This window comes from Brachycentrus maculatus, unplaced genomic scaffold, assembly GCF_059751285.1.
Source record: "Brachycentrus maculatus isolate JH-2025_06_01 unplaced genomic scaffold, ASM5975128v1 h1tg000313l, whole genome shotgun sequence".
NCBI classification, from domain to species: Eukaryota; Metazoa; Arthropoda; class Insecta; order Trichoptera; family Brachycentridae; genus Brachycentrus; species Brachycentrus maculatus.
Genome location: NW_028281063.1, coordinates 3830 through 121301, shown reverse-complemented (window position 1 = coordinate 121301; position 117472 = coordinate 3830). Strand labels below are relative to the sequence as shown.

The following is a 117472-nucleotide window of genomic DNA, read 5'->3' as shown; positions in this document are numbered from 1 at the left end:
TTTAGTTATTTTAATTCTTGCATTATTTTTAATTAATAAAAAATCCTAAAAATATATTTGATAAAATTAAAATATATTTTATTGGTAAGCAAATACCATATAGATAAGCATTCATTAAGTACGTATGAGTATTATGAAAGTGTCGTGCTGTGATTTTGTAGATATAAGTGGGCAAATGAAATGAAAACCTAAAAGTATTGAAATAAAATTAGTTTTTTAAAATATTTATTTGTTAGTAACTTAGTAATATTACTATTTAATTAAATTGACTTGAGTTTTGACAGTTGTGTTTGTCAGTTCATATATTACATAGCTCCAATAATTTTGTCATATTTTGAGTTTTTTTCGATATTACATAAGTTGTTTATAGTTTAAATGGTTGCTGATTAAGGATTACTTCTCAGATAAGCCAAATCTATCGTTATTTTATTATTTTAATTCTTAAATTTCGTACTTTATTATTTTCCTAGTTGTAATAGTAAATTGCAACAATAATATTTTTTAGTTGCATATAATATTTTTCGTTTATATATATATATTTTTCTTTCTATACACTCATTGGATTATTTCTGAATAAGTATGGAAAGAATTAAAACACGTCGTAAGGAGCCTCCCGACATCCCATCTACATCTTCTTCCAACTCTTCATTACCCACGTCTCCAATCCTCCCCAACAAAATCAGAAAAATTTCTAAAACTGATTCTGCCAAAGATATTCATAATGCAACTCCGAAAACCTTATCCCCTTCAACATCTAATGATCCTTCTTCCTTACAGTCAGAATATATCAAAAACAAATACACAGAAAGAGACAGTGGACCTTTCTGCGTTTTTGTCCTAAAAAACGTTGTCCCCAATTCTTCTTTCTCTTTGAATATCATCGATTTTGGCAAACTTTTGCAATCCCTAAATATTCCTGGTATTGTTCCTCGTGCAGGAATAAAATCTATCGGCCGAAACCGGATTTCTGTACAATTTTTGACATACTCAGCGGCAAATAGTTTTATTGATGATAATGCTTTGGAAACATATGACTATAAAGTATTTATCCCGTACCATATGGTCTCTCGCATGGGCCTGGTCAGGGGTATCCCTTTAGAGTGGACCCATGAAGAGATTGTAAAAAATATCGAGGTTCCAAATGAATGTGGTATGATTACAAAATCTCGAAGACTGTCGAGAAAAGTCACTTCGCCTGTAGACCAAAAATTCTCGTGGGTACCCACCCAAACTGTTATTCTTACTTTTCAAGGGCAGATTCTCCCTAAAAAGATATTTTCATTCTATTCGGTAATAGACGTTGAGCTATACATCTATCCTACAATTCTTTGTTTCGCATGCTGTCGTTATGGACACGCCAAGACAATTTGCAGGTCCAAACCTAGATGTTTCAAGTGTGGATTGGAGCATATGGGTGAGACTTGCGAAGTTGAAATTCAGAATGCTACATGCGTAAATTGTTCAGGTAATCATTTAGCTACCAATAGAATATGTCCTGAATATTTGAGGCAAAATTTAATAAAGAGGAGCATGACTGAACAAAATATTTCATATAACGAGGCTGCCAAGTCCACATTTAGCAAGGGAAAATCATACGCAGATATTACAAAGTCTACCACTTCCTCACAATCCCGTAATATCCAACAATCTTCTCATTCACAACCTTTGTCGTATAACAAGACGGTTTATAAAGAATCCGCTCCGAGGTCATTGTTTCTTCCTAACATTAGCAAATCAACTCTTGATAAATTAAAGTCCATTTCCTTTTTACCGTATACAAATTCTCCCGATGGTTGTGCTCTTCAGTCTGGCAATAAAGAGGCCAGTGTTACAACACCTGATAATTTATCACACGTACTTTCTCAATTAATCATACTTATTACCTCAATTTTCGAAAACTCCCCCCAAAAACCGTACAACGCTGCCAAAACCACTTCCAATTCAACTCTCCAAAATCACAATGCCTCACAAAATTCCAATCTCCTCTAATAACATAATCACCCCTATTACACAAGACTCTCATCTTAACGAGATGGAGTCAAAATTATCTATCTTACAGTGGAATTGCCGTAGTGCTATTTCGAATAAAATAGATTTATGTTCCCTTCTAAAGGAATACAAAATTGACATAGCTGCTTTATCAGAAACCTGGTTCAAGCCAGGATACAACTTTGTTATCCCAGGTTATATTTGCCTGCGTGATGACCGACCCGATGGTAGAGGAGGAGCAGCCCTTCTTATTAAAAACCATCTTCACTATTCCCACATCCTAGTCCCAAACTCCTCATCTTTCCAAATTGTTGCAGCCTCTATAAACAATGTATCCTATATTTCAGTATATATTCCCCCTAACATCCCTTTTGATCTGTCTGGCTGGAATAATATAGTAAAATTGTTGCCCAAATCATTTTTCATACTAGGTGATTTCAACGCACATTCTCTCAGCTGGGGGAGTGCTTATACAGACCGCTCAGGTAGGAACATCTTAAGTTTCATTGATGATAACGATATATGTATACTTAACGACGGCTCTCCTACCAGATTAAGTTCTCCATCTCATAGACATAGCGCTGTTGATATCTCATTATGCTCTAACGATTTAGCATCTAGGGTAACCTGGAGTATCTTAGACGACCCTCATTCGAGTGACCATTTCCCAATCACTATTCACATACCTCTTAAGTCTCGCATCACCCCTAGAACTCAAAACACCATTTATAATTTTAAAAAAACTGACTGGACTAACTTTGTTAGTATTTTGGGAAAAAATAATTCCAAATCTCATCCTGCGAGCGACTTCGATATCCCACTGGAGTATTCTAAATTTATAGACACAATTATGTCCGCAGTTAATTCTACCACCCCTAAAATAAATCCAAAGACTCGGAGGAATCCGTCGCCATGCCCTTGGTGGGATTCCGAGTGCAGTCTAGCTGTTAAAAATAGAAAAAATTGTATGTCCAAATATAAAAATGATATGAGTGAATTAAATTTTTTGGAGTTTAAAAGAGTTCAAGCTGAGACAAAAAAAATATTAAAACAGAAAAAACGAATAGGATGGAAATCTTTCTGTTGCGCTCTCTCACCTCAAACCCCATTGACTGATGTTTGGACAGCCATAAGAAAATTTAGGTCCCCATCTTCTTCGTCACTCAAAAAAATTTCCGATGATTCAGCTTGGATCTACGATTTCGTTGACAAATTGGCACCTTCTCATGTTCCAACAATCCAAGAACTCCCATCCCACTCTTCAGTCATTCTCAATCAAGAATCTTGGTTTGACTCACCTTTCCAGATTGAGGAGTTATTACTTCCCCTAGAATATGTTAAAATCTCATCCCCCGGCTTAGACATGATCCCATACTCATTGATTCAAAAATTTCCACAACAAATTTTACTTAAATATATTAATATACTAAATAAAATATTTGAAACTGGAATAATTCCAGCTGATTGGAAAATTCAGCGGATAATCCCTATTCTAAAACCTGATAAAGACCCAATGAAGGGAGATTCATACCGCCCCATAGCGTTATCTTCGTGTATGCTAAAGCTTTTTGAACATATGATAAAAAATAGAGTAGACTGGTTTGTGGAGAGCAATTCCTTACTGTCTGCTTCACAATTTGGTTTCCGTAAAAACAAATCAACCACCGATAATCTCTCTATTTTCTCAACAGATATTCGTGTAGCGTTTTCTCAAAATGAATGCACCGCTGCAGCTTTTATCGATATTTGTGGAGCTTATGATAATGTGGACCTTAATGTCCTCAAAGTTAAACTATGCTCGTTAAACTTTCCTTTTAAGATTGTTCAGGTGATTCTAAATATATTAAAAGAAAGAACTATTATTGTAAATGGGACGTATAAAAAAATAGAAAGAAAAATCTGGAAGGGCCTCCCTCAAGGATCTGTACTTAGTCCTTTACTATATAATATCTATACTTTCGATCTGGAATCAACAGTCTCGGGAAAATGCAAAATCTTGCAGTATGCGGATGACATTGTAATATATATTTCACATAAAGATATGAAAACTGCTATTAATAAACTTGAATCAGCCTTGACTTCTCTCAATACTTGGTTCACTTCTAATTGCCTTCAACTATCTCCTTCAAAAAGCCAAATAGTATTGTTCTCGAAAAAACATAAAATCCCATTTAACTCTATAAAATTTGACAATATCTCCATTCCTATAAGTAATCAGGCTAAATTTTTAGGAATTATTTTTGACAGGAAATTGTCATGGGCCCCTCACATAAATTCTGTAATCACAAAATGTGAAAGAAAAATTAACCCTCTCCGAGCTCTAGCAGGAGTTTGGTGGGGCTCTCATCCTCTTACTCTAAAACTATTTTACAACGCTTTTGTTAGAAGCCAATTAGACTATGGCAGTATCATAATTGACCCCCTCCCAATATACTTATTGAATAAACTGTCTGTTATTCAATACAAATGCTTAAGAATCATCCTGGGTGCGATGAAGTCTTCCCCCACAAATGCCCTCCAATTAGAAGCTATGGATCCTCCTCTAGACATTAGAAGACAATATCTATCTGACAGATACATGATAAAATGTTTAGCTTTTGAAAATCACCCATCTTTTTTGGCATCTAAGAAATTACTAAACTCTGTAACATCTAACCGTGTGTTACATAATAGGCCTTATCCAGCACTCGCAAAAAGTTTTGAAAAACTGTCAAAATTTATCCCAGAAATATTCCGATCTCCCACCCCCTCCCTTTATAACTTCCCTTACTCTCATCATATTTTTTCCCCAAACATTATAACCCACATTGGAGTAGGGACTAAATCCCCTAGTCCGATTTCCCTTTTCAACTCCATAATTGAATCAAAATGGAAAGACTGGTCTTTATTCTTCACAGACGGATCCAAATTGGAAATATCTGGCTATTCAGGAGCTTCTTTTTACAGTCTCGATGATGGTTACTGTGCCCAATTCCAACTTCCTCAACCTTCGTCAGTTTTTACTGCGGAATGCTTGGCTTTAAGAGAAACTCTTTCCTACATTATGACCAAAAAGTTTGAAAGGTGCCTCATTTTATCCGACTCTCTAAGCTCTCTTCAAAAAATTAGCAGCAATCCCTTCAAACAAGCCCAATCCCATTTAATATTCCAAATCCGTGAGAAATTATATTTACTCAAAGAAAAAAACGTTCAGGTTTCTCTCGCCTGGATTCCAAGCCACCATGGCATTCCGGGAAATGAAAAAGCCGACTCTCTAGCTAAGGAAGCCGTTTTAAATGGAAGTACGAATTTCTCTAACTACCCATCTGATGACCTTTTGACAATTCCAAATATTGATATGTCTTCCAGCTGGTCCCTCAAATGGAACTCCTCCAAAATTTCAAAGGGTAAACATTACTCTCTCATTCAGCCTACTGTCCCGTCCCGTCTTTGGTTTAGGAAAATTTCGATGAACAAGAAAGATACATCCACCATTTGTCGAATGAGGATGGGTCATTGCTGTACGAGAGAGCACCTTGCGAGGATTGGTGTCTTTGACTCCCCCATTTGCGAGTGTCGTTGCGAAGAGGAAAACCTTAACCATATATTCTTTGTTTGCCCAATAAATGACCAAATGCCAAATTTCTTTAAATCTCTGGCCCCGCTTATTCCCCTCCCTACAGATATCCATCTCATCCTGGCGAGCAGGAACCCAAATTTGTACAGACTGTTGATTGTTTTTCTAAAATTAAATAAAATAAATTTATAGTTTATCTTTATAATTTTTATCATATCATATTTTATAATTAAGAATTCAAGTAACTTGACATTGGCAAATGCATTGTTTTACATGTGCAACGCCATTCCATATTTAAAAAAAAAAAAATTTATTAAATTTTAACAATTCCTCGAGAATTAAGAAAGAATAAAAACCAGCAAGTTTAGTTTTTTAAACCTTTTATAAAAAGTCAAATATTGTTTTTGAAATAATTTATTAAATGAATTAAAAAAAGTGTCACATTTATATTTGAAAATAAGATTATGCAATTTTTTTAAAAGATATTCAGAGAAAAGGTATTTTTGCTTTTTGTTTTTAAGGAAAATATTCGTGTTCTTATTTACACAAATATTTAAATTTCATTTTGAATTTAAGTCCCGCTATTTCTTAAAATCTACTGTGACACGTGTTTCGATGCTTTCTGCATCATTTTCAAACATTGTATGGTGTTTAAAAATGATGCGGAATGCTTTGAAACACGTGTCACAGTAAATTTTAAGAAATAGTGGTATTTACTAAGTAAAACTTAAATTAATGATGGATAGATTTTACCACAAAGTGACTGCCGAATCAATTAATGAAATTTCAATTTCATGCTATTTTCTTAGGCCTGAATGGTTCATTATTGAAAATGGGGCTCAAATTGTGATAGAGCAGATTTGAACCCAGGTTTAGTGTCACAGACTCTTGATTCGGAGACCACGGGACCATTACTCGAGTATTAAAATTATGACTATTTAATTATAGGCGATCATATTTAACTGATTAAAAAATTTAAGTAAACACCTTTAAAATTAAGACATTTTTCAAAATTGGACAACAGTGTGGAGTATGCTTGATATAATATCGTATTTAACTATTATTTGAGGAAGAATATTTAGTTTGAAATAAGCAAAAGTTGTTTATGCATCCTACTACGGTATTTCAAGAGAAGATTTTATTTTATTTGTAAGAAATAAAGACAGATCAGTCTCATTATTGATCATTAATTATTAGTTTTAATGTAATATAGAATTGCATATTATTGTAAAACTATTTATTAATTATTCTTATTTTAAGCATGTGTATTTACAAAAATAAATGAAAATTTCTAAAGCACTTGTTCATTTCTTAATTATAACCAAAATGTCATCTACCAAAAACCACAAAGTGACCTTGTCGCCAAATTTTATAATGATTAAAGAAAACACTTGTTTTTTACCACTTGAGTTTTATTATACAGACCTGAATGATGGAAGTTTAACTTCTGAAACATGTAGTCTATAATAAAACTCAAGTGGTAAAAAGCAAGTGTTTTCTTTAATCATTGTAACATGTCTTACTACAAAGTTAATGCCAAAACAATAAATAAAATTTTATAATAATGAAAATATCATAAAAAGGATCAAAAGCTGGCACGAAGGAAAAAGATCAGATACATACCTCGCTTAAACTACGCGGACTAAATTATCTCCGACATGCGCTGTAGTGGATACTCTGAGTTGAAGAGATGAGAGCAGGATAGAGATGGATGAAGGCTGTCCATGAAAGAAGCAAACCAATCATCACACAGATTGTAACCCATGAAGAAGAATACTATTTTTTGTCATCTCATCTGCTGAAGAATATGCTTCCCAGACTTCTCTGGGCATTTACGGGGCTGACCGTCATAGGCTGGTTTAAATGATCACTTTACACACGTGTAATATTCACCAATTCTACCCATTATTGACTACTCAAATTCTTGGAAGTTCCATAAATATGAACCAATTTTGAAATATTGTTCTTGACTGTTTCTTACTGACCCGACCGCTTTTGTAACAAGTATTTGACATACCTGATTATGCCAAGTTTTTCTTGGTCTTCCTCTGCTCCTTTTTCCAAGTACATTCGCTCCATAAATTAATTTAATTATACTATACTAAGGGGGCTTGTGCACTACCCGGAATTTCACTGTCCGTCAGTCTGGTTTTGAAAAATAAAATCGACTACGACAGTTTAGCGTGATCGAATTTACACACAATGTGTTCACGCACCGATCAAGAGCACCGATCCAAAGAAAGATGGACAAAAGCACAAGCCAATCCAAGCCAATCATCGTTTTATCACGCTAACTGATGTGCCGGATGGTAAAATTCCGTGTAGTGCACAACGCCCCTGGGAATGTGGAAGTCTGAGTAGTATCTTGATATATCATACTTAGGGTGAAAAGCAGTGATAAATATAATCTGATAAATATCAAATATATTGGTGTTTACTAAAGAATTGAATGTTTGTTCAATATTCTGCATCAGCATAACAACACTAACATAATATTTTTCACGTCTCCATGGAAACCAAATGCATATAAATGTCTAAATTCTGAGATAGCCCTAGTTTATTCGTAACTAAGTCAACAAATATTTTTTCCTAAGACTTTATTTTCAAATCATTTGTCAGAACTCATAGTAAAAGATTTTTAAAATCAAATAATAAATTCTAAACTGTTTTAAAAAAAACACATGCTGTTTACCATTTTGTTAAATTAAAATAAGGTATTTTGTTATTGTGATCAATAACTTGTAGCTTTAATATATTATTAGATTAAAACCAATATTTTTAGCTTTTCCACTTTATTTTTATTTGACCAGCGACCGGGTTTCGTCGTTACCGACATCATCAGACTGGTCGGTAACGACGAAACCTGGTCGCTGGTCAAATAAAAATAAAGTGGAAAAGCTAAAAATATTCGTTTTAATCTAATAATATATTAAAAATGCAATTCCATCACGAAGTGTCAGTGGATAATATAAAACTTGTAGCTTTTGTAGTTATTGTATATATGTACATCTCTATATGAGATGACACTCGATACTCGAGTCTGCTGTCTTCTTCTTCCTGGCTACATCCCAGCTTATTGTCCTTGTAGACTGCTGGGGTCAGCTCTCCTCGTCCTCAGGTTATATGTCCTTCTGTCCTGGATAACGTCACCTAGGCCATGCCTTCAAATTATGTAATATTTTTGCTTCACCCATGAATTCCTTGGTCTTCTTCTAGATAACTTTCGAGGAAGATCCATTTCTATTGCCTGGTTAACTACTTGTTCAGTTTCTTTGCGTCCTTTATGCTCATACAATCTCAATTATCTTTCCTCTAATAATAATAATAACCATATCCGCTCCCTAGGTTGGAGCATATGGAGTGCACAAACTGTCTCCAGGCTTTTCTGTCGGCTGCCAGCTCCCTTGCATCCTCCCAAGTCAGATCCGCGTCCCGAAGTTCTGACGAGAACTGCCGACGAATTGTCAGCAGTGGTTCATCTTTCCTCTTCCTTCCTATTAATGTCTGTAACGTCCAGGCTTCTACAAACTCTGTGAACTCGCGTGAACTCTTTATTTTGTCTCTAAGGGACACTCCCGCTGACCATTTGAGTCAGCTGTATTTTTTCAGAATATTACAACTATGCAATGATTGTAGTTATGACTAATATTTCACTGGTTTCTTGTATGAAAGGAAACTGTTGATTCTCAACGATGGACAAGAAATACGAAAGCATATTGGCAGAAAGGGATATTATTGGCACCCAACTGGTGAAGAAGAATGATGAACTCGCCCTTCAAGATGAGAAAATTAAAATGTTAATGGTGACACTTGCAACAGGTAAGAAAATATTTCACATTTAACCTGTCCAAGAGTGAGTTTCTGCGGAAATTGCGAGTGTTTTTGAGTGCCTAGAATTTTCACTCATGAATTACATGAAATTATAGTAACTTTAAACTTAAAGAGTAATTCACTCACGAGTAGGCATACGCTATGAAACTTAAAATGTTGAAGCCTGAATAGGGTCACGATAAACGGTGTTGCATAAGCCGTAGCTAGATTTCAGAGTCACTTGGACGTTAGGTAATTCAAAAAAAAAGTTTCTGCGGAAAAAACTGTATCTGGGGAGTGAGTTTTTTTTTTTATATTTTCTTACTTTTTATAATTTTATATCACAATCAATACGAGCAACATGGTTTATTGAAAAAAAATAAAAGCATACACATTAGTAAACATTCTTTCTTTCAAAATAATCTTTGTTTTATTTCATGGGTTCTCTGTAACGGTGTCATTACGATGACTTCACACAAACTTTTAACCGCCCCAAAAGCTTCCACTATATTATAGCCCGAACGCAACAAGCCGTATCCCGTATGTTCAGGTACAAAAAAGTACCGCAACATGTTTCTACTCGCCCTACACATACAAATACTTTCATGAGGCGCGTTTAGCATTTCGAGGTCAATATCACTGGCTGCCTTTTTTTGCAATGTTTGCAGGATATCTCGAGATTATTATTATATGTATTAAAATCAAACACTGATTTTTAGAGTCTACTTAAAATTGTATTGTATCATTAAAAATTTATAAATATTAAATTTGTGACAATTGTTTCGCCTTATTATGGCTGTCCCTTCCAAATTTGTGTATTTTTTAAAGAATTTGTGTATTAAAATTGTATCCATAAATGTATGCGAGAAGAACAAAGAGACGCAGTTCATCGACTTTAATTTGTTTACATTATATCGTCCCTACCACATGTAACTCCTTTAAAAATCATATATAAAGGGTGGAGGACAAATTTTTGTGTGCTCAGATAAGATTAAAATTCAAACCTATTTATGTTGCGCTCGCTGTTTATCTTTTGGCGTCGCTTTGTTCTTCTGGCCCTTATAACTTTTATAATTTTTGATGAATAAATAATGATCTTCATTTGCGCATTTTTGTCTTCCTCATCATAAGTGTTCCAGTACCGTTAGTAGTAACAATGACATTTTCAAACTACTTTCAGTTATATATAACTGACTATAGTTAACAATGCTTTTTTTTAACCTTTCCTTCCTGGTGATATGTATTTACTGCAATTTGACTCTAATAATGAGAATATCGATATAAAATATAATAGATATTGGCTCAGAATTTTTGTATTCTTCCGTAATACAATTAAAGTATTATAATATAGCGACGGAATTAAATAATAAATAAAAAAAATAGATAGATAGAATCACCAATACACAAATCAGGAATAACAAGGAACTGATGTTTTGTAGATATTACCTAAATTTTTAAAATCTGTAGACCATAATAAAATTTCATCGATTTGGTAGTCACTACGTGGTAATATCTATGCATTTTTGATTCAAAATTTATTTCACGGTTACTATTTGTTAAAATCTATTTTCATACTGGTTTCAATAGATGTGAAACATAGTCTAAATTTTAGAGAGTGCTCTTAGGTCATGGAAGAACGAAGAGTTAGAATCTGTTTCTTATTTTTTATCAGATGGAACTTGAACAAAAGGGGGGGAGGCTTAAGTCATTATCATATTGTTAATTACAGTGAAACCTCTATCTATCGTTCCTCGAATAATCGTTTTCCCGGATGTGTCGTTTATTTCTTCTACCCCGAATTCATTTCATACAAAAATAAATCGCATCGATCGTTTCTATCCACCATTTTACCGCATTCATCGTTTGAATTATGCTACATGTTTGATATAATTTGTCTGTTTTTTTACTTTTTTTTTTAATTGTCTGAATTTTGTTACTTTCGACGACAATGTTTCAACGTGTGGGATACGGACTATCGAAAGCTTGTGTGATGGATACAGCAGAAGAGGTCTGAAGATCTTTGGGTTCTGTTCAACTTTGTATTTTTTTTTTAATAAATACATTTATTAACATCTAAAACTTGCATTCTTGAAATTTCCACCTACTAATGGTTATGCAGATTGGGAGGACGGTATCTTTACTCGATCGTATCTCCTTGTGTATTGACTTCTTTATCTCGCATTCATTGTTTTCCCGCATTCATTTCAATAGGTCCTTTAAAAACGATAGATAAAGGTTTCACTGTTTTACATTATTATTAAATTATTTTTATTTTTAAGAACTTTTAACTAATTATAGTAATATAATTATTTTGTTTTGACAAGGTGAGAAACAATACGCTCAACGCTTGGACGATATCAAGCTTCTGAGATTGGAGATTAAAAGGCTTCGGAGGGAGAAAAATATTCTGGCAAAGGGCATACAGAATATGACTGACATGCGACTTGAGGTAAATAAAAGCTTTCTTTGTGGGCTACCATCTTTGTGATGGTAGCCCACAAAGAAAGCTTTTATTGGTTTGCTTCTTTCATTGTCAGTCTCCACCCGTCTCTATCCTCCGCTCGTCTCTTCAACTAGGCATATCTGCTGCAACGCATGTTGGAGATATATTGGTCCATGTAGGTTAAGCGGTGTTTCGTCTCCTTCAGTTTGTGCCTTCGCATATCGCTCACTCCTTTCAAGAACGCCATAAATCAAAAATTGTCAATTTTCAGTTGTGCATGTTTTCGGAATGCCCAGAAAATGTACTATATCCCAGCAAAAGATGCATTTTTTAAACTTAATATTTACCCGCTACAGGGCAGAAAGCGTTGTTGTTGCATTTTGAAGAAAAGGTATTGTTATTTTTTAAAAATACTCAATATTTTTCAAATAGAAAAAAAACCTTCAGGTTTTACCTTAAAAGATCTGTAGTACAGTAAAAAGTTCAGTAAGTGGCTTGATATTTATTTTTAATACATTGTATCATATTTTTAAACTTTAAAAACGTTCTCCTGAAAAATCAAGTTTTTTGATTTATGACGTTCTTGAAAGGAGTGAGCGATGTGTCTTCATTTGGAATCGTAAGAAGCAGGACTGGGTGTCTTATATTATGGCCTATCCATTTGGCTCGCTGTTGTGTTACTTTATTTAGTCAGCCCTGCTTGATACCTCGTTGTTCCCTACATGTTCCGACCGATGAATCCCCAACATGCGACTGTAGTACCACACCCCAAACGCCTCCAGCTGACCCCGTTCTGCCTGCCCGAAAGTCCATATTTTGCTTCCATACAATAGTATGGAAGTATAATAATATGGACTAGAGTTTAACTAAGGTAAAAAATAGGAATTATTATCCATATTTAAATTTCCTCTGTTGAAATTATTCAATAATACAGGAATTGTTGGGTAATATATCCAAAATTAAACAAGGTTTATTGGATTGAATTCTACATTTATTTACGTATATGTTAATACGTGACGCGTTTCGTCTTATTAAGACATTATCAAACACTCTAATTCTAACTCTAACGTGTTTGATAATGTCTTAATAAGATGAAACGCGTCACGTATTAACATATATATAAAACCCTTATCCGCACCCAAATGGTGCATATGGCACTGTGTCATATAAACGCAGTGTTATCTTGATCATTTATACATGAAGGAAAGGTGATCCGCTTCAGGTACCAACCAGTCCATGGTAAGTTTGAATAAATATTACAGTGAAAAAATCACTAATATTTATTTTACCCCCCTTGGGAATCGAACCCGGGACCTCCAGAACGGTAGCCGAGCGTGCTGACTATTACACTACGGAGGCGGACATAAATAAATAAATACATAAATACATAAATAAATGTATTCAACCCAATCAACCTTGTTTAATTTTGGATATAATACCCAACAATTCAATATGGAATTCTACCAACTGTCTGCAGTTACAATAAATTAAATAACACAGGATTATAGCATCGATCGCCAACCTTGATAATGGACACGGTAATGCATCATGAAGTGTATAATAAATGCAAATACTATCACCATCTTTTTTCCTGTTCAGGTATTTAATTTGGAGAGAAATCTTAATCGTGAGAGACAGCGTGTAAGAGCGCTTGAGGAATCTTTAGCAACTCCATTGAATATCCATCGATGGAGGAAACTGCAAGGGACGGATCCAACTACTTTAGAGCTTCTGGATAAAGTCAAAATCATGCAAAAGTATGTATTTTACGACATATTGTATAATATTTACCAAAAGAAACATGCATTAAAAATAATATAGCGAAAGCTCAGCACTTCGAACGATGATATTTGCAACATTTTTAAATGTCCAAATCCTTATTATTTATGACATCTCATCAAAGATGAAGAAAAATATGGAGGTCTGGGCATTTACGGGGCTGACGACCATCATAAGTGATCACTTTACACACATGTAACATTCACCAATTCTACCCAAATCCTTGTTCACGAATCTGGGTTTCTCCACTTAGGAATTATTCTTACATTTTGATATCTCAATATTTATTATGGAGAAGAATATGGATGTCTGGGTATTTACAGGGCTTATGATCTGTCATAGGCTAATCAAGTGATCACGTTCCTAAGTGGAGAAACCCGGATTTGTGAACAAGGATATAGACACTTCCAAAAATGGTATTTTAACATTTTGACATCCTAAGTAAGTGACCATTTTTAAACAGTTAAGTGATCACTTAACTATTATTTTTTGACATCTCATCAAAGATGGAGAAGAATATGGAGGTCTGGGCATTTACGGGGCTGACGACCATCATAGGCTGGTTTAAGTTATCACTTTACACACGTGTAACATTCACCAATTCTACCCATTATTGACAACCACACTACTCAAATTCTTGGAAGTTCTATATACATATATATGAACCAATTTTGAAACATTATTCTTGAATCACTAGAACTTCACTAGAGACATCTATTGGTGTCCCGTAAATGCCCAGATTCTTCTCCATCTTTGATGAGATGTCAAAAAAATAATATGAAAATAACTCCTGTAATTGGAGATAATCCAGATTTTGTGAACAAGTATTTGGACACACTCAAAACGTTGTAGATCACTTAACTGTTTAAAAGTGATCATTTAGCCATCCTACGACATGAGCCCTGTAAATACCCAGACTTCCATATTCTTCTTCGTCTATCTTGAGATGTCAAAATGTAATGATATTTGTAATTCGGAAAAAAGCGACTCCAGAACTCCTAGGTCCTTTGATGGCAGGTGTTTAGCATTTGACCATCGCTTTATTCTCGGAAGAATTTGAAAAATTGGTATTGCATTATAAACGTCTCTCAGGACTGTATTCCGCTTCTGAATTATTTGCAGAAAATTGCTCGATAAATCTCAGAAAGTGGCAGAATATGAGAAACTCTGCAAAACCTTAAGAGACAATATGCCCAAAGGACCGAGCCCAGATTTAAAGGTAATGAATTTTCTATAAAAAACCTTTTGGTACTTATTCGATTATATTTATTTATATATAAATATACACAAATAGTCACAATATTTTTAAAAAATACCTGCGACTAACCTACAACTAATATTTTTGTCAACTCACTTTTGTGTCATCTCAACTCACCTTTGTGTAATCTTACCTTTGCGTCAACTCACCTTTGCGTCATCTCACCTTTGCATCAACTCACCTATGTGTTAACGCATATTTTTGTCAACTCGCCTTTGTGTCAACTCACATTTGTGCTAACTTACCTTTCTGTCAACTTTAACATCAACTCACCTTTGTGTCAACCCACCTAGGTCTCCCCTACATTTAAATCCTTGCATGGTTTTTTGACACAACCTCCTGTCTAGTTCATTTATTTTAAATATTTATTAAATTGTATATATTATTGGTACCTGAAGCGGGGGGCTGATCACCTTTCCTTCGTGTGTTAACGATCAAGATAACACTGCGTTTATATGATGCAGTGCCCTATACACCTTTGAGTGTGGTTAAGGGTTTGAAGATGAAGATATAAAAATAAAAAAATAAAAATTGATATTTAAGTCTTTCTTAGTATCTTACTTTTGATCAGTGGTATTTACCAAGTCAGTAAGTGGTATTGTCCAAAATCTTAAATGATCTTAAGTTATTCGCTTTGAAATTTTGACATCAAATGTGAATGTGTTTTTATATACCTACGACAAACTGAAAAGGTTTTTTCAGCAGCAAAGGCAGCACCACCTGTTGACCACAACAGCCACACGCAATATTATACACATTGCTCGTGGCAGACGTTGTTTCTCGACAGCTGCTAAAATATTGTAAACCCACAAACATTTAATACTTAACATTTAAGCGTGGTTTCTCTTTTCTTTCTTTTCCATCTAACCATACTGAGCCACAGCAACGCGTGGCTGGGTATGACTAGTTGCTCATGAAAATATCCTAATTTATATCTGATTTTCTGCAATATGTTTCAGGCTGAAATAATATCATTGAAGAAAAGCTCATTTGTACAAAAAGAGGAAATTAAAGGTTTGGTCGGAGGTACGTATCACATATTCATTATTGGTCAAAAGAAATCAATAATTTCAAAGAATTTGCTGATTTGCACAAAGCAAATTGCGTCTACCATTGTTACGTTGTAACGCCACGACATAAAAACGTCCTAGAAAATATGAGTCAACGTGCACAACATCCGTAGTATTCGCAATCGGGCTGCTTCTAAAAAACTGCTGGCTTGAAGCAGAAATTCATGGGTTTCTTAACACATTGTTGTCAGGCGGTTAATTCATCAACCCTGACTCTAATTTGGGTTGTATACTAATCACATGTAACCTAATCACAAAAAACCGCAAACTCAGTTTGCGGTTTTTTGTGATTAGGTTACATGTTCGCATCTTTTTGTGATTAGGAGTTTGCATCTCTTGCGCTCTACCAAAAGCAAACAAATAGAACGCTTATAAGTGTCTGCCGCTCTCTACCAACAGTATATAGTTGACACCACAACAATGTGTCAAAATTTAAAAAATATCAATTAATTTTGACCCCCCTGGGAATCGAACCCGGGATGGTAGCAAAACACAGAACTACTATTTATTGTAACTGCATACAGTTGGTAGAATTCCATTTTAAATTTTTGGGTTATTTGTATATCCAAAATTAAACAAGGTTATTTGATTGAATTCTACTTTTCTTTACATATATGATAATGTGACGCGTTTTGCCTTATAAAGACATTATCAAACACTCTTTTATGTTTGATAATGTCTTAATAAGATGAAACGCGTCACATATTATCATATATATGTAAATAAAAGTATAATTCAGTCCAATAACCTTGTTTAATTTTGGATATAATATCCAAAAACAGAACTACTACACTATGTAGGCGAACCATTGTTCGCCTTTCTTTGTTATAGACTGTTGTCTATAGACCTTGTCAAAGTATACAGAAGTATAGCTAATCCAATTTATTGCCTCAACAGAACTAGGTATGCGAGACGCTCAATTGAATGAATACAAGTTGGATATCGAAGCAGCTAAAACAGAGATCAAGGAACTGAAGGAGAAGCTGTACGCTTCGGAGAAAGAAAAATTGGAAAACATCACAGATATTCCAAAAATAGAAGTTTCGCAAGAAGAGACCATGCCACCAGAGCGACCTTCTCAACGACCAATAAGTAAATTTTTCGGTGGCGGATACAGGATTTCTAAAGAGTAAATTGATCTATGGATCATGATCTTTTTCAGAGTTTTTAAATGATTTTCTTAGATGTTTTATTTATTGAATAATATTCTGCAATATGTATTTTAAAAGGCTTTAATTTATATTGATACAATTTAATCAATGGGATAAACTAACTGGAATTCTTTAGGGTATTTGTGATCATACGAAAAAAAAAAGTTAAATATTGAAATAAATAATCTATATATATATTTGCGCTTCATTTTACTTATCCTGTCAGGGAGTGAGTTTTTTTTAAACTTTTCATAATCATAGTCAATGCCTACCAAATTTTCTTGAATAATAAAAATATTCGCACCAGTAAACATAATTTATATAAAAATTATCCATGTTTTATTCCATGGCCTTTCATTGATTGTCATTAGGATGAGGTCACACAAACTTTGTTTTAAGTAAAATTTGTAGATAAAACAGAAAAATAATCTGAAGTGTGGTTTTAATGTTTAATTACAACCACAGATGGCAGTGCAAGTGCCATTTTAGAAATGACTGTCACCTGGCTTTAGTTAAAAGCACGTTCTTTGAGGAAAATTTTGTTTGGACGACCATACTCCCGGATAGGGTGATTCCTTACCTTACTATTCTGACTCTTAACAGCATCCGATATTGCATAGGGCACTGAATTAGAATGATGCTGTGTCCACTAGATCAGGCATGTCAAACTGCCTGATACTGATTTTGGAGTTTTTTATGTGGCCCGCCGGCGCACCCAAAATACCTTATACGGCCCTTAGTCCCTTTTGAGTTAACACCTCTGCACTAGATCATCAATTAAGCACACAAATGGAAATGTAACCTGTATTTCATGTGTACCATTAAACCAATTTTGCAGTGAAATAATTTTGAAGGCTAAAGGATAAATAGTGGGATACATGGCAAAAAAATGTTAACTCTAAAATCCCTGTTATTTAAAGCTTTTAGCCTGAATAAAATACCCGCTATTAAACTTAAAGTTGAATTTACTTTTAAAACCACATAAATATGACATTAAAAACTACTTAGTGTATTTTGCCAGTTTATAGAAGGTTGGAAACTTTATAAAACTGCTTCGTTAAGGCAAAATTGCATATTTTGCGAGTTTACAGTTTTTGCCAGTACACCCACGAAATAATCTATTCAAATACCAAATAGTGTACATCATGTACTTGATGTATTAATTTTAAATCAAACACAGATTTTTTGAGTCTACTAAGTTGTATTTTATTAACAAAAAACACATAAAAAATTAAATTATATTAAACGCCAAGTCAATAAAAAAAAAAATAAAAAAAAAAAAAATAAATGAATAAATAAAAATAATAATAATAAAAAAATAAAAAAATACATCATGTACAGTGGAACCCCAGAAATCCGAACTTATTGGGGCTGTGGCCTGTTCGGATTAGCCTAGTTCTTATCTTCCGCCTCCGTGGTTAGCGTGTTTAGCTACCATGCCGGAGGTCGCGGGTTCGATTTCCATGGGGGGATGAAAATAAATACGAGCGATTTTACAGTCAAATATATTATTTGATATTACCCTGGACTAGTCCCTGAAGCGCAGGAGTGATCACCTTACCTTCATGTAAGTAACGATCAAGATAAAACTGGGTCAATACGATGCAATGCCCTATGCACCATTGTATTCTTGCTATAATATCTATTGTATTCTTGCCAGTGCCTTTTACTATGACCTGAATTATATTGTATACCCACACACAGGCCATGCCTTTGTGGGATCTTTTATATTTATATTTTTTGTATTTGTATTTATATTATGTTGTATAATGCAAAAGAATTTAAAGTAAGAATAAAAAAAACAAGAAATTTGTAATACAGTACCTGTGTGGGTTCTTTTTGTGTTTTTTATTGTTAATTCAGCTCTAATGTTAATGAAGTATATTATTACGGGCCTCGGGTATAGGTAATAATAACTCGTAATTAGGATGCAATCGGTTTATTCAACAGGTCGCCATGACAGTACAATGACAAGTGTCACAGACTCCCCTGCATTCATCTCCTAAGGGTAATGTAAACATTCCCCGCGTACCCCTGTCCCTGCCTCCAGCGGGCGCTTGGGGTCATAGGTTCAAGTTCAAGTGGTTAGAACTATTGCGCCGTAACATTATGACATTATTTCTTTTAAGGTATATGAATATTATTTGTAACCTTTTACATTGCAATCTAATATTACAGTACTTAAGTAGTAATACAGGTACCGTAGAAGGGGACTACTTAAACTTTGATGTGTTACTTGAGCCCAGTACAAAAAAAAAATTTAGATCTGATTTGGTCTACAATAATGAACTTATCGACATGATTCATCGTTTCCCTGATAGGTATATATTATTATAAATATATTATTGCAGACCAAATACAGATTTAAATCTCTTTTTTGTACTGGGCTCAAGTAACACATCAAAGTTCAAGTAGTTCTACAGTAGTAGTAGTAAGTACTATAGACTTTTCAATAATTTTAAAAGAAAATTAGGTTATGTTTAATAATTTTATGTACATAATAATACATGTCGCTCACTCCTTTCAAGAACGTCATAAATCAAAAATCGTCAATTTTTAGTTGTGCATGTTTTCGGAATGCCCAGAAAATGTACTATATCCCAGCAAAAGCGGCATATTCTTAACTTAATATTTACCCTCTACAGGGCAGTAAGTGTTGTTTTTGCATTTTGAAGAAAAGGTATTGTTTAATAATTTTTTTAAATATACTAAATGTTTTTCAAATGGAGAAAAAACCTTCAGGTTTTACCTAAAAAGATCTGTTGCACAGTAAAAAGTTCAATAAGTGGCTTGATATTTATTTTTATTATATTTTTAAACTTTAAAAACGTTCTTCTGAAAAATCAAGTTTTTTGATTTATGACGTTCTTGAAAGGAGTGAGCGATGTGTTCTTCAGTCTTTACATGTTTTCTAAATATTTGCTTCAAAATCTTATTGCCCGGGATTTTGGATTTCCGTAGTTCCACTGTAGTTTCATAGCTGTGATATGTTGTCAGTAAAATAAGTATCTAAAACTCTTATTGCAAAATACTTTTAGCTTCTCAAATTTCAACATTTGAGCTGAACACAATAGTTGGATCAGAATGATTAATGTCATCAAGCCCAAATAAATGCTCAGATTTTCTTGTTCACTATTTGGAGAAAGACCTGTACAGTAAAACCTCGATATAATGAATTAATTGATGGTAGGGGGTGTCCATTAAAACCGAAAGTCCATTATATAAAAAAAAAAAAAAATAAAACATTTAAAATAAATCATAAATATTTTTTTTTCCTTGAAAATATGAATACTGTATTTAAATATAAATAAATAAAACCAAATTCTATTTATTGTCTTCAGACACTTGTCATGAAGTGACGTTGCTGTTTGATATCAACATGCTTACTTTCGGTAATCCTGCCTGGAAAAAGGAATCAAGTTTTGTTTGCACTTTTGAAGTTTGCTATTTTTGAAATATTTTAATATAGTCGAACTTCGTTATCTGACAAACAGCCAATAGTTTGACCGGATTTTGTTGTCCGTTATATCCGAAATTTGTTAATTGAAGTCCGTCATATCTAGGTTTTACAGTACTTAGTTGAGGATGTGTGGGGAAAGTATAAAGAAGTAAATAAAAAAACAATATTTGCTCAATCTTTTATTTCAAATGTATGTGGAAGATCAAATACTAGACTACAATCTTCTCGTATTTATTTTTTGCTATCTGTTAGCTTAACACCTAAATATAATCAATATTAATTTCTAATGCCAAAACTCGAAAACACCTTTGCATGTTTTGTGTTCATGGAAAGTTGAAACACTAGTCGGCTCCACGACAACACTATCCACTCGACCGTACAAAATTACATGTAGAACTATCTTTAGAAATGCATTCGCTTAAACTTACTTATCACACAATCCACAATGTGCAACACTCTCCTCTCTTCCTCTCGGTGATGGACTTACGGGAATGAAGCGCAACCATATTTACAGATAGACTTAAGTACCGCCGATTCAACCACAATCCCGACTGAACCGACACAAATCAAACCTGCGCAAGAAAAACCAAATGTGATAACAGAGCCCGTAGCGGCGAATCTGTCCCTCGCTTAAATTGCCTATTCCTAACCCTAAAATACTAAACATTATTCCTAGCGCTTACCGATGACATTTATACATTTATCAGAAGAAACAAAGATATGTTCGGAACGAAAGCGGCGCGTGGCGGCGCATTTATCCATTCGGCGCGAGCCAAATGTGGAAATAAATAAAAACAACGCTTTTCAGATTGCACGTGTGAAGCGTTACATAACTATGCACTAATAGTTAAATGGATCCGTCGCGGAAAGAACCGGAGAGCGTTCGGTAAAGAAAGCGAATACGAAGCCAAATTAAAACACTTTGTACCATCGGATTACTTACAAAAATATACTATTCCAAATTACTAACATGGCACCGCGTACAATACTCGGGAAATGAGAGTTTACCAGAAGAGTCCGGAAACATATTGCAACAGTAGCGAGGTCGGGAATGCTTCTCCGGTTCTTTCCGCGCGGATCTTTCCATCGGTCACAAGTGTAATACAAAATCATACGTAATGCACTCTCCGGGGAATATTAAAATTAAACTAAAACCTACGTAGCGGTGAGCACTAAGCATAGCTTATAACAAAAGTGATGGATGCGTTCCTTTTCTTTCGGGCGCACGATGAGTGCCGAGCGAAGGGCTCGGACTCGATTTGAACAATGCTAGATGGATGGGGTATTAAACGTAAAAATACTGGAATCGCGGGGGAAACGAGTGCGCCGAGCGTTCACTCCGCTCGTGACAATCTCGTACTGTTAAATGTAAAACTAAAATTACACTTACATAACAAATTCAATCGACTCTAGAAAGATTCTCCTCACTTACGATAACATACGTAGAGGAAAAAACTAACACCGAGTTCGTCAAATATTCACAAATTACGAAAATACAACATGTTGTTTCTTTGCACCAAGAGTCCAGTTCACTTTTCACTCGTAGAACACGTTTGAGTCACGTTTGGCGGTCGACGTCCTTGCGTCCACTGGTCCGTGCGGACCCGACCGCGCGGCACATTCCACTTCAAGTCTCGACAACACGACACACTTTTACAAATATCAACACCGAAAAACATCAATCGTTTAAATACTCAAATATAGTGCTGTAAAATGACAATTTACAATGTATAAATCTTGACTTAATAATTTGGAAAAAAAATATATAAAAATAAAAATTAAATAAAACACCTACGCTGAGTTTTTACACGAATAAGTAATTAGATAATTATATATTTATTTAAATTCCCAATTTGATTTCCTTACGCGCTAAAGTTTCTTTTGTTAACTCTAAATTCTCATTTTGTTACTTAGCCTAGATTAATAGATGGCTGAAATAGAAAGGGAAAGAATAAGATGAATCCGAGTGGGGAAACGGTTGCTCGGGGCGGGGTAGTGTTGCGTGGAGGGGTCGGGGGGCTCAGTGCACCTCGGAGCTCTCGGGCTTAGGCGGGAGATGGTTCCCCGGATCCGACGTGTTGATCGGCTGCAAACAAAAACACACATTCATTAACACAAAACGCATTTTCAATCGCAACCTTTATTTTACTTAATCACCATACACGCGGTTTTTCTCCACCATTCCGCGCTAACCCATATGACTTACGTTACGAGAAAAGATATCTGTTCCAAAAACATTTAATGCGTACCGGATACACTGACAAATCTTTATCAGGTTTCATACCTGACAATATTTTGCGACAACAAATGTTATGATTTTTTTGCTTCTTTGTATAAAAATATGGCTGAAAATAGCCTGGAGGTACGGTAGCTAAACTTTGAATTTTAAAAAAAGGAATAACCCGAAGTCTCTACTATAGAGGTTAAAAAAATATTAATGCAATGAAATATACAAAAATTGTTTAAAAAAAATAACATAGACAAAGTGGGGCACAATTAATGGTCGAATGAATAGTAGATAAAGTAGGGGTGATGTGGCATACCTACCAGTGGTTAATTCGGGTTAAAAAAACTAAATATGCATTTTCCAAGAATGGGGAATGGTGGATGGTTAGTAGTAGAGCAAGTAAGAGTGATGTTGCGTACCTACCAGTGTGTGTTAAGTGATTAATTCGGGTAAAGAACTAAATATGGATTTAACAAGAGTGAGGAATGGTTACATAGCAAGACAGGACCCCACAAGATGGACTAAAAATTTGAGATGGAGACCTTGGGAGAAAAAGAGGCGTTGGAAGACCCAAAAGAGATGATTCGGCGACACAGTCGCCGTGGGTGTAGAAACTGGCTGCAAACAGCAATCGACCGAAGAAAATGGAAGAGGCCTATATCCAGCAGTGGACGGAGGGCTCATAAAGAAGAAGGGGAGGAATGATTAGTAGTAAGTATAGCTGGTAGGCAAGAAACTTGAATATAGGTGCCTGAGGCGAATACTGGGTATAAAGTGGTATGACTTGGTCAGGAATGACGATGTGAGGAGAAGAACTCAACAGGAAGTCCTCAAGAGGAGAAGGTGGACATGGTTGGGACACGTCCTTAGAATGCCACCTGAGAGCATCAACCCCTCCTGTCTCTTCTTCCAACCCCGAGGATTCCAGGACGACCATTCACCGACTATACTCGGCGGAACTTCGAGACGCCGGACTGACCTGAGAGGAAGCCAAGGAGATGGCGTGTGACAGAGTGACTTGGAGACGTCTCGTGTTGGCCATATGCTCCACCTAGGGAGCGAACATGGAAAGAGAGAGAAGAAGGATAGCCGGTAGTGCGATGGGGAATGAGGAACGGTTAGTGGTAGAGGTGGCAGGGTGCATACCTACCAGCGAGTGCTGGGGCGGGGCCTGCTGCTGCGCGAGCGGCGGCGGCTGCTGCGCGGCGTGCGGGGGCAGCGCGTGGGCCGGCAGCTGCGCGGCGGGCGGCGGGGGCGCGGGCGGCGCGGGCGCGCTGGCCGGCGCGGCGCCCCCGCCCGCCTCGTGCGGCGTGGTGCTGTGCGCCTGCTGCACGGGCAGACCGCCGCCCGCGCCGCCGCCGCCGCCGCCGCCGTAGTAGCCCCCGTTGATGCCTGGAACCACAACCCCATGTTGCAGCGGATTCTCATACACTACAACTTACACACATTACACTCTGGACATACGTACGTACATATCTCTAAAGATGGGTTATTTATTGTAACTGCAGACAGTTGGTAGAATTCCATATTGAATTGTTGGGTAATACGTATATCCAAAATAAAACAAGGTTTGTGTTGGATTGAATTCTACATTTATTTATGTATATCTTAATACGTGACTCGTTTCGTCTTCTTAGGACATTATCAAACGTTTGATAAAGTCCTAAGAAGACAAAACGCGTCACGTATTAAGATAAACATAAATAAATGTAGAATTCAATCCAACACAAACCTTGTTTTATTTTGGATATATTACCCAACAATTCTAAAGATGGGGACTGACCGGAGAATTTTATCGTAATGTAACACGTTACGATACGAACATTCGTATAGGCAGTACAGCGAGCCGAGCTTGATCCGAGTACTTCGCACAATGTTCGAATGCTCACCGCGAATTTTACATCACGACAAAATGCTCCCCACCTTAATGCATTATGGCTGGTTAGAGAAACCATTTTACAATTCGCTCACTCCTTTCAAGAATGTCATAAATCAAAAAACTCAATTTTTCAGGAGAACGTTTTTAAAGTTTAAAAATATAATACAATGTATTAAAAATAAATATCAAGCCACTTTTTGAACTTTTTACTGTGCAACAGATCTTTTTAGGTAAAACCTGAAGGTTTTTTCTCCATTTGAAAAATATTAAGTATATTTAAAAAAATAATTAAACAATACCTTTTCTTCAAAATGAAAAAACAACACTTATGCCCTGTAGCGGGTAAATATTAAGTTAAAAATATGCCTCTTTTGCTGGGATGTAGTACATTTTCTGGGCATTCCGAAAACATGCACAATTGAAAATTGTCGATTTTTGATTTAAGACGTTCTTGAAAGGAATGAGCGATTTGTTTATAGATTTGGCATTTAATTTGTAGAACTCCATTATAATTTACAGTGAAACCTCTCATCATAACAAGTAATTCGCAAAACGAACAAAAAAAATTGAAAAAGTTGCTGATTTTCGCATAATGAGTTACATAGAAAGGGCAAGTGCCTTTTTACAGCATTCACTTGTGAGCCGGGATTTCCGCACCAGTCAAAACAAAAAATGTTTCGTTTAACAAGTATTTCGCACAACGAGTAAGATTCTGGAACGAATTGTGCTCGTTATGAGATATTCCACTGTATAGTAAATGTTAAAATCAAACACTAATTTTTGGAGTCTATTAAATTGTATTTTATTATTAAAAAACATAAAAATAAAATTTGTGATAATTGTTTTGCCTTGTTATGGCATTTTCAAACTAATGTCAATCTACATTTGGTAAACAAATGTTCATTATACACAAAATTCCTAGAATATTAATAAAATAAAAATAAAAATATTTTAATTTACTGCACGGTTAAATGTTTTCAGGATTTTATTTTTTCATTTCTTCAATTCTTAGAGTAAAATGTATGGGAATTCTGGAATATGGAAATTCTGGAATATTGAAATTTCTTAAATAACATAATTTTTGTACATACATCTGCTTGCAAATGCAATATGCCATACAGTATATCTTGTATGGCATGCTGGTGAAATTCTAAATTAGGGGAGACCATAATCTCTGAAGAAGAAAAAAGTTCAAGTGTTTTTTTTTCACTCTTATAAATGTGGTATTCCCACAAGGAGAGAGCGAGACAGTTAGATTACTCCGCGGATGGCCGCCGTCGGTCGGCGCACGGCGCGCTGGGGAGTCGTGGAATCTGCGACTCTGGGAGCTGCGTACTAGGATTTCCACCCAAATATGAAGTAAGCTCACCCTCGGGATAGGTGGGCAGCGGGCCGGGCCCCGCGCCTCCGAGGAAGTAGTCCTTGTTGACGCAGTTGCGCAGGCAGTCGGGGATGCGGCCGACGATGGCGCGCCGGATCTCGCTGGCCGCCATCTCGCGCAGCTCCGTGGCCGACGCGTCGCTGTAGAAGGCCGCGTGCGGCGTGCACAGCACGTTGGGCGCGTCCTTCAGCGGGCCCTGCGCAAACACACAAACAACAACAGTTATTACGATGGATCAACAACCGATTAATATTATACATCAACAACCAATAATGAATTATCGTTTCTTAACACGCTATCTGCGGGCAGATTCGCACTCATAACAGAGATAAACATCTTTGAAAATAAGTAATAACATTTAACCATACTGTATGCATCGATATGAGATCAAAAAATGCCGCAAAAGTCGCCGTAAAAAAAATGCCGTAAAAATAACTTACACGCAATTTACGACGAGTCGAGTGAAAAGGTAAAATTACCCTTCCCGCAGATAGTGTGTTAACTCAATTTTTTCATTCCGAGGGTTGTCATAAAACAGTTTAGTCATACAAGAAAATATTCAAGGTTCTCAGGATCAATTAATAAAAATTATTAAGAAAATTAACCTTCTGGCATTTAAAGTATTCAGTAAAGCCTTCGAAAATAAAAATGATGGTATTATGAACTAAGATCTTAATTATACCTAGACAGTTTGCCACCCGACCCTTAATCTTCCAGTCTCTACCAACAGTATGTAATGGGACACTTTTAAACGTTTCCCGCAAACAATGTGCTATTATTTTCAATATTTATAGCATTTTATTTTGTGATTAATCATTTTAATTTTTTTAATAGTATTAATATGTAATCACTCACGGAGATTTAAGCCTACCGGTTTCAAGAGGCACCCGTCTCTTCATCAGGACAAGGTGCATACTGGTGTAGTATTGTCCTGATGAAGAGACAGGTAAGTCTCAAAACCCAAAGATTTAAAACTTGGACTTACTTTTTTGTTAAAAAAGTGATGTATTTATAATAGAATGTTGATAAAATTTGCGTCATGTAGTCTATATTTTATAATTTTTTGGATATAATTTTATAAAGATATCAGTAAGAATGCATTAAAATACTTGTCTGCGATTAGCCATAGTAAATTTGCTGATAATACCTTCCCTCGCGGGAAGGAAGGTATTATCAGCAAAGGGAAGGTATTATCTTAGCTCACGCTAAGACGGGTTTGTCAGGTTGTGGCCCCGGGTTAGTGTCGCGGACTCTTAAGTCAGAGTTTCTCGGTTCGAACCCACTCTACCACAATTTGATACCTATTTCTTTGCTAAGGCTCACAGAATTAGTGTGAAATTGAAATATTTGTGTAAATAATAAAAACATAAATATTTGTCTAAGACGTACCTGGAATACATTGAAGGGTTCATTTTCATGCACATCGAGGGCCGCTGCTCTGATCCGGCCCTGCTTCAGCGCGGCCGCCAGCGCATCATCGTCCACCAATCCACCGCGAGCTGTATTCACCAGAAATGCACCTGTAATAAACATTCACGTTAAATCATATTCAATCTTTCATTCTTTTTATGGAATAACCCGCAAAGCCTCTATTTTAGAGGCTTGTCTGCAGGTAGGATAGTTAGGAAAGGGAAGGTAAATGTGAAAAATACATAACAAACACCTAGACTAATTTAAAATGAATATTTCTTGAATTCATTTAGCAATTGTCGGGAATCGAACCCGCAACGCCAGTTTTGCAATCGAGCATGTAGTTTTCATATACCTGCGACAGGTAAAAACATATTTTTTAACCGCAATAGCAGCACCATCTGTTGAACATAACATCAACACGTTGCAATACTAAACATTGCTCATGGCGTACAGCTTGCTTCTTGACCACTGCTATCGCTTAGCATTTTTATCATTTTTAATTACATGGCTGTTAAATACATTTAGAATGTTTTCATAGTTTCATAAGCGAAATGCGTGCTTTTAATTTTCTTTTTTTTCCATATAACTAGACTGAGCCACAGCAACTCGTGGCCAGGTACAGCAAGGTTGTAATAGAATTGCTAGAAATGTGAAAATACACTAAAAATATTCAAAACATATACAATTTTATCACGGATCAGTGAAAAGACCCCGTGATTATGGACATTAATACACTAATAGTATTCAACGCGTACAAATACATGTATCACGGATCAGTTAAAAGAGGTTGTGATTATGATTTTGGACATTAATACACGAAAAGTATTCAACATGTACCACAGATCCGTGAAAAGAGGCTGTGATTATGATTTTGGACATTAATACACTAAAAGTATACAACGTGTACAAATACATGTATCACAGATCAGTTAAAAGAGGCTGTGATTATGATTTTGGACATTAATACACTAAAAGTATACAACGTGTACAAATACATGTATCACAGATCAGTTAAAAGAGGCTGTGATTATGATTTTGGACATCAATACACTAAAAGTATTCAACGCGTACAAATACATGTATCACGGATCAGTGAAAAGAGGCTGTGATTGTGATTTTGGGCATTTAGTAGAAAGGATGGACTCACCGGGCCGCATTTGTTTGATGGTGAACTCGTTGATGAGGTGGTGATTATGCTCGTTGAGGCTGCAGTGCAAAGATACACAATCACTTTGGAATAATAAGTCCTGGAACAAACAAACATCGTTACTAAACATCCAGAAACATTTTCAACTCACTCTCAAAATCATCCAACTTTTTTTTAATAATATCACCGCTTTACACTACTTGCTTTTCGCAGAAAAGTTGTAAATATTTTTGTAATTTTACAACTAATTGTGAGATATAAATGGTCAATAATTCTAAATTTCGATACATGTATAACTTATTGAAAAAGAAACGAAATATAAATTTTTCGATTCATAATGTGAATTGAAAAATTTTGAACAACCCTGAAGGAATCCCTAACATACTGTCCAAAACGTATCTGATCTTTTCATAAATCATGACGTCAGATCTGACGAATCCGGTATCCCTCGCTACAGTACCGAGAGCCGATATATCAGATTTATACGAGTCGGAAACAGATTTATACGAGAGGGAAAACTCTCTGAACTCCAATATCAACCCTGCACCGTATCTGGATCAAAATCAAATAAAATATTTGTTTATATCAAATATTTTACAAAGTTCATTTAAACACTTTTCATCTAATTTTATTTCTGATAATATCTATTGTATTCTTGCCAGTACCCTTTATTATATCTATTGTTAAATGAAACACAGATTTTTTGAGTAGACTAAGTTGTATTTTATTGTTAAAAAACACGTAAAAATTAATATTGTGACAATTGTTTCGCCTAGTTATGGCATTTTCAAACGAATGTCCATAAAACCGAGACCTAAAATATAAAGTATCCCCACATGTTTCGCCTAGTTATGGCATTTTCAAACGAATGTCCATAAAACTGAGACCTAAAATGTGTGTGGGTATACCCACACACAGGCCATGCCTTTGTGGGATCGTTTTTTGTATGTATATTATATATTTTTTTGTACTTGTACTTTTATTATGTATTGAAATACAAATGAATTTTAAAAAAAAAAGAAAAAAGCTTACTAGTCAAATAGGGGCAATACTCTCTTAACTCATTGGAGCATCGGCCAACCCTAACCATATTTAGGTAACAATATTGATCAACACTCGTAATGTTTAATGTTTAGTTACCTGCAGGGTGTAGACACGCGTCAGTCCCAGACTCTTCTCTATGCCGTCGGGCAGGTAGGGGTCGTAGAAGATAACGTTGAACCCGAAGGCCTTGGCCCTCAGGGCTACCGCGGAGCCGATGCGGCCCAGCCCCACCACGCCCAGCGTGTCTCCCCGGATGCGCGCGCATCCCTGCGCCGCTTCCCGCACTTGCTCAGGTCCTAAGCGATACAACAAAACGATAAACAATCACAAGAGATTAACAAACTTAGGAGGGAAAGGTATTGCTTAAGGACGGGAAGGGTATTTTTACATTCTGCGACAGCGTCATTTTAAAGGGAGAAAAGAAGAAATTATCTAATGTTTTTAAATGAATATTAAGTTCTGATCTCTTTGTTAAGGACTAAACTATATGTACACAATTATCAAATCCCGTCGCCAGCAGTCCGCAGGTGTAAAAAACACCTGTCCGAAATGTGTTAATCTTTCCTTCCCGGTGATATGTATTTACTACAATTCCACTCTAATAACGAGAATAACAATACAAAATATAATAGATACGGGCTCACAATTTTTGTATTCCTCCGTAATACAATTGCGTTTTACATAAAAGTATTTTAATATAAAGTTATTCATTTGCAGCGACGGAAATAAATAATTTGTGAAAAAAAATTGGGATAGAATAACCAATATGCAAATGTAATGCATGCGTGCATATGTGCTGTGCTTTGCATCCACGCGCTTGGCACTGTTTCTCCTTTTAGTAGATGGCAGGTGGTGGTGGTGGTTGTGACGCTACGCCAGCTATGGCAGCTACTTGCAACGTATCATTTTCAGATTTCAACTACAATCTATAGTTGACCATGTCAATAAAAGCAACATTTAGGAATATTCAAATTTTTGTTTTTAAATCACATTTTCATATGGTCTACTAAATATCACCGTATGTATTTAGTAGACCATATGACTTGATGAGATGTCAAAAAATAATATGAAAATAACTCCTGTAATTGGAGATAATCCAGATTTTGTGAACGAGTATTTGGACACACTCAAAATGTTGTAAATAAATTATCTGGTCAAATTATAAGTTTAATAATAAAAATAAAAATGGTATTTTCTGGCGTTTCTCATGTGTGTGATTATATTCCAGGATTCGAACCTCACATACTAATATAAGAGTTTCTGCTTAATAAAAAGCTTCTTTACATCTCACCAATAGATGTCTCTAGTGAAGTTCAAGTAATTCAAGAACAAGGTTTCTAAATTGGTTCATATATATAGAACTTCCAAGAATTTGAGTAGTGTGGTTGTCAATAATGGGTAGAATTGGTGAATGTTACACGTGTGTAAAGCGATCACTTAAACCAGCCTATGACGGTCGTCAGCCCCGTAAATGCCCAGACTTCCATATTCTTCTTCGTCTTTGATGAGATGTCAAAAAATAATACATATCACCGTTGTACGAGGAAGTTTTTGGCACAGTAAGGGAGAGTTTAAAAGTAAGTTGTCACATTTGGAATTTTTTTAAATATATTTATCGGAACAGGGGTAACAGTGAGAGTGAACTGCGAACCTGTGAATTTTTTTCCGTCTCGCACCATATTGGCGAGCCAGTACGTCCTCCTGTAGAGATTTAATATGAGGCAGAGAGTTGTGTCGGCTACTTCTTCCACTCCGTATCCGGGTACATTGCATACAGCGATTCCTGCAAATAAAAACAATACAAATATTATTCACAATCACAATGCTACAATTGTAAATTTTCATTTGAAAACAATACATTAATCTTCCCCTCCCGGTGATTTGTATTTACAACTTGACTTCATCAATACAAAATAGAATAGATACGGGCTAACAACTTTTGTATTCCTCCGTAGTATAATTGTGTATTATATGAAAGTAATACATAGTTATTCATTTGCAGCGACGGAAATAAATAATTAGTGAAAAATCAGGGATAAAATCACCAATACACAAACACAAAGCACGCAACACATGCAATGCTGGTATACGCGTATGTCGTAACGTGTTTACTGCGCCGATCGTCTTACGCGGCAGTTGTGTCGCTACGCTAGCTATTGCGGCTACTTGCGATGTTTTTTTTTCTCGTTTACAGAAACTTATCGGAGGTAACATTACATATATAGGTAGATTGATTGTTGTCGGCATAGATTGTTTCACATTCCTATTCACAGGGCCAACCTGCCGATGGTTATGCCTGTAGGAAGAGCTACCGCTATGTTGAACAACATCTCACTGGATATTGATCTGTTCCATGTGTCTGAAGGAGTTTTCCGAAGCGGGATTCTTCTACACCTTTAGCAATAGTTCTTGCATATTTCTGATTTTTGTATTAATTTAATGTATACGCTTTAATTTTTTTAGTTTGTAATGTATATGTTGATTGAAAATAAATAAATAAAATTAAAAAATTGTTACATTCCTTCAGCTATGGTCAATAAAAGCAACATTTAGGAGTTTTCACATTTTCATATGGTGTACAAAATACGTATCACCGTTGCACGTGGATCATTTGGCATTGTAAGTGGAAGAGGGAGGCCTCTGTTTGTGAGGCTAAAGAAAGCGAGTAAGTGATGGACCGTTACCTAATTCACCGGCGGCCTTGACGTCGATGTTGTCCACGCCGCTGCCGATGCGCACGATGATGCGCAGCGTCTTGAACTTCTCCAAGTCCTCCTTGGTGAGGATGATGGTGTGCCACATGAGCGCGGCCACCGCCTCGTTGAGCACCTTCTCGTGGATCTCCGAAGTGGACTGCGCGTCGCAGAAGGCCACCGTCGCAACGTCCTTCAGGATGGGCATCTCGATGGAGCAGTCGCGCCCGTCCAGCAGGGCTACCAGCGGTCTAAGCAGAACAAACCACATTCATTAAATATACATAATAAGGAGATCCCTGCATACTGCCAGTGAACACATATGCACTGCAGCAGGGCCACCAGCGGTCTATGCACAACAAACCACATTTACACATTTACAATACATGTACATATAACAGATTCAGCAAAATTTCTGCAGAAACTGTTTTATATAGATTCTGGAGATTCCTGCATTCTGCCAGTGAACACATCGCTCACTCCTTTCAACAACATCATGTATCATAAAACTTGGTTTTTCAGGAGATCGTTTTTAATGTTTAAAAATATAATAAAATGTATTAAAAATAAATATCAAGCCACTTATTGAACTTTTTATTGTGCAACAGATCTTTTTAAGAGAAACCTAAATGTTTTTTTTCCATTTGAATTATATTTTGTAAATTTTAAAAAATCATTAAACGATACCTTTTCTTCAAAATGCAAAAACAACACTTTCTGCCCTGTAGCGGGTAAATATTAAGTAAGAAATATGCCGCTTTTGCTGAGATATAGTACATTTTCTGACGATTTTTGATATTTGACGTTGTTGAAAGGAGTGAGCGACATATGCACCACAGACTATGGGTCTGACAAAGAGAAATGCAGAGAAGCCATGTGCACATCCATGTGCGATCCATGGAAAGATTCATGCCCTTGTTCAGCCTTACATTCCTTTCTTATATCTTCATTTTTAATTCTGTCACACAATGATTTTCCACACATTCGTCTGAGGGAGCGCATTTCAACAGCGTTCACTCTGCTTTCATCTTTCCTATGCCAGTTCCATGTTTCGCTTCCATATATCACAGTTGGTACCAGCTCTCCGTTGTGAATCCCTCCAATCAATCTGTTCAAAGCAACATTTATCCTATTCCCTGCATTCAATCTTCTATTAATATCTATATCTACTTTTCCATCCCTTGTGAACAAGTATATTTAATAAATTAATAATTAATAAACCCTTATCCACACCCAAAGGGCACTGCATCATACAAACGTAGTGTTATCTTAATCGTTGACACATGAAGGAAAGGTGATCAGCCCTCCACTTCTGGTACCAGTCCAGGGTAATATGGAATAAATATTAGAGTGAAAAAATCACTTATATCGTAGTCGTACAGGAGAAAGTGGCCAAGTGCATTTGTTTACAAAAACGTGATCATTGACTATTTGATACCTTACTAGCTTAATATTGCCCTGAAAAAATCCCAAGGCGATTGTAAACTTGGAAGTATAATATATTGACTTGTTAAAAATGACAAACTGCATTGATGTTTACTTTCTTGCCAAACAAAAGTGACTTAAATGGCCCTCCTGAACTTTTTATATTTTGTTAGTTGGTCACTTTCTCTTGTACGACTACGATATTTATTTGACCCCCCTGGGAATCGAACACGGGACCTCCAGATTGGTAGATCGTGTTGACCATCACACTACGGAGGCGGACAATTTAATAAATGAATGAAATAAATATTTAAAAAATGATGACTTTAGACCTATAAAACATATAAAACTTTATAATGTGTCGGCTTGTGGTCCCGTGGTTAGTGTAGCGGACTCTTAAGTTAGAGTTTCTCGTTTCGAACCCACTCTACCACAGTTTGATACCTGTTTGTAATAATGAGCCAATTTGGCTTATAGAAAAGTATTTTTGCAAATAATTTTAAACCCAAATAGTTCTCTTATTTTATTATAAAAAAAATTATACATATTCTGTGAAATTGTATAATTTTGCTACCTTTTTACTTATATTATTTCTATGAGCCGCTTAGGCTCACAGAAATAGCGTGAAATTGAAATATTTGTGTAAATAATAAAAAAACACAAATATTTCTCTTTTATAAAAAAAAAATAGTATAGTCTCACCTTCCGATAGCGGGTCCATTGGCGATGGGCCCGCGCATGTCCAGGCGTGCTCTCTTGGGCATCATCTTGCGCTTTTCCATCTAGGTCTGGCGAGAGCCGCGCGCGCCGCCCGTGCCGCGGTCAGGCGGGCCGACCTGCCGCCGCCGCAGCCAGAGGGTGCTCGCCCGGCGGGACGAGACTCATCAAACCACCTCCCCGCGCCCGAACCCTCCGCGCCGCACTGCCGCACGCGCCCGCACGCCCGCACGCTCGCACACGCCCGCACCCGCACACCCGCACACCCGCACTCGCTGCACACTCGAGGCGCGCTTTCCCTGGTGATGCTACTAGGCTTTCCGGCGAACCATTGCCACCAAGTTCACAGCACCAATTGTCACTGAATTGCACTCTACTACGGGACTACGGGACACCTGCAAACAAGAGGAAACACACGTTAGATATTTACAACGCTTATATGCGACCCATCATGACATGTCGCTCACTCCTTTCAAGAACGTCAACTTGATTTTTCAGGAGGACTTTTTTAAAGTTTAAAAATATAATTAAATGTATTGAAAATAAATATCAAGCCACTTATTGAACTTTTTACTGTGCAACAGATTTTTTTAGGTAAAACCTGAAGGTTTTTTCTTCATTTGAAAAATATTTAAGTATATTTAAAAAAAATAATTAAACACATTTTCTTCAAAATGCAAAAACAACACTTTCTGCCCTGTAGCGGGTAAATATTAAGTTAGAAATATGCCTCTTTTGCTGGGATATAGTACATTTTCTGGGCATTCCATAAACATGCACAACTGAAAATTGACGATTTTTGATTTATGACGTTCTTGAAAGGAGTGAGCAATATAGGATCGAAAGTACAGTGGACACCGTAGGCACAAAAAACGCGCTTAGAGCGTCAGAAGTGAAGACTCCAAGGAGCATATCTGGCAAGAGTCTACGAGACATAATAAGAAACGCACGGATAAGGGAAATATGCGAGATTGAAGATGTCGTTAGGTGGGGAAGGCAACGAAGGAGACAATGGAATGCTTATGTGAGGAGAATGGAACCATCCAGACCCTCCCACATTGCACTGTACGGCCGGCCAACCCCAAGGCAGACGACTCCCAGGCAGACCACCAAAAAGATGGATCGACAGCTGGGAATCAACATCGCAGGAGGCTAATCCCTCTTAAAAACAGGCCACAAGGCCTACACCAATCAGAAGAAGAAGAAGAAGAAGAAGAAGATACATTGGATATCTTCAAAAACACATTTATTTTATTTTACTAGAGAACAGTATTTTATTGTTATTTTTATAAGAGGTCAAGGGATCTTGCGTCCCTTGTGTCACTGCGACCATATTAGGTCTATTGTGGCCTGTCTGTGTCGTAAGAAAAAATTGAGATATTTCTGGAAAATCATGTGGGAAGAGCGAGTTCGGATCCAGTGGTGAGGATAGCAGCGGAGAGTAGCGTAAGAGGTAGCAGACCCCCAGGAAGACCACCTAAACAATGGAGAGATAGCTGGTCTTCCAGCTCCCAGGAGCAGACCGGAGAATAACAGGACATGGTCCTTAATAAAGAAGAAAAAAAAAGAATTAATGATTTATTTTATTTATTATTATTACTATTTATTAAACCATGAGTGTAAGTCCCTCTCCAAGTACAAGAGCTCGGTCTCTTTTTTGGAGAGGCACAGCGAATCTAAAACTAAAGGTTTGCCATATGTATAATGTTTAGAAAATGTATTATGTTGTACTTAAAAATGTAACTATATTAAATAAATAAAATAAATTTTAAAAAATGGTGTCGCGATTGATACGCGACACCCATCAACTTACGCTAGATCGACCCTTAGATGTGTTAAACGGCAAAAAAATGACGCGTTATAGAAGATACAGCGGACAAATACGTAACTCCCGAAGGACCCCTCCCCCGCGCTCCCCGCACCTTCCCCCCGCCCCCTCCCCGCGCCGACCGAACGACAAACTAATTACAAACTCCGCGGCGGGGTTGGGGTGAATTTTAAACAAGTTTGAAACAAAAGTGGGATAAAACGTCACAAAGTTATTCCTTTAATCAGATGATAGATAACTCTAGAGGAATATTTATCTCGCGGGATTTTTTTTAAAACACCCGCTGCTGGATATCGCGCGCCGAAAGAGACGAAGAATTCGGAAGCGCGCAAGGCGATACCGCCAAGTTAATTTAACCTTTCCCTCCCGGCGATATGTATCTGTTTATTTCTTAAATATACATACACATATAATTTATCCGCATTTTAAATCTTTAGGCATCTTCTTCTTCTAACCCTTATCCGCACCCAATGGTGCATAGGGCACTGCATCGCATTGACGCAATGTTATCTTGATCGTTACTTGTACGTTACTTATCACTGCATCATATAAACACATGAAGGCAAGGTGAACACTCCTGCGCTTCAGGGACCAGTCCAGGGTAATATTAAATAAATATTAAAGTGTAAAATCACTAATATTCATTTTCAACCCCCCTGGGAATCGAACCCGGGACCTCCGGCACGATAGCTGAAAACGCTAACCATTACACCACGGAGGCGGACAATGAATAATAAACAAGATAAAGTAAAACTAAAACTTTGTTTTTAACCACATTTGGTTTTGACAAGCACCTTGTCATCTTCAGGGATAGATAAATACTGAACTCCACATAAAACCGGTTGGAGAAAAGCACCAAAAATAAAAGCGGTTAAAAAAGTTTTATACTTTAAGCATAGCCTGCATTTACTACAACTCAACTTTAAAAATGAGAATATGAATATAAAATATAATAGATACAAGCTCAGAATTTTTGTATTCCTCCGTAATTTAATTACGTATTACATTAAAGTATTACAATATAAAGTTATTCATTTGCAGCGATGGAAATAAATAATTTGTGAAAAAATCGGGGATAAAATCACCGGTACACAAACGTTTCTCAGCGTGTGCGCGCGTGGCGTGCTTTGCGTACACGCGCGTGTCGTAGCGTGTTTAGAAGCGCCAGGCGTACGCGGGTCATCTTGCGCGGCGGTCGTGTCGCTGCGCTAGCTATTGCGGCTACTTGCAATGTACTTTTTCTCGTTTTCAGATACTTACTAGAGCTAAAATTACAAAATTGTTGATTTTCAAGTTCAACTTTGATCAATAAAAGCAACATTTAAGAATATTACATTTTTTTCCGTTTTTAAATCACATTTTCATACGGTGTATAAAATACATATCACAGTTGCAAGTGGAAGTTTTTTAGCACTGTAAGGGAAAGGTTAAGACACGGGCGAAAGAATTCCTTTTGATATAAATTTTACTTTGTTTGAAGATTTCGGCGGTCGCCAAACTTTTAAGTAAACGATTTAGCGTAACTCCGAGAGTCGAATGGAGCGATCTCCAAACGGAAACTTTTCTTTTTAGTGAAACAAAAGCGCGGAATAATTATCGTCGGATTTGTGTTTCGGGGCGCTTCAGAAACAGCGGCCATCCGTTATTTAATCCGTATTAAAGATACGCGAATCGCGAAAGCGAAAGTTCGGCCATTCGCTATGTATGAGCGCCGAAAGTTTGCGCCGGAACGGAATACCATATTCGGAAAGTTGCGAACAAACGGAATTAAAAACGGACGAAGCGAATAGGGTGTTATCACTCGGGACGAATATCTAATTTAACATACTCAACCTATAAAGGATTGTGTAAGACTAGTTTTGTGTTTATAACAGCCGATATAATACAATAACAATAGTTTCATTAATCATTTTCTTTTGCAAAATTCGCCTTCGTAAAAACGTTCTTTTCGTAAGTTGGTAACGAATGACGACACAGAAACGAATCCACACTAATACTATTACAGTTTTATAAAGGAGATACATAAAGGGATACGCCCCATAACATACCTGAGGACGGTGTCCGTTTTATTCAAATACTAAAGTTTAAACCTTTACATCATCTCCCTTATTTCTCTACATATTTCAATAAGAATGTATACCGATACCGATAATAGCGATAGTCTTGTGATTTTTCATATTAATTAGCCGATAATAACACATCATAAAAAAATCCATTGCGGAGGAATTACACAAAGTCGGGAGGGCGGTTCGCGTGCGACACCCGAAAGGCATTTAATTCTTCCGGGCGCTAGTTTTGAGCTGTGATATTGTAGCATTGTAGCATTGTGGGCGCGCACAAGCGGCGAGCTATCGATTCGGATTTCAATTAAAAGTTTGTCCGGGCCGCGCAGCCGAATGTACAAACAGCGCGCCGCCACTGGCTCCGGAGGGATTATTATAAAAGCGACTCCTTAAGACTAATAATACGAAAGATGATTATTTCCAATTAAAACTTTTTTCTTCCCCGAAATTATTTCCCGAGTTTCGGTCATCCCCCCCCCCTCCCCCCCGTTCTCGGCCGAGGCCAAAATTAAAAATATACAAATTCTCTCGTTTAGCAGACGTCATTTGTCCATCGGATAATAATTGTTCAAAATTTGACAAAAAAACGAATACGTCTGTAAATATGTATTTTAACATGTAAATATTTATATTAGGTCTAGTAAAAAGAAATCCATTATTTTTGCATGAAATTGAACCATGGTTTACCATAGTTAGAATAATTCAATTTAGGTCAAATATGCACCGTTTTTAAATATGTATTTTAACGCGTCCTATTTTATTTATTAACTAACTAACTAACTAACTAACCATCACGCCGCTTCCCCGCAGGGGTAGGCAGAGAGAATCGAACGCCACACCACTCTGTCTTTGCAAACATTCTTTGCCTCTTCTACATTCATGCATCTCCTCATACATACCCGACGATTATTACGACTCCTGACCCGGCCGCTTTCAAGTATTTGACATACCTTTTTATTATTATTTTTTTTTTTTTTTTTATTTATTTATTTCATAATACATAGATACATCCAATATACATATTCATTTCATATATACATTTATTATACGTATTACGGCTCTTTAGGCATGGCCTGTGTTGAGCCGAATACTAACATGTTAATACAATTTTTATATTATTTTTTTATTTTTTAATAATATTTATTTTTTTAATTATTAGATTATAAACATAACATACAGGAGATACAAAAATAATTTACAGTTTAAAGTTTTTTCAATAAGATAATTACACCTGGACTTTAATTAATTCACTTTCTACCTTGTCTCTTCCATCTATGCGTCTATGCGTCGATCACGTTAAAAGAACACCAAAGAACAATAAAATTATTAACAACATTTTGAGTGTGTACAAATACTGGTTCACAAATCTGGATTATTTGCACATTTTTGGACATCTCAACATAGAAGAATGTGGAAGTCTGGGCATTTACGCATACAAAAGCTTCTTCATCTCACCAATAGATGTTACTCGTGAAAATTCTAGTGATTCTTGTACAATGTTTCGAAATTGGATCATATATATACATATCGAAGCCATACAGGAGAATGTGACCAAGTGCATTTTTTTACAAAAACGTGATCGTTGACTATTAGAGATCTTACTAGCTTAATATTGCTACCCTGAAAAAATCCCAGAAGATTTTGAACTTGAAAGTATAATATATTGACTTGTTAAAAATGACTAACTGCATTGATGTTTATTTTATTGCGAAGCAAAAGTGACTTAAATGGCCCTCCTGAACATTTTACGTTTTGTTAGTTGGTCACTTTCTCCTGTACGACTACGATATATAGAAATTCCGAGAGTTTGAGTAATGCCCAGACTTCAATATTTTCTTCTTTATCTATGTTGAGATGTCAAAAAATAATGCAAAATATAAAGCACGATGATACTGGCAATTATAATAAATTATAAATTAAAACCGAGCTATGTGAATGAACACGATATGGTAATAAGTTGATAGAAATGAGCCATCGGGAATTGGGGTTGGCTGGCGGGTGTCGGCGGGTGTCGGCGGGTGTCGGCGGGTGTGACCGGGTGCGGGGAGCTCGGCCACCCTACAAGTAAAAGTTTCCCAAACCCGGCCCGGCACAAACTTACTTCGGAAAGAGAGTTATTTCAAGTTTACGCCCGTCTAGATAAAACAAACTTTTAACAACAAACTTTTCGGTAACAAGAAAAACAAGAAATGACGCCGGGGAGGGGGGCGCGCGGGTAGGAGGGTGTAATGATTTTAATTAAATAATTATCCACGCTGAAACTTCCCGATAACTTTTCATAACCTTACTTAACCCGTCGGCATACCGACCGCCATATCTAAAGAATATTTTGCGTTCGCATATCGGCCGCGTTTTGAGCCACACCTCCGGCATTGAAAAATCCTGCTCCAAATTTGTTTCGCACGTTCCAAACCATCGCAACAAACCTTTCTTAAATTTAACGACAATACCCATCTCAGTTTGCATTCATTCCATATTTTCAATTCGAACATCTATCACACGACATTTTATTTGGCACTGTTTGCGATACAAATTCTTAATAAAAAATACATTGTTTGCCGCACATTCGTCTGAGGGATCGCATGTTAACCTATTGGCACCCAGCCGCCATATCTTGGCGGCTGGGAATATTTTATGTTCGCATATCAGCCGTATGAAAAAAAACGTATTTAAAAAAAAAATACTGATATGCGAATGGGTTAAAATCAAACACTGATTTTTAGTCTTTCAATTTGTATTTTATTGTTAAAAACACATAAAATTTGTGACATGTACCTAGAATTTTATATCTACATAAGGACTAATCAGTCCATTTAATCATCGCATTAGTTTGAAAATGCCATAACAAGGCGAAAGTTCTACAAATTAAAAGCCAAATCAATAATTATTTTTTTTTTTATTATTTAATGATAACAAACGAAAGTATTTTTATAATATGAACCACCCACGGACGGAGGTGTGGCCTAAACCGCGGCTGATATGCGAATACCCTCAAGTTATGGCGGCTGGTATGCCGATGGGTTAATCGCCGACTTTACATTCCGCACGATACGAGTTGAATATTTTTGTACACTCGCTCGACGTGTGTTATACGTTACAAAGTTGCGTACGGGTGAGTCCACGTTCCGTGTAAGCTTCCAGCTACATACATAGTTACCGTTCAGTTAGCGTAGGGTAATTACAATATTTAATCATATGTAAAGTGAAATAACACCGAATGGGCGAATCGTTCCCCGCGCATAAAGTTTCCGACAAACTGGAAACATCGTTCCCAACTTTGGAGGTATGCAAGGCGTGGAATTCTAACAGTATAATCTTAGGGAGAACACGCAGGATGTAATATTTTTCGAAGCCAGTAGGCACTTTGATAAAATTTTGACATCTCAAAATATATGTGAAATTTACTACTACTACTACTACTACCATCACGCCGTTTCCCCGCAGGGGTAGGCAGAGAGGATGGAACGCCACACTCTTCTGTCCTGACATACACTCCTCGCCTCCTTCACATCCATACATCTAGTCATACATGCCCTCCGATTACGCAGACTTTTGACACTGCCAGATTTTAGGTTCTGATTGATCTGATCGTGCCAAGTCTTTTTCGGTCGTCCTCGTTCTGTTTTCCCTCTCACATTCGCCACATATATTTTCTTAGTCATTCTCTCGCTATCCATTCGCTCCACATGTCCATACCACCGCAAAGAGCTCTTCCTAATCTTTTCAATTATTCCTCGTTCAGCCTTACATTCCTTTCTTATATCGTCGTTTTTAATTCTGTCATACAATGATTTTCCACACATTCGTCTGAGGGAGCGCATTTCAACAGCGTTCACTCTGCTTTCATCCTTCCTTTGCCAGTTCCATGTTTCGCTTCCATACATTAGTGTCATAATATTCAGTATATGCTATAGATATGCTAACTGTAAAAGTATAATAAAAATCGAGAGAATTTAAAACAAAATGAAAGTCATCAAGTATGTTTGACATCTCAACATATTATATATATGTAGTGTTTAGTCATATTTTCATGTTTTATTTTTACCTCATGTTCTTATTTGTTATATTTTCTCATTTGTTTATTTTAAGTATGCTTCTTATGCCTATTTATTATACCTGTTTATTGTTTTTATATTTTGCCATGTATTAGTTTTGGTTATTTAAAAAAAAAATGTCTTTATCATTTACTCTTGTTAACCTTAATCCCATGTCCCAAAATGAGAAATAGAAATTACTCATCGGGGATATTATATGCATATATGACTTATGTATGTAATATGTTTTGATTGAAAACTCTGTACACGCCACTGACGTATTATTCACATATTAATTAAAATACATAGCAAAATCACGTAAGTCAATATTAGTTGAGTGTGTTAAAGATATCTCTCACGGTACAGAAATAATGAGGAATATTCAAACTGATCGCCATACGGATTAACTGTTATTCCAGCTTAAGGATCGTTATAATGTGATGCAACGAGATTACTCATTATACCATACACCACACCACACTGCCCTACTAATCGCAAGAGGGGTAACTGACGTTCTGAGGCATTATTGCATAACTGCAGTTACTACTCGGCTGCCCAAACTCAAAACAAAGTAAGGGACATTTTTTGTAGTACGTTTTTATTGCATTTTTGGACTACTTAGTCCCAAAATGCAACAAAAAAAACGTACTGCAAAAAAATGTCCCTTACTGTGTTTTAAGTTTGGACAGCCGTACTATGGGACTCAAATTTTTTTTTACATTTTTGAAATCTCAAAACATATGAAGATTAATATGGAAGTCTGGGCATTTACAGGGCTTACGACCGTCATACATGTTGACATGTCAAAAACGTAAAAAACATCTCCTAAGCTGAGATAATCCAGATTTGTGAACAAGTACTCGGACATACTCAAAATGTTTGTTTTCTTGAAAGTTTTTTGTTGTTGCAGAAACTGCGGCACATTCTATAAAACTTTGTAAAATATAGGTAAGACTTTTGTTTTTAACAACTTTTATAATGGTATTATGGTTTCATTATCGAAGGACGCTTTAGGTATCAAAGTTCGTAGTTCGTAGAAAAATATCAATTGTTATTTGTGAAAATTGTGTATAATGAAGCTATGATTGAAACGCCTTGTATGCTAACTAACTAACTAACTAACCATCACGCCGCTTCCCCGCAGGGGTAGGCAGAGAGAATAGAACGCCACACCACTCTGTCTTCGCAAAAATTCTTCGCCTCTTCCACGTTCATGCATCTCATCATCTGTTACGACTCCTAACCTGAACACTTTCAAGTATTTGTCATACCTGATCGTGCCATGTTTTTCTCGATCTTCCTTTGCTCCTTTTTCCACTTACATTCGCCTCATAAATTTGTTTTACCGTTCTTTCCTCACTCATGAAGTGTTATCATTGGCTAATAAATTAATATGAAAAATTACAAGACTATCGGTAACATTCTTATTGAAATCTGTAGAGAAGGAAGGGAGATATAAAGGGAGGGAGAAGGAAAGGAGAAGGAAGAAGTAAGGGAGATTTAATTAAACTTTAGATATTTGAATAAAACGAAAAACGGACACCGCTATACGTCATCAAATTTTACATCATCGGGTGTGTTATGGGGCGTATCCCTTTATGTATCTGCTTTATAGAGCTGTAAAAGTAGTAGTGGATTCGTTTCTGTGACGTCATTCGTTACCAACTAACGAAAACAACGTTTTTACCGGAACCGGAATAATAGGCAGGTGTAGAGGAGATGAAAGAATGTGAAAGAGGCGAAGATCGACAGATTGGTGCGGCTTTCTATTTTCTCTGGCCGCCCCTACGAGAAAGCGGCATAATAGTTGGTTAGTTAGTTGGTTGGTTTGATATTTGCGAGGTGACCGGCAAATACCGGGAATAAGACGAAGAAAGACCGAGACAATCTCGGGAATATTAACATTAGCGGCGATGGTTTCACAATTAAACAACTTAAGCCGGCGGCAAGTAAAAAGCAAGTCTTGAATAAAGTTCCCAATTGTGTTGGGAACAAAGTTTAGCCATCGAGGAACAAAGTTTTACGAATATTTCCCGAACCTTCCCCCTCTCCCCTCCCCCCTCCCCCCACACTCTCCCGACCGATGCGCCGCAATCTCCCATAATTCTCTAAATTCTTTCCATTTTTACATCGCACTTTTTAACCAAAGGAATTAGACCACTATTTTTTATCAAAACAAATCGTTAAATCGTTACTCAATTCAAAATTATCGCAATTCTACGACGGCAAGGTTTCACAATATCGCATTGATTTTGATCAAAATAAAACAAAATGAAATTATGAATAAACAGATGCCTCTATCTACGGGTTTGAATATAAACTCGTGAAGCATCTCGGCTGTCCAAACATAAAACAAGGGACATTTTTTTTTGCATTTTTGGACTAAGTAGAATCTACTTAGTCCAAAAATGCAAAAAAAACGTACTACAAAAAAATGTCCCTTACTGTGCTTTGAGTTTGGACAGCCGATCTGTAGCTTCGAAACTAGGCGTAAAAATATAATACTTAAGTTGTTAAAAAGCAGTGTTTTATTTCTTATTTAATCATGTCTTACCACAAAGAGAATGTTTACTACTACTACCATCACGCCGACTCTCCCCAGGGGTAGGCAGAGAGGATGGAACGCCACACTCTTCTGTCCTGACATACACTCCTAGCCTCCTTCACATCCATACAACTAATCGTACATGCCCTCCGATTACGCAGACTTTTGATACCACTCGATATATAATAATAATAATACATTCACCATAATAATAATAATAATAATATTTATAATTTTTATTATTTTCTTTCTAAAGAGAAATATTAGTGTTTTTATTATTTACGAAAAACAGTTCAATTTCATACTATTTCTATGAGCCTAAGCGGCCCATTATTAGAAATAGGTATCAAATTGTGGTAGAGTGGTTCAAACCGAGAAACTACGACTTAAGAGTCCGTGACACTAACCACGGGACCACAACCACATGTATATAATAAATTTGGACAATTTATACAGCGCCATTTTCGTAAAATACTACCTCAAGAGCACCATTTATCATTATATTTATCATTATATTTCATCATTATATATACTTTCTTAGTAATGCTCTTGTTAACCATTCGCTCCACATGTCCATACCACCTTAAATAACTGTTTATATTCAGTAATTACTACTTCAGCCTTTAATTCCGTTCTTTTCTATTGAGTATGTGCTTGTATAAAAATAGGCAAATTGAAATGATTGATATTTACAATATAAAATATAAGTCACTCTAGACGTTTAGGAAAGTTTAAACAAGTCGGGATAGACCATTCGGGCCTCGGCCGAGTTTAGGGGTAATCATAATCTGGAATGATCTCCGCCAGTAGAGGGGGGGGTAGAAGGGTTTGGCAAGGTGGCACGGGTGGCGGGTGAAAGTGGTGGCGCGCAACAACATTCAACGCAAGTTTGTTTAAAGTTCTGTGTGCGGCCATGGGCGCGCGCGGCGCAGGAGTTGCCAAAAATACTTGTGATTACTTTATATCAACTTTCACTCTGGCTGTAGTAATAACCTATAGATAGCGGAATCAAAAAGGGTAAAGAATGTGGGAGGAAAACTAGAATGACATTACTTGCTTATGCGGTTTTTTAACGCAACAACGCATTTTATTTTATTTATTTATTTTTATTTATTTGTTTTTTAGGAGATCGTTTTTACTTCGTTCTACATATCGCTCACTCCTTTTAACAACGTCATAACTTGATTTTTCAGAAGATCGTTTTTAAAGTTTAAAAATATAATAAAACGTATTAAAAATAAATATCAAGCCACTTACTGAACTTTTTTACTGCGCAACACATCTTTTTATGTAAAACGTAAATGTTTTTTTCTCCATTTCAAAAATATTTTACATATTTAAAAAAAGAATATCACACAATACCTTTTCTTTAAAATGCAAAAACAACATTTTCTGTCCAGCGTTTTAAAACGCTAACTAACGTGCCGGACGGTAAAATTCCGTGTAATTTTATTGTCCGGCACGTTAGTTAACGTTTTAAAACGACGATTAGCTTAGATTGGCTTGTGCCTTTGTCCATCTTTCTTCGGATCGGAGCTCTTGATCGGTGCGTGAACACGTTGCGCGTAAATTCGATCGTAAAATCGTCGTTTTTAAACGCTAACTCACGTGCCGGACGGTAAAATTCCGTGTAATTCCGTGTAGTGCACAAACGACCTATGGGAAACGACTTTTTTTTTAATGGACAGATCGCATAAAATACGACACGTAGAACAAACTTCTAAAGATCGATTCGGAATTTAATGTTTAAAGTTAATAAATAAAGTTTCGAATTAATAAATAATAGTCGTATAGAGTCAAAGCGAGTTTGACTTCCCTGTCCTCGGCCCGCCGATAGTTTCGGAAACTTTATAAACCCCCCCCCCCTCCTACCACCCGTCTGGGTTAGTTTATCTACCAATAGAACCTCTACACAGACACACTCACTCATATATATGTGTTTGAAAATGATGCGAAATGCATCGAAAGACGTGACAATTGATTTTAAGAAACAGTGGTGTTTATCAAAAAAAAAAATATTTATTGATTCGGTATTAACTTTGTGAATGACATGTTGATTTTTTTTATAATTAAACACTTGTATAACCACTTAATGAAATTTATTTAATTACACACGACTAGTGTCGAAAACATCTGTTAGTTTTCGAAACTAGTCGTGTGTAATGAAATAAAACTCATGAATGGTTACACAAGTGTTTAATTATAAAAAAATAATAAGTATAATTTAAATTTAAAATATATAAATGTTTTTAAGATGTTCAAGAAAGTCAATCAAATAATAGAGAAAACCCTCCAATAACGTTGAGATAGGTACCGCGTTATTGGGGGGAACGTTATATAGGGGGTTAATGTTTTTAGATTATATTTAAATTCAATGATGTGTGTTTTCAGCCATTTCCGCTGGTTAAAATTATTAAAGGAAACGCTGTTTTTTTTACCACTTCAGTTTATTTAATGACGACTAGTTTCGGAAGCTAAGCTTCCATCTTCTGGTCTAAGTGTAAATGTTTTAATAAACATTTAGACCTGAAGATGGAAGCTTAGCTTCCGAAACTAGATAATAATAAAATAAACTCAAGTGGTAAAAAACAAGTGTTTTCTTTAATAATTTCGACACGTCTTAGCACAAAGTAAATGCCGAAAAAATAAATAAAATATCCGCTGGTTAAAATGTAATAGTATAATTTAAAACATCAACCCCCTATAACGTTACCTCAGATAACGCGAAATCTATTTCAACGTTTGTGTATTGATATGCTTGTGATAAAATATACAAAAAAAGCTTATCGATTGACTGAAGTGGTATTTTTTTAAGAAAACTGATTTGTTTGGAAAGGATGGTGTAAAATGGCAAAAATTGTGTATTTTTATAACAATTTGTGTATTAAAATTGTAGGCATAAATGTATTCGAGAAGAACAAAGATCCGCAGTTCATTAAGTTTTGAATGTTTACAATATTGTCCCCACCCCATGCAACTCCTTTAAAATCGTATATAAGGGGTGGAGGACCAATATTTTGGTGCTCAGATTAGATTAATATTCAAACGTGTATACGTCGCGCTCGCTCTTTTTCTATTGGTGTCGCTTTGTTCTTCTCGCCCTAATAAGTGTTATAATTTTCGATATATTGGTGTCCATTTGCTCTCATCGCCTTGATAATTTTATAATTTTTAATAAATAAATAATTGTCTTCATTTGCGCGTTTCCGCCTTCCTCATCACGAGTGTTCCAGTACCATTAGACGAAACAGATGGGGATGAGTGATGCAAAACATATACTTCTATAGCTTGTTTGCCAACCCATCAAAGAACAATATTCAGATTACACATCGGGTACATACACATCGGTACGTACACATAGAAGGCGAGTGTGAAACTGGCGCCTGGAAGCTTCGTGCGGTCGAGTCGAGAACAAAGTAAACGCCGTTTCTCTAATTCCTAGCCCCTTACATCAGGAACCTTTCAAACTAGTGCAATGTAGCACATCCCAATGGAAATACACAAGTACTTATATGAAAACTATTGTTAAGAAGCGAGTCCTTGTTCCAAGTTAATGTATAGACGCAATCTCGTACTTCCTCGATGAACAGATAATGCACTACAAAATGACTAATACTATTGCTCAATTACATTTGTTCACCTCCGTAGTGTAATGGTCAGCACGCTCGGTTACCGTTCTTGAGGTCTCAGGCTCGATACCCAGGGGGGGGGGGCAAATAAATCTAAGTGTTTTTTTTCTCACTCTAATAATTATTCAATATTACCATGGACTGGTACCTGAAGCGGAGGGCTGATCATCTTTACATCATGTGTTAACGATCAAGATAACACCGCGTTTATATGATGCAGTGCCCTATGCACCATCGGGTGCGGATAAGGGTTAGAAGAAGAAGAAGAAGAGATATTTTGATAATGCGTACATCTATTGTGTTCGCTTGAAGTACACACAAAACTAACATTACTAATAAAACTAACCCCACTAACAGGAATACTAACACTTGAAAGTCAAATGTAAAAAAGTGTAAATAAAAAATAACTCGACACTGGCTACAACACCCAAGATGGGTGAAAAGCCATTAAAAAGAAGAAGTACACACAAAACGAGAGGTTTTTGTGTGCATTTGATTCGGTGACGTCAGTCGAATTAGCACTTACTAGATTATATCGCCACTGGTCTGACAAATTATACAAGTATGCAAATGACTCCATTACTTCAGTAATGGAGGTCGTCTTAATTTAGCGTTTCTAGTTTGTATAGATAATACAAAGTGCACTCGTAGCCGAAATTAGCTTCTGCGAATCAGAATTTTCTCAAGAGGGGAGTCTTAAGAAATTACTAGTTTGTTTTTAACCCTTATCAAAAAAAAATCATCACAACAAAGAGATAAACAACAAAGCAAGTGAATCATTGAAAGAGCGTTGATAAATTAATTCAGATCCGCAAATTAATATTTAAAAACTGTTCTTACTAACATAAAACGCGTAAAACATAAAAAATGTGAGTAAAATCTTTATAGTAGATTTCATCATTGACCTTTATCTCGCTGACGTAGCAAATGTCAATGGCCGAAATAAGTATTAAAATAACTAGAATGAAAAATAATATTCTATGGTGAAGATCAACAGGCGTTATTTGAACCTATTACATTTGTATCCAAGACATTGAGTACGCCAGTTTTTTTTTAGTTTTTTGTTTTTGTTTTGTTAAACTGATTTTGAATTTTAAGAAGGGATTATTTATTGATTTGGCATTAACTTTGTGATGTCAAATATTGATGATTTACCTACCTAAATAAAACACTTGTATAACATAGTTTTGTATTTTCACCTGTTGATGAGAACGTTTTTTGGCAGTTCTCGAAACTAGTCGTGTTTGCGTTAAAAAGTGGTCTTATACAGGTGTTTTTGAATTTACAAAATCGCGAAGAAAATCTGTTCCTGACATTTTTTGTCAGAAGATCGGCGAAATGTATCGAGTATATATCGTGTAAATTTTCTTACGGGAAAAAGAAGTCTTATACAGGTATTTTTGAATTTAAAAGATCGTCAAAAAAATCTGTTTCTGACATTTTTTGTCACGAGATCGACGATATTGCCTCCAGCATGTGTTGTGTAGATTTTCTCAAATGACGACTCCATTTGATGATTTTAATAATGTAGATGATTAATTCGTAAGCAATACGAGAAAAGCGCGTGTCTCGATTGAGTTTTACCCTAGTGAGCAGGTGTTCGCATATAAAATTTTGGTGAACGCGGCCCACACCATTTTACGCGATCGAGTATAAAGTTTATTGCCGCGGATGGATTTTTATCTCGTTCGATCATCTTAATGCTCAACTGTGCGTTGTAAACACCGTGCCAATCAAAACATGTATAAAATAAATTAACGAGTAGATCTTAAAAAGAAAATCGATACGTGAATACAATAAACTATAATGTCGTGCTCTTCCGTCAGTAGGTATCTTTTAGCGAAAGAAACATTCTACTCTGCAAAATTTTATAACTTCCATCGAAGAGATATATAGCTATATACATATAAGTGGCCACGGAACGACCGGTAATAATATCGCTCACTCCTTTCAACAACGTCATAAATCAAAAAACTTGATTAAAATTGAATATCAAGCCACTTATTGCACTTTTTACTATGCAACGATCTTTTTAGGTAAAACCTGAATGTTTTTCCACCACTTGAAAATATTAATTATATTAAAAAATAATAATAATATTACCTTTTTTTCAAAATGCAAAAACAACACTTTCTGCCCTGTAGCGGGTATTTATTAATTTTAAAATATGCCATATTTGTTGGGATATAGTACATTTTCCGGGCATTCCAAAAACATGCAGAACTGAAAATTGACGATTTTTGATATATGACGTTACTGAAAGGAGTGAGCGATATGTCATATAAAAAGTCGGTGCGGTTTTTTGCAACTAGATGATGTTGATGCCCATATATCAAGCAACACTAACCTGATTGCTTTCATGAACATGTGCTTAAAAGGGGACATTTTAGTCTACATTTGAAAAAAAAATCTTATTTATTGGTTTTGTGAAAAGTTATATTCATTCAAATGAATGAAATATATGAAGAAATGCGCTATGGGATGCTTTTTTACTATAAAAAGGTATAAACATTGCAAAATTTTTGTTCAAAGACACTTTTTATATGACCCAATATTATCAATGTTTTCTGCGAATCTCGCTCATTGATGAGATAAACAGATAGTCACAGAGATTGAAGCGATTGACGTCTGCGATTTTAACTTGCGGAAAGCCATTTTCAATCAAAACATCACTTTTAGGTTCATTTTTTTTCTATAGCTGTAATAGATGCCAACATTTAATATTATATTTTTTGTCGAGAATCAAAATGTCCCTTCCAATCCAATGTTGAGTACGTTGAATATTGTGTCGGTCTTGTAAATTGTAAAGCAAACACAATAGAGGGAGCAGCTCATATCCTATCTCCATCCTTCAACGTCCCAAGGACACATCTTTAAAATTTAGACTAAGCTTCACATACGGTGTTTGAAGTAATGCGGAATGCATCGAAACACGTGTCACAATATATTTTAAGAAATAGTGGTATTTACCAAGTAAAACAAATTGGAAATGGATAGATATTATTACAAAGTGACTGCCAAATCAATCAATAAAACACAATTTACCTACTATGATAATGTCGTAAACTTGTTATTCTCGGAATGATATTTTATTCAACTTTTTATTGCGTCATATCGCTATTCCTGAGAGTTGGGGAAAGAGATTACATGAACACTCAAAAAATTATTTTTCGCGATCATGCTTCAATTGAAACTGACAATATTTATAGATAATGACGAGAACCCATTATTAATGTATTTTATCTAGAATCGGATCGTAAAAAAGAAATAAATATAAAACAGTGGGAGAATTCTGATTAAAAGTGATCGATATATCGCTCACTCCTTTCAAGAACGTCATAAATCAAAAAAATTGATTTTTCAGGAGAACGTTTTTAAAGTTAAAAAATTTAACACAATGTATGAAAAATAAATATCAAGCCACTTATTGAACTTTTTTCTGTGCAACAGATCTTTTTAGGTAAAACCTGAATATTTTTTCTCCATTTGAAATTTTTTTAATACATTTAAAAACATAATTAAACAATAATTTTTCTTCAAAATGCAAAAACAACACTTTCTGCCCTGTAGCGGGTAAATATTATGTTAAAGATATGCCTCTTTTGCTGGGATATAGCACATTTTCTGGGCATTCCGAAAACATGTACAACTGAAAATTGACAATTTTTGATTTATGACGTTCTTGAAAGGAGTGACCGATATTAACAAATTGTTTGAAATCGACTATGTAGTTTTATTCGACTAACAAGATGTACAAAATCCGTTCTAACCAAACTTAGCAGAAGCTCAAAACGTCGCATTAAATCACTTTCCAAACTTTGTCCACGAAACTAATGACGTGAATATATTGCGAAAAAATTGTTAAAATTTATTTATTCACCTAGGCAATAAAATATTGTCTTTTTTACATAATAATAAGAATTGGTTCACATTTTATATGTCAGAAAGAGAATACATAATTTTCATTGCTTTTTCATGCATTGATTGAGAATTAACAAAACTTTACTAAGAGAATACTTAATTTTCATTGATAAATAAAACTATTTAAGTCGGAGTTGAACTCGACTGTTGACCGTGCGATATTAACTAACGAAAGCTCACAAACAGTGAAGCTAAGGAGGACGCAGATAAAGGCGAAGGAATGTCCAAAGTCGTAACCCAAGTTATTGACAAAAGTTGAACTCCGACTCGAGGGTCAACACACTCCGTGAAGACTTCATTCGCTTACTTGTTCGCATAAACCTACATTGTGATCGTTCCTACTCCACTCTCCCTATACTTTCCTGGTACATTCCATTTTATTCTTATACAATTCTGAAGAAAATATTTACTTGGAAGTTAAGAGTGTACTCTCAAATGTACAATTAATACGCGATCGGCTGCGCGAGAATCCACACGTGTATTCCGGGCACAACTCTTTTAAGAATATGAATTTGATTTTCTTTTAGAATATATTATTTTTTATATCCTTACTATTCAATAACTCTTTTCATTTCAAAACCATATATTTATTTCGAAGAAAAACTATCTTTTTCAATACCAAAACGGTATTTTAACTAACAACAAAAAAAAACAAATACGTTAAATAGTACCTGGTATATGCTTTGTTGATAAAAAATAGCAAATAAATAAATATTTAAAAAAGCTCATATCCCTTCTTCATCCTTCAACGTCCCAAAGACACAACTGTAAAATTTTGACTAAGCTTCACGTACTGTTGATGATGATGATGATGATGATGATGATGATAAATGCTGCGGAATGTATTGAAACACGTGTCACAATAGATTTTTAGAAATAGTGACATTCACCAAGTAAAACATAAACTAAAAATGGATGCTTATTACCACAAAGTCACTGCCGAATCAATTAATGAAATTTTTGTATCGTATTTTTAGAATTGATTTATGTTTGATGTATAGCATCTTTTTTAAAGCCAATACTATACGATCGAAACTTCATATTCTGAGATAAAAAAATCGTCAAAATGGTATGAACCAACTTGATATTGCTCAATATAAAAACGTATATTATCTATAAAATAAATAAAGGCGTGTATTAAAAAGTTTAAGGTATGTTAAAAGCTCATTAACCTTTTAAAGAATTTCAACAGGTGTTTTTAACTGTCCATTTTTACGAATAATTTAGAATTTATGACATAACGGAAAAGACCATCATTCAAAAACGCTTTTTCTGTACTACTTATGCCGTCCATTTTGTTTTTAGACCTATTAATAATTTATACAAAGTATGCCTATCAATTAAGGGGAATTAACACACTAAAATTTAGTAGTTTAATACAGCTTACACCACACGCTATACAGCTGTCATTTGAGATAAAGTACAAGTCATATTTTAAACATCGGGCCTTGAAAACGAATAGCAAAGGGAAAGAGAAGCGATTTGCATCGTGAGCCAGTTGGTTATAAAAAAAGTGTTTCAGAACAATTTTCACTTGATTGTTTTATATTTATTAAATGTATCATTGACCAGAGATTAATTGAGGAATACAATGAATACAATTGTATGTTTATGAAATTAAACAGTTCAATTACAAAACTCAATAAAATGGTTGGCAAAAGTATTTATTTTACGAAAACAAATCGCTCACTCCTTTCAAGAACGTCATAAATCAAAAATCGACAATTTTCAGTTGTGCATGTTTTCGGAAAGCCCAGAAAATGTACTATATCCCAGAAAAAGAGGCATATTTTTAACTTAATATTTACCAGCTACAGGGCAGAAAGTGTTGTTTTTGCATTTTAAAGAAAAGGTTTTGTTTAATTATTTTTTGAAATATACCAAATATTTTTCAAATAGAGAAAAAACCTTCAGGTTTTACCTAAAAAGATATGCTGCACAGTAGAAAGTTCAATAAGTGGCTTGATATTTATTTTGAATTTATATTTTAAAACTTTAAAAACGTTCTCCTGAAAAATCAAGTTTTTTTTATTTATGACGTTCTTGAAAGGAGTGAGCGAAATGTACCTACATGTATTTCACTATATAAATTTTTCGTGTTTGTAAATTTATTATTTAAAAATATACTGCCGTTCAGAATAATAATTCACCAATTATTATAGAATTCGAATATTTTAATACCACAAAATAAATATATAATGCTACACAAAATATATTATCGGCGAGAACGGCCAATAAAGCAAAAATATACAAAAACAAAAAAACTAACACTGGATTCCGTGTTAGAAGTTTAAATATTTATTTCTTTACAAATAAAAAATAAAGTTTTATACAAATAGAGACCGTAACAATTTAACTGAAGTCTACATTTGACATGAGGATGAGATGATTATTCCGAACCCGGTAGTCATGAAGAAGTGTTTTTAAGTGGTTTAAATTACACAAAGCGAACGATTAGGAGAGGGTTATCAAACTTTTGTATCGTTCTTTCATAAACTTTCATGCCAATAAGGTATTTTTTTCTAAATCACGCGGGGAATAAAATAAGCTAAATTAATGTGTTTTAGAACTGATCCTGGGAATGATATATGTTATTATTTATGGAATTATTCCTCTACCCAAAATGACAAGTCAACCTTATAAAAACGTTGACCAACAATCCCAGAGACGTCATTCACATATTTCTCGGAGAGACCAATTGTTTAGCAGTGTTTGTGTAGAGTTCCACCCAAAGAGAATCCATCCGCGGCGGAAATGTGCGAAATTCCATTTTTTGTTGTTATTCGCGCGTATGTTTGGAGTTGTTTACTTGCGGAAGTAAATGTTTACACTAGCAAGCGAAGCGTTTCTAAACAGCTCTAGTATAAAGTAGTTAGTACGCGCTCAACTACTATTATTTTGCCATAAAAATGTAGGTATAAATATAACAAAACGAAGCAAGTGGTAATTACGTTTTTCAAGTATTAAAAAAATACGTAAAAAAAGTTATTAAAATAGATAGAGCGGGAAAAAATTAAATAAAACGTAATAAAAGGTGTACAGTTGTTTTACACATAATTACATTTTACAATAAGTTTTTGAAATAATTTTGTATTGAGTAGAAGAAGCATTTAACAAACTTTTAATATAAACACCGGTCAAGTGTAAACAAAATTAAAAACCTTAATATTATAAATACTTAACTTTAAGCCGCATGTAAACAATTTTTAGCGGCCATGATGATTGCAAATAGAACTTTGTTTGTGATTTGTATTATTTATGTATGTCTAAATGCAGTTTTCGTGTTTAAAAAAATGTTTTATTCCAAACCGATTTTTATACAACAGCCTTCCGGTTTAAACGGACGTCCAATTAGTCTGTTATATTTAGGTTTTACTGTACTCGACACTGCCAAAAGGCTAGAATCATGGATGTCTTTCGAATATAAAAATGTTGACTATTTAGAAACAATTTTTTAATATTTTTTTTTTTTTGGTTGTGGCCTTTTGGCATTTGAGCAGCGATTTGTTTGTTACTCGCTGACCGAAAGAACCTCAGAGCGGACAAATCGCGCGTCACAAGGCCAGGCCTCCTCGCTCTGCGCCGGTATGATAAAATTTCGTATCATTCAGTCCGGCCGGACGCGAAAATGTTTAAAAGGGGCGCATTTAAAGAAAAGCGCGGGGGGCCGAAGTTTGGGCCGAAGGGAAAAAGTTTCCGTCGAAATGGAGCCAATTCCGCCCAAAGTTTGTCCGCCTCTTCCCCCCCCCTCCCCTGGCGCACTTCGATACGGCCCTGGGCCCTTTAGCATTCTTCCATAACTTCAAAACTAACTCGGCAGCCAAAGTGATATAATGCCGACGAACGTTTATATATATTTATATAGAAATTAAAACTTTTTACTTGGCCCAGGTTACTAACAAAAAAAACTTTTAGTTTATATAATAATACTTTTTGATTTCTCCGTTTTATGAGGCGAATCATTTGATGTTTTGTCCGTTGTATCCGTTAGTTAAATAGAGGTCTGTTATGTCGAGGTTTTACTGTACCCAATTTTTTGATACTCGGCATATTTTATTAGCATATTATTTTACTTTTTAGCCGCCCTACACGTACGAACGTACGTGATACGCGCGGTTTTTCTTCATCATTCCGCGCTAACCCGTATGACCTACGCGCACGAGAAAAGATATCTGTCGCAAAAATATTTAATGCGTACCGGATACACTGACAATTTTTTGTCAGATTTCATACCTGACAATATTTAGTGACAACAAACGTTGCGATTTTTTTGCTCGTTTATAAAAAATATGCCTGAAAATAACCCGAGGTTAGGGTGGTTAAATACCACAATTTCATCAAATCTATTGTTACAGAAAAAGTGGAATTTGTCAAGTACAATTTTAATTAAAAATATAGAAATATTACCACAAAGTGACTGACGAATCGATTTATGAAATTTCTATTTTTAATTTTAGTTTTATTAAGTAAATACCACTATTTCTTAAAATTTATTGTGACACATGTTTCGATGCATTCCATCACATAAAAATTGGTGTTTGAAAATGATGCGGAATGCACCGCAACACGTGTCATAATAGATTTTAAGGAATAGTGGTATTTACTAAGTAAAACTTAAATTGAAAATAGATAAATATTACCATCAAATAAATTAATGAAATTAGATCATCGATCCTTTATTATTATAAACTAACTAGTTTCGGCAACAACTTGTTGCCCTCTTCAGGGTTTGTTTTATAACTAAACAGACATACATAATATATGTTTACAATAATAAAAGTGAGTGGATCAAAAAAAGTTATTTTATTTCTCCAAATAATATATTACAATGAGCCACAAAGTAAGTGCTTTAAATATTCAAAATATTTATTTTATTTTATTTGGGTGTATATAATGTAAGTAAATTTTATTTTATTATTACTAAAAAACATTGATAAACATTGTCGGCTATCGCAATATCGACTGCGATACAGTTTAAACTCCTCCCGAGTTGGAAGTTCACCCTTGAAGTTGCGCGAAGAAAGAAAATATACAAGAGTGTAAGAATGGAAAAGTGAGGAAAAGCAAGTTGCCAACAACACACATAAGAAAGTTTGCTGGTAGGAGCGCCGCGGGGTTACAAAGTATAGAGCTCTTCGCCTAACTCGGGCGGGCAAGTAATGCGAATAAATGTGTACGTAGCACACGCGGGCGTACGTCATTTGTTCAAAAAGCTATTTCGTACTTGCGAGAGAATCGGAAATCTACATACACGCTTCTCGGTACATATACGTTACATCAGTGGTTGGCAAACTTTCGCGTACTGGGTTAAAAAAATATTTATATTTCATTTGAAAATGGGTAAAAGTTCTTCGTTTTTTTTAAAACTTTGACATGGGTATTTGTAAACAGCCGTTTTTGAGAGACAGAGATGATTATTTGACAGACGCCACTCAACCGACCAGCGAGTGACCAGTAAGAGGACGTTGCCACTTTTGATGATAAACAGTGTAAAAATTAACCATTAGTTATTTACTAAAAATTATTGAGTGATAATAAAAAAACATTTTTGATTATTCACCTTACTTTTGTAATTGTTGTTATTTTCAATGAATAAATAATTTTGGACAGCAAAAATTTGAATATGGAGACCTTAGGAGAACAAAAGAGGTGTCGGAAGACCCCAAAACAGATGGTCCGACGACATAACCGCTGTGGGGGGTAGAAACTGACTGCAAGCAGCAACCGACCAAAGGAAATGGAAAGATACGGAAGAGGCCTATATCCAGCAGTGGAGCCTGTAACTTTATACCCGCGGGCAGAAGGTTGCCGACCACTGTATTACATACTACTCATGTGTGTATCGAGACGCTCTTCGTTATGCGGGCGGTATTTCTGCTTAGGGACTTGACGCTGCGCCACCCGACTCCGCTTCCCACACTTCGAAGAACTTTGAATTTCGACTAGTGACGAATATGAGTCTGATCTACATGTGTGTTTGACAATTTATTCACATATAGAGATGTGATTAATGAATGCCTAACTGATAAGGCTACCCGCCACATAACCTTTCCAAAACTAATACTTGAACAAATCGTTTGTGTCATATACAGGTATGTAACTGTGTTGGTAAAATCTCAAATTTCAATCGGCTAATCTCTTGGCAAAGAGTTCACAATACACCTGTCAGTAAGTTTTTAACTCTCCAAGTGTCCGCGTGTTTGTTTCAAGAAAAATACAGTCACCATGGTAATGATATGCGATGACTGACCATTCTCTGTAAATGTTTTTGCACTATTCCGTCTGTCTGCTGTGCTGGTCGGGGTTGTGGGCGTCTGTGTACCGGCTAGCGTCGGGTCAGAGTTGGATCTAGCTGACTAATCGATCTAAATACTAATCCCTTTCACTGCCTGCACCGGGGTACTTCTAGAAAATTTGGTGACGGATTTACAAACTTGTATTTATTTAGATTGGCAGTGACAGGTATATTGAAAACTTTTAAATGTGAATTCACAGTAAAACCGGGATACAATTTTATATTGTTTCACATTTTCAATAAATTTCGCAACTTAGTTTTAAAAAAAATTCTTTGCAAGAGCAGATCTGTCAGGAAGCCTAGATGCTTCTGTATCAGATCTGGGCATGCGGTGGGACAGCTTTCAATATAGTGACCATGTCTTTTCTCTACATTTACTGCTTATAAAATGAAAGAAAAGGTTATATGCCAATGTTTATACTCTTCGGTTGCCAGATAAGGACGGTATTCGCTACTTTTACTCGATGTATACCTTATTCCTTATTTCTTTCCAGCTTTAGTTTTTCATATCATGTTGTCATATCATGAAATAAAATAGCGACATTATTGCGGTATAGGTAATTTGACTCTGATCAATCTTCAAGTTAGCACTGTGTCTGGTAAAAGTTTACATAAAGTTCAAAACTATGAAATGCTCGGGAAAACTTTCCCATTTTTCCCCAGCAGTTTATTTAAAAACTTAAACATGGTAAATATTACCTTAGAATTGGTTTCAACAGATATTGGTAGATCGTTTGCGGAGTGACGTAAATTTTTCTTACCTGAAATAAAAGAAAATAAATATTATTAATTGAATGAACAAAAAAATGCTTTCAAACTAATTCAAGATAGTAAAATAATAAAATAAAAAGTCCAAGCCAATGTCAACTACCGTCACTTAAGATAATATTTTGTGCCCAAAAAGCGAAATTACTATTTTGATTAACTGTGCCCATTTTCCAAAACCTATGTGGCACATTTTATAAATTTTATAAAATCATTTAAACTAATTTTTTCTAACCACTTTTATTTTTGGTACTTTTTTCTAAACCGGTTTCGGCAAGCACCTTGTCATCTTCGAGATTGAATACGTATTTTACAAATTGTTTTCTTTTTTTATTATTTTTAAATACACATGTACATAAAAATAAAAATAAATCATTCTTCAATTTGGCGTTTCTAGAGATTCCATTTTATTTGTTACAAAAAGAGATATTTTGTCTAACTATTACGCCGCTTCCCCGCAGAAGTAGGCAGAGAGAATAGTACGCCATACCACCCTGTATTTGAAAACATTCTTCGCCTCTTACATATTCATGCATCTCCTCATACATACCCGCCGATTATTTCGACTCCTGACCGGGCCAGTTTCAAGTACTTGACATACCTGATTGGACCAAGTTTTCCTCGGTCTTCTTTTTTTTTAATCATTTGCCTCATAAATTTGATTAACCGTTCTCTCCTCACTCATACGTTCCACGTGTACAAACTATCTCAACACACCTTTCTTACACACGATTGACTCTACAAATTTAGTAATTAAAAAACATCATCTCGATAAACAGGGTATATTTATTCATTTAAACTTCATGTACAGAAGATAAATAAGTACATTAGCGGGCTTATTTCTAAAAAGCAATATCTTCCAACCAACCAAAAACAGACTAGTGATATTGATTAAAACGTTTGATACCATATATAGCTGTTTGCAATCAGAGGGTAGATAGTACTTGAACATTAAAAAAAACATAAATTACAAATTAACATTTAAAAAAAAAACATAAAATTACAAAATATGATAATAAGGAGGGCAAAGGAAAAAGGGAGTTTAAGGAAGTAGGTAGAAGGAAAAACTAAGGGAGGAGGTTTGATGGAGAGTTAGGATTCTAATGATAAATAGTAATGTCTCAGACGTTTCTTAAAAGTTATTAGATAAGGTGCATTTTTTACAGAGGTAATTCATTCCATAGTCTGGCCGCTTGGACAGAGAAGGAATCACTGAAGAATGATATGTTATAGTGAGGAATGGAAGGTGTTCTTATCTTATATATATTGATCATTTACAAAATATACCATATTTTTTACCGCATATTTGCTTGGTGAATTTGATATGGCAACCATAAATCTCCGACGCTGTAATGATCCACATAAAAGGGACTGTTAAACCCAGTGCATGAGAACTAAGCGCACGTGTAGCGAGTAGTGAGCAGTGAGTAGCATTATCGGGGACAGGGAAATTAGTCTTCATTAGTGATGTGATGGAAACCTTTCTGGAGCACGATTACTCGAGGACGCATCCGATGGGATAATAAAACCTTCGTTTAATGGAGGAATTAACTTGTATGTGTTGCCTTAAACTTGGACTTAGTCATTAAGTATTTCTTAAGACTGTAAAGCGAGAAGTATGTATGATGTAGTAAGTACAGGGTTTATGTCGAGATATCGCTCACTCCTTTCAAGTACGTCATAAATCTAAAATCGACATTTTTGAGTTGTGCATGTTTTCGGAATGCCCAAAAAATGTAATATATCCCAGCAAAAGAGGCATATTTTTAACTTAATATTTACCCGCTACAGGGCAGAAAGTGTTGTTTTTCCATTTTGAAGAAAGGGTATTGTTTAATTATTTTTTTTATTATACTAAATATTTTTCAAATGGAGAAAAAACCTTCAGGTTTTACCTAATAAGATCTGTTGCACAGTAAAAAGTTCAATAAGTGGCTTGATATTTATTTTCAATACATTTCATTTTATTTTTAAACTTCAAAAACGATCTCCTGAAAAAACGAGTTTTTTTTATTTATGACGTATTTTAAAAATATATAAAAATTATAAAGAAAATTAAAAAATGATGTTCTTCATAGAAAAAAACATAATTTTGGACAATTTGTTTACACATCGGTGATCATACGTTATCGAAGCCTCGGAATAAAAATATACACAATTTCATACAATTTCATACTTTTTGTAAAAGTAGAACGAATCAACCATCGGGAATCCACCACCGGCCTTGAAATCAGCTTGAAAGGGGGGTTGTACGTCAAGGGGGCCCCCAGCACGCGGCGGGGAGGGGGCGGATATCGCCCCCCGCCCCCGACTGCCAACTCGGCGCAAAGTTTCCTCACTTCTGGGGGAAGGGCCAAAGTTGGCAAGTTGTAACAATCCTGAACTTGAAAGAGCTCCGTACAACATAAACCATGCAAGTGCTTAAACTTCTAACTAAATTAGACGAATGTAGATTAGTTCCAACTACTAAGAATCTAATCAAGAGCTAATCGGAATTAACGATTGTTTTAATTAATTCGTTATAAACCAACTTTGGAGATAGTTATGAAACCAATATGGACGAAAAAACTACTTCTCTTTAAAAAGATAATTGATATACTTATGTATTAAAATAATAAAACGTTTTGTATATTAAAAGCATTCCCATTGTGATTCATTTCTCGTCTTTCTCTCTGTCACAAATTTTATTTTTGTATAAATGTCATGTAGACATTGCCGAAGACATGATGAAATTGTAAAAAAAAAATCCACTCGAGTTTATTTTATTATAACGACTAGTTACAAGTATAGTTACAAGATCTGAAGATGGAAGCATAGCTTCCGAAACTAGTCGTTATAATAAAATAAACTCAACTGGTAAAAAACAAGTGTTTTTCTTTAACAGCCCCCTATAACGTACCCTCCGACAACGCGCAACCTATGTCAACGTTATACGGGGCTTACTGCATGGCGACATGTATTATAATTGGGCTTTTATCACGTTTTAAGTCAATGGAGCGCGCGAATAGTTGGCAAAAGGGAGCGCCGCTGCACTATCCGACCAGAAATAGGCCCGCCGACGCCGCGACCGCTCACCGCTTCCTCCCTCGGCCGGCCGCGGCTAGCTAAATATAGACCGGCGCAAAAAGAAGAGAACAATGGCGCGTTTAGTGCAAACTGGTTTCGGAATAGACGACGACGCGACTGACCGCCGGATGACCTGTCACCTGCGAGCGGCGAGCGCATCGGTTCGACGCAAAGTCGGCGGTGCGACGCATTTCCGTAACCAACAAGCATACAGAGTCCGAAATTTCTAGATGAGCTAGTGATGAAAACTTAGTTATTATTACTGATAAACTCTATAAGGGGGAAACCCCAACACGAAGATCGGTGGCAAAATTAAAAATATATAAAACCCGTGCGCGACCCATTGCATATAACGTAGTCGTACAGGAGAAAGTGACCAACTAACAAAACATTTTCATCAATAATTTACATCTACTGGCCATTTGACTTCGAATTTCGTCACTTTGTTTCTCTAGAAACATTTAAATGTCAAATGTTTCATACAGAACTTCATGGCGTTGAAAATTGTTACAACAAGCAAAAATGTCCAACTGTAACTTGGTCACTTTTGCTTGTAAAGAAAATAATCATCAATGCAGTTTGTCATTTTTAACAAGTCAATATATTATACTTCCAAGTTTAAAATCCTTTGGGATTTTTTTCAGGGCAATATTAAGCTAGTAAGATATCAAACAATCAATGATCACGTTTTTTGTAAAAAAAAAACAATGCACTTGGTTACTTTCTTCTGTATGACTACGATATACAGGTTGCAAGAATTAATGCAATATGGATGTTCAATAATGGGCAGAATGGTGAACGTTACACAAATGTATAAAGTGATCGCTTAAGCCAGCCAAATGCCAGGACGTAAACCCAGGGATGTTCAGACTTCCATCTTTCATAAAAAGTGGAAAATGATACATGTTTCATATCAAGTTGGGACACCTTAAAAAAGGGTGTCAGAAATCGCTCACTCCTTTTAACAACGTCATATATAAAAAAAAACTTGATTTTTCAGGAGATCGTTTTTAAAGTTTAAGAATATAATAAATGTATTTAAAAATATCAAGCCACTTATTGAACTTTTTACTGTGCAACAGATATTTTTAGGTAAAACTTCATAGTTTTTTCACCATTTGAAAAATATTTAGTTTATTTTAAAAAAATAATGAAACAATATCTTTTCTTCAAAATGCAAAAACAACACTGTCTGCCCTGTAGCGGGTAAATATTAAGTTAAAAATATGCCGCTTTTGCTGGGATATATGGAAGTACCTTTTATGGGCATTCCGAAAATATGCACATCTGAAAATTGACGATTTTTGATATATGACGTTGTTGAAAGGAGTGAGCGAAATGAGGACTCTTAGGAGCATGTCAGGCAAGAATCTACGAGATCGAAGATGTCGTTAGGTGAAGAAGGCAACAGAGACAATGGTATACGCGTGCGAGGAGAATGGGCCACACCCAAGGTAGACGACTTCCGAGCAGACCACCAAAGACATGGATTGACAATAAGGAATTGATATCGCAGGAGGTTAATCCCTAAAAAACAGGCCACATGGCCTACACCATGAAAAAGAAGATAAACAGAAGAAAAGTACCAATGTATAAATATTTTTTTGAGTGGTTGGCAACTAAGTTCTAGATTTATTTTATAAAGTTTATAAAATGTGCTACAAAGTATCTGCGAAAAACATTCAATAAAAAAATATATAATACCATTCTTCTAACCCTTATCCGCACCCCAATGGTGCATAGGGCACTGCATCGTATAGAAGCATTGTTATCTTGATCGTTAAATACACGAAGGAAAGGTGATCTTCCGCTTCAGGTACCAGTCCAGGGTCATATTAAATAAATATTAGACTAAAAAATCATCATATGCATTGAGATATTATTTAATGACACTTAACAATATGATCAAATGACAAAAGTTAATACCTTAATACATTTTGTTTGGAAATAAAAATAAGTTTAGTTCACAGAACGCGAGCACTCCAGTTAGGAATAAAATTACGACTGAGCCCACCAGCTCGCTGCAAAGTTTACAACCCTTACATATAAACATACTACATACCCACTGCTGTCAATTCTTCCAAATTTGACAAAACTTTTTATGGGCAAATGTAATTCAGTCTATTCTGTTGTTGATAACATTTTTTTAAAAACAATATTGTAAGTGTGTCCAAATACTTCACACATCTGTATTTGGACACACTCAAAATGTTGTGAATAAAATGAACGGTATAATAAATCATAAATAAGCTGCATAAAAATTTCTAATCAAGTTTTTCAGGCGTTTTCCAATATGTAAAATTATACGGGTTAAAATAATCTTACATACAAATAAAAAGGTCTCTGCTAAATACATAAAAGCTTTCTTAATCCAATCACAGATGACTGATGTGAACTCAATCGCCATGAGAACGCTATGAGGTTGATCATATACTTATGATTAGAGTAGTGTGGTAGTCATGGATAGAATGATGAATGTCAACAAACTATCACGCCGCTTCTCCATAGAAGTAGGCAGAAAAAATAGAACGCCACACCACTCTGTCTTTGCAAACTTTCTTCGCCTCTTCCTCATCACACATACCTGCCGATTATTTCGACTCATTATCTGACCACTTTCAAGTATTTGACATACCTGAATGTTACACGTGTCTAAAGTGATTACTAAACCAGCCTATGACTGGTCGTAAGCCACGCAAATACCCAGACATCCATATTCTTCTTAGTTGAGATGCCAAAAAAAATCACTCCGAGTGAGTCAAAATAAGCTAAATAAAATGGAATAAAAAACCCAGATTTGTGAAGTATTTGGACACACTCAAAATGTCATGAATTTAACATAACTCGATTTACTATATAAATTATAAAAAGCGGAAGTTAAAATCAATGTCCACTTACACGGAAGCTATTTTTTAATATTCTGAAAAGTTAAAGCAGAGAATGGTGCTCAATCCAGAGTATTGGCTAAATACTAACTAGATTTCAGCAGGGGACATCATACCATATTATCTTAAGCTATGCTATAAAAAGCAACCTAAAAAAGTTAGACGTAAAAAAAAGCGAGAAGAATATTTTTTTGCAAATATAAAAATTCGTGCATTCCGAAAGCGGAGAAATCTCACGCCCTTCCACTGTCGCTCCGAAGTGAAAGTCGAATTCGATTGACCGAAAATCGTTATTATATGCGATATTAACACGTTCAATGTATCGCGAACAATCACGAGATGCTGACAAAATAGCATATTTTAAAAACGCCAAAACTATATTTAAAATACGAAAAAGTATGAATTTTTTAAAATATGTTCTCTTTGTGTGTAGCATTCACGCGTGGCTCATATTTATACTCACTTTGGACAAGCGAGTATAACCACGAGTGTCGTCAAGGGGACTAAAGCTGACTTTACACTCGCAAATTATACATTCAAACATGATTCTTTGTTTTGTTTTGAGTTTTATTCATTACACTTTTTCTTCTAACCCTTATCCGCACCGCAATGGTGCATAGGGCACTGCATCGTATTGACTCAGTGTTGTCTTGATCGTTACTTATATGAAGGCAAGGTGATCACTCCTGCGCTCAGGGTAATATTAAATATTAAAGCATAAAATCACATATCTTTAATTTCACCCCCCCCCCTGGGAATCGAATCGCGACCCCCAGAACGGCATGAAAACACGCTAACCATTACACCACGGAGGTGGACACTAAAATAAAATATTATGTCAATATACTGAAAGCGTATACTTTGAATTATGCAAAGATACTTTTAAGCCATTTGACTCATTGTCATCAGTACAACGCGTGTAGCGCGTATTCCGACCAAAAAAGAAACGTTCAATATACGCGCCTGACGCGTACGCCACACCTAACGTTGAAAATATTTTCCATACATATTGCGACACTCTCAAGATCGAAGCAGCGTGGATAAGAGAAAATCAAACGCACGCAACGGCGCGGGTTCGAATCCCGCCTAAGCGTGACGGAATTTTATTGGAGTGATACTTTTGCTGCGGTCGAGGAAGGAAGTGACCGGTGGAGCGTGGAACGGAAGACAAAGAGAGCACGTCTGCGCGCTGCCATCTGTCTGCTAGATATTCCACTCTCCGCTGTAATAATCATGGAAATTTTGCTCACAAAAGAATAATAGGAAAATAACAAAGAAACATTAAAATCATCGGCACGTGTTATATTTTTACAATGCATTTATGAAGTAGGTATTTGGTTGGCACACATCGCTCACTCCTTTCAACAACGTCATATATCAAAAATCGTCAATTTTCAGATGTCGTAGTCGTACAGGAGAAAGTGACCAACTACCAAAACGTAAAATGTTTGGGAGGGCCATTTAAGTCACTTTTGTTTGGCAAGAAAATAAACATCAATGCAGTTAGTAATTTTTACCAAGTTTTAACATTTATAATTCCAAGTTTAAAATCATTTGGGATTTTTTCAGGGCAATTTTAAGCTAGTAAGATATCAAATAGTCAATGATCAGGTTTTTGTAAAACAATGCACTTGGTCACTTTCTCCTGTATGACTACGATGTGCTTGTTTTCGGAATGCCCAGAAAATGTACTATATCTCAGCAAAAGCGGCATATTTTTAGCTTAATATATACACGCTACAGGGTAGAAAGTGTTGTTTTTTGAAGAAAATGTATTTTTTAATTTTTTTAAATATACTAAATATTTTTCAAATGGAGAAAAACATTCAGGTTTTACCTAAAAAGATCTGTTGCACAGTAAAAAGTTCAAAAAGTGGCTTGATATTTATTTTTAATACATTTTATTATATTTTTAAACTTTAAAAACGATCTCCTGAAAAATCAAGCTGTAAGAGGAGCAGTTTGACTCTCTAGCCATCGATTCACAAATTTATTAAAAATCAAACATTATATATTTTTAAAAAAAAGAAGAAAAAAAACATTCGTCGAAATCGCATTTTGACTGCATTCAGATTAATTTATAACATAAGACATACCTCTTTTGGTTAAAAGAACTTTGAATAGTATGCAATGCAACCTGCTTCCATTTTCCATAAAGTCATTAAATAACGAAACTAAGTATAAAATAAGTATTTAGTAATAAATGGATAATGTAGGTGGGTAGATATGAAATACATCATTCGGCCATATCGTATTTGATTGCATATCAAAAACAATTTTATTTCATGTAGTTATATAAATACGTATTGGAAAATATCCATTCGCCATGGAAAAATTCAGTGAAGGTACATTTTTTAAAAATTGTAATTATGTGTACGATGGAAAAAAGATTGGTACTCCGTTTGGAGATTTGAATTTCTTCAGAAAATATAAAAAATGCTTGAAGTTCATAAGAAATATTTATGGAAAAGAAAAAAAAATTGTTTGAAAACATTTGAAAATATAATTGTTAATACATTTCATTTTCAAACATTACACTATGGTAGTAGTGACGTGTTGCATTGTTTACATGCTGATGTTTTGTCCTGACGAAGAGACAGATACGTTTTGAAACTGGTAGACAAAAATCTCAATGAGCAGTTATAAACTATTTTTTTTTGTAAAATAAATGGTCAACAATATGTAAGACAAACTCGCCACCATTAAAACAGTTATTACATTAGTAAGCGAGTAATCAAGATTGTATTACACATTTAGCAGTCGGCAGTTATATCTGGCACGGAGATAATTTATGGAGGAGATACGACTAGAAATGGAAGATAGCAAGTTACGTAAAATGTATGTAATATACACAATACGCAAATCTAGCGACCGTACGATAGATAGCTTTAGTTCAGTTCTCAGTTCCTCTCAGCAACTAAGTTCAAAGTGGATTTCGTAACAAACTCCTATAATTAGTGGATATGTCTGTCGCCTACTTTCAAAATCCGCCAGATCCAATTTTATAACATTTTAAAATGAAAACTCTATCGGAAAGCCAATTGTGGGTTTTATTGTTTAAAATATTTATATACTTACTTGAAAACCTTGCTAAAAAATACTTAAAAATAGGATTGTATTTCAAATTCCGCTATTTTCATGGAACTTGCCTTCTGACCCATATCGGCCAATCACAGAGCGGGGATAGGTCAAACTTTAGGATGACGTCATTATCGGTTTGACTCGTGTTTTTTTTTTAAATACTGAAAAAATCCAGAAAAAATGTTAAATTATCTATTTCATAATATTTTACCTAAAGACAAATCTTTGAAACATAAATGTTACACGGAGAATTTTGCATTTTTTGTAAAATCGACTTACATGGATCTGGCGGATTTTGAAAGTAGGCGACACATGTATGTATGCATGTACCAAGATACGGACGGTGTCGAGGGATCAGGATCGCAGACATGACGCAGATGACGTGTGACCGCGCGGCATTGGTGCATGTCATTATAATGGGCCCGAGTGGACTGTGCCGTGCATTGTATGAGAGCGCGCTCATTCTTATCTGTGTGGATCCAATCAATATAAACGTACGCACGGCCGAGATAAAGGCTGACTGATTGTGCTGTGAATCGAATGCGTTATATTTGGGATTTCCCGAAGAATCTGCCGACATTTTTTCATTATTCGGCAGACGCTTCGTGGTAAAATCTATCCATTTTTAATTAAAATTTTGTTTAGTTATTACTTTTTCTTAAAATTTTCAACGTCCAAAAACACAATTCTAAAATATGGTTTGGACTTAATATGACATACGGTGCTTGAAAATATTGCGGGAGCGTCGAAACACGTGTCACAAAAGAATTTAAGAAAATGTGGTAATTAATAGGTAAAAATGAAATTTGGCATTACTTTGTGGTAATATTCATCCGTTTTTATTTTAATTTCATTTTGTAAATACCACTATTTCTTAAAATCTTTTGTGACATGTGTTTGATGATGCGATGTTTGAAAATGCTGAATGCAGCGAAACACGTGTCACAGTAGATTTTGAGAAATAGCGGTATTTACCAAGTGAAATCCATTAACGTATCAGTTTAAAATATAAATTTATTGATACCAATTAATTATTAATTTAACGATTAAACTTGCTAACTTATTCTGGTGAACGATTTTTACTGTTTATCAAATGATCGTAGGAATACAATCGTAGGAAATCGAAACGACATATTTTCATGTCTTTTTTAGCTGTGGAACTCATTGGAACATATAGCACGTTCTGAGCGGGGTCTAGTCATACAACATTATTAGTTTATTTGGAATCTCATTTGTCAAAAACAAATTTACCTTAATTATAATTAACCTTGGATTAACCTGTAACAGAAACTGTTTTATCATTCATAAGTATAAACAATGGGTGTAAATCCCTCTCCAAGCATAAAAGCTGTCTCTTTATTGGAGAGAACTGCGTAACTAATAATAAGATATGTTAAAAGTATAAATGTCTAGCAAATGCATTAAATTACAAAATATGTAACAATGTTAAATAAAAATAAAATAAATTATATGTATAATTATCTTTTAATTATTTGTAGGAGGCACAATGCCAAAACAAAACTGTCAAAAATTCTCTCAACCAACGGATATTGCATTAATAATGAAAAGATGATTACTATTGATACCAATTTTCAAATACTCTGCGTTTATAATTGTATGTATTATAATCGTTATCTTTATAAATCTACCAGGAGCACATAAAAGGAAAGATGTAAGAGATAAACGTTCAGAGGTAAGCTAAAATAACAATGAAGGGAAGGGATAGATTTAACGGGAAGCTCGCACCGGGTATGAAGTAATAAAACACGCTTGACCTAAAGGATGAATCCACCCCATATATGGTATTCACAGTTGTGTCCTTACAATTCTAAAACAGCTGTCCGCAGATCAGTACCCGTATTCAAAAATCCTGTTCAAATTCGACCTTGCAAAGAAAACTGCTCACAAAAAATAATAGGCCGATACTGAAGCCCTGCATCCTACCGTCATACAATTTTAACAGTCGTAAATTATAGTCGTTTTGTATCCCGTGTGATATCAATGTAAACGCAGACTGTTTCGTTACGTTTAACATAATTTAAAAGGAATAGAAATTTAGAGTAGTTATATTTTTTTGCATTTTCTCTATGCATATTATGTTTTTAAATCGATAGTTGGCTTTTGTGCAAATAATTTCTAACTTTTATCGATTTAAAACATTTTAAGTCTGTTCAAATACTTGTTTACAAATCTGGGTTTCTCCACAAAAGGAGTTATTTTTATATTTGAACATCTTAACATAGATGAAGAAGAATATAGAAGTCTGGGTATTTATTAATGACCTGTCTAGACTGGTAAAGTGATCACTTTACACACTTGTAACATTTGCCATTCTACTCATGATTGACAACCACAATATTCAATTTTTTGGAACTAAACATACATTTATCATCAATCCCATGACGCTTCATCATTGAGTTCACAACAGCCATCTATGGTTGGATTGAGAAAGCTTTTATTAATCATGGGTAGAATTATGAATGGTTTTTTTAAACCCTTATCCGCACCCGATGGTGCATAGGGCATTGCATCATATAAACGCAGTGTTATCTTGATCGTTCACACATGAAGGAAAGGTGATCAGACCTCCGCTATGAATGTTATACGTGTGTAAAATGATAACTTAACCAGCCTATGATAGGACATAAGCCCTGCAAATACCCAGACTTTCATATTCTTCTGCATCCATGTTGAGATGTTAAAATATAAAAATAACTCCCAAGTGAACAAGTCGCTCACTCCTTTCAAGAACGTCATAAATGAAAAATCGTCAATTTTCAGTTGTGCATGTTTTCGGAATGCCTAGAAAATGTACTATATCCCAGCAAAAGATGAATATTTTAAACTTAATATTTACCCGCTACAGGGCAGAAAATGTCGTTCTTGCATTTTGAAGAAAAGGTATTGTTTAATTATTTTTTTAAATATGCTAAATATTTTCAAATGGAGAAAAAACTTTCAGGTTTTACCTAAAAAGATATGTTGCACAGTAAAAAGTTCAATAAGTGGCTTGATATTTGTTTTTGATACATTGTATTATATTTTTAAACTTTATAAACGTTCTCCTGAAAAATCAAGTTTTTTGATTTATGATTTTTTTGAAAGCAGTGAGCAAAGTATGTATTTCGACACACTAAAAACCTTGTGAAAAGGGTGCCTACTCGAGAGTAACTTCACACTTCAACATCTTCCAAATTACGGGCACGTAAGAAAGTACATACGTAACAACAAATCGTGTGTGTGGCGATTCGTTACGCTTTCTAAGCCTAATAGTAATCACACACAAATACCGGATTGCACAGTTTATCGGCGAGATATTTAGAGTCGATTGTGTGAATAGCGTTTCTCGGAATGGGATGCTGTCGAAAATAACGCGTGGATACAATTCTTCAAACTGTGACGGGCAAGAATAAACGGGTGATGATAAAGACATTATTGTAACAAGAAAACGGTATTTTGAGAGAATATTGTGATCGTCTTGAACATAAAGATTTTTTATAATTATAATATCCAACCACTAAAAAGTAATCGATAAAACATATACTTAAATACTGCGTTTTTCTCTTTAAATACAGTCTGCTTTCTGGCTCCATTACAACTTATCATCTTTGTAGACTGTTGGGGTTAGGTCTCCTCGTCCTTAGGATGTAGGTCAAGGGTGACCAACCCGCGGCCCGCCGGGTGTCTTCTTAGGGCCCGCGGAGCAAATCACACTTTTTTTCCTTTAGTGTACACAAAACCACCAAAAGAACATTCCATCGTGCGTAGTTCGTAAAATATCCCATATAAGGGAGTATTTCACTATCCTGGCAATTTCAAGACCCATAATGGCGTCAGGTAGTAAAGACGTTGGACCAAAGAAAAGAAGAGTAATAGAAGAAATGAGAAGTTTTTAAGACAGATGAACTTTAAACTATTTTTTTCGTGGAATTTAAAACAAAGCCAACATGCAATGATTCTGTTTCTATCTTGAAAAAGTATAACATTAAACAGCATTACGAGGCTAAACATGCAAACAAACTAAAGTAAAAACCCTGATGAAGGCTCGTGTAAGGGCGATTGTCCACTACCCGGAATTTGACCGTCCGGCAGTCCGGTTTTGAAAAATGAAAGCAGCTACGACAGTTTAGCGCGATCCGAAAAAAGATGGACAAAAGCACAAGCCAATCGTCGTTTTTACGCTTACTGACGTGCCGGACGGTAAAATTCCGTGTAGTGAACAAACGCCCTTAGGATGGTTGAAAAGTTAGTAGGAGGATATTTGAATACACGGTTTAACACAAAAAAATAATCTTAAAAGTCACCGGTAATATATTTTTTCCTTCATAATCACCCAGTAGGAAATTGATTGAAAATGTATTGGCATATTTTGTATTAGGCTCGTCACATGTTTAATTATATCCATATGAATTAATATAAATGAAGGGAACAGAATACGTAATAATTATCGTTTAATGAGTATAGAACTTTGGTATGTATTTACAGCCTACAAAATAGATTAGGCCAACCATAAATCAAACAATAGTTGTTTATTAATTCGCCCAAATGGCGGTCGCGTGTCTCCGTAACCGTAAATACGAGAATACTAAATGGGCAGATGCTAATGGAAGGAACGGAATCGCGGATATAACGCTATGCCATAGTCTCTTTCCCATAAAGTGTATGGGAAATCGGACATTTGTAGGGAGGTATATTAATAAATATACATCGACACTCCACAACGCCATCGGAAACTTATGAAAACGGCGGTAGGAAGATTGAATCGATTCATACTTGTTACAGGTAAATTCATTATTTGATTCGGCAGTCACTTTGCCAATACTTCCATATCGAAATACAAAATATAGCTTGATATCTATCAATGCTAACATTATTTATTGACTTGGCGTTTAATTTACAGTACTCTATAATTTGTAATTTCAATATTAAAATCAAACGCTGATTTTGAGTCTATTAAGTTGTATACTTAATTTTTATAAAACTTTAATTCGAAATACTAAAAAATTAATTAATATAAAAAATTAATTCATTTCGCCTTGTTAGGGCATTACCAAAATACAGAGACAGACTACTGTTACACTATTTTGATAATGCCCTAACATGACAAAACAATGCTCGCGATTTTTTTTCGTGTTTTTTTTTTAATAAAATATACAACTGAGTAGACCCTAAAAATCAGTATTTGATTTTAATTATTTTTTTAAAGGAGAAAATTTCGCGTTTGTATTATTTACAAAAATACTTAAATTTCATACTATTTCTGTGAACCTAAGTAGCTCATTATTAAGAATAGATATCAAATTGAGGTAAAGTGGGTTCGAACCGAGAAACTCTGACCCAAGAGACTGCGACACTAACCACGGGACCACAACTCGACACAATATAAGCAACAATGGAAACATATTTGTAGTTTTAAGCTTCATCAATAATGTTAGCTGATCCATTAAAAAAAACGTTTATCATAGTTTACCGATGAAACTAGACAAGCGATAAACCATTACAGCAAATGAATAGCCGGTAAAAGCTGTTGGCTACCACACAAATTAATAATTTATTAAATATGTACGTTAGGTATAGATAGGGGATGCGTCGTGGGAAAGCCCACATATGACGAGCCACCCTCTCGGGGGGTAATATTTAATTCAGGAGACTGTTTAGTTCGACTAACCGAGTGAGGCGAGATCGGTAGGATGAGTAATACATACTTGACTGAAGGGAGGTTTCGCTCTGTTAATATTAACCAAACACCGTCTGATGGAGAAGAATCCAATCGTAGATAATCATTGTCATTTTATATCGATTTAAACACCTCAGTGGCGTGTTAAACAAAACTAACTAACTAACTAACCATCACGCCGCTTCCCCGCAGGGGAAGGCAGAGAGACATTCCTTACGCAAATCATCTCTCACCACCTTAATATATATTATTTTTTGACATCTCATCAAAGATGAAGAAGAATATGGAAGTCTGGGCATTTACGGGGCTGACGACCGTCATCGGCTGGTTTAAGTGATCACTTTACACACGTGTAACATTCACCGATTCTACCCATTTTTGAACACCACACTACTCAAATTCTTGGAAGTTCTATATATATGAACCAATTTAGAAACCTTGTTCTTGAATCACTAGAACTTCACTAGAGACACCAGCCGATGACGGTCGTCAGCCCCGTAAATGCCCAGACTTCCATATTCTTCTTCATCTTTGATGAGATGTCAAAAAATAATATGAAAATAACTCCTGTAATTGGAGATAATCCAGATTTTATGAACAAGTATTTGGACACACTCAAAATGTTGTACCTTAATATATAACATTTATGAAACTTACTTTTTTATCAATCTAGCGTAGCGGCCGACAGTGTTGAGAAAAAAATATTTACATAAAAGCGGACAAATGCGATATATTTTACACGTGGCGCGATGCGAATGTGGCAAATCCGGGAGTCAAGGGGAAACGGGCAATCCAACCGTCCCGACAGCTGCTATCGCGGCACAAAAAATCGCCGCACGCGGCCGAGAACTCATAACCCTCCCGCGCCGGGTACTAATCGCACAGCGAGCCGGCTACCCCATCGGCCCAAGCTGCATCCGCGGGACAGTATTCCAGGGATGGATGAAACAACATTTTGTACGCGATCGTAAATTTCAACCCTAGAATAAGCGAATGAACAGTAAATTTTGAAAATATAGTACCTGCGCTAATGTGAAAAGGCAAATAGCCGCAAGTTAAAAACAGTAGTTTTGAGAAAAACAAGTTTATAGTTAACTAAAAATTACGCTTTTTGCCAAAACATGTATCAAATTAATATAATTTTGGATAATGAATATCTCGGTGAAGGAAAGAGATAGAGCAAAATCTGTGATTGTATATGATAGAGGCCAGTTATAAGAATGCTTTGAGCCGTGTTACGCCAAACAGCCGCAACTTGAGTTACGGCTAGTTGCCTATACACATTAGTGCGTACCTACCTACCTACATACATTGAATAAATTTAATATACAATGTAAAAGTTTCATTAATTGATTCCGCAGTCACTTTGTGGTTAAATCTAGCCCTTTTTTAATTCAAGTTACTTAGTAAATACGTCTATTTCTTTCAAATCTATTGTGACACGTGTTTCATGCATCGTTTTTACATACGGTATTCGAAAATGATGCGGAAGAAATAAGTCTTTATTTTTGGTGTACCGCGAATTTTCCAGATGATCAAAAATGCTCCCTAACATCAAAAAGGTTCAGAACCACTGAGCTAGAGACAGAGAGTATGCTCATCTTAAGCATGTTCATAATAAGCGTATCTATATGTACCCTAAGCCGGTAACACACACGTGGGTCGTGGTAAAAGCTCTGATAATATTTATTTCGATAACGAACACAATTAGCGAGTATTTGTTTATGATTGTAGTTCACAAATTGCGAGCAAAACGGATACATTGAAAAATGGGTATCTATATAATACATATATGAGACGAATTAATATAGCCGGATCTAACGAGGGGGTTGAAATCCTCCCATATATTAATTTTAATTCGATAACTTTAGTATTATATGAGCTACTTAATCCATATTTTTTGTAATCGTAAAAATAATAATAAGGAAAATTTTCCCTTATTTTATTTTTATAATTTCAAATCGTTAAACGTTTTAAAATATTGTTTTTGATAGAAAGCACAATTACTCGGTACCGCGAGATCTACGTACTTATATATCGGCACATGATTGTTTTGTCTGCTAGCGACATGTTACTTATTTTTTTCTCTAATAAATGTGGTACTGTCATAACGAGAGAGCGAGACAACTAAACTACTCTGCTTCCGTTTCATCAAGTGTCCCGCTAACCGCACTCAGTCGCCGCATGACGGCGCGTTTGTACGAACATGTCCTTATGACTCAGTTGGCGGCTAGTTATTTTCTTGCTGCGAGCTGTGTACTACGATTTCCATACAAATATAAACTGGGGTCTATTGGTACTCCCCTTCGGATCACGCGTAACTTTTGGATGATAAAAAGGAAAAGGTTTATTCAACGAATTTTCACGTGTCACATCCGCCTGAAGCAGTCAGTAAATCGGTATCATTTGTTCCCATGTTTAATTAATTTTTATTATTATAAATACATAACAATAAAGTTTATGAATATCTGATTATTCGTACATAATACTGGCAGGAGTAGGTATTATTATTATACGCAACAAACGCATTATTTCAGTGGTGAATGCAATTCGCATACACACGATAACACTCGGAGCTGCGTGCATACAGAGAATGCTGTTTACAGATGGTAAAATCCAATTAAAAGTGTGTATTGTGTTCACGTATTGCATTGTATGAAATGGTATTCTATGTAAAGGCGACGAATTTAGTTAGATCAGATTGGTCGACCGACCCGACCCGAGATGCGAGGAATGCATCAACTTTACGACTACTTCGAAAGTGAACTTACTTCGCGTGGCCAAACTTTTTCCGATTGATGAAAAGCTGTTCTTGGTAATAAAACTTTTTGATATTTCTTTTACATATGTTTACTCACAACCGAAATATACATTTGAGTATAAAAATTACATTATAAAAGAAAAACACTTGTTTTTTTACCACTTGAGTTTATTTTATGACCAGTTTCGGAATCTATGCTTCCATCTTCAGGTCTAAATGTAAACAAACAAGTGTTAAGTGGTAAAACACAAGTATTTTTCTTTTATAATTTCATCATGTCTTACAACGAAGTGAATACCGAAACAATAAATACCTAAAGTAAAAATTACATCATTGAAATATATTTCTTCTTCTTCGAACCCTATCGGACTAAGTTGGTGCGAATGGCACCATATCGGATAGACGAGGTGTTAACTTGATCGCCAATTATACGAAGACAAGATCACTTAACCAGGACTTTTTTAGGACAATTTAAATTTAAACAGCTTATTGGTATGGCATGATCCAAGTATTTCAAATACTTGAAAGCGGGCAGGTCAGTAGTCGAAATAATCGGCGTTTATGTATGAGAAGATGTATGAGTGTGGAAGAGGTGAAAATTATTCGCAGAGACAAATTGGTGTGGAGTTCTATTCTCTCCGCCTATCCTTGCAGTGAAGCGGCGTGATGGTTATTTAGTTAGTTAAAATACACGAATATTTGGTAACGGAATTCATACTGTAGTGTAAAACAGTGACGTGTGTTTTTTTTGCGATACATATAATGAATTGCGTAAGTGTAAGTTCGAATTGGTCTAGTGCTTTTGCTCACGTCGGTACACCGTGTAGCATATATGTAATGCCATACAGTACGTATGGCGTAGGAAGTAATACAGCACAGCAGAACAGACAACACGGGATGAACTCCGTTCGGGGAAAGTTTCGTAGTGCGGTAACTAAATATGAGTAATTATACCCAACTTTGCAGAGAAGAGCCGCGAACAACGACTGCTCCCAAAGCTCAGTTGCGAAACAACAAATAAACACAGATTCTTTACTTTTGCTTAGCAAACATAAAGATTTTTAAGTTGCAGATGATATTTATTACTCACATAAAATAATTACTTTTGATTCGGAAGTTGTTTTACAACTTAGTTAAGACAGTTGTTGATGGGAAATTAAACCTTATTATTAATAACAGAAATCGATGTATGATAGACGTTCGAATGGTGAAACAAGGAAATAATGTAAGGCTGAAAAAAGGCATTAGTGGAACGAATGAGTGAAAAAAGGACGGAAAAATAAATTTATGAGGGGAATGAAGTTGGAAAAAGAAGCAAAGAAAGACCAAGGTAACTTGGCACGATCAAGTATGTCAAATACTTGAAAATGGCTATAAGTTTTGTACTGACGTTTCTTAGTGGAACTGCATTTTATGGAATAAAATAACAAATATGTAGTTTTTTTCCACATGAGTTTTATAACCGGGTTTCCTCGTAACCGACATCATCAGACCAGTCTGATGATGTCGGTTACGACGAAACCCGGTTATAAAATTAAAGTGGAAAAAAACTACACATTTATTATTTTATTATATGAAAGTGGTCAGGCCAGGAGTCGGAATGATCGGCGGATATGTATGAGATGGATGAACGTGGAAGAAACGAAGGATGTTTGCAAAGACAGTGATGTGACGTTCCATCCTCTCTGCCTACCCCTGCGGAAAGGCGGCGTAATCATTAGTTAGTTAGTATGTTTGCATTTCTAATAAAGCGCCAATTCCGATCAATTAATATTACAACACAAGCTGTATACACTCAATTATAACGTAAGGGGATTTTATTATAATAACGGTGTAACGACGATGGTAAAGGGCGCGGCTACTCTCGCGGTATCATTCTGAAGTAGCCGTTAGCGAGAACACAGCGTTATCCCGGAGAGATCGGGAGATAAATCACGAAGTTAACGTAGGGCCATTAGGGAAGATACACTTCACCCTTTATCGGGGGCGAGTAGCGAGTAACCCACCCCACCCCGCGCCGGTAATTAGAGGGATGCTGTGAGATTGCAAATATGCAGCGGTTAGAGTTAATTCGATCGTTTGCCTACTTCTACACCGTCGAGACAAGCCGACCTGATAAAGAAACTGGGTTTACGATATTTTGAGTGTGTCCTAGTACTTTTTTTTTTTGACATCTCATCAAAGATGAAGAAGAATATGGAAGTCTGGGCATACTTTATTTTATTTTATTGAATTATGTTATTTCTGTCAAATATTCTGTTGGTTTTCCAATAAATAAATAAAAATTAATGAAAAAAATAAAAATATAAGTATGTATAAGTTACAAGAATTTGAGTAGTGTGGTTAGTGCGGTAAAATTAGCTTTTAAAATACTAAAGTTAAAGTTATATATGGCGGATTTGGATCCCTCTGTTCGAGCCGGCTAGGTTAATCGTAATGTGTGCGCTTTGGTGGGACGTGCAATTCGTGTTATGTGAGAGTAATTCTTAAATGCATATGTATGCATACCGTATGTAGGCATGATTTTGTAAACTCGCGAGCACTTTCGGTCGGTTCGCACTTCAGACAATGCAATTTAGAACACGGGACAAAAAAAAAACGGTAAAAATAATCAATCATGAAACCCATTCGCCGGCGGTGTTAGCGGCCCCGCCATGCATATCGTGACGGTTAAAAATAGACACTCCTCGTAATGAGCGATATCTATTTTTAGTGCCTACTGCAATATTACAAATTGTAAAAGAAAAACACTTGTTATTTATTACTTGAGATTATTTTAATATGACAACTAGTTTTGGAAGCTATGCTTCCATCTTCAGGTCTGAATCAAACCCCTAAACTCTCTTTTTCCTTTGCCTTCCTTATTATCATCAATTTGTAATTTATGTTTTTTTGAATGTTCAAGTACTATGTACCCTCTGATTGCAAACAGCTGTATATGGTATTAAACGTTTTGACGAATATCACTAGTCTTTTTTGGTTGGTTAGAAGATATTGCTTTTTAGCAAGGTCCGCCAAAGTACATATTTCTTTTCTGTATTTGAAGTTTAAATAAATAAATAAATATGTAAATATTCTTCTTAAGCAAAATGAATAAAAATATCGTGTATTGAGATAATTGATGTTCGAATGCTGATATAAGGTATGAACGCGTGACTGAGATGAGCATTACCGATAACATTAAGAAACGTGTGTGAACACACGTCTGAAGACGGTTTGGGCATGTGAAACAAATGAGTGAAGAAAGAATGGTTGAACAAATTAACGAGGCGAATGTGGTTGGTAATTGAAGCAGAGGAAGACCGAGGAAAACTTGGCATGATCAAGCATTTCAAATACTTGAGCCTGGTCAGGTCAGGAGTCGGTATAATTGGCGGGTATGAATGAGGAGATGCATTAATGCGGAAGAGGCAAATGTTGTTTGCGAAGACTGATTGGTGTGGCGTTCTAATCTCTCTGGCTATCCCTGCGGAAAGCGGGGTGATGGTTAGTTGATTAGTTGAGTAATGTTCGTCTACGTTACGCATAATATTATATAATTACTGGTAATGGCCGAACGCTAACGCAAACAAGCCATTGTCAAAATAATGTTTATCCCAACGAACAAAACATTTTAATATAAAACAAGGTTATTATATACGTACCTTTCGAGCAATATCTCCCGCGCACGAAGCATCGTGTATTATGTCACAATGTATTATACTAATGACTATCGAATCATTCTTTTTATTATTGGTGTCACTTCGAGTCACAATTGAAAACAAACATACAAAAAAAAACAACGTAAGTAATTACAAAAAAAGACGGATAATATAATATTTACCGCTTTCAAGTATTTGACATGCCCGATCATGCCAAGTTAATATCGGTCTTCCTCTGCTCATTTTCTAACTAAATTAGCTTCATAATTTGTTTTACCGTTCTTTCCTCACTCGTTGGTTCCACGTGTCCAAACCATCTCAACACGCCTTTCTTAATTTTAACGATAATGCTAATCTCAGCTCTATATACTTTCCTTATTAGAAGAAACAAAAATCCACTTGAAGATCTATAAACCTTGTACATAATAAGTAAGATAAATGATCAATGCAATTCCCATCTTTAAAAAAAATCTTTCCTCATTTCACTATTGTAACATCGGTACAAAAAATTCACTGACATTACTTAAACTATAAATAATAAAAATTCATCCGCCTTCGTGGTGTAATGGTCAGCGTGTTTAGATACCGTGCTGGAGGTCCCGGGTTCGATTCCCAGGGGGGTTGAAAATAAATATTAGTGATTTTACACTGTAATATTTATTTAATATTACCTTGGACTGGTTCCTGAAGCGCAAGAGTGATCACCCTGCCTTCGTGTAAGTTAATGATCAAGAAAACACTGCGTCGATTCGATGCAGTGCCCTATGCACCATTGGGTGTGGATAAGGGTTATAAGTAAGTAATAAATAGTAAAAATTCATACCGTGAGTTATCGAGTTATCGTTCCGCCTGCCAGCAATCCACCGAGTACGTTCACCTGCAAGATGAGACACATGTGATGAGTCATTCATTACTACGTGGGTACGTCAGAAAGGGTCGGGCGAGGGAAGAGGGGGGAGGGAGTGGGACCCGAGTAAGTTCCAAAGGGTACTTTGCGGAGCACGAGTAAGTTATCAGCCATTCCAACTTTCGTCATCCCAAACATCGTGTTTGCGCGGAGTTTACTTCTGCTCACGAAATTAGAGCGTACAGAAGAGACTAACTATTATTGCAGCGATATCATAAATCGCATTCAAAACTTCAACATTATTCATTTGCAAGGCGGTTTCAACAATGATGATATTATAACTTCGTTTGGTATCGTGGTAACTAATATCAATGTTTAAAATATATAAATCAAACACTCATTTGAGTCTACTGAATTGTTTATAATTGTGTACTGTCTATTGGGGACAAATACATATAAGTGATTTTTTACTCTAATATATCGTGGGTATACTGACAAAAAACATTGACTCTAAAATCCCTGTTTTAATAATCTCTCTCATTTAAAACTTTTAGCCTGAATAAAATACCCACTACTAAACTAAAAGTTGAATTTACTTTTAAAACTACACGAATGTGACATTTTAAACATCTTTATAGAAAGTTGAAAACTTAATAAAACTGCATCATTAAGTCAAAATTGCTTATTTTCGAATTTACGTTTTTTGCCTGTACATCCACGATTTATTCTGAATTACCCTGGACTGGTAACTGAAGCGGAAGGCTGATCGCCTTTCCTTCATGTGTTAACGATCAAGATAACACTGCGTTTATATGATGCAGTGCCCTATACACCATCGGGTGCGGATTAGGGTTTGCAGATATGAAGCCGATCAAAGTGCATTTTTGTAATTAAAACAAACGGTAAAATTCGATGTTTCCATTGGTGGCTGCATAGCCCCCCCCCCCATTCACCCAACACCAAACTGCACTCGTGAAGATAAAGACGAATGCAATTGGAGTCGGCTGCAGGATTTAATGTTCTACATTATTCCAAGTTGAGCTGCTGCTACTACAAGTAGACTCGTGTTTTGTTATTTCCTATAGTACTACAATAGTCTGGAAATGATATAACATCATTATTTCATTTTTATATTAGATATTGTATATATGTATTATGTTAAAGGCATTAGCCGTTCAGTAAATAAATTATTTTTCATGTGTAAATAAATGCATATATAATGCGTGCGATCCAGTTTTTTTTTGTTTTATTAAGAGAGAACTTGCAAACATCCAATTCATTATGTGATCGGCCACGCGATGGGCCTGACGTGTCACTAATATATCGTAGTCATACAGCAGAAAGTGACCAAGTGCATTTTTTTTTACAAAAACATGATAATTGACTATTTGATGTTTTACTATAATATCTTAATATAGCTCTGAAAAAAATCCCAAAGGATTTTTAACTTGGAAGTATAATATCTTTTTCTTTTCCATCTTTAAACCCTTATACGCACCCCAATGGCGCATAGGGCACTGCATCATATAAACGCAGTGTTATCTTTGATCGTTACTATACGAAGGAAAGGTGATCAGCCCTCCGCTTCAGGTACCAGTCCAGGGTAATATTGAATAAATATTAGGGTGAAAAATACTTATTCTACCCACCCCTGGGAATCGAACCCGGGATCTCCAGAACGGTAGCCGAGAGTGGTGACCATAACACTAAGGAGGCGGACTATAATATACTGACTTGTTAAAAATGACTTACTGCATTGATGTTTATTATCTTGCCAAGCAAAAGTTACTTAAACGGGCCTCCTGAACATTTTACGTTTTGTCAGTTGGTCACTTTCTCCTGTACGACTACGATATATTGAAATATGTTTATTTTTTTAGAATATATATTGAAAGAAAAATTTTATATTTTCAAACTCATAACTCTTTTCTTTTCAAAACCGAACATTTATAAAATATTGACGCATCGAACTGATATTTTGCGTTCAAGTTTCGTTTGCAACTGTTAATTACAAAACAAACAAAAAAACATTGTCAGGTTTTGTTGATCATACCGAGACCCAATATTATATGGTAATTTTATTTAGTGACCGACTCCTGTAATATATTTTATAATCGCTGCGAGAACATAATTCTGCATCATAATATCTTAAAAAAAAAACTAGCACCAAATGATGTGAGAAATTACAATTATTCATTATTTACAGTCAACTTTTTACTGATAATAACTAATCTAAACTAGACACTTATGAATCGACTGATATTTTATTTATTTAAATGTGCGATCGTATCTATTAATACAATATGCATGGAAGGGAGTGATAATAAAAAACAAAAAAGACGGTAATCATTTGCGTTTCAATTTCAGATAACGATAAAGAATACCCATAATATTATGACGCAGAACTGATTACCTGCGTACAATTAATAATCAAATTAACACCGCATCAATCCGATGTGGTCCCCCTACGACAGCATCTGGGATCGGATGATGACAAAATATAAAACATAATTTAACATATTGCTATGCTGTATCTGAATTGGTGGTGAAATTGTGTTTACAATCGATAATTTATTTACAATTCTTGACACCTCAACATAGATGAAGAAGAGTATGAAAGTTGGGTATTTATAGGGCTTACGACCTGCCATTGGCTGGTTAAGTGATCACTCTTCACACGTGCAACATTCACCAATTTATCCATGATTGACAACCACACTACTCAATGTTTTAAACTCCTAGATACTCGTATATGATCAATCTCAGGACACAATACATATGAGTTCACAAAAACCACCTCTGTTGGATTAAGAAAGCTTTTATTTAGCAGAAACTTTATTTGTATGCGTGGTCCGAACCTCGGTATATTGTTACGTACTGGAAAACGCCTGTAAACATGATTTTTTAAATGTATTTATTTACTTGGTAAATAACACTATTTCTTAACCCTTTCCACTCTGACCACAGAATGTCTGGCCTACAGAGTGGTAAGAGTTAAAATCCCTCATTTATGCATTCTTCAACGTTCCAAGAACACAACTCTAAATTTATGACTTAGCTTCACAGACGGTGTTTGAAAATGATGTAGAATGCATCAAAACACGGGTAACAATAGATTTTAAGAAAAAGTGGTATTTACTAAGTAAAATATAAAATCCTATCCAATGTTTAGAACGCAAAATCGGAAAAATGCAGTGTCACCGTAGTGTGTTGCTGTGTCCGATTTGCGAGTACGTACGTACTATAGGTAGGTACAGTCGTCACACAAGATTAGGTAATAGGTAATAATAATGTATGTGTAATAACGATAGTAAATAATTTATAAAATCCACTTTCGGCCGCGTGCGATACATGTGTGCACTGTAACCGGTTGGCAGCGGATTGCACTGCTTTGCGTAAAGTCCGTATCGATGTGAAAAAAACCTCACAAGAAGAGTGATAAGGCATTTTTCTGGATAATATATTATATATATAAACCCGTAATATAATTTGCGGGGAAAAAAATATTAACAATATTAGTATTTTTTTTTAATTTATAGATTTGGCGTAAAATTTTTAGAACGCCATTTTTTATTTGGAATATAAATGTTAATATCAAACACTGAGTTTGAGTCTACTAAATTGTAATTTATTCTTAAAAAAAAATAATAATAATCTGTGACAATTGTTTCGCCTTGTTATGGCATTTTCAAACTAATGTAAAGATTAAATGGACTGAGGATCTTTTTTTAGCTATATAAGGAGCCTTATATTTATTTATTTTTATTTTGATCCTTATCCGCACCCAATGGTGCATAGGGCACTGCATCGTAGCGACAAAATGTAATCTTGATCGTTAATTGCATGAAGGCAAGGTGATCAGCCCATCGCTTCTTGTACCTGTCCAGGGAGATATTAAATAAGTATCAAAATTGATACGAAAAAGATTTGGCACGATCAGACCAATCAGAACCTAAAATCTTGAGGTGTCAAATGTCTGCGTAATCGGAGGGCATGTATGACTAGAAGTATGGATGTGGAGGAGGCGAGGAGTGTATGCCAGGACAGAAGAGTGTGGCGTTCCATCCTTTCTGCCTACCCCTGCGGGGAAACGGCGTGATGGTAGCTTAATTTAAAGTATAAATGATACGGAAATCACAATATAAAACGTCACGAACATTACAAGCAAAGAAAGTGCCATACTTTTTAACAAATCATATTCATAAAGATAACGATTTTTTTTAATCTTTAAAAAAATATATATACTCAATCCACCACAAAATAGTGATTAAATCGTATAAAATATCCCTTAATTAAAATAGTCATAAAATATATACTCCCCCAACCTATGTTGGGGAAAACTGAGAAAAGAGGGTGTATAAATCATTCTAATTTATTATTGTGCTGGTATTGGTTACGCGGGAGGGTGGGTCGCAGCGGGAACACCACCAAGTTATTCAAAAGAAATTATAACAATTTCTGCCAACAAAAGTAATCCCGAAAGTTGGCCGTACTACGAAAGTATGAAGTTGACTGGCGAGAAAGTTTTCCGTTTTGTTTTGTGAACTTACCCATTATCATATTAGACGGATTAAATTTTATTCCTGAAATAAAAAAGATCTTCAACGCCAATAATACTTCTTATCGCTTACTTTTAAGATTTATGTAGGAGATTTTTGAGATTTTTCTGATGCCCGATATCAGTGGTCATCAACCCATTTTTAATACCGTCCAAATAGCTAAAATATAATAATAATTGTCGTAATTATCGTGAAGAAATCGTTGGCATTCAATCACCCATCACTGTTTGTTGAACAGCAAAAAAAATTCATTGGCGATTCGTGTAGTGTAGTGCACGAAAATTTACCGTCCGGTAGTCCGGTGAAAAATAAAGCGACTACGACAGTTTAGCGTGATTGAATTTACGCGCAACGTGTTCACGCACCGATCGAGAGCACCGATCCGAAGAAAGATGGACAAAAGGACAAGCCGATCCAAGCCAATCATCGTTTTATCACGCTAACTGAAGTGCCGGACATGCACAAACGCCCTTATTCGTATTTCGATATCGCTCGATCAACGATTTCTTTCGGTAACATGTCGATATGACGATTTTTGTTGTTGCTCGACGAACGAACAATCAAGAAGAAAAAAATCCAACAAGGTCGTTATTACAAAAAAAAACTGGAGCTGTTTGCGTTAGCCATTCGACGCGACGGTGATCCCGCACAAAGGGGGTTCCCTGCGCCGACAGTGAAGGGTTGGGGGATGGTTATGAATATTTATGGGAAAGCGAACTATTGTGTCGGCTCCTCGGGGATTCGTACAGAGCCTGGTCCTGCCCACGGCTGGCAGATAGCGGACAGACAAAGGGTTGTCATTTAAACGAGTTGCAACTTTTCAAAGTAAACTTGGTAATATCGGCTATTCTTACGTTGACGTCGCTGTTGTTTTGAATTTCTTATGTATATTATTTAAGCAGATTAAACATATTATTTTTTGACATCTCATCAAAGATCAAGAAGAATATGGAAGTCTGGGCATTTACGGGGCTGACGACCGTCATAGGCTGGTTTTAAGTGATCACTTTACACTTTACACTTTACTATTCAAATTCTCGGAAGTTCTATATATATGAACCAATTTAGAAACCTTGTTCTTGAATCACTAGATCTGCACTAGAGGCATCTATTGGTGAGATGTAAAGAAGCTTTTTACTAAGCAGAAACTCTTATAATAGTATGTGAGGTCCGAATCCTGGATTATAATCACACACATGAGAAACGCCAGAAAATACCATTTTCATTTTTATTATTTAGGCTTATAATTTGACCAGATAATTCATTAACAACATTTTGAGTGTGTATTTGGACACACTCAAAATGTTGTAGATTAAACATATATTTGAAGAAAAAAATACACAATATCGTCTACCTATATCAGTGGTTCTGAACATTTTGTAAAAAAAATTGTAAAGTAAAATTCGCGGTACACCAAAACTAAAGATTCAAAAAACATAAGACAACTAGTAACGCAATAACGTAATGGGAATCCCCCGCATGGAAATACTAATAACCAGGCAATGGTTCTCGATTTGGTACTTGATCGCTGTAGTGAGGTGAGTGCACACAACTTCACACTGCAAGGGTTCTGCCATCTAGCCATTATATTTGTACCTCAAATCGCACAGTAAATGAGCCATGCTATCAATTGAGCAATTGCTACTTAGTAGGACGTGTGTACGTGCTTTGCTAGACATAAGCATGCTCAAAAATGGTTCGTTTTTTTAGCATACTACCACCTGCGGCGCGTATAGGATGCGGTGTTCTTAGAGGCGTCTGAACAGGTTTGTTTACAAGCATGCTAGTATCGATGTATGTAAACGAGCATGCTTGCACGCGTCATTGTAACATAGAAACCAAAATTTCACATGCAGAAGCCTGACCCAAAAATCGTGTAGACCGGTGTAATATACAAAGGTCTTCAGATAATAAGTAACGATATAAATATATTTTTTAATAAATTACATTGATGAGAACTGACAACTCATCAAATACGAGTGGAGAAGGTTGAAATAATAATGATAGGTAGTTAATTAGAGGTATATTGCAGAAACGCACGGTAATACATATAGCCGAAGTCCTATACGTAAGTGTTATTGTTTTGATATAAGAAAGTGGTCGTGTACAGAGTAGGCACATATATTACTCGATTCTGGGACAAAGTGAAAGTATGTTTGACTTTTTACTAAACGGAGTGAAGTATATTTACTAATAATCAATACAAGTATGTAAATATGTAAATACATAATTCTAATACAATCACAGATTAAGAAAAATATCTGAAAATTTTTCAGAGTATTTTATTACGCAAGTATTGGTTAAAATAACTAACTAATCATCACGCCGCTTTTCTGCAGCGGTAGGCAGAGAGAATGAAACGCCACATTACTGTCTTAGCAAATATTCTTCGCCTCTCCCATATTCATGAAGCTCCGTCGATTATTCCGACTCCTGACCTGACTGCTTTCAAATATTTGACATACCTGACGATGCCAAGTTTCCTCTTCCTCTGTCTTCCTCTGCTCTTTTTTACAACATTCACCTCATTTTACCGTTCTTTCCTCACTCATCCGTTCCACAAGTCCAAACCATGTAAACACACCTTTCATTATTTTATCGACAATGCTTATATCAGCTTTGCATTCCCTACTTATTTCACCATTCAAACATCTATCATACATGGTTTTTCCGCACTAAAAGATCGCATTTCGGCTGCATTCAGTCCACTTTCATCCTTCTTTTTTCATCAGTTTTGGAACCAGAACTCCGTCGTGTACTGTCAGTTCAACTTTCGCTGGTAGTATTGGTTCATATAGTAATATTATGCGTGGCGTTCAATGTAGCCGAACTTCGCCAAATTAATTTCGAGCAAATCGCATCAACGACCAAGTTTTGTCCTAAACGTCTCCCGGATTTCGGCTAAGTTAGTCGAGAGTGTGTGTACTTTACGGTTTGTTCGCTTGTAAAAACGAAGGAGTTTTATCCGTTCGTCGGGAGCCAGAAAGTTTTCCCCTCGTATGAAATAGATCCCGATCGGCGCCGACGTGTAACATACCTACCTACCTACCTACCCACGCACGGGAATAAGGGAAACGTTATGAAATGAGGGTAACGGGGAGATGGATATAGAGCACATTCAGAAAACTGGGTCAAGGGTTCGATTCAAAATAGATAGTGTCACTGTACTTTTAATAATTGATAACAATCATTTTTCTACATCTCAATTTTAAAAAAAAAAGCAATGGATAAATATCACGATGTATGATTATTGGCTAGTAAATTAATATGAAAAATCACAAGACTATCGGTGACATTCTTATTGAAATCTGTAGAGAACTAAGGGAGATATTAAAATTTAAACTTTAGATGTTTGAATAAAACGAAAAACGTGCGTTCGCATACGTCATCGAATTTCCGTCATCGAACGTTTTATGACGTCATCTGGTTTATAGAGCTGTAATAGTAGTAGTGTGAATTGTTTGTTTCCCACTACACTACCATTCGTGTTATATGAATATGAGGTGAGCGGAGAGTGGGAGGGTGGACCATGGACATCAACAAATAGAGCCGCCAATAATTTAGCGATGACACCACAATTAAAATAACTCCATCGTTTCTGTGTCGTCATTCATTGCCAACATACGAAAATAGCGTTTTTTCGAAGGCGAATTTCCCAAGAGAAAATTATGAATGAAAATATTAATTATATCGGCTGTTATAAACACAAAACTAGTATAATACAATCCTTTATAGGTTTTTAGTATGTTAAATTAGATATTCTTCCCGTCTGACAAAGATCCATTACGTGAAATGATACCTGAGTTTACATAAAATTAAGTTGCTATTGCTACTTTTGAAAGATGCGTTTCCATCTTGATAAAAAGAAGAAAAATAAAGAAGTGAACTTGGTCAAAATTTGGATCAATCTGCAGCCAATTTGTTGTCGCGCGAGCGCACGAACCGTTTACGGAACGAATGAGGAGGCGAGCCCCATAAATCTCTCTATTCGGACAGATTCGGGCACACGAATACCAGGAGCACAGCGAGCGATGGCGCATAACTCACGGGCAATTAGCGTCGCGCAAAAAGGCACAGCGAGCTTGTCAACCGGCCGGCCGAAGTCGGTCACCGGCCGATTTCTACAAATCATATCAGCGACGGCGCACAGTGTGAGAATCAGCTAATCTAGCTGTACTAAATTAATAACTCCCTAACCTTAGTTATGTATACTATGTGTGATACATCATTTTAAAGGTAATGAAACCAGAAATAGAGATTAGAAATAGTTTTATTAAAACGTGTAAGTACACGGTAAAAGTATGTCATTCAAAGGTCGAGATATTATTCGATGAACCTTCCATTGTACATAATCGTTTTAAAAATAAATTATTGTTTCAGTAAATAAAATAATATATTAAATTTATCACGTTTTTAATATAAGTAATTGAAAACAGAAATACAATAAAAGCTCTAACAAAAATAAAGCCAAAAAATTTGAACTCAAATAGGATATATTTAAAAAAATGTTTATAAATCACTGTGATTCAGTCACTTTCGCTATTTTCACTATCAGATGAACCGGAATATGGTACTTCGGGAGTTTTTAATAAACGTAGAAAATCAGAAGATAATTTACAGCTTTTTTTTGTGAAAGATTCCTCAAACTTGTTATGAAAGGGTCAGAAGATATAAAAAGGATGTGCAGCAAATCTCTTTTTGTATCCATTCTTGATATTTTACTCGTATTGTCCCTTCTAAATCTTTTAATATCTTTATGTCTAGCTTCTTGTGCTTCTTCCGAAAGTTTACCGATAGGTAGAATACAAGAGTCTATAATTTCTTTACCGTGTACTAAAATTTTATGGACACTTGCAGGCATGTAAAACCAAGAATAATGTTTTTAAAAAATTAGTATTGTCTCTCACGCAAACTTATCAAAAGCATTAATATTTATGTCATATCCACAAGATAAAACCTCTAAAACAGTTTTAAATCGTTGGATCAATTCTTCATTTAACCCTGTAATAGCTGCTGTTTTTGAGGAATTTTTAGAAATTTACTTGCAGGATTGCCGTCATTTGTATTGCCAGTACCATGTTTAGGTATGTCCACTAAAACACCCATTTCTTCCCTGAAATTTTCTTGTAAAACCATTTTTCTTAATTGAAGGTTTTCTTCATCACTCTTATCTCTAATTTGCCATTTTTTAATATTCAAACGATATGCAATATGCATCTCCTGCAGGAGACATGCGAAAAATCGAATCCACGCATGGAGGAGAGATATTCCAAATGAATACATATTTTGATTTGGAATTTTGGTGATAAAATTGTCATTGTTCATCTCTCGAGGAGTTGCACCACAAATATAGCATTTGTTTGAAGATTTTTATGATGAAAGAGTGCTACAAATTTGCCCATCTACCATCGTAAATAACATTTTGTGATTTTCATTCACCTTAATTTCAGTTGAATTTTTTTACCCTCTCACATGTTTCTTCGAAAATTTTCAGTGGTCGTCCAATCCTAGTGCGAGTGTTATGATACGACGGCATAGTACTAAGAATATGCTTTGGCAAAGTAACTGATACATTGAGCCATTTAGAATTGTATTTCAAAAATGTACTCATATTTCTCTTACTTTTTTGCCAACGAACATAAAATTTGCAACATAAAGCACTCACAAAATTATTTAAATACATTTAAGTAGTTTTACCCCACAAAGAAAAACCATAGAAGTTCATTATGTAAGTGCAAATATTTTCTTTTCGCGATGCTACATCGATATCTCGCCAAAGCTTAAACAATTCACTCCGAATAAAAGTTCGCCCGCTCACTGAAAAAAGGGAAAAAATTAAGGTTTGCACCTTTTGGCAGCAAAAATCTACGGGCCTAAATAGATAAAGAATGAAATTATAATATAGTGATACTTTTAGAGTGGTGTTCAAAGAAGTTTTTTTCTAAAGTCTATTCAATTTGACAAAAGTTTCTAAAAAAAAAATTGATTTTGTAATTTTGTTATAATTTTATTTAAAATGGATCGATTATATATTTGACATTTTTTAATATAAGCAATAGAGAATATACCTTGTTTTGTAGACTCCATGACAGTTTTCGTAAACATAATCACCACAACGCATAAAACAATCATCCGAACGCACTAATAAAATCTGACTGATAACTGAAAACTCACAGCAGTTCCGCCATACCATAGTTTACGACGCTGCCAAATTAACAGATAGATTTTAAAAAATCAAAATTTTTATGTTTTATATAGATTAACCTTTCAAAATCATATTAGACATACAATTAATACTAAATGAAGATATTCATTTTAGGACTTTAGTACAGCTAGATTGGCTGTTTCTCACACTGTGCGGCGGCCGCCTTTAGAAAGTGAGCCTCGACTGGTTGACAAATAAAAGCGACAATAATATAAATCGTCGCGAATCACCCAGACTACAGTTATTTACCGCCGATAGACGGATTAAGAGACTATCGATAATATACTCTATATTACTAATTCAAGACTAGAATTCAATATCTCAATAGAGACATCATCTATCATTTGTCGTTCACTGTGTGTAATACCACTTAGGTTATTCCGAAACCGTTAGTCATGAAGTGTTGTTACATAAAGTGAACGATTAATGATAAGGAGAGTGTTATTTTACCACAAAGTTTTGACAATGCTTACCATCTTCTAACCCTTATCCGCGCCCAATGGTGCATAGGGCACTGTATCGTATTAACGAAGTGTAATCTTGATCGTAACTTACATGAAGGCAAAGTGATCACTCCCGCGCTTCGGGGACCAGTCCAGGGTCATATTAAATACATATTAAAATGTAAAATCACTTTTATTTATTTTCACCCCCCCCCCTGGGAATCGAACCCGGGACCTCCAGAACGGTAGCCAAACGTGCTGACCATTACACTACGGAGGCGGACAAAAGGTTTTTATGAAAACCTAAATAAAAAACGTTAAAGAATATTGCGCATTCAAAAAATTCAGAATATATTTAACTTTTCATATTCGCAATTTCTTTAAATATTTTTTTAAGGGCATTTATTTTATTTTGGCAGTAAAAATATTTGTAGGTAAGCAAGAATAGAAGAATGCCTTTCCGCCGGAGGAATGTCAAAAATCCTAAATGCCCGAGTATATAAAACAAACTTGGCTAAACGTCAAACATTCCTTGCCAAATAAATTTCCCAAATTTTCCATGAACTTGCCAGGAATTATGACTCGCTTATCACGAGAAATATAAAAAAAAATAACGGATGATTCGACATCAGTACGTCTCGACGTGCCTACGTAAAGTGCTCTAACTACATTTGTGTCCATTTTGAGATATTTGGTGTACGTTATCAACTGAGCGTTATCTACAAATATAAACAAACAAAAAAATATATATAAAAAATAAATTACCCCTAGTTTTCAGGCGTATAAGAAGCTATCTACATCGAATTTTCGAAATGAACTGAACTTCTAAAACGCTAACTACTTAATTTCGACAAAGCATAAAGTTTGAAAACGATTTAATACCTTATTTTATCGTGATTTTGAGGGGCCGTCGGTCTATAAACATCGAGAATAAATTTTGATAATAAATATTTAACTAACTTACTAACCATCACGCCCTTCCACTCTGTCTTTGCAAAGATGCTTCGCCTCTGTAACATTTATACATCTCACATTATACACAAAATAAATTAGGATTTTTTTACATACGTTTTATTTTCATCTATTTTAACCAAAAATACACACAAATAAGAAAGAAAAAGTTATTTTACAATTTTCATGGAAATCCATGATATTTTTTTAACCGTTTATTTTGCCTGTGTTCCATATTTTATTTTGACCTCTTACCTCCGTCGGCAGCAAATTAAAAATGTCTGGAACGATATGTTGAAGTGTTCAATAAATTTATTTAATACATATTGAATGAATAAATATTGAAATTTAAATTCATTTTGTATTCATAGCAGCTCCATAGATATCGCAATTCCTATACTCGTAACACAGATCCCACTGTGCTAAATTAAAATGTAACACTGTGTCCTGGTCTGAAAAAGAACACCCAACGTGATGTGCATCTTTAAATCCGTTGACACTCAGAATACTCAATTTGTATTCTTATATCCCGAATGGTTACAGCATGTGAAGGTCAATAAATATCTTAACATTCATTTTCTTTGAGTTAAAAAAAGGTATGACGATAAAAATCTGTTACGTTAGCAACATTTTGAGTGTGTCCAAATACTTGTTCACAAATCTGGATTATCTACGGTTGTAGGAGTTATTTATCATATTATTTTTTGACATCTCAACAAAGACGAAGAAGAATAAGTCTGAATAACGTAAAAATATAAGAGATTTTGCTCAACAAAAAAGCCAATAGATGAGAGATATCACTAGTGAAAATTGTAGTGTTGGGTATCTTGTATAATGTTTCAAAATTGGATTATATATATAGAACTTCCAAGAATTTGGGTAGTGTGGTGTTATCATGGGTAGAATTTGTGAATGTTACACGTGTGTAAAGTGACCACTAAAAACCTATGAAAGTCGTAAGCCCCGTAAATGCCCAGATTTCCATATTCTTCTTCAACTATCTTGAGATGTTAAAAAATAATACAAAAAATAACTCGTAATTGGAGATAATCCAGATTTGTGAAGTATATGGACACATTAAAGATATTGTAGATATCATTATCTTCATTAATTTTTAATTTTAAAAAAAATGGTCAATTGTTAGGTTTTCGCCTAGCTTCCGCGAAGTCGTTCAAAATTGATATTTCCCTTTTCCTCCCTACCGTCCCTTTTCCAGGTATTTTTGTTCAATTACAAATGTGAAATTTTGTAATAACTGGAATGTTACAAATACCTGTTTTGTGTTACTCGTTAATGATAATGAATTTATGTAACTGTTCTGCTAAATTTCCAAATAAAATAAAATAAAAATATTTTAGAAACACTCACCTAATTTTCAGGCGACGTCTTGTAGATTTTAGACACTCGCGTAAACACTCCAGTCTGCAACAAAGAAAAAAATAATAAATATAAGCATAATCAATAACAAAATATAAATATCCTCTCTGTATGAGGAGATGCATGAAGAGGCGAAGAATGTTTGTGCAAGGAATGTAGGCATGTTGGTGATATATTGGTAACAACATAGCCGCAACCGTAGGCATACCCGCAGTCTGGCAAGCAGAAACCTAGAAACCAGTCACTCACTTAGAGCTACCTAGCAATACTCCTTTATAATAATCCACAAAGTCAAAGTACAAGCGTGTTTACACTGATCATCTTCCAACACCTTAAAATATAATAGTTCGCAAAGACAGATTAGTTTGGCAGTTGTACTCTCTCTGCCTGCCCCTACGGAAAGCGGCGAGATTGTTAGCTAAGTATTCTCGATCATAAGACTAATAAGAATAATAATCATAATAAATTTGGATAATTTATATAGCGCCATTTTCGTAAAATACTACCACAAGGTGCTTCACTGTGAATGAATTGGGGAAAGAAGATGGTGGAAATGATTTAACAAACAAACGTGTTTTCAGTTTTTTTTCTAAAGATCATCTCACTCTTACTATTCCTAACATTTGGTGGAACAGCATTCCTAGCCATCGGGTCCGCAACATAAAAGGCACGCTTGCCAAATTTAGAGCGCTATGATATTGAGAAATCCCCGCGGAAGGGCGAGATAATGAAGAATGATTGACAATTTATTACAATTAAATTGAGGTTTATATTTTAAAACTAATGTTGCGAGAGCAGGCTTTAAAACGAACAATTAGCAATAGAATTCTATAGTTTCAACAACATGGCGCAACATGCCACACGGCGGGTCACTATCATTTTTTTGCAGGAAATTTAAATAAGTATACCTCTAAAAAATCACCCTATATTTTGAAAATACGATTTAAAAAAAAAAGTAAATGGTACTTTACCGTACAATGCATAATACACAAGATACGATGGCACCCCCAGATCTATATTCATTAAAACGTGGACGGTAAGGAGTGTGTATAATAAGATATTTAATTTAATAGCGATCGCTTACACGCACATCAGTGAATGTTTGATTAATGCCAAGAACCTGTATTTAATGGTCAGAGATCAACACAATGAAACCAGCCAAGAATAATGACTCCGGTTTGGATTTCAGACTGGTCCGATTCGGTTACGGCATCACAGATCGGAAAATCGCAATTAAAACCAGTATTCATCAAAACGTTTGTAGAAATAATATATTAATAGCAATCCGAACGATGGAAGATCTAATACAAAATATGTTTGATTCCTTTCGTTTTCCATGGACTTGTAACATAATACTATTAATTTTATGTGTAATTTAAACCAAAAAAATATTTTTTTAGCTACCGTAAGTAAATTAAAATATATCGACGGAATAACCCACAAAGCGTCTATATTGGAGGCTTGTCTGCAGGTAGGATAGTGAGGAAAGGGAAGGTAAATAAATGTTAAAGAATAACTTACGACAAATTAGGATTATGTGAAAAAGTGTTATAAGCACAATGGCGGCTGCTAAAATGTCTTTTATTTGCTTATTTCAATGTTATGATATTCCTGACACAAAATAATTATGAAAACATGTGAACTTTTTAATAATGTTTTTTTTAAAGAATCGGTTAACACATATAAATGAAAATCAAAAGTAATCGACATAGAGTAGACCCATGAAGCTGAATTTTCTATTGTCATTCCCATAGATTTGTTCACGATTATTCCGACTTTAAGTATTTGAAATACTTGATCATGACAAGTTTTTTTATCTTCCTCTGTTTCTATTAGGAACCGCATTCGCCTAATAAATTTGTTTCACTATCCTCTTTCTTCACTCGTTCGATTCACATGTCCAAACCATAAACAGGCAACTAGAAATAATGATAAAATAGACTGCCATTTAAAAAAAACAGAATCGCAAAATTGCATTATGTTTTTATTATTGCATAAGGGTTTAAAAATGTATGATGAGATGCCTAAATGTGTGAAGAATGAAAAGATGAAGAATGAATGAAAAATGAATGATGAATTTAAAAAGAAATGTTATGTTTATTGTAAGAAGATGTAAATATATATGATGTTAAATTGAGTGTAAATATTAGTTGGCGTTGAATGTAATATAAGCTTACTTAAGATTTTTAAAGTTAACCCTTTCCGGTCCACCAAAATTAAAAAAAATGTAGGAAGACAGTTACATTCCAATTGGAAAAAATCTTTTGTCCTCTGCTCCACATTCTGTTGTAATAGATACGAGTGTCAAAAATGTAAGCTTGGAATTTAAATAAATAATACTAATGATGAAAAAAATGTCGAATAACATCCGACATGGGACCCAAGAGCAAAAAATCGATGTCGAATGAGATTCGACATTGGACCAGAAAGAGTTAATATTCGATGAAATGAAATAAAAGTTGACGGTGAAAGTGTAATAATAATACAAAGACCAAATGTTTCCGGGGAACGATTGCCAGCGCGGTACGCAGTACGAACATTAGCAGCAAATCGTTGCATTTTTGTACCAAGGTGAAAGTCTGATCAACCGCGGCTCGCTAGCAAGGCGATTTACGGCCGCGTCCGTCGAGGTGGAAGAAACTGCGCGACCGGACTGCTGTTAGTAGGTACAGGTAACTCGGGAACGTGAGAAACGCGCGACCGGATCGAATGATGCATGCTCCTCAATGAGTTATACGCGTCCATATAGAGTGGGTGCCTTATTGAACCGGTAGAATTCATCGAGAACGAGATGTCAATATCAGCCATGGTACTGAAGACAATACTATAATAAAAGTTATATATTATGCGTCTAATCTACCAAATCTACAAGAATTTTTCAGCGTTTAGAATTCGATTGTCGCCATTTTGTACTAAAATAAGAGTACGCTTCACTGGCTAATCATCTGGGATATTAGCGAGTAGCTGTGAGAGTTCAGATCAAATTTCCATATTCGGAATTTTCAGATTCCAAATTAGGAGAAGGATTTTTTCACCACTCAAGGGAATATCGGATTTAACATACTGTGCATACAACATGATTTCATGAGGATTTACATTTTTAAGAATCAATAATTTCATTCTTGTTTTAATTTAGAAAATTTTCTTATCAAAAACAGCATTTTTTGTAGGATAACATATAATACCCAGTTCCGAATTAACCAATTAAAATGTATGGAAATAGAATCCGGAAAAATGACGTATGCGGCAAGACTAAGATATCGCACGGTGCGTTCACACAGGTGACGTAATGTTGCACTTTGACAGGCCGTAATAAAATATAACTGTTGTAGTATTGGAGTAATAAAACGAACTGTGCCTGTATATATATGTAGGTGTACACGAGTAAGCTACTTGTTATGATGGTTATCAAAGTGTGCCACCAAACCTGAACAGGTGGGTTGGGGCTTGAAAAGATAACTATTGTACATATAGCATTAAGGAGGACGTAAACAAACTACAGTAGAACCCCGGAAATCAGAAATCAGAAACCCGGAAAGAATTTGAAAAATCACATTTGTAGGAAAACATTTTTTTTAAAACGCACAGACTGAAGAACATTTATTATTGCATAAAATTATAACATAACATTTAAGCAAATTGTGTTTGAAAATTTATTGAAAAGTTCATAAAGTATACAGCAATATACCTGTATTGCTTCTCAAGACTAATATTACATTATTTTTTGACATCTCAACATAGATGAAAAATAGTATGGAAGTCTGGGCATTTACAGGGCTTACAACCGTCATAGGCTTCGTTAAATGATTAGTTTACAAAGTGTAGCATTCACCAATTCCACCCATGATTGACAACAACACTACTCAAATTTTTAAGCTTTAAGATAAATCTGAAAAAAAATCTAAAACTAAATTTTTGGACACTCAAAATGTTGTATACTGTTATATTAGATAACTAACTAATTAACCAACCATCACGCCGCTGCCTCGCAGGGGTAGGCAGAGAGAATAGAACGCCGCACCACTCTGTCTTTGCAAACATTCTTTGCCTCTTCCACGTTCATGTATCTCCTCAAGCAATATTATATTGAAATGTAAAAAATGTAAATAACGTACATGCATATACCTTAAAATAAACAAGGTCGTATAGTACTTCATTAGCATTAAAGCTGAATGAACAAACAAAAAAAAACAAAATGAACTTATACACACAGGTACTGTATTACAAATATTTCGGCTAATCCGAACTATTCCAAATCCGAACAGGCAACGGCCCTAATTAGTTCGGATTTCTGGGATTCCATTATACGCGAATAGTAAGTTAACTCAACCTCGAATTGTATGAAGTCGATTGAAGCTGCCACTTTCGAAATGAGCGATGCATTGTGAACGACAAAAGGTCAATGGGTTTCTCGTACCGGAGGCATTGCACAATCCACCTGCGGTTGCATACTTAGCGCGAGTGACGCAAGGCGCTGCCACACTGCATTGCATTCGATGCTTTATCGCTGAAAAGTGCAACGTCTAGGCTTCTGTCGTCTGGCGTAAAAAACGCAGTAAGTCATCTTGAGAGAGAAAATGTATTCGCTGCACGTTTTTCGCAAGCAGCGACTATTTTTCGCGAGATCGCACATTTCTTAGGAAAGAGAGTAAGACAGTCTATTTTCGGAACGAATGCGCGTTCAATTCTATGGAATTGATAATAGAAAACCCAAGCTTCATGTGTCTTCTCTATGTCGATTACTTTTAATTTTCAATAACACGTTTTTAATAAAGTATAAAAAAATATTATTAAAAAAAGACATTAAAAAGATCGCATATTATCATTATTATTTTGACAAGTAACAAGAATATCATAAAATTGAACGAAAAAGAATGGTAAATTAAACAAAACTTAATTTTTTTAAAGCAGGATGTACTAAACTAAAAAAAAGTCTAATCTTAATAGATTTTTAAAGTGGTGTTACACAAAGTGAACGTTGAATGATAAGGAGAGTAATTATATTACCGTACCACAATGTGAACAATGTTTTTATAACACAAAAAAAAAACAAAAGGCATTTCAGCAGATTGTGTTTATAACGCTGGTTTTTTTCATTTATGTAATCCTAATTTATCACAAATCAATGTCACGAGATGTCGCACATCGCTCACTCCTTTCAAGAACGTCATAAATCAAAAAACTTGATTTTTCAGGAGAACGATTTTAAAGTTTAAAAATATAATACAATGTAATAAAAATAAATATCAAGCCACTTTTTGAACTTTTTACTGTGCAACAGATCTTTTTAGGTAAAACCTGAAGGTTTATTCTCCATTTGAAAAATATTTAGTATATTTAAAAAAATAATTAAACATTACCTTTTCTTCAAAATGCAAAAACAACACTTTCTGCCCTGTAGCGGGTAAATATTAAGTTAAAAATATGCCGCTTTTGCCGGGATATAGTACATTTTCTGGGCATTCCGAAAACATGCACAGCTGAAAATTGACGATGTTTGATTTATGACGTTCTTGAAAGGAGTGGGCGACAAATGTATCACCTGTATTTGAGTATTATCACGCTTATTGCGATTGATCTTGAAACAGTTATACGCATTCTAAATTTCAAATGAGAAACTGCTCGCAGTCGGATGTATATGCGAGTAGAAAAGAACTGATATCCGATTGACATACATTTACGATTATAATAGATATGAACTTTTTTTAAATTTCATTCGGAAATTTAACAGAACAGTTACATAAATTCATTTAACATTAACGAGTAACACAAAACAGGTATTTGTACCATTCCAGCTACAAAATTTCACATTTGTAAATTAGTGAAAATGCCTGGAAGAGGGACGGGAGGGAGGAAAAGGGGAAAATGGAAAGATCAAAGTTCAAGTCAAAGAAAATTTATACGACTATAGGGACACACCGCGATACGAATGTCGACTTACAATGTGAGCGATCGTTTAACGTCATTTATTTAATATTTTTTTACTGGCAGATATCAGTCGACTGTTATCTGCAAGTCTTGACGAATTGTTCAATGACGTATGTGTTAAAAATAAAACATGAAGCTAAGTGCGACATCGTGTGTATATTTAGTAGGCGTACGCGCGAATAGCTCACAAGTCGACGGAAAAAATAGCTAATAGTACGTATGTAAGTCAATCAGATCAGACAGACGGCTTGATTTAAGATGGATATTCGGAATAAACATGTGATTCTCTACACCCTGCGTTTTTTTTTAATTACATAGAGCTAATCGTATTGTCATTTGTATTGGTACGCAGAGAATTATGAGTAACAATGACTAAGTGTGTACTCGGGGATTGAAATTCCACTTTTCTAGTAAAATAGGATGAATTATTTGTCATAAATTCATATTTTTAGTTGCGTTTTTTTTCTTCAAATTAAACTGTTTTCCAAGTTGTTACACTCCTTAACAATTTATAGGTAATTTCATTTAAATAGACGTTAAAAATATATTAAAAATTTAATATTCTTTCAGCATGGAACGCATTATCGCATTTTACATTGATTTCTAAGGGGAAAAAAATGTTTCGCTTAACGAGTAAGATGCGGGAACGAATTATGCTCGTTATAAAAGGTTTCACTGTTTTTTTTTAAACGAATTTCGGCTTTAACGGACAACTCCAAAATAGTCCGTTATATCGAGGTTTTACTGTACTCGCGCCGAGTGAGGAGGTTTTACTGTAATCCCCGTTCAGCGTACGACAAAGCGACTAAGAAATAAACATCTCGGGAGGCGATATTTGCTCGAGATGGCCGATTATGTATGCCGGAGGATGCGCCAGTATGGAAACGACAGCAGTGCTCTACATCATTTGTAGAATTTACATTGTTTGACATATTTACTCAACCATTAGGTATGACGTACTTGGGCGGAAGCTTCAAGGGAGGATAATGACCTAAGAGGGTGGTAGGACAATACTATTATACATAACCATAAATCATTAGTCTTTTTGTGAGATATGTATAAAAAAATACTTCGCATTTATGCTTTATCGTCTAAATTTAGGCATAGCCCGTGTTGAGCCGAAATACTTATGGTACATGCTAAAGTTTAAAAATTTTTGTTTCGGCATTTACTTTGTGGCAAGACATGATGAAATTATTAAAGAAAACACTTGTTGTTATTTACCACTTGAGTTTATTTAATGACGACTAGTTTCGGAAGCTAAGCTTCCATCTTCAGGTCTAAATGTAAACAGTTTACAGAAGCTTAGCTTCCGAAACTAGTGGGGGAAAAAAGTGTTTTCTTTAATAAAGTTTCATACAATTAAAATTTTAAAAATACAAGTAAATAAATTGTTAAAATTGTAGAAGAATCCCGCTTCGGAATACCCTCTCAGAGACATGGAACAGATCAATATCCGCCGTGATATTGTTCAGCATAGCGATAACAATTGCTGTCGCCGAGGGTCGATAGTGGATAAAACAAATAAGAAAAGCGATGATATTACATTCGAAAAGTTGGTCAGAAATTGTTCAGAAAGTTGGTTTAAACGTTAGAATCAGCCAAACTTTGGTTTCGCTATGCGGACCGACGGCGTTTGATTATTTTAATTATAACTTCAGAATTCATCCCTGTTTGTTTCCAATTTGCGAGGGATGTCACGGTTCGGCTAGAGTTGCCAAGTTGACTCCGGCCTGTTGGTGAATGGCAATTATAACACATCACCCGGTGGAGTGTCGGAGCGGTGGAGAGGCCGCAACCCGCAACTACACTCTGGAGACGGTAGGCATTGCAAATACGGAAGTGTGCGCTAAATTGTGCGCGACTTTTAGCAACGTTACATTCAGCGACATCAAATATCTACGTCATTCTTTTAGAGTGATGAAAATGCAATAAATGTGATGAAAAAAAGTATGATGAATATGTGCATAGGTAAATGTCGGGTAGTCGTCATTATTATTTTGGGTCGATTCTCAATACACAATGCGAATAAGATTGACAAATCGTTTTTTTTTCAGAAGATTAACCACATCAGAGCGAAAAAAAACATCTAAAATTACAAATTACAAAAATCTTAACTTTGCTAAAAAAATTATAAAAATATATATATTTTCACTCAAACAATAACACCAACAATAGGTTACTAGGCGGATTTTTTTATATATTTATTCTGGGAGAGAAATTTTAATTGTATTATTTCAATTGACCAGGTATGTCAAATATGTACTTGAAAGCGGTCGGTCAAAAGACGAAATAATCGGCGGGTATATTTGAGTACATGCATGAATGTGCGAGAGGCGAAGAATGTTTGCAAAGCAAAGTGGTGTGGCGTTCTATTATCTCTGTATACCCCTGCGGAGAAGCGGCATGATGGTTAATTAATTAAATAACTAGGGCGTGTTCGGTTTTTCGTCTGAACGCATCTGGCAAAAAAGCACGAATTTTACAGAATGGAGATTTTTTCCATTTAATGAATACAAAAAATCTGAACATAACAAAGTGTGACGATATTAGGTACGACATATAAAAATACTTAAAAACATACAAAGAACATTTCCGAGGATGCTTTGAAGGTTTGGGTTATGCATGAACAAGTTCAAGTGATTTGACAAGAACAACTGATACAGCACACTTGGCGATGCCGTTCCCCAGGGGTTAAGTCTGGTTTAGTTGAGTTTAGTTGAGTTTATTGAGTTTGGTTGAGTTTAGTTGCCCCGGTGCTTGATTAGTTGCCGAGCTGAGCGTCACCTGTCCGCTGTTGGATTAAACTACATACAAGGCGACACCTAAACTCCGCATTATTCAAATTACAACACTATGGAAGTGGATGTTTTTTGTTGTTTTGAAATTATTATTTATTCATTAATATAACAAAACAACATCTATAAAGTTTTTTTCGCTTCCATCAGACCAGTCTGATGGTGTCGGTAACAGCGAAACCTGGTCACTGGTCGAATAAAACTAAAGTGTAAATATGTCCAGGATTTATTTCTGCAATGCATGAAATTCCGAGTTTGATTCCCGACAGGACCAGAATCAATTGTTTTAATATTGCGAAGGTAGCCTTTGAAAAGCAAGACTGATCCCTAATCAATCACTTTGTCTTCTTGTAAATTACAATCACGATGACACCTGATTATCTGATGTAGTGTCCTATGAACCGTTAGGTGCGGATAAAAGACAAATAAGGCGGCAATATTCGTGATTAAACCTCATTTTCTTTTCAGTATACAGAAAAGGAATATTTACTCATTGAGGTAAAATTAATTTCTGACAGATTTCAAAATGTGATTGAAATTATATTTCCTTAGCTAAAAACGTGGTAATTTTTGCTACAGTCCCCTTCCTACCAGCTAAGGTTGGATAGATTACTCAGCAGATACATTACAAAGACTAGAAAATATTAACGGTTAGACTTTAACGGCCAAAAATTCAGGAAACGGGTGAAATTTCCGAGCGGAAATTCATAATTTCTTTCGACAATTATTATTGTAAACATAACGTACCTAGTGGTAAGTAACGTGGGCGGAATGGAGTGGTAAACGCCCCCTCAACACGTTAATATAATATCACGAATCACGAGTAAAGATCGGATTGATTAATACATGTAATCAAAACGAAATAGGCAGCAGGATTTTAAAATGTCAATTAACAAATGGATCCAAAATGATTGAACTAAAAAATGCTTTACAGAAAAATATTTGTGTTGGCGATAAGTTATATTTTCTCATTTTTTTCCTTTACACATGCATCTTAACTTATGTTTTTGTATGCCTATTTACTGCATCTTTTATTGTTTTATGTCTTACATGTGTTTTCTTATTTGTTACTTACTTTTTTTTGTTTTTCAGTCTTGTTAACCTTAATCCCATGTCTCAAAATGAGTAATGGAAATTACTCGCCGGGAATAATTACATACAGGAAACCCCCTATAACACTGAGAAAAGTATCACGTTTATCAATGTGAACGTTGTAGAGGTTTAATGTTTTTAAATATTATTTTATTTTTAAATTATACATTTCAGTCTTTTCCACGGGTTTAAATGTAAAAATACACATATTTTGTATATTAAAAGCATTAACATTTTGGTATGGTAATATAACACTGACATTATTAATGATTTGTGGTTCCTTTTCTCCTTCAAAAATGTATTAAATGTCAAACCGTTATAATTTTATTTTAATGACCTGATGATGGAATGATTATTCCGAAACCGAGAGTCACGAATAAGTGCTTATAAAAAGGGTATTACACAAAGTGAACGAATAATGATAAGGAGAGGGTTAAAAATAAAATTTAAAACATGAAACCCTTATAAAATTCCCTCTTTTAATGCGGTACCTATCTCAACGTTATAGGGGAGTTAATTGTATATATCGCTCAATCCTTTCAACAACGTCATACATAAAAAATCTTCAATTTTAAGCTGTGAATGTTTTTGGAATGCCCAGAAAATGTACTATATCCCAGCAAAAGCGGCATATTTTTAACTTAATATTTACCCGCTACAGGGCAGAAAGTGTTGTTTTTGCATTTTGAAGAAAAGGTATTGTTTAATTATTTTATTAAATAAACTAAATATTTTCAAATGGAGAAAAAAACATTAAGAATTTACCTTAAAAGATCTTAAAAGTCCAATAAGTGGCTTGACATTTATTTTTAATACATTGTATTATATTTTTAAAGTTTTTTGATATATGACGTTGTTGAAAGGAGTGAACGATATTTGACCTAAAAACTAACTAACCATCACGCCGCTTCCCCGCAGGGGTAGGCAGAGAGAATAGAGCGCCACACCACTCTGTCCTTGCAAACATTCTTCGCCTCTTCCACGTTCATGCATCTCCTCATACATACCCGCCGATTGTTACGACTCCTAACCTGAACACTTTGAAGTATTTGGCATACCTGATCGTGCCATGTAAAATGTTTAAATAAATAAATTTTCAAAATGATTGAACGGAATTGAACGGACTCACGATAACTGATTCGCGTAGAGTGATTCATGCGGATATAAATATGGCCGCCCAACGTTTGCAATCTGCGCGATCCGCTGTGCGGACTTAATTATTACTTTCCGAATCGTTTTTTCAATTTGTAATGCGTAAATTAATAACGCTCCAATAGCAGAAATGCATCCAGTTTTAAATACTTAGCCGACCACCTGTTCAAACTGAGCGTTATCTAAATCAAATATGCTTCTTAATTAGGTAAAATTACAAAAATTCAACAAGACAAATTTGTTTAAAAAAAACGTTATTTATTTTACTCGATTTGTGGTTCTATAGTAGCGTGGATAAATTTAATTGTGACGTCCAGGGTTTGATAACTGAATCTAATCCAATTCTAAAACAAATATATAAACTAAATATTATCATAAAAAAAAACTAACTAACCATCACGCCGCTTCCCCGCAGGGGTAGGCAGAGAGAATAGAGCGCCAAACCACTCTGTCCTTGCAAACATTCTTCGCCTCTTCCACGTTCATGCATCTCCTCATACAAACCCGCCGATTGTTACGACTCCTAACCTGACCACTTTCAAGTATTTGGCATACCTGATCGTGCCATGTTTTTCTCGGTCTTCCTCTGCTTCTTTTCCCACTAACATTCGCCTCATAAATTTGTTTTACCGTTCTTTCCTCACTCATTCGTTCTACATGTCCAAACCATCTCAACACACCTTTCTTAATTTTATCGATAATGCTTATCTCAGCTTTGCATTCCTTCAGTATTTCACTATTCGCACATCTATCATACATAGTTAAATAATAAATAAATAGTATCATTATTTAGAAATTTAGAAGAAGAAAAAAAACGTCAAGTCAATTGATGTTTTTGTTATATTTTTCACTTTTTTTACAATCACATATTTTAACATTTATGTTTGATATAATTCTTCTCTTAAACAATCATTTTTGTTTTGTAATAATGCTGAATTCATAATGAAACGCAATTCACATTTATATTATTTATGAAAAATATCAATGTTTATTTTTTTATATATCATATATGTAACCTGACCGTATTGTGAACCAGGCAATCGCCATGGATCTTCCTCGAATAACATTTAAAAATAAACACTAAAGAACTCTGAGATGCTGCAGAAAGAAAACATAATACGAAGGCATGGCCTAGGTGACGTTGTCCAAGATAAAAGGATCTACAATCTGAGGACAAGGAGAGCTGACCCCGACAGTCTTCTAAGATGACAAGTCGGGATGGAGCCAGGAAGAAGATGTCCGAATCATTACTCATAATAACATAAATTTGGATTTCCACATAGGAGATAATAGTATGTATCAATATTTAATCAAGGTATTTGATAATAAAAAAACTAATTTCACATTGATGAAGCCAGGAAAAAGAAGAATGTAAACGTCGATTGAAAATCAACACAAAATTTGTTACAATTTCAAAGAATGGGACATGGACTGTTCAACGTATGAGGACCTGAAGAGGGTGGTGCATAACATACCAGAATTAGAGAAGGAGGTACTGTTTGTTGCTGCAAACTAATCCACAAGATTGAGACCACAGAAGAAGATCAAAGAATGCTAAAGTTTTTCCAAGCGTCTTAAATATGTCGTCTCTATTTCTGTGCCAAACTACTAAACCACGTGCGAATAATACGCGAGCGAGTGATTATAAAACATCGTCAATATTTAGTTCGTGACACAGGTACCTACCTGCATGTATTTATGTTTAGTGAACGCCAGCCGAGTTTCGCTTGACAACAAGAGAGGTAACAATAATCACTACGTAACAGGTAGGTACGTAGCGTTGGGCATTACGTGTGCTATCGCAATCAGCGATGGATATAATGATTTCTAGATCCATCGCTACGAATGAATGAGTCAAATGCGTCATCTGGCGATACTGTAATCAAACAAAGCCGATTCATTGTGGTTATAAATTCATAAGGTACGAATACACATAACTAAAATTAATATCTAAGGGGCGCAATAATTCTTCTTCTGACCATTATCCGCACCCAATGGTGCATAGGGCAATGCATCGTATTGACGCAGTGTCATCATGATCGTTACTTACACGAAGGCAAGGTGATCACTCCTGCGCTAATAGTATAATTTGCAAATACAATATTTCAGGTGGGTCCAAATCAATGATAAAAAAAATATTAGTATGCAATTTAAAAAAAAATTGGGACACATGAAAAAGCATTATTTTCGTCAAATATTACCTAAAAAAAACACTTCGTAGTAGTAGTAGAAGTAGTGTGGTTGTCAATCATGGGTGTGAATGTTACACGTGTGTAAAGTGATATCTTTAACGAGCCTATCACAGGTATAAAAAATACCAAGACTTCCATATACTTTTTTTAATTTTTGCACTTTGAAAATGATGCTGAATGCATCGACACATGTGTCAGAATAGATTTTAAGAAACAGTGATTTTTACTAAGTAAAACTTACATTAAAAGTGGATAGATTTTACCACAAAGTGACTGCCGAGTTAATTAATTAATTTCCATATTCTTCATTATCTAGGTTGAGAAGCCACAATGTAATTATTCATAATATTTATCTACACACCATCTAATATCTAATTTATAGATATGTAAGATTCTAACATATGGTACATACGACTTCATATTCATTTAAAACGTTTTAAAATCGTTCGCGATGCTCCGACTTCCACGGAACGAGTTATAAAAGTGCATAATGATAATATTATGCATTCCTAAGCGCGAATATATTAAACAGAGAATAAACATACATCATTCAAGCAATTTGCATAAGTATCGGCGTTGAACCGGGCTGAATTGAAACGCTCGGATAGTTTTATCACTTCTATGTAACAGGTACTCAGTCTCGCCTTTAGGTAGGGTGAGCCATTAGCTAACTTTTTGGCGGATATAATATATTTCTATTTTGTGTATTAAAAAAGCATTGTTAACTTTGTGGTATGGTAATATTACACTCTCCTTATCATTCATCCTTCACTTTATGTAATACTTTTTAAAAGTGGTATTACACAACGTGACGATGAATGATAAAGAGAATGTGATATTATTTTAATCGTAAGAATGTCAATGAAAAAAATTTATATTTGTGAACAAAGATTTCGACACACTCGAAAAATAGTGAAGGTCAATATAGACACGCCGAAATAGTTCATAAAACCGAACTATTTCTACCCTTACCACAAAAAGGACACCATGAAGGCAAGATGGAAATGAATTCATTAAATTTAAATCCATCTTGATAGAAAAATTATATAAAAATCATGGTTTCAACCCCTGCCTTGTTGTTTTTATAACATATAATTTTTTTCTATCCGTCTGAAGATATCGGTAACGGTAATACCCAGCCAACGGTCAAATAAGATAAAAGTGGAAGCAACCATAAAGTTGTTTGGACATTAGAGGTAATTTAATTTTGGACTTAAAACACCGTTTTTGTATTGAAAAAATAAGTCTTAGAAATAAATATATGGTTTTGTACAGAAAAGAGTTATTAAAGATAAAAGGAGTTTAAAAAAAAATATGGAAAATGTTTTTTCAATACATATTCTAAAGGACAAAAAAATAAACAATATATATTTCGGCTCAACACAAGCTATGCCTAAAGAACCAAAATGCAAATAAATTGTATCTACAATTGTATTTAAGAAATAAATAAATGTGAGTGAACTAACGTCTGGCTCTCAGCGCTGCCGGAAGCTAACTAAATTTTATTATTGCAAGTAAGGCCTTAACATATATCATTATATTAGTAACTTTTGGTTCCGTATCGTCATCTCCGGTAATCCTCGACTACAAATGAAGGCCAATATTTCACAGGCTAGCAGAACTGTATCGGAGGTATAAAGACGTCCACAGTCGGAATAGTATTGGCGAAGTACGCAATTACCCAACAGCGAGTGCGAGAGAATCAATGGCGGCTGTCGAGCCGGCACTTGACACACTGCAGCCGTAGGGGGTGGGAAATAATAAATAACCCTCCCTCCCGAAAGAATACACGCGAGAAGGGGATGAGGAGGGTTCCTTCTTCACACCACACTGGATACACCACACCACAGTGCTGGGGATTGATTTATGGCGAGGTCTTCCATTTTGGAAAGCGTGAATTTTGGAATAAGGAGACGAGCAAGTAAGGAAAGGCTGCTGAAGATCGGTACTTGGTTGAAATTTAGTTGATAAAAAACTTTTTTTACACATGAAAAATAACCTTTTAAAACATAATAAATTAAAAACTGTGTAATTTTTCCGACATGAATTTATTTGACCACCAACCGGGTTTTGTCGTAACTGAAATCCTCTTTTTAATTTTTCGTGTAACGTTAAAATCTTGGATATGTGAATATCACGAATATCTTTTTTTTATTATTTCATATAGAACGATACAAGACTCTCCGTACCATTTATCGTTCACTTTGTGTTATACCACTTAAAAGTGGGTTTAAACAAAGTGAACGATGAATGATAAGGAGTGTTATATAACCATAAAATTCAATACACAAAATACAAAGCAATATATTTCAAAAATAATAATTAAAATACTAATCTGGATTAGTTTCGGGATCCCGGGACCTTAACTAACTAAAATTCCGGGTACTGGTATTACACAAAGCACTGCCCGGAATTTTACCATCCGGCAGTCCGGTTTTGAAAAATAAAAGCGGCTACGACAGTTTAGCGTGTTCGAATTTACGCGCAACGTGTTCACGTACTGATCAAGAGCACCGATCCGAAGAAAGATGGACAAAAGCACAAGTCAATCCAAGCCAATCATCCGTTTTATATGCTAACTGACGTGCCGGACGGTTAAATTCCGTGTAGTGCACAAACGCCCTTAGATCGTGCAGTCTAAATAAGTACAGTTTTAGGGACTGGATGCATTAATTTTTCATACGATGCGACGTCAAGAATTGGAAATGCAGTTGCAGACACGCGTTAACCGTAGTAAGACAGACGTATTGTACGTTAGACGCGCGCATAGAGCATGCGGGATGTATGTATGTACGCTCAGCAAGGCGGTGAGTAGGAATACGAGTAATCTCTCGCTTTGAGAAGCGAGCCGGAGTAATTTATTCATTAGTTCGCGACGCTTCCTTCGGCCGCTTCTCTTGCTTAGTGTCTCGGTTAGACGCGAGATTCGCGACTCGCGGTGTGAGGGAAGAAATAAGAAAAAATAAAAACGACAGAGGCTCTTCTAACTGGTGTCAATGTATCATATATAAGATTCACAACATTTTGAGTGTGTCCAATAACTTGTTCACAAAATCTGGATTATCTCCAATTACAGGAGTTATTTTCATATTATTTTTGACATCTCATCAAAGATGAAGAATAGATAACACCAATAGATGTCTCTAGTGAAGTTCTAGTGATTCAAGAACAATGTTTCAAAATTGGTTCATATATATAGAACTTCAAAGAATTTGAGTAGTGTGGTTGTCAATAATGGGTAGGATTGGTGAATGTTACACGTGTGTAAATTGATCACTTAAACCAGCCTATGACGGTCAGCCCTGCAGATGCCTAGGCTTCCATATTCTTCTTCATCCTTACACACGTGAACTGTACGTCTAAAACACTACTACTTACCCTTATCGGCACCCAATGGTGCATAGGGCACTGCAACAAATTTATGCGATATGAATTCTACCGTTTATTGGATGCAAGATAATCAGTCCTGCGCTTCATATACCATTTCAGGGTGGTATTTATCATTACCCCCCTGGGAATCGACGCCGGAACACAGACAAACGCGCCAACTCCCTATTATACTACGACGGTGGACACACATTTTTACTCAGGATATAGTACTGCTAAGATCGATATCGACAAGCGGTAGAAAAACTTACCCCAAATTTAAACCACAAAACGTAGCCAGTTACGGAAAGACCATCGGAGTTACATGATATCCAATCACTTAGCCCGATGTAGTAGAAGAAGAAAACCACAAATTACATTCGGGGGAATGAAAGTGACATTCCTCGATTTATACCGAAAGGCTAAAACCTTTTTCTCAGAGACGGAGAAAAAAGAAATTCTATTGAATCGGCATTGTCTACAAAAGTGTAGATTCAGCCGACCGAAAGAAAGTCTGTTAAAGGAATAGGATCGGCCTATAGCAGGGATGGCGAACTTTTTTTTGCCCGAGTGCCAAAAAAATCCAATATAATAATGTCACGTGCCACACGCCATGGAAATAAAAATGCATCAAATGTTTGTGTTACATCAGATTTTTAATATAAACAAAGCATTAATACACCGAAAAAATAATAAATCACTTTTTTGTAGCAAAATAAAAGAAATAAATATATAGTAGACTTACTGAAAAAATATAGAACACTCAAAACTTCATTTTTATTGAGATTTTTGTTGTTGGATGCTAGATACCAATTTTTTTATACGTATATCGGGTTCATAGCTGGTAGCTTTTAACAGAATACAAGCAGTAGTACTTTCTCTTCATTCGCGTGCAATGCAAAATCGTCTCGCGTACCATAGGTTCGCCATCCCTGGTATATATATAGCTAGCTACGATGTAGCTATATATAGCCCGCTGCGAGCGTAACCAGAGCCTGAAAGCGATGCCTCCAAACGTCTGCTATAAAGAATGTCGCGCGAGCTCAATTTTAACCTTCCCCTTACTGTGCTGAAAAAATCCACGCGTTCCGGTGCTGTGTAGTCAATACACATGTAAAAAATGAACGATTTAAAATAATAAAAAGTAACATTCATAGATAATCGCCTAAATTTATTATATTTGAAGTCAAAAGTGATGTTGATTGAAGATTGGTAGCTGAAAACATGAAAAAAATCATCGACTCGCGCTCACAAACGAGCGAGTCAACCACCTCGGTTGGCTGCCCGAAAGCTACTGCCTAAATAATAGAAACACAACTGAGATGGCATGTCTCGCGTTACGATTCGACAAAGTTAAGTAAGAGTGAGATGTGAACAGCGTCGCGTAGCGGTTTTTTTTTTAGCATGAATATATCTACGATATACGTTTGATCGTATTGTACATTTTTTACGAATTCTCACAAAATATCTTTGTAATGCGCCCGATAAGTGGTAATTGTTACAAAAAAAATCATTCAATGCGTAAATGTATGGTGGAGAAATATCTAAAATCTGAACTTATTATTTATTATATTTATCGAGATATAAAAGTTATTACAAGCAATTTGTCCGGAAAGGAAGGGTTAAGTGCGGAATTTTTGGCGAACATCGAAAAACACACCAAAAGAGTTCTACCGAGAAAAACGAAAGTAAAAAATAAACATAAATACCGCACTTTACGGATATGTGTCGAGCAGCGGGCGAATGTTTGATGGATGAGCCAAATATTTAAATGCCGTTTCGTATTTATTTTGGCCGGGCAAAGAAATGACGAGAAAAAAAACGGGAATAATTAATCATGAAGGATTTGGGCGAGGAACGAGGATAAATCGTTCTCCGGCTTATTTGTAAGGTAGAATAAATAAATTGTCATCTTCCGAGAAATTTTATTAACAGAGGTAATAAATTGAAATGTAAGTACATATTAAAAGGTCCTTTCATTTCCTTTTTACGTAAGCTGCGAAACACGCCAGGGATTAAGTGTTACTTCTTGTCTACGGGGCATTCGTTCCCAAGCAACTAGTATATGTACTTATATAATTATAATGCTTTCGTGAGCTTTGCGAGGGTAGGTCTCCCTTTGATGTGCCGTAAAGCGAGTTACCCGGTCACCCCCTCACCCACCACCGAGCCCGCCCGCCACCAAACCCGCCCCCGCCGAGGCACAAATGTCCGGATCGAAACTCTGCGTGGCCATATATCCGATACAGGAGTCTTTTTATTTAATCCCTTTTATTTATTTTTTAAATATCCTTAGCCACCAAGTTTGGAAACTCTGCAAACATTTCAGATATAACGCCGCCAATAGGAAAATTAGTATGATTTATTTCATTGTTGGGTAATATATCTAAAATTAAACACGGTTAATGGATTGAATTCTACTTTATTTACATAAATAATATGTGACGCGTTTCGTCTTATAAGGACATAATCAAACACTCTTAGTTTTGTACACTCTTTAGTGTTTGATAATGTCCTAATAAAACTAATGTAAATGAAGTAGAATTCAATCCATTAACCGTGATTAATTTTGGATATATTACCCAAAAATTCAATATGAGATTCTACCAATTGTCTGCAGTTACAATAAATGATTTATTTCAGTTCAAATGCGTTCTCTCAGAGGAATGTGCAGCAAAACATCGTATGATAGATGTTGTACGGCGATATAAGGAAAGTATGCAATCATTGTCGATACAATTAAGAAAAGTGTGATGAGATGGTTTGGGCGTGTGAATCGAGTGAAGAAAGAATAGTAAAACAAATTTATGAGGCGAATATGGTTGGTAATAGCGAGCGTTACTAAATTATTTTTAAGTAAGATTTGGGTATCTTTTCGAATATTTTTTTGCGCATTAATAATTTGATGAATAATTAACAGCGCGCTTGGCTACCGCACTGAAGGTCCCAGGTTCATTTCCAAGAAAGGTAAAATATATGTGCAATATTCCACTGTAATACATATTTTTTAAATATATACAAACATGTTTATTTTATCATTCATAAGTATAAATAATAAACAATGAGTATAAGTCCCTCTCCAAGCCCAAGAGCTTAGTCTCTTTTTTTGAGAGGAATTAAGATATGTTAAAAAGTAGAAATGTCTAGCAAACGAAGTAAATTTCAATATTTTTGTGACTTCTTAATAAATATAAAATAAAATTTACATTTTTTTCTTTGAAGTTTTCATTTTTGGCCAACTAGATCAGACTACAGTGCGAAGGCTTGGGGCGCTACGGCTCCATACACCGGCGGAAGATTCTTTGTGGAAACGATTTGTTTCGAGACCACTCGAATAATAAAAACTGGGGTCGCGGAAACAAAAGAATTCCCCAAACAGATCCGGTGCTCCCTCCATATCACAAATACTCTGTGACCTATTTGTCGCAAGAATTATAATTGGGCGAATGTAGCGGAAAATACCTATTGTAACGAATCAATCATTTGTCTTTAGTACAGACATAATATGTCTCGGTATATTGGGGTCAAAAAAAGATCTAAAGAAGTCACTTTGAATTATATGGTATATTCCCGCAGTTTGTTTTTTTTCTTTTCCTTCGATTTCGATTTGAGGGAGATCGTATTCATTATAATCTGTCAAAGTAAGGTTAGGTAAACTCCTATCATCCAAATATTTAATTTATACAATGAATATATCGCTCACTCCTTTCAACAACGTCATATATCAAAAATCGTCAATTTTCAGTTGTGCATGTTTTCGCCCAGAAATGCCCAGAAAATGTACCTACTATATCCCAGCAAAAGCGGCATATTTTTAACTTAATATTTAATCGCTACAGGGCAGAAAGTGTTGTTTTTGCATTGTGAAGAAAAGGTATAGTTTAATTATTTTTTTTTAAATATACAAAATATTTTTCAAATGGAGAAAAAACCTTCAAGTTTTACCTAAAAAGATCTGTTGCGCAGTAAAAAGTTCAATAAGTGGCTTGATATTTATTTTTAATACATTGTATTATATTTTTAATCTTTAAAAACGTTCTCCTGAAAAATCAAGTATTTTGATTTATGACGTTCTTGAAAGAAGTGAGCGATATTTAATATACCTGTTCATCATCAAGTCTGTCTTCCTATATTCCTTTTCCCTTTCGAATATTTAATTATTTTAAAACCCACAGAGTGTAAAATGCCCATATGGTTCAAAAAGTTTCCGTAGCCAAGACTTCCATACGGACATCTATCTTGTCAACGAGATGGGAAAATCCGGAGATATTCTCGAGTCGCATTGCGCTGGCGCCTTTAAAAAATAAAGTGTAAATTCTCCAAGACGTTCCGACGGCGGACAGCGTCCGATCAATAGCGGGCTGTGCAGGGCGGCTGTGTAGGGCGGTTGTGTAGGGCGGCGGAGTAGGGCGGCGGAGTAGGGCGGAGGGCGGCAGAGGGAGGGCGCGCTCGGCGACCGAAACAGCATGACAAACATTACAAATGGAGAGGTGCTTCGATACAATCATTATTATTATTATTATGTACTGTGGTACTATGCCGTTATATTGGCAAGCGTTCACCCGTTACGGGCGACTCGACAAAACCGGCAAATGTGAGAGAAATAATCTTAGCTTCTCCCAAAATCACGCATTTCCTCATAACACCTTCTTCAAACACTTATTTGCACCCGCATATTAATAAAAACAATGTAACGATAGTGAAACATTGATCAACTGTATATATTTATTCTCCTTCATCAACGGACGTAGCCAATTTGTACATAATATATTATACTTCTCTTCAAACCCTTATCCGCACCCCAATCGTGCATAGGGCACTGCATCGTATAAACGCAGTGTTATCTTGATCGGTAACACTTGTAGGAAAGGTGGTGATCAGCCCTCCGCTCCAGGTACCAGTGCAGGGTAACATTGAACAAATATTATAGTGAAAAAATCACTTGTATTTATTTGAACCCCCGCCCCTTAACCCAAACAAATTTGTTTTCCGTTCTTTCATAAGTTACGAGATATTGGAAAATATAGGGTATTATCACTTCCGAGGTGTACATTTTGGGCCCAATTTAGATTTTTTTATAAATTGGTTCGACAGTCACTATCTGATAATATCTATCCATTATTGATCTATGTTTTACTTAGTAAATACCACTATTTCATAAAGTCTATTGTGCCACGTTTTTCAATGCATCGACACACGTGTCACAATAGAATTTTCATTAGAGGACTTTTCAAATAAAAACTAATATTAAGTAGATAACTTTGATGTAAGATTATTTGTGTTGACTTAACACAATCTACATTACGAGATCTGATGCCAAAGATGTAACTGTAGCAAACGACTAAATAATACATTTAACAGATAAAATTTATAGCAAGACAGACAGTTTGTCGAAAGTTATACGAGTATTCGCCAACTAATCACGCTAATCAGACAGACGTGTGAACGTTTATCGTCTCTATCAATCGGCGAGAAAATAGTAGTAAAAAAACATAATAATTTAAGACGACAGAAAGTATCATTTTAATTACTACAAAATAATCACGCGTCTAGCTGACAAATCACAATGTATCGCTGTTTCAAAATTTAGTCAGAGATATAATCCGATATTAATAGTGCCAAACAAAATTAAATTAAATAATTTGATACATTTTAAGCTCATGAACAAAGCTCGAATAGCAGTATAAGGGTTGGATGTAATCCCCAATGATTAGGGCATGTCCTGCGTAATGACCTTAATAAATAAAGCCGCTCCAGCCTTCACAAACTCCGCAGAAATCGATTAATAGTTCCGGTCGTGTTTACCAACTCAAACATCTCGATAAAATAAGTCGCAGTTTTTTTTTATGTCGGACGCCGAAAGGTAATAAAACACAATTTATATCCGATTTAGCAAGAGCCGGGGTAAGTTATTCGCCAAACAGTTGGC

General features: G+C 35.4%; 2 protein-coding genes across 8 annotated transcripts; one reads left to right on the top strand and one right to left on the bottom strand.

The window, feature by feature from the left end:
* Positions 1-8194: 8194 nt before the first annotated feature.
* Positions 8195-17275, top strand: LOC148304527 (cilia- and flagella-associated protein 58-like). Its single transcript, XM_088268144.1, has 7 exons — positions 8195-8259; positions 9155-9364; positions 11680-11804; positions 13398-13555; positions 14700-14796; positions 15795-15861; positions 16803-17275. The coding sequence occupies exons 2-7, from the start codon at positions 9238-9240 to the stop codon at positions 17036-17038; spliced, it is 810 nt and encodes a 269-aa protein (XP_088124270.1). The 5' UTR covers positions 8195-8259; positions 9155-9237; the 3' UTR covers positions 17039-17275.
* A 3407-nt stretch (positions 17276-20682) lies between these two features.
* Positions 20683-95287, bottom strand: CtBP (C-terminal binding protein). Of its 7 annotated transcripts, XM_088268133.1 has the most exons (12): positions 95007-95287; positions 81457-81510; positions 59457-59518; positions 34428-34837; positions 32292-32551; positions 31259-31390; positions 29704-29903; positions 28564-28663; positions 27393-27523; positions 25992-26199; positions 23894-24174; positions 20683-22602 (listed from the first exon to the last, which is right to left on the bottom strand). In XM_088268133.1, exons 4-12 carry the CDS (start codon positions 34505-34507, stop codon positions 22537-22539), a joined length of 1458 nt encoding a protein of 485 aa, XP_088124259.1. In that variant the 5' UTR covers positions 34508-34837; positions 59457-59518; positions 81457-81510; positions 95007-95287; the 3' UTR covers positions 20683-22536. The 7 variants fall into 7 exon arrangements, with proteins under 7 accessions (XP_088124259.1, XP_088124261.1, XP_088124258.1 ...); XM_088268135.1 differs by lacking the exon at positions 59457-59518 and having other exon boundaries at positions 23890-24174; positions 95007-95062; XM_088268132.1 differs by lacking the exon at positions 59457-59518 and having other exon boundaries at positions 95007-95062.
* Between the last annotated feature and the right edge of the window lie 22185 nt (positions 95288-117472).

Excerpts from the sequence above, each read along its gene's own strand:
- LOC148304527 (XM_088268144.1), top strand. The coding sequence starts at position 9,238 with ATGGACAAGAAATACGAAAGCATATTGGCAGAAAGGGATATTATTGGC. Across the intron at positions 9,365-11,679 it reads AATGGTGACACTTGCAACAG|GTGAGAAACAATACGCTCAA; the intron begins GTAAGAAAATAT and ends TGTTTTGACAAG. Across the intron at positions 15,862-16,802 it reads AATTAAAGGTTTGGTCGGAG|AACTAGGTATGCGAGACGCT; the intron begins GTACGTATCACA and ends TTGCCTCAACAG.
- CtBP (XM_088268133.1), bottom strand. The coding sequence starts at position 34,507 with ATGGAAAAGCGCAAGATGATGCCCAAGAGAGCACGCCTGGACATGCGC. Across the intron at positions 28,664-29,703 it reads CGCGTGTCTACACCCTGCAG|GACTTATTATTCCAAAGTGA; the intron begins GTAACTAAACAT and ends TGTTTGTTCCAG. Across the intron at positions 26,200-27,392 it reads AACCCTTCAATGTATTCCAG|GGCCCGCTGAAGGACGCGCC; the intron begins GTACGTCTTAGA and ends GTGTTTGCGCAG.